Source organism: Emys orbicularis, chromosome 20, assembly GCF_028017835.1.
Source record: "Emys orbicularis isolate rEmyOrb1 chromosome 20, rEmyOrb1.hap1, whole genome shotgun sequence".
Taxonomy (NCBI): Eukaryota; Metazoa; Chordata; order Testudines; family Emydidae; genus Emys; species Emys orbicularis.
The window spans coordinates 7,698,347-7,839,206 of NC_088702.1; the positions used below are offsets into that span (position 1 = coordinate 7,698,347).

General features: G+C 53.2%; 4 protein-coding genes across 5 annotated transcripts; 2 read left to right on the plus strand and 2 right to left on the minus strand.

Annotated features, from left to right (window-relative positions):
* Nucleotides 1–763: 763 nt before the first annotated feature.
* Nucleotides 764–51,467, minus strand: CDC42SE1 (CDC42 small effector 1). Of its 2 annotated transcripts, none has more exons than XM_065420264.1 (5): nucleotides 51,320–51,467; nucleotides 23,430–23,759; nucleotides 14,874–14,984; nucleotides 4,775–4,874; nucleotides 764–2,338 (listed from the first exon to the last, which is right to left on the minus strand). In XM_065420264.1, the coding sequence occupies exons 2-4, from the start codon at nucleotides 23,481–23,483 to the stop codon at nucleotides 4,803–4,805; spliced, it is 237 nt and encodes a 78-aa protein (XP_065276336.1). In that variant the 5' UTR covers nucleotides 23,484–23,759; nucleotides 51,320–51,467; the 3' UTR covers nucleotides 764–2,338; nucleotides 4,775–4,802. The 2 variants fall into 2 exon arrangements, with proteins under 2 accessions (XP_065276336.1, XP_065276334.1); XM_065420262.1 differs by lacking the exon at nucleotides 51,320–51,467 and adding an exon at nucleotides 25,402–25,542.
* Nucleotides 51,468–68,388: 16,921 nt separating this feature from the next.
* MLLT11 (MLLT11 transcription factor 7 cofactor) lies at nucleotides 68,389–68,658 on the plus strand. The gene has a single exon (XM_065419800.1). The coding sequence runs from the start codon at nucleotides 68,389–68,391 to the stop codon at nucleotides 68,656–68,658; it is 270 nt and encodes an 89-aa protein (XP_065275872.1).
* A 15,217-nt stretch (nucleotides 68,659–83,875) lies between these two features.
* LOC135892177 (SLAM family member 9-like) lies at nucleotides 83,876–87,152 on the minus strand. The gene is made up of 4 exons (XM_065419889.1): nucleotides 87,095–87,152; nucleotides 85,261–85,626; nucleotides 84,369–84,635; nucleotides 83,876–84,012 (listed from the first exon to the last, which is right to left on the minus strand). The coding sequence occupies exons 1-4, from the start codon at nucleotides 87,150–87,152 to the stop codon at nucleotides 83,876–83,878; spliced, it is 828 nt and encodes a 275-aa protein (XP_065275961.1).
* A 16,037-nt stretch (nucleotides 87,153–103,189) lies between these two features.
* Nucleotides 103,190–120,017, plus strand: S100A10 (S100 calcium binding protein A10). Its single transcript, XM_065420318.1, has 3 exons — nucleotides 103,190–103,288; nucleotides 113,794–113,946; nucleotides 119,562–120,017. Exons 2-3 carry the CDS (start codon nucleotides 113,815–113,817, stop codon nucleotides 119,721–119,723), a joined length of 294 nt encoding a protein of 97 aa, XP_065276390.1. The 5' UTR covers nucleotides 103,190–103,288; nucleotides 113,794–113,814; the 3' UTR covers nucleotides 119,724–120,017.
* The last annotated feature ends 20,843 nt before the right edge of the window (nucleotides 120,018–140,860 follow it).

The following is a 140,860-nucleotide window of genomic DNA, read 5'->3' on the forward strand; positions in this document are numbered from 1 at the left end:
CCAAGATTTAGTCCTTCCCCTTATGGCAGATGTCCTGCTTTGTACAGCTACGGACCAAAATTCTCTGCCGGCTTACACCCTGGGCAGCTCCTGCTCTCCCGTGTATGGTCATAAATCAAGAGTTACTGCACTGAGCTCAGTGGGAGTTACTCCAGTAAAGAGATTAATTGGGCCCATTGCCTGTAAGCCGGGGGTAATGGGGAGCAATACCCCCCCCCCCATAGATAAAAGACAGATCAGCTGCTTGCTCTTCTGGGGAATGTACCAGGGGACTAGTTTCAAAGGTGGATGTAGGGAGAGATCCAGAGACGAACACTTTGAAGAGACTTTGCATTCCCAGAGCATATTTCACTTAGAGCGAGTCGCCCTCAAAGCACCCTTATTCCCCCTGGCTGTGGATGTGTTGGAATCATTGCAGCAAGCGGTGTCTGCCTTATCTCTCAGGCCCCCACTTCTCATTATTGAAAACTTTATGGTCACATATTAAAGGCCTGCTCCATAGCTCCTTGAAGCCAATGCTGTTCTTTCCATCAACAGGCTTTGGACTGGGCCTTAAAAAGAACAATTATGACTATCCACAGTGACTTTGGATGGGACCAGTTCCTGCTAATATGGGTACACTTTAGAGGAAATGCATTGCAGGTACAGTTTCATGAAGACCGATGCTCTCTCCTGGAGGACACCTCAATCAGAAACAGGTAGTAACCGTAATTCTTCAGACGTGTTTGCAAGGTGATACTGAATCATCGCTAGGCGATTCACCTTTAGGAATTTGTCTCCGGGGCCATTGTCTATTTACGCATTATTAGGACAGTATAGCTGAGATATAGCTGAGGACTCTTCTAAACTAGTTTTCTGTCTTAAAACCAAAACAAAAAAACCACGCATGTACCACACTGACATCTCTAACAGAAATATGGAGGAAGATCCCCTTTCAACCATGACAGTAGTTTATATGTACCACCTCTTACAGGACTGATCTATTCACAGAAAACTGTTCCACACACTGCACGAGACAGGTCTTAAAGCTGCAGGCCAAAGTTGTTCAAAAGTAACTTGGGACTTTAGGAGGGATGTTTTTCAGAGGTACGCCTCGCTTTCTGAAAATCAAGCCACATTAAGGTGTCTCCAAACTGAGGCCCTGAAGATCACTATTCAGTTCTGAAGATCTTGGCCATTAACATGTCTTTTTAAGTACGCTGTTGATTGCTGTGTTGTGCATTTCATCATGCACCTGAAGAAGTATCAAGACCACTGGGTAAATCCATTTCTTCTAATAGTCCTGTTATATAGCACAAACAGCTCTTTGCAGAATGCTAATCCTCACAACATCCCTGTGAGGTAGGCACGTTGTTACGAGCTGGGGAAACTGAGGCAGGGAGGCCAGCCCTTTGAAAATAGTCTACTAATTTTGGGTGCTCAACTTGCGACACCAAGAGCCTGATTTTCAGCTGGACCACGCCCCCAAACTCCAGAAGCTTGGCACCTGTGAAAATCAGCCCCCGAGGTGCCTTCAAGTTGGGCACCCAAAATGAGTGGGGACCTTTTAAAATGTAGGCCTAAGGCGTTGACTCAGGAAAGCACTTAAGAGCAAGCTGCAAGAGGAATCTGCGTTCGAGGCAGGACTAGCAGTCAGGAGTTCCGCTCTCTGACAACTAGACCCTCCATCACTCATGAATATTCCCATCTTAAAGCTCGGCTAATTAAGTTGCGTAGCGCCACTGACATGAATATCTTCTGGTGCTATTAAAGACCAGTTAAACCGAACACATTGGTGTTAAGGGAGTGTTTTGCTCTGACAGCAATCCTGATCATCAGCCCCTGAATTGGATCAAATTCCAAAGAGGAAATGGTACAGCTTGAAGACCAATGTTTTAGCAGTGACCTTTCCTCTCCCATCGAAGGTGGGACCAAACGATGCTCTGACAGTTTCATGGGCTAATCTTTCCGTTCTTCACGGCAGCGCTGAAAGACTATCGAATAGACTGGTGCTTGGCTGTTATTTTTGTGCTTATAGTCAGGAATAGAGTTAGAGGGCTCTGAAAAAAACCCAACAGCAGCAAAAACACAAGCTGCTGGGATTCACATGGCGGGGGGGGGGGGGGGGGGGAGGGGGGGAAGCTATTAGGAGAGGAACTTTCAGTATTAAAAAAAAGAAAAAACCCACATTGCACTTTCAGTGAAAACTTATTAGATGCTGAGAAAACATGTAAAAAAAAATTTGAAGTTTGGGATCAGTTTGCATAAGTTATCGAGTGAATAAAGCGCTAGATATTTGTATTTCCACCTGTCTGGCAAACAGGCAATTCAAGTGTGGGCTGTTGACGTAGCCTGGAACCTGCAAAGTGAAACAGATTAAAGCAAGAGTTAAAACTTGTCCTTTGTGGCGGAGAAGACTGAATTGCTAGAAGTGGGTGAATTTCATCTCTGTGCAGAAGGTCAGTACAAGTGCTTATGCACCACTTAAACCAGGGATCTCAAACTCCCTGCCCATGGGCCATCTGCGGCCCGAGAAGCTCCCCAATGTGGCCCGTGGGGCTCCAGCAGTTTTGGGGCCAGGTCTCTCCCTTGGCCCCACCTGCTGCCCCAAGGCGATTTACAATGGCTCGGGGCCCCACCCACCACCAGCAGTGCAGGGGAGCTGAGCAGCGTCTGCCTGCTCGCTCCACATGTCCACCAGCCCCTCCCTGCTGCTCCTGCCCGGAGCGCCCCTGTGACCAATGGGAAGCTGCAGGGGCGGTGCCTGGGGGCAGCAGTGCGCAGAGGCCCCCCGGCCTGCCCCGCCTTGGAGCCCCAGGTAAGTGCCGCACTCCCCGACCCCCTTCCAGAGTCTGCACCCCCTCCCGACACTCCCCAGCCCCCAAACTCCCTTCCAGAGCCTGCACCCCCTCCCCACAGCCCCTTCTGCCCCCAAACTCCCTCTCAGAGCCTGCACCCCCTTCCCACACACCCCCTCCTGCACCCCCACCCCCTGCCCCAGACCAGAGCCTGCACCCAGCACCCAAACTCCAGCCCAGAGCCTGCACCTCAGACCCCCTCCCCCACCCAAACTCCCTCCCAGAGCGTGCAGCCCAAACCCCTACCCCAGACCTTCTCCCCCACCCAAACTCCCTCCCAGAGCCTTAGGCAGGTGCGGGGTGGAGTTTTGGGGGTGGGTTCTGGACGGCATGAGTGACGCTATTGGCCCACTGGTAGGATTTGAGGACTGGCACTGGCCCTAAGGTATTGAGTTTGAGACCCCTGATTTAAACCAATCTTGCCCGGAGTCCGAGCTGCCCCCGGAGTGGGTGAAGACACAAAGGACTAGCCAGGGGGCATGGACAGGCTTATCAGTTATAGTGACAGCTTTCATTTTTAAAGACGTACATCTCTAGTGCTTATGCTTGAGAAGCAAACCTAAATGTGACCAGAGCATCTGTCTGCCTGAGTTTGCAGAGAGCTGGGAATGATCTCTCAGATGTATGAGCTGCCTCATTTGTCTGTGCTGGTGCTAGTTCAGATGCCAAGGAAGATATCCCAGATGGCAATATCATTAACTATTTCACTGTTCAAAGCATGTAAGAAAGGAGAGGGAGCATGGGACATGCCAGAGACTAGACTTGGGGAAACAAATGTCTATATTAAGTTATATCTGCCTTTAACGCCACCTGAGGGTGGGGTGCAGATAGGGAAGGGTGTTTGATTGATTCGGTTTCTGAAGGGGTGGGATTTCAGCTTCCAAAAGTTTGGGAATCGCTGACCGGAACTGTGCCCGGGTCTTGTGCTGATTTTCAGCAGAGGGATGAATTTCACCCCCTATGAGAAAGGAACTTAAGAGGTGGCAAATGGTTTGGTCTTTGATTTTCCCCACAGCTTTACGTTATGATGTAAGCAGTTTGTAGGGGTGCGCTCTCTGTTCATCTGGAGATCAGACTGCTGGAGTAATCATATGAAATGATTAGGAAGGGGTGGGGGGAGGATTATATTTGAAGGCCAAGCTTTTCAGAAGTACCCAGCCCAACTTGAGACGCTACAAAGGTGCCTATTTTATTTTTAGAAGGTGAGGGCCCCGCAGATTCTGAACAGCCACACCCCCTTGAGGGTATGTCTACTCTGCACACTCAGCCCGGGCTCTGACTCAGGTTTGAGCCTAACCTGCCCTCCCCCCAATCCACTCCCAAATTAGTCTGATTTGGCTCAGCCAGCTCTCAGGACCTAGGTACTAGGACTCTGCCAGGGAGGGTGGGTTAGAGCCAGAGTCCAGCTGTGACTCAGGTCAGCTCAAGCTGCGGACCTGAGTTAGGTGGTCTGCGTAGAGCAGTATGGACACATTGACACGGCTGTGAGACCTGGGCCCAGCAATTGTAAGCCCAGGTTTACAGTGCAATGTGGACGCTCAGTTACGGGCTGGAAGCACTGCGTCCACAAGCCCAGGTCCTGCAGACTTGGGCTAACTGTGCAGTGTAGACATACCCTTAGGGTGCCTCAAGTTGGAGAGCCAAAAATTAAGGCACCCAAGGTCACTGGGCGCTTTGGAAAGTCTCGACCTACGGTTTCCAAGGCTGGGATTTCAGTGAGATTCAGGCCTCAAACCCCAGCAGTAATGTGAAACCTACCGGACCTCAGTGTGTAATGCCTACCAGCAGTAAACTGAAAAGTGATCAGTCCAATGGCTGACTGATTTTACATCTGGACCTAATCAGATTAATTGATTGAGATAGTATGTTCTGTGCAGTCATCATGCAGAAGGGGAAATTTCCTCTTCCAAAATTCACAAAGATAGCAAGGTACTTACACTCTGTTGCTACACTCCATTGCGAGAGCTACAAAACTCTGGAGCTACTCCATTGTCTCTCCCGTCCGCCTTTGGATCTCATCTCTTGAACAGCGCCTGTCTGCAGAGAGAGAGAGAGAGCGCGCACGCTTAAAAAAAAATAGTCATTTAAAACTGCGCCTCTAGGATATTTTTGTGCAAAGGGGTAGAATATTTGGGTTAGTGACAGCCTAGCTAAGAGCTGCTAGCAAGCTTTACTGCGCATGGATTAGAAAAAGCGGCACAGAAATCAACCAGCATCTACTGAGAATGTGCTTTCGGTCACCTGACAAAGCTGCTGTGGAGTGGTTTGAGCAGAGTTCTGCAAGTTAGAACTCCTGAATTCCTTCCTCCAGGCTCCAGCAGGGCACGTGGGCTAGTTGAGAGGAGGGAGCTTAGAGTTACAACTCCTGGGTTTCATACCCAACTCTGTGAGGGAAGCGCGGTCCAGTGGTTAGAGCAAAGGGCATTGGGAGTCTGGACTCCGGGGTTCTAGCCTCAGCTCTGCCACCGATTTCCTGTGTGATCTTGGCTAAGTGATTTTCCCCTGGCACAAAGATGGGGGATAGATAGTGCTGCCTTACCTGACAAGGTGGCAGATGGGCAGCATTAGAGAGCTTGCTTCCAAGCCCTTCATGGTGGACAGGAGCATACAGGGAAAAATCTGCATCCCTTCTCCCACTGGGAGTTCCCCTCATCTGGGCGAGAACGCAAAGGAGCCCTAATCATGGAGATCGGAGGTGGTGGGGTGTCTGGCAGAGCCCAGTAAGGCCATAGCTGGCTTTCTGCAGAGGGGTTCTATGGGATCTCAGATATTCCCTCTCTGGTTCCTATCCTGCCCTACATGCTAGACGGCTTCTCTGCTCAGTTGCATTTGTCATTTCCCACCCCGCCACCGCATCAAGAGAACCCTGGATCCGACAGCTACTCTTACACGTGGCTCACCACAAGCGCTGAGGCGGTCTGCTCCGTCAGAGGGAGGATCTTTGCTTCTGAGCTGCGGTGGGAGAAGAGACACTGGCTGTTCTGTGCTCAGCGCCTAGTCCAGTTACTATCTGGCTTTTCCCACCTGCCAGACACCAGACATGCCTCTTTTTTAGCACACCACCTGGGTGTTGCTGGGACCGGAGAGCGTTTCTGCAGAGAGCGTCCAGTTCAATCAGGTTTAAGGGTGGAAGGCGAGATGGTAAATCAGGGGGATGCGATTTTAAAGCCAAATATCCCAACCCACCTGCACCCCTCTCTCGGGAGTCTGATGGGAGAGAGAGGGCGCTCTAGTGAAGCAGTTTCTCCTTCCACCTAGCTTAATGTGGCTAGATAGTTCATCTTGGATTCATCTTTTCTCCCCCACCACCCTTGTTTTGAGTCTCCTGCCACTTCTCTCCCCTCAAAACTCAGGCAGCTGCTCGTTAAGCTTCCCTTGATCACGCATCTCAGCTGGCTGAGATGCTGCTTGCTCTCGAAGATCCACCGGCATAAAACATAAGTGCTGAAGAAGGAGATGCCGTCCAACTTACTGCAGAGCCTGTGATACTTCTTTAATATCGTCAAGATCTACCTGCCTGGCTTTGTTTCTTCAGCAACGAGGGAGCCATATAAGCACCATTAACCCTGGGTCATGGTCATAGACCCCAAAGAGATTGTTAGCAGGCTAACCAACTTTGTTCAGGATTAACATTTCTGCACATTTCAGGAGAACCAATGGCCACAGCAGACAGCACCAGACGTTAGGACTCCTGGGCTCCATTCCCAGGTCTGGGAGGGAGCAACGTCTAGTGGTCAGAACAGTTGGGCCTGGGAATGGAACTCAGGAGTCCTGACTCCCAACTCTACAAATGTGTGAATGTGGCAAGTCACTTCCTCTTTGTGGCCCATCTATAAGGGGAGGCAGGAGGGGACAGGTCACCGCAGACCCTCTACGCAGCTAAGAGGGGTTTGGAGGCTGTCGTTCATTCCTGTTTGTAAAGCACATTGAGATCCTCAGCTAGGGCAGCACCACGTGAAGATAAATGATTAGCGTCCGTGCAAAGCCATTGACTGAAGTTCATTCCATGACCGAAAAAAAGCCCAAACCCTGGTTCCTCTAGAAGGAAACACCAGCATGAAGGTCACTTGCAAAAAGACCCTGGGATCTTTAGTGCCGGCTGCACCCCACGGCGTTCTGAGAGAGTTCACTGCCATCATTCACCACCCTTTTTCAGCGCACAGTGCGTCTGCATGCCTGGCAAGGACAGGCTGGATCCCAAGGAGAATTACTCATGGACTTGTGCTTTCTCTCTCTCTCTGCTTCCAGGCCCCACCCTCAGAGTTAAGCAGGTTTAATGAACTGGGCAGGAGCAACCTGGCAAAATACAACTCGTCCTCAGGCTGACCTGACACTCGCAAATGGAAAAAGGAGTTATGTAACCGCTGCCCCCACCCTGCTAGCTGTCGAGTGCCGTCCCTTCTCACGGGAGGGGAGGGCACTCGGAGCCATTGGGGAGGCGCTGAGCACCTGGCAGGATCAGATCCCCGCAGAGCTCCAGCTAAGAGAACGTAAGGCAGCCAGGCAGCTCGCTATAAGCCTGGGCAGAGCATGTGCCAATCCGCTGAGCTAACTTTGACCACATTTGTGTTTGCAGCACGTCTCCGTCTTGCTGCAAAACAAGATTATACCGGCTCCAGCCGAATCATGGGTTAGCTGCCTCCGCCCGGTCCCAGCATGGCCTTAATTGTGGCCTTTCTTGCAGGCGGACCTATTCTATCACTTTCCCCAAGTGAAACCCTTTGATCACCAAACAAACATGCCCGGTTAATGCCTAATCTTAGGGCTCATGAGTTACACTCAGACCGTCCAAGCCCAGTTCCCACAACTCCAAAACCCCCCCTGCAAACCTGAGAATAAATCGGGCCCTGTTATCTTCTGGCCAGTGCAGCTTCCTTTGCCCAGCCCATACCCAACCTTTGGCATCTGCCTTCCCAGTGGCTGCTTCTGCAAGCTGGTAAGTGACTTGGACTTGTACCACGGCAGCCTGGGGTCAGAAGCCACACATTCACTACCCGGAGAAGAGCAGATGGACCAGGCTAGGCTATCATCTAGAGCAGAGGTTCTCAAACTGGTCCGCGGACCATCAGTGGCCCGCGAGCTCCATCTGGGTGGTCCGTGGATAGTTCCCTCTAAGGTGCGCGCCTGGGCGGCTGCACATAAGAGAATGAAGGGCCACCCACCTAATTAGTGGAGCCACGCAGGCGTGGCTCCACTAATTAGGTGCCTGGACCCTGGAGGAGACGCACATGTAAGGTGAGGGGGGGATATAGGGGCAGCGGCGGCTCCAGGCACCAATGCTCCAAACGCGTGCCTGGGGCGGCAAGCCGCGGGGAGCGCCCTGCCGGTCCCTGCGAGGGCGGCAGTCAGGCAGCCTTCAGCGGCTTGCCTGCGGGAGGTCCGCCGGTCCCGTGGATTCGGCGGCGGGTACGCTGAATCTGTGGGACTGGCGGACCCTCCCGCAGGCATGCCACCGAATCCGCGGGACCGGGGACCTACTGCAGGCATGCCGCTGAAGGCAGCCTGCCTGCCGTGCTTGGGGCGGCAAAAAAGCTAGAGCCACCCCTGATTAGGGGGTAGGTGGGAGGGGGCAGTGAGGTGAGAAGGGGGGTGGGGGGAATTTGGGACGTAAAGTGCTGCAGCAGCCAGAGAAAGAGGCAACTTTCCCCAGCTCCAGGGCTGCGGCTGCTGGGGAGAGACCCCCCTCCTTTCCAGCCCCAGCTCAGGGGCTGCCGCGGCAGGGGAGAGGCCCCGCTCCTTCCCAGCCCCAGCTCGGGGGCTGCCGTGGCAGGGGAGAGAGGGCACATCCATCGCATTAGAAAGGTAAGACTACTGATATTAAAATATGAGTTGTGTGCTTTTATCTGTAGAACAAAAAAACATTAATTATTATTGGGGTTTTTTATATAGCGCTTTTATCCAAAGTGCTTTATAATAGTTAGCTAACGGTACAAACAACATTTGGAAAGATCATTAAATGGTCCGCCGAGACCTTCAGCAATTTTCAAGTGGTCAGCGGAAAAAAAAAAAGATTGAGAACCACTGATCTAGAGCATACCAACTGGGGTGGGGGCTGTATGAAATCAGAGGATACTGTCTTTAACATTGTCTTTCAGTGACCTGATCCGAAAGGGAAAGTCCCCCACTGTCAGGAATGGAGACAGTGGAATAAGGGAGAGCTCCTGAAGAGGCTGCAAAAAGCGGATAGCTGTTTGGCCATAAAAATCCGTGAAGTGGCAAGGGAGAAATGGAATGAATTCAGGGCAGTTCCCTGGCCTGCACCATTCAGGAGGTCAGACTAGATGATCACTGTGGTCTCTTCTGGCTTTAGAATCCAAGAACCTGTGAATGGTGCTGACGTCAGTCACTGGTGGAAAGAGCCACCTGGGAACCTCTGTAGTTGGATTCCTTATCCTTGCTCAGGTAGGGCAGCACCTTGTTAAAGTTCTCAGCAGATTGAAGGACAATTTTCCTTGCTCTGAATGATCAAGGTCCCATTGAACCATCTCTGCTAGGTCTGATTTCCTTGAGGCCCAAGCTTCTTCTGAAGAGTAAATGTTATGCCCTTGGAATACACCAGCTTGCAGCCAAAGGGCAGAGCTTTATATAAAGGAGGAGGATCCTCTAGATTTCCTACAGGGTCTTTACTTCACTGAGCCTAGCTTTTACCCCATTCCCATCTCAAACCGCGCTGCACTCTGTGCACTCAGTACGCTGATCAAGGGGAAAACCTAGGGGGGTTCCAGAGAAAAACACTTCATACTGGTTTGTTGGCCCAGCCCTGCGGCTCACTTCCTTGGCTGTGGTTCCCAGGAAGTGTTTTTGTTTAAGTGAGAAAACAAATGAGAAGAGTCAGTGGGAGTGGTGCAAAGAGAACCCAGGAGTCCAGAATCCCAGTCCATACCCTGAATGGACTCAAGAATGTGGACAACTAGACCCAGAGCCACAAAAGGAGTAGTCAGCCATGCAGAAAGAGTTGCTCAGGCCCGCTCTGTGCTCCAAGTGCATTTAGAGGAGAAAAAAAAAAAAAAAAAAAAAACCCTACAGCCGACCCATCAGATTACCTTTGTTGTGAAACTCCCTCGCCCTCGAGCCTGCCAAATTAAACACCCTGCTGCTAGGATTTGCAAGTCACAGTCAAGAACGATTTCACCAAGGCTGTGAGCAACTTCCCGTCAGCTGCAGGAAGGCCAGCCAACATGTCACAACAAATATCTCCTGTGTCGCTCTTCAGTACGTGACACTCTCCTCCTCCAGGAAGCTTGGTGGCAAAATCTTTACTGCTGAGGAGGTCGGGGGGAGGCGATGCCCCCTTCTTCTCCTTTACAGGTCATGGCTTGAAACGACACAGCCAGCACAGTAACAGCCATGACAACTGTCAGCAGGAATCCGGGCAGCATTGGCAGCTGTCTCCAGCGGACAGTGCCCGATCTAAGAGACCACCACACTGGCAGCCTGGCTGAAGCCTACGTATCCACCGAACAAGGGACACCAGCCTTGATGGCTTCCCCCTCCATCCTCTCTCAGTCCTGACCTGCGAGGCTCAGAATTTGGGGTCCATCCAGTCCTTGGCCTGTGCTGCCATCAGCACTCATGACGCTAGGTTTTGTGATAGGGATGCTTGTGCTCCAAGACCTGACTAGAGCCACCCAGGACTGGATTTGAACCGACGATCCAGCGGGGATAAGCCTAGTCACCCTATGTTTCCTTGAACCACCCAGTTCGGAAGGGAGACACCTATGAAGTCACCCGGGTGCAGCTCTAGTGGTTGGTTCTACCCACACAGAGTCCGTGCGACATGCACAGGGTGCGCTTCTCGGTGCCGTTACTATCCTGAAGCAAACATGCACTTGTGAGGACAGACCAGGAAAAGGACTAAGACGTGGCATGGGGGTACGGGCTGCCTCTTTGGGAAAGCCCCTGTCGATTTTTCTGCGGTGAGTGGATAGGTTGCTACCTGAGCGTTATCTCCATTTTGCAGATAGGGAAAAGGAGGCTCAGAAAGGTGAAGTGCTTAAGCCAGCAGCAGGGCAGACGTTCCCACTCCTGTGCTTATTCCATTCGAGGAGGCCGTATCTGTGGAGCGCAGGGCCTTCTTGCCAAAGCAGTGAATCAATGTCTAACGCGGCTCGTGGCTTTATGCCACGGAGAAGCCTGTGAAAGCCGAGAAGCCCCAAAGTCCAGAAGGATGTGAGAGAATCTGTCTTCCTGACGCAAATGATACTCCAAATGCCAGAGCCACATCTTAGTTAAGTGCCGCTGCTTAGGTACATGCAAGCTTCTGCCCTGGCTAAGGTACATGCCATGCTGCGGGGAGGCAACGTTCCCTGATGCTGTGCTGTGGTGCTTGATAAATCCAGGCTTCGGGAGGCAGCTGGATTGGAGGAAGCACTTTAGAAGAGCGCACATGGCACTTGGACATTACAGCTGGGGAACGAGGAGGCTCTTACGTAAAGATTTCCACTGCTTAAATAACGCAGACCAGAATGCTGCAAGAGGCGCAGACGCGCGGGCAGAGAGAATGCCAGGCCGGGAGGAACACACTCAAGAGAGCAGCAAGGGTAAACACTCCCAGGCATTTACTCCCATCCGTTTGGGAGTCTGGCTGCCATTAGAAGCTGCCTTTTCCCCAGTGTGATACCGCAGCAGCTGCAATCAGCTGGGGCGCCCAAGCTAGCAGTTGGCCCAATGGAAGATCCCACAGGTGGATGGAGAGGCCGCGCAGGGTGCCCTAGAGATCGGGAGCGTCTTAGGCTTCCCCTGCAGAAGGCTGGATAAATGAGGTGGCTTGAGAGGGAGAATAGAACTTGTGGCAGGTCAGGAGCCCACCTAGCTGGAACCTTGTATCACAGAACTACACAGGCGCCAGACGCACGGAAATAAACAAACTCATTCGATCGGACTAAGCGCAAAATCCAGATCCTAATGGCAGAACTCCCACTGCCCTCCGTGGGACCAGGGTTTCGCTCGAAACCAGCAACTCAGAAGCCTGAGGTAGATGCTTCCCAGTCTGAAAAACAGCCAGAGAGTCAGCGTTTTTCATTTGCAAGTCTCCCTGCGTCCCACCTCTTCCTCCTGCTGCTCGGCTCAGGCCGTTTAGCCTCATGGCCCAAATCCCCCCAGTAGCCCTCCTCTAGGAACATTTACTCAGGATCAGATCTGCCTGTGGTCCCTGAGGCCACCTCCAATGGAAGCCTCAGCCCCACAGGCTTTAAGAAATTGAGGGGGGGATAGATCCGAGTCCCTCCCTATGAAAGGGCACAGTCTGTTGGGTTAGCTTTCACCCTGGCCTCCAAACGCAGCTGCTGAGTCAAACAGTTTCTGGTGGGTGTGATTGATCTAGTGGAAGGGAGGCAGCAGCAAGCCTGGGTGTGTCGGGTCACAAGGAGGCATTACCATGCACTTAACAGTGTCTTTAATGTTACATATGTAAATAGGCTGGTAAAAATCCATTTGGTGCGGTGTCAGTTATTGTTTAGTAAGTGGGTGTGCAGGCAGTCCTTAGAAGCATAAAGTTCACAGACAGCCCACTAGAGGGGCCCCAAGAGCAGCAACAGCTACACCTTCCTTTTAGGCCTCCTAGCAGCAGAATGCCAAGGAGTTTTAGGGCAGGTCTACATGGGGATATCCAGGAATATTAATCCGAATTAATTGAAGGTGTGAATTTGAAGTGGATGATTTAAACAGTATTAAATCCCCATGAGACCACTGTTATTCAGAACTAAGTGGCCTTAATTCGGTTTAGTGTAATTCACTTTGAAAGTGAATTTAGCTAGACCAAATTAAGGCCACTTCAGTTCTCAGTGAGGGTGTTCACATAGGGGTTTAATGCAGTTTAACGAATCCACTTCAAATTCACACCTTTAGTTAATTCGGATTAATATTCCTGGATGTCCCCATGTAGACAAGCCCTCAGACTAACCCGCAAGCCCAAGTGACTTACTCAGGGTCACAAAGTGAACCCGTGGCAGAGATAGGAATTGCCTCTAGGTGTCCAGACATCCAGTCCTGTTCCTTAGTCACAAGGGTCTCCTCCATTCCTCCAACTGCCTAGACTGTTATTAATTATCCCTATTACGTAGACCCCAGTCAGTCAGGGCCCAGTTGTATTAGGTGCTCTAAAAACACAGCCATCCCCCACTCCTCTAAACATGAAAATGGTTTCCACCCTGGGATCCCCTGCCAGGACTCCCCTCTCCCTCATTCTGCAGCATTAGAAGGGCAGTCGTGACTCCCAAGTTAAGAACTCGTGCACTAGACCACGTTCTCTACCCATTTGTTCCACACGCAGACACGCACCCCATAGCATTTTGCTCGTCTGTCAAAGGCTCAGCACTTATCCAAGGGTGAAGTTCCCCCTCCACAGAGTTTTTAGTCACACAAACAGGACATTAATTTTAGACAAAAGCAGCACAACAACAGCTTCTCAGCTCTGACTGAGAGTTCGTTTACTGGTTCCCATGCTGGGCAATAAAATAATACCAAGCAGCAGCATTTAAGTCGGTCTTGCAAAAGAGTCATGAAAATTTACCAGTCCGGCAAGCAGGAGAGTGGAATTTTGCAAGGCTGATGTACCTGTAGCCAGAAGGGGCTGCTCTAGGCAGAATTAGAGAGGTCTGTTTTGATTCAGTGGCAACCTCTCTGCAGCTTGCTGGGGTAGCACAAGGGCTTATCTATATGGGGACATGCAGGAAAGTTAATTTGAATTAACTAACAGTGTGAATTTGAAGTGGATTAGTTAAAACACATTAAACCTCTGTGTGAACACCCTCATTTAGAATTAAAATGGCCTTAATTTGGTTTCTGAATAAACCGCTGTGTGAACACCTTCATTCAGAAACCAAATTAAGGCCATTTTAATTCTAAATAAGAACATAAGAACGGCCATACTGGGTCAGACCAAAGATCCATCTAGCCCAGTTTCCTGTCTACCGACAGTGGCCAATGCCAGGTGCCCCAGAGGGAGTGAACCTAACAGGTAATGATCAAGTGATCTCTCTCCTGCCATCCATCTCCACCCTCTGACAAACAGAGGCTAGGGACACCATTCCTTACCCATCCTGGCTAATAGCCATTAGCAGACTTAACCTCCATTAATTTATCCAGTTCTCTTTAAAACGCTGTTATAGTCCTAGCCTTCACAACCTCCTCAGGCAAGGAGTTCCACAAGTTGACTGTGCGCTGTGTGAAGAAGAACTTCCCTTTTATTTGTTTTAAACCTGCTGCCCATTAATTTCATTTGGTGGCCCCAAGTTCTTGTATTATGGGAACAAGTAAATAACTTCCTTATTTACTTTCTCCACACCACTCATGATTTTATATACCTCTATCATATCCCCCCTTAGTCTCCTCTTTTCCAAGCTGAAAAGTCCTAGCCTTTTTAATCTCTCCTCATATGGGACTCGTTCCAAACCCCTAATCATTTTAGTTGCCCTTCTCTGAACCTTTTCTAGTGCCAGTATATCTTTTTTGAGATGAGGAGACCACATCTGTACACAGTATTCAAGATGTGGGCGTACCATGGATTTATATAAAGGGCAATAAGATATTCTCTGTCTTATTCTCTATCCCCTTTTTAATCATTCCTAACATCCTGTTTGCTTTTTTGACTGCTGCTGCACACTGTGTGGACGTCTTCAGAGAACTATCCACGATGTGCATTACTTTACATTTATCCACATTAAATTTCATTTGCCATTTTGTTGCCCAGTCACTTAGTTTTGTGAGATCTTTTTGAAGTTCTTCACAGTCTGATTTGGTCTTAACTATCTTGAGCAGTTTAGTATCATCTGCACACTTTGCCACCTCACTTTTTACCCCTTTCTCCAGATCATTTATGAATAAGTTGAATAGGATTGGTCCTAAATGAGGGTGTTCACACAGAGGTTTAATGTAGTTTAACTAATCCACTGCAAATTTACACAGTTAGTTAGTTTGGATCAACTTTCCTTCATGTCCCTGTGTAGACAAGCCCTCGGTTTCCTCCCTGCAGTTGCAGTGGGGTATTATTCTACAGATTCTCCTCTGCCCCAAATTAAGAAGTAAATGATACGGTACCATGGGAAGGCCCTCGTTAGCTGCCATATCACCTGATCCGATGTGCGTCAGGTGTACAAAATTCATCGGCTCCCCTATCATAGTGCGGTCAATTCGCCTCCTTTTCTTTTTCTGCAGGGAGAACAAAAATGAAGACTTAACAGACAGAAATTAACATTAGTTTCCTGCTGGCAAAGAGAGATGCATCATTGACAGGCATTTGGGGCACGGAGTGTGCCCACTGGGCTTCATGGCAAGGGCACTTAATGGGTTAAATAATACTCTTTTGCCCCTTTGTGTGGTTTTTAAGGGCTCTCAAAGTGCATTATGTAGGAGGGAGTGTTTCATCGTGCCCGAGTTACACATGGGGAAACTGAAGCACAGACAGGGGCAGGGACTTGGCCAAAGTTGCAGAGGAGTTGGTGGCAGCACCAGGATTAGAACTCAGATCCTAGCTGGCTGATTCCTAGAACAATGCAGGCAGCGATTCTGTGCTGTCTCTCTCGAGAGGGAAAGGGGACAACACAGAACCACATACCCTGCCCTGTGCTGCTCCTGCTCTGGGGAAATTCTCCCCTAGCCACCTCTTCACAGGCCCTTTGCACTGCTGGAATGGCGTTCAGGGGCCAGAATCAGTCCCCTGTGGGCCAGATTCTGCTGTCAGGTCCGCTGCTAGAGTCAGCATAACACCCTGAAGTCCATGGAGTGAGAGCGGAATCTAGCCCAGAGCCCATGAAATGGAAGAAAGTTGTTGGAGTGTGTGTATGTGAAGATTCGTGTCAAGCCTCCAGAGCTTGAGTCATTAAGAGACCCAGAAAGCAGAAGCTCAGCCAGCCCAAACAAGTTTGTCCCCAGAGTGGCTGGGGAAGGAGGGCATCTCAGATGGGAAGGACGCCCGGAGACAGGGGATTCCCCGGTAATCACATGAAATCCATCGCCTGCCCGATCCTCGCTCCATAGAGGATACACACGTCCTGGCCAAGGGCCTGGCTGATGTTCCCTGACCAGAACATTCCTTCCTGGCCCCCAGACCTGGTGCTGGGGTGAATGAATGTAGTGAGGCAGCAGATCCCCGAGACCCTATGCCAGCCCCCAAGTTACAGCCTCGTGCCCACCGGCTAGGTGCATTCCAAGGGGTTTTGCTCGTGGCTACTGCCAAAGGCAGGCCAGTTAGGCCATGGGTCTGATCTGGCTTGGGTACTTCCTGCGGATTGCGGGCAAACACAAGGAGAGGGAGACACATCCCAGCTGGAGAGTCAGAACCCCATCGGAGAAGACGTCAAAGGATTTTAAGATATCCCAGGGCAGGAGCTTAGACAGTAGCAGTGAGCAAACCTTCCTGCCCTACCGCCAGCCCAAGAGTGGTCGCTGCAGCTGAACTTCCCAACCCACAACATGGGGGCGGGTTTGAGAGGACGTCTATTGTGGAACGAAGGAGGGATATGGGGGGGGGAAATACCCCCCCATTCAAATAGGGTAAGTTAAACCTAACTGCTCTGGAGAGGGAGGGGGACTTCCAAGCGCTAGACACTCCAGCGATAGGTGAGAGACAGATCTAACCACGGCTCGTGAACATGACGTGGCTACATCTAACCACGCTCAGCTGCCAATGGGGCCTGCGATCCCCGCATCAGATCTCCTGCTGGCCTGCAGCCTTCACTTCTCTGCCTCTGTCAGGTAGCAAACAGTGACTTCACCTCCCCACCCCCCACACCACACTCTGCGTAAGTTTTGAGAGGATGTCTGGCCACAACGCCCGCTAGCTGTAGAGACCGGCGCTTTGAAGCCGAGAACCCAGGCTGCAACTGTGAGGAAATATTTCAAAATACGCTGTCCTTCCAATAGGAAGCGAGAGGATGGATGCAGAGCGCAGAAAGGCTGCTGCAGCAGCATTGGGATGCCCAGGTTGGAAGCAGCCCGTTCCCTATCTAACCCTTTGGCCAGGCTCCCCTGGCAGCTTAGGGGATCCAAATTGCAGAATACAGGGCCCGGTTCTTTTCACAGTATTGGCGTTGCTTGCATTATGGACAGGATGTGAAACATTCGGCATCAGCTCCGGTCAGAGACGGGACTGGACTGGCTGGACCATTGTTCCGCTCCGGGCATGGGCTGGCTCCTCAACGGGCATAAACTGCAGCGCTAGTCAAAAATGTTTCCAACCAAACGGTTTGCCACCGAAAAATGCTGATTCAACAAAATCCAAACATTTCATGGGAACGTATCGATTTCGTTGAAAATTGACGGGAAGTCATTGAAACTTCTAATTTATAGGGGACATTACAGTTGAAATGAAAATGCAGAATAAGAGTCAGAACAGAACACGTCAATAAGGTTGTTTTGATGTTTCTGAAACGACGTCTTCAAAATTTCATTGTGCGGCAAAGGTTGAAATTTGGACACTTTGTTCTCATTTGGGACAAAAGGAGGTTTCAAAATGCCAGACGTTCCCATTTCCTGACCAGCTCTAATAAACAGACTTTCCTCCCCTGACTTCAACAGAGCTACGCTACCATGGCATGTGCAGCCCACATTAGCCACAAACGAGAGCCCATGAGGCCAATTAAGTCATCTGGCCTCACCTGAGAGAAAAATGGGCCAGGGTCAACTGAGCTAGAAACCCAGCAGGGGAAGAGTTGGACCAGTATTATAAAGCCAAGAAGCTGAGATCAGAAAGGGGCTGACTGCACAACATAGGTGCAGTGGGGATAAAGGGAAGAATGTGTGAATGGATTAGAGAATTTTTGAGTAAACGGACCACGCAGGTCAGAGTGGGGAAAGTTATGTCGAATATCATTTTAACAATGGTACACCACAGGGAAGTGCCATCAGCCCGGCATCATTTAATAGTGGGACAGATCTTCAAAACAAATAAGCGCTGGTGTCCCTCTATTTTCAGAGGATTGTGCTGGATGAGTTAGGAGCAGGAATGCTGAGGTGGCCGGAAAGAGAGACTCAACAAAGCACTACGAGAGACTTCAGCCTGGAGAAATGCATGTGGGTTTCAAGTTCTCCGTTGTAAAACAAAAGGATTGTTCTTCACAAAGAGGAAAGCTATGAAGGAATGTAAACTGGGTCTGTATAGAGAACAACTAGATTGAGTTAAAAGGTTTTGATTTCTAGGGGTATATTTGATAGATTACTTTGGAAAGATCATACAGATTGCTAAAGATAAATGCAAAGGAAGGATCAACCTGCTTAAAAAGTCTTGCTGGGACTAATTTGGGGGTGAATAAGAAAACACAGCTGATGGCATACGGAGCCTTAAATCAGACCAGTTATCTATCAGCTATGGCTGCCAAGCTCTTGGGTAAGCATCAAAAGCAGAACTTGATAAATTAGATTGAATACAAGCACAGGCACTACGAGTTGTGTGTGGTGCATTTATTACAACACCCATAGGAGCGCTACAGGCAGCTGCTAGTGAAATGCCAGTTCCACCACAAATGAAACTACCGGATCTAACTTTCTGGGCCAAAGTTAATGGGGATTACGGTGATGAAACATACCAAACAAGTGTATGAGGATTGTTGGGATTTCAGTAGGCGAACTAAAGCACTTACAACGTTAGAACTCCACATGCCGTCCAATTAAAATGTGGATGCAGGAGTTGAAAGACAAGGAAAAGCTAAACGAAGTGAAAACTTTTAGTCATGGGAAAATTAGTTATGGATGGAAAACCACACGTCCAAATGTGGATTTAGATTTATTTGATAAAACTTACGGATAAATAGGAGACAGTAGGTATAAAAAAATTAAGTGTACCAGTATCTAGATGAAAAGTGGAGTCGTTTTTGTCAAATATGTACAGATGGGTCCAAAAAAGAAAAAAAACCAGGAAGAGCAGGAAACAGCATATTGTGTACCAAAAGTCAGGAATTAGTGCATCTAAAAGAATAACCGATTTTGTAGCCATCATGCCAGCCAAACTAGTAGCAACAATGCTGGCACTAAACTGGATCGGTGATGTACAGCCAGCAGTGGCAGCCAGTCATCTTTTCTGACTCAATATCAAGCCTTATTGCAATAACAAAAAGGGGTGTCGCCGTATGTAGAAGTAATTTAAAAATCAATGAAATGATATTTTGCATAACCGAACTAGAACAGATGGGGATGCATGTAGCATTAGCTTGGATCCCAGCCCATCTCAAGCTAACAGGGAATGAAATGGCAGACAAAGCAGCTAAAAGCACTGTAAGAAACGGGAGGCTTGATACAGAAAAACCCTTCCGTGTGTTTGAGCAACGTCAGTCCAGGTTATTAGAGAGACAAAGTGGGTGAAGGAATCTCTTTTATTGGAGAGTATCAGAGGGGTAGCCGTGTTAGTCTGAATCTGTAAAAAGCAACAGAGGGTCCTGTGGCACCTTTAAGACTAACCGAAGTATTGGGAGCATAAGCTTTCGTGGGTAAGAACCTCACTTCTTCAGATGCAAGTAATGGAAATCAGAAATTTCCATTACTTGCATCTGAAGAAGTGAGGTTCTTACCCACGAAAGCTTATGCTCCCAATACTTCGGTTAGTCTTAAAGGTGCCACAGGACCCTCTGTTGCTTTTTATTGGAGAGAGAGACAGACAAGCCTTTGAGCCCACAGAGCTCTTCAACAGAAGTTGCTCCAGTAAAAGATATTACCTCACCTTGTCTCGTGAGTAGACAGGAATTCAAAAGCCTAGTACAGCAAAATTTAAGAGAAGAATGCAAAAAATTTGGATCAATTAAAACAAAAACAAACAAACAAACAAAAAACCAAAGGAAAAAGATTTTTTGGATTGTGCCCTAGAGTTGAGGATAATGACATACCTTAGGGCCCGGATGAGAAAAATGAAATGATTTTGTGTGGAGTATTAATCGGCCCCTGTGGTTTGAATGCAAATCTTTTTCGAATCAATAAACACAAAGGTGGACTATGTGTACGCAGAAGAAACAATGGCTCACCTTTCCTGGATATGGAAGGGCTTTGATAAAGAAAGGGAAGAGCTCTGAGGAATTGAAATGGCTTAAGGTTACAAATGTTACATGAGGCTATTTAGGGAAACTACTGGGGAAAGGGGGCACTATTAGAACGGTGTGGTTCCATTACTTGATAGACACAGGGCAGAACAAGAGACTATAAACTGCTAGGTAGTTGGTGGCGACGATAGACTAACCAGTCAAGCCTGGTTTGCCATGAAAGAAGAGCAAGACAAGAAACCCGGAAGGAGGAAGGAGAAGATAGGGAGGCTGGTAGGAAGCAGCCCAGGGAAACAGCAGAAGGGACCTGAGGACCTGGATTGCTGGTTGGTAGGGTCCCTGGGTTGGAATCTGCTGGAGGGGTGGGCTGGGTTCCCCGCCAACCACTGGTGTTGAGCTTCGAGCTGGGGACAGCACTGGGTCAGTGGGTCCTGTTGGAAGGTGTAACCCTGGAAGGGGTGGCCTAAAAGATGAGCTGGCCAGAGGGCCAAGCGCCATATGGGGGTTTACACCAGACCCTCTCTTGGTGCCTGGGAGGAAGGTGGATGGGGCAGAGGAACGGGGATAGTGCGACAGGGGGAGAAGGATGAACCTGATCGAATCAAACCCAAACTCTTCCTTGGAAGGGTTAATGCTGATACTCCAAGCAGCCCAGGGCCCCAGAGGGAACCAGCTCGCAAGTTTCTATTCGCATTTCAGGGCAGAAGATTATTTTTAGATTTCTATGAGAACTGCCTGTGGGGGGGGGGGGGGGGAGAGGAGGAGGCACAGATGGCTGGCAGCAGAGCAGAAAGGGGAGGCTGGCACAGCAGCAGGGAGCCACACACAATAACTCTCAGCGGTCAGACCTTGGTGCAACCTCTAACTGCAACCTAGTCCAATTGGTGCGTCCCCCACATACCTGCAGAGGAGGGACCACACCCAGCAGCAACCGTGCACTCGGCCTGCCCCGGGCCAGGCACGCCAAGGGTTAAGCACATTCCAGCCCAGAGAAAGAAAGGCCCAAACAAGCTAGTGAATTAATGAAGGCTTTGGAAGTTGGCAGCAAGCGCCGGTGGATTCCTGTCTCCGCGCTCTGCTCCCCGGGAGGGGAACATGGCTCTTATCGCCAAGGGGCCTTTGGTGCCAGGACCAATGCAGCTTTGCAGACTGGTATTCGGCTGGCACTGCTCACCCCCTCCAGTTCCCAGCTGACGGAGCTGCCCGCGCGTGCGTTCATCTGTGCTTGAGGCTAGGGGGAGGAGACAAACACCTAGAGATTGAGCAAAGCAAGCCAGACAAAAGGAGGACCCTGAGCAGATGGAAGGGGAGATGGCAAAGAGCATTGTCTAATGAGTAAAGCACAGGATTGGGCATCCGAACTCCTGGGTTTATTTGCCAGCTCTACCACGTGACTCTGGGCAAGTTACTTCCTTTCCCTTCTGACCCCCTAGAACTCGATACCCTGCTCCCCTCCTCCACTGGCCTCTGTCCCTCAGCACCACCTTACTCCCCTTGGTGCGAGAGCCTTCTCCTCTGCAGCCCTGGAACAGCCTCTCTGTATCTCTTTACCCCCCTCTGAAATCCTGGGACATGTGCCGGGAGGGCAAAACCTCTGCATTAACACCCACGGGCTTCCTTGCTCCAGATACCTGCTCCTCTGGGCTGGCCAGGATAAGAGCAGAGGGGAGCCGATTCGCTACAAACTGCTCCTCTAGACGATGATTCAGTGCAGAAAAGGGGAGCCAGGAAAGAAGATGCATTAGCCCCCTGAACAAACGCTGCCCGGGCTGGAGCAAGGGAGCAAGACAGCCCTGGACACGGATGAGGTGGTGACGTTTCAGTGGGCAGAGTTAAATCCAGCCAGAATGTTTCACAGCGTGGTTCTAGTCTGAAAAGTGACTCAGAAGAAGGCTCCTTCCTAAGCAAATCGTCCTGCCCCCTGCATGTGTATTTAGAGTCTTGGCCGCTTAGCCCTACAGACCCAGCGCCCAGCTCTGGGAGGGTGAGCTAGGTTCTGTTCCAGCTCACCACCAGGTTAGTTCATTCCTGCTGCAGAAGCTTTAAGCACTCACGATGCACGAGCTAGTGCCGAATCCAGCTCACTCTCCCAGAACCGTGACTTAAAACAGAGTATTACTTCTACACTGAGCAGATCTGAACTGGAGTCATTGAGAGCAAACAAACAAGGGGAGCTGCATGATGCCTCGTTTGGGAAGCTGCTTCTCTGAACTGAGCCCAAATGGGGCTGGGAAACGATTTTTGTAGCTTTGCTGCCTAAAATAAGAGCAACCAAGTCTCATGCTTCAGGGCTGACTGAGGCAGGGGCCAGGAAGGAATCTCTCTCCTGCAGAACTGCACAATTGGCCAAGCATAACGGGGGGGCTTCTCCCTTGCCTCTTTCTGCAGAGGCAGCAGATTTCAGCATTAGATGGCTCAATGGTCTGATCCAGAATGCAGGAGACAGGTGATATGGATTTGGAGCTGCTCTGGAATCGATGACTACTGTGCGTTGACCTGATTGTTGGGATGTTACTGTATGAATATATTGGTTTAATTCAAGACGGGGGAGGAGGGGGAGAGAAACAAGCAGGAAGGCTAAGAATGGCTCTAGATAGCCACCGCTCAGCAAACACTTAAGAGCTGTTAAGAGACAATGGCAGATCTGTTAGCTTGATGATTTCATCTCCGGCACCAACCAACCAACCTACAACTACACCAACTGCACCGCTGTCACAGTTTAGTGTAAAACACTGCCTACTCCAAGAAGAGGGTCTCCTATCGCTGCAGTTAATCCATCTTCCCAACAGGTCGTAGCTCGGAAGCACTGTCTGCGCCGGTGATTAGGTCAGGTTAACTATGTTGCTGGGGTGTGTGTGGATTTTTCACATCCCTGACTGACGTAACTTTTCACTGTAGACCAACCCTTAGACACAGGCACCTGTGGGGGGTGACTGAAGAAGCTACGCCTGCCTCATTTACCATCGGGGACGCCTGTAGCCTCTTCCACAATCCTTTCCTCCCTTATGCTTTGTTCCTACTGCTAAAAACAACCGACGCTTTGGTCCCCGACTTCTGAAGGGAAGAACCGCAGCTGTCCAAGCTCCGTCAGCCCCACTGCCTAAGCACAGGATGTTGTAGCCTAGAGCCCAGTCTAAGTCCTCGTTTCCATGGGGACACTCAGGAAAGTTAATCTGAATTAAAAAATTCACGCCTCTCCGAGAGGTGGATGTCACTACAGTTCCTGTCACTGTAGTAAGTCTCTACACTCCGTGTAGTGTTTCTAGCGTAGACAAAGCCTGAGCATCCCCATGTAGACAAGGGCTAGGGGTGGAGAACTGCAGAATTCCAGCCCAGGAGAGCCCGGACACCGGGGAGGTGGGGTTTGCACTCCAAGATGCAGCTAGCTCTGTAACCATGACAACGGGGTGGGTTGACAGAAGTTCTCCTCCAGGGCTGGCAGATTAAGTGGAACAATGAACCGATCGGGTAGGGCAGGAGTCAGGATGAAGTCAGGGTACTAGACTACAGGGAGCAATAGGCTGATCTGGTAGAGCAAACCCCATGTGGCCATGTTGCACTGTACCTCCCTCCCACCCCGTCCCAAGCTGACAGCATCAACAGGTGACAAGTTTACATGGGAGCGACTTACCGGTTGTGGTTTCTCTACTACGCAGCAGCCGAGCTTGTGCCAAAAGTCACTCATATTCGCAGAGGCTTCCAGTTTTTCTTTTTTTCACCCTCTGGTCGCTCCGCTTCCAGATGTGGTCAAGGCTCCTCCGGCCCCCGGCTTCACTCCCACTTGAACTGGGAGGGTTTACACCCAAGAGAAATGGCAGCCCAGGCCCAGCTCTGAGTCACTCCATGGAGCAGGTGTAGTTGGTCTCGGCTAGGAAATCCCAAGGGAAGCGGGGGAAGGTCACTTTCCCCTTCAGCTCTCAGGGTTGTGTGTCACCGTTCAGGTCCCCTGCGCTGGCCACACCTATCACGGAAGGAGAGATTTGGTTAGGAGACTTATCAGGATGCATCAGAGCACGGGCAGTCTGTGGGGCACAACTCCATTCCAGCTACACCCCACCCTGCGTGCATCCCACGGAGCCATGGCTATGGTACCATCATCTCCAGAGGGCTGGGTTACAGCGTCTCCTCCATCCAGGGCACTGTGGCAGAGAAGAGAATGACTCAGTCAGCCCAAGCAGACATAAGCTGGAAATACCCCTGTCCACTGAGGTCTCCAGCCGTCTCAGAGGAACACAAAGAGCCCTAAAGTTACTAGGCTGCACGTCATGTAGCTTCCCCCACGCCAGCCAAGGTAGCCTTCCAGCAGCACGCTTTCCCAAGTCCAGAGGTTGTGCTGTTGTTCAGTTAAACAATACATCTGATTAACAGATCTCATGCTTCAGGGCACAAGCGGCAGGGGTCAGGAAGGAAACCTCTTACCCCATGGGAGAGCATTGCACAATTTTTTAGCTTTTGGAATTCCAGTAGGGATTGGTCACAGCAGGAGGCAGGATATCAGACTAGACGGACCCGTGACGGTATCTGGCTATGGCAAATGCTGTGTGCTGAGCAGGGAAGTGGGGGCAGGACTCCTGGATTCTGTTCCCACATCACTGGGAGAAGTGTGGTCAAGTGGTTGGGGACCCAGGGGAAAATGCCTGAAAGTCTGGATTCCATTCCCAGTTCTGCCACTGACTCGCTGCATGACTTTGGGGTGAGTCACTTTCCCTGATCCGCGCCTCAGTTTCCACATCTGTAAAATGGCTGCAACATGCACTTTGAGTTCTGTGCACACAAAAAGAAGGCACCCTAGAAACGCAGCATTACTAGTCACAGAACTCTGCTCATTTCTTTTGCAGTTTGGGGATTGTTTCAAAGCATGTCTTTTAGGAAATACATTAAGAATGAAGTCCTATGGTCTACCCCAGGGGTGGCCCAGCTGCAGGTCACAGGCCACTCTTTTACGGTTAAATGCAGCTCACGGAGCCCCCCTATTCTCCACCTACCAGAGCTCGGGGCTTCTGCCTTGCGGCGGATGGTGGGGCTAGGGGCTTCTTCCCCGGGGGGGGAGATCTAGGGCAGTGGTTCTCAAACTTTTGTACTGGTGACCCCTTTCACATAGCAAGCCTCTGAGTGCGACCCCCCTTATAAATTAAAAACACTTCTAAATATATTTAAAATTAATAATGCTGGATGCAAAGCAGGGTTTGGGGTAGAGGCTGATAGCTCATGACCCCCCCCCCCATGTAATAACTTCACAACCCCCTTAGGGGTCCTGACCCCCAGTTTGAGAACCCCTGGTCTAGGGACTTCTGAACCCCGGCAGGTGCCTCCTGTAGGGCTGGGCTTCAGTACCGGCAGGTGCTCCCTGTGGGGCTGAAACCCCAAGCCCCCCCGCCCTGCCGCAGGGCAGAAGTGCCGAGCGGGTGTGCCTGGCTCTCTAACTTCTGAAGATGATTGTATGTGGCTCGGAGGATCGGTAAGTTTCGCCACCCCGGACTTAGATCACAGTGATCCCTTCTGGGCTTAAAACCTATTAAGATTTCTACCCTTCTCTCTCTCTCTCTCTCTGTCACACACCCACAGCGCAACCCGCATCAGAAACAACACACCCCAGCAAATACCCTAGAAACATCTGCTGTGCCCTGGGTTGGGGTTCACAACCCCCGCAGACTCCCAAACGACTGACATCCCCCAGCGCCGCTCAGCTCGGCTTCTTTCAGCTCGAGCGGCTTTCGGTTTGCCTTGAGAGGAGGTGCGAGGTCTGCTTCTCAGAGGCTCTGGGTGGGGTGGCAGCAATCTCCAGACACAGCCGCAACCACTTCCTGGGCGGCAGCGGCAACCCAAAGCTCTAAACACCATGTCAGCGAGTTCCCTTGAACTCTCTCTTTGCTCCCACTTGGTGCCATTTTAAAGCCTCCGACAATGTGCCCAAAGGATCGGAAAGATCGGCGGCTACGTCGGTGGGAAGCTGCGCCAGGATGGGGTGAGGGGGGGGGGTTGCCCAGAGGGGCACATGAATGGAGAGAGGAAGAGAGGGCTCACAAATGCATTTACTTTATTGACAACGTCTTTCAATATGATCTTTAGCTTTGCTGGCCCTGGAGGCACGTGCTGTTCTCTGACAGGTCTGCAAAGCTGCCCTCTTCCCGGTGAGCTTGACACGCCCTGCTCAGCCCCCAGCATGGCGGGTAATGCGGCCCTGGCCACTGAGCGAGTGGGACGCCCCTGCGCTGTCCCGCCCTGGGCGGCTGGGCGGGTTGGGAGCACGCCCTTTGTTGGTGGCAGTGGTTGAAGCCAACGGCCCAGCTCCTCCGTTCGGATAAGCTGACCCCTTGTTCCTGAGCCACGCTGGCTCAGTGAGGGTCGCGGCTTCCCATTCCTAGGGCTCGGGAGAGACTCCTTCCCTGTTCAGATCCAGGGATCCCACCCCCGCCTCGCCCAGCAGGATGGGTCAGCGCCGCTCCGCTGCAGCGCAGGCGAGGAGAAAAGAGTCGACAGCTGTTCCAAGCTCCCCGGCGCGGAGTTATTCAGGGCAGGGCCTCTGGGAGCAGCAAGCATCATTGCTCCAGCCTGCGCTTCCCAAGCGGGCGGCGCAGCGAGGAAGCGGACCAGGTTAGAACCGGCCGGGATCCTCAGCGATGGTGGTCTACGAAACGAAATGCCCACGCTGCACCTGGCCAGCCGAGCGGGCCCATAGGATGCTACACAGGTGGCTCCGTGCGCAAGAGCTCTACATCCATCAGTTCACAGCGGCCCTTTCTCTCCTAGCTAGATAAAGTTCCTTACAGTTTATTGCTCATGGGCAAAACCTCACACCCCCAAATCCCGTCTCACTGGATGTGAACGTTAAAGATCCCGGGGCGTTAAGAGTAGGGATCTGCCCTATTTTCCTTGGCCGGAATTCCTCCTCTCCCTACAGTTGCACCTATCAATTGCCACCCTCCGCCCCAGAGGCGGCTGCATGTCCGTGGGGCTGCATATACACATGATGAATGATGCTATAGAAAGAGACGATATTATCGTTACAGGGGTAGACGAAGATCCCGTCTGACCCCTGCAGCAATCAGCTGACCCCAGGAAACGTGACAGTGGCGAATAGCTACCGGTGTTGTGGGACATCCAGCCTTTCACCACATATCAAGAGAGCTGATGCATACATGGAAAAACAATGCACAGTTCCTCGCTCTCATTCAACACTTTCCATCCAGAGAGCTCAAAGCGCTTTGCAAGGGCCAGCAAATATCACCGTGCCCATTTTATAGATGGGGAAATGGAGGCACACAGACTGGAAGTGACTTGCTCAAGGTCACACAGCAGAGCCTAGGACAGAACCCAGGTCTCCTGAATCCCATGCTCTAACCACTGGGCCGCACTGCCTTCCCGCAGGGCACCAGCAACTCCCCTGAAAATCCACTGACTTTTTGCTTTGACTCAAATGTTTGACTCAATAAGGAAAAGAACAAAAAAAGAAAAGGAAACATGATTAGCACTAGCTTCTCCGTGCGGCTGACTCTAATCCTCAGCGGCGAGGGAAGGAACATGTCAGAACAGGAGTGGCCATCACGGAAAAGCAAATAGTGAAACTGACCTAACCAGGGACTGAATCCGATGCCCTAGATCCAGCAGCTGTTGAATCGAGACATCAAACAGAGGCCTGGCCACTCCTGGTCATTAAAGATCCAAACCACGATGCTCATCACAAGAGTTAGACTGCCTGGATTGCAATTTGGTTAACTGTGGTTTGTTTCCCATCCCTCTGATTTCAACCAGAAAAGATCCAGTCCTAAACTTGTGCTGAGAGGCTGCTAAAGAGATACCACGCTGCTTTAAGCCCCAGAGGTGGCTGCATTTCAGGGACCGGTGAAGCAATGTCTGGATGGCTCATTTATAAACCACTTTGGGGTGAAAGGCACAACATTGTTTAATAAATCCCCCGAGACCCCATTTGCCTTCGGCTTGCCCAGTGGTGGTGGCAGCATGTCCTATTCAGAACACGCCTGGGGAGTTCAAGAGAATCTGGATTAGATGTGGTCAGAAAGCAGGTATTTTTTTCCCCTCATGGAAACTTTGGATCCTCCCCCCACACCAATTTGTTTTCATCAACATTTTCCACAGAAGCGTTTGAATTTTTGGCTGAAAAACAAAATCTTTCAATTCTGAAATGCTGCCGCAGTGCCTCATGGGAGTCGTAGTGCAGTTAGCTCACGCTCCCATTCTTCTCTAAAGGCCAGGCACCCTGGTAGGACAACATCTGCCATCACCAGGGTGCATCATGGGAGATGTAGTCTGGCTGGGAACTGCCGCCCGTAGATGTGAATGGGGACACAAGGAAACCCAGCTGCAACTGTTTTAACGCTGGAGAACGCTGGAGAACCTGCAGAAGTGGATGGCTTCCTCAGCCCTAAATTGGAGGGGGCGGGAGAGATATTTTCTTAGAATCATAGGGTTAGAAGGGACCGCAAGGGTCATCTAGTCTAACCCTCTGCCAAGATGCAGGATTTGTTGGGAATAAACCATCCAGGACAGATGGCTCCAGCCTCTTGAAAATCTCCAGCAAAGGAGCTTCCACACCTCCCGAGGCATCTGTTCCATTGTCCTACCATGCTTACAGTTAGGAGGTTTTTCCTGAGATTTAATCTAAATCTGCTCTGCTGTAGTTTGAACCCACTGCCTCTTATCCTGCCCTCTGTGGCAAGAGAACAATTTTTCTCCATCTCTTTTATGGCAGCCTTTCAAGTATTTGAAGACCGCTATCATATGCCCCCCTTAATTTCCTCTTTTCCAAACTAAACATACCCAGTTCCTTCAGTCTTTGCTCAGATGGTGCTTGCATTACATCCCTTGGATCACCTTTGTCGCTCGCCTCGGGAGCCTTCCCAGTTTCTCTACATCGATGACCAAAATTGGACACACTACTCCAGCTGAGGCCTAACCAGCGCTGAATAGAGCAGTGCTATCACGTCCCAGGACTTGCCTCTGTTAATGCAACTCAAAATGGCATTTGCTTTTTTTACAACAGCATCGCATTGATGACTCATGTTGAGGATGTGATCCACCACAACTCCCAGATCCTTCTCAGCAGTGCCCCTATGCTTCCCTAACATAAGAGAAGAGAAACCAAATGCACAAATATAGACTGGGGGGATAACTGGCTTGGCAGCGCCACTGCTGAGAAGCATGACCCTTACATTGGTCATGGTTGAATTTCATTTTGTTGTCTAAAGCCCAGTTCTCCAACTTATCAAGATCCCTCTGAATTTTAGCTCTATCCTCCAAAGTGTTTGCAACTCCTCCCCTCCCCCCCCCCCCGCCCCGCCCCGCCCCTGCAGCTTTGTGTCATCTGCAAATTTGATCGGGATGCTCTCTTGTCTTACATCCAGGTCATTAATAAAGATGTTTAACATCAGACCCAGAACAGATCCCCTTGGAACCCCACCTGAGACCTTCTTCAAATCTGACATCATTCCATTAATAGCTACTCTTTGTTTGTGATTGGTTAACCAATAATGTATCCACTTAATGGGCTGCATTTCTCCAGTTTACTTACGAGAATGTGATGTGGGACTGTGTCTAAAGCCTTGCTGAAATCCAGGTACATTATGTCTACCACGTTCCCCCATCCATCAAACAAGTTACCTTGTCAGATAAGGAAATCAAGCTGGTTTGGCATGATTTGTTCTTGGTAAATCCATACCGGGCCGGCTGCTAATGCTCACCCTTCGTTTGCTAATTGAACGTTTCATACGTTGCTCAAGTGGCTTCCCTGACTGGTGACCGAGTATTTGAGTGAAGCATTTTTAAAAATTAGAGAGATTTTAAAAAGATGGATTAAAAAAAATCCCCCCGCCCCCCCTTCTCCTTTAATCAGATTTCAGCTCTCTGATGTCAGAACCCTTCCAGCTCACCAGTCATCTTTAAAGTATTCCCAGGGCGGGCAGGTGACCAGCGTAGACACAGGCCCAGAAGGGCCCAAGTCCACTGCTCCCCCCCTTTGCAGGCCACCTTTAAATTCATTAAACAAATACACAAACTGCCAGACAAAGCAGCTCCCCATCTTAATAAGATTATTCTTGTGCAACGACACATTCTCAAAAGGCCTTTTTTTTTTTTTTTTTTCTGTGCTCCTTCCTTCACCAGTGAGGCAAGCGCTAGTTCCCCCTAGAGAAAGATCGGGGAGAGAGACAAGGCCTCCCGCTCTGAAAATGGCTGTCCGTTCAGATAACAGGAAGCTGCTTTCAGTGGAGCGGAACGGGGCTGCATTTTATTTTCTCTCTCTCGAACATCAACAAAAGCGTTTCCTGTGAGGTCTGGTCTGCAGGGGGAGGTTTTTCAGGCCATCGCCTCCCGTTATTGTCCCCATGGCTCATTAACCTGGCGTGTCAGTCGACCGACTCCTGGTGTGTCCTGAAACCACCCCACGGCACTCCAGTCCCTAAGGCATCACGCTTCCTGCTACAGAACCCGAACTGGGGCTGGCAATTCCCCTGCCGTGTCTGACTGAATCATTCCAAACCGACCGTGCTACGCCTGATGCTGTAGCGTTATTTACCTCGCAGGAGCTCCAACAGACTCCAGGCGAGATCGAAGCCCCGTGGTGCAAGGTGCTGTACAAACACGTGCGGCGAAGACTGCTCTTGTCCAAGCAGCTCACAACCTACAGAACAGTGGTGGGCAACCTGCGGCCCATCAGGGTAATCCGCTGGCGAGCCACGAACAGTTTGCTTACACTGACTGTCCGCAGGCACGGCTGCCCGCAGCTCCCAGTGGCCACAGTTCGCCGTCCCCAGCCAATGGGCTAGAAGGATCACCACCAACAGGCGGATGCAGCAAACTCTGCTCCTCCCCATCTGGGAGCAGCGATACGGTTCTGCTGAGCAGCGGCTGGGCAGGTCAGCTAGCCAGCGTGGCGTTTGTTTGCAGGCCTCACAGCCGAGAAGGGATTCGCAGAACTAGGGCGTAGCTTTGCCCAGGCAGAGGGGGTGGCATGAGACACAGCGGGAAGGCGCTGGCGGGAAAATTTGGCACGTGGGCAGGAGAGGCTGGTGTTGCTGGCAGAGCGGAGGCAGGGGAGGAGAGGTCAGGTGAGGATAGGCCACAAAGGGCCTTAAAGCAGAGACCAGATTCTGAGCCTCTTTAACTCGTTCGACTTGGGGCCGCATGCACGGCCCACCTGGCGGGAGCTCGGCACAGCTCAGGATCGGGCCCTGAGTCGGCCATTCTTGCAGGGTCACTCGCTCTGTCCAGACACAGCAGGGATGACGCTGAAGGGGAGGCTACTGGACACAGACCTCGTGTTTCTCTCGCTCCCGCCTGGCTCGCTCAGCCTGCGCTAGCTACTATCCGCACACAGGGTCGGACCCAACGCCTGCACCGGGGGACCAGACGGCAGGAGGACTGGGTGTTGTTTGCACAGGGCTGTAGGGGTGCCCGGGACTTGACGGAGTTACAGGCGCAGTGTTCCAACAGGGTTACAAACCCAACAAGGCATATCATAGAGATCACACCACCAGAAGGGCCAGGCCGGGGCCTGCGGGGAGAACATGACACTCAGCAGTCAGAGATGAGCTTGTGGTTAGAAAAGTGACTCAGCAGAGACAACAGCTTGGGTGTCTATATTTATGCTTCTTGGGCGACTCAATGCCTTCCCCCCCACCTGCCGCCTCTCTCTAGCACCTCCTGGCTTAAGGATCTCAACGCACCCAGGAGACAGGCGTTATTCCCATCACCCCCTTTACAGACTGAGTAGAGGGAGGGGAAGTGACTGGTCCAAGATCAGAGGGGAAATCAGCAACAGAACAATGGTGCTTCGCTTGAAGGTTTAAAGGGTTTTTCGGGTGGGGAGGAGGGGCGGGCGGGTTATGGGGGATGTTAAGTTTGCCACACTACGATCGCCACGCGGAGCTGGAAATCGCAGCCGCGTTCCTTCCACTGCCGACGTTCCCCTCCCCCGCCCCCAACGATGCTGCTGTCGGAGGTCCTTTAGACGATGCACGAGTCGGAACAGATTCCAGCTCACTCCCTCACAGCTCTATCAGGGATGAATAGGAATTAAAATGGGTTTGCCTCATTAAGGGAAGCAGGTACCGCTCAGAGCCGGGGGTGGGAGCAGCCGAGAGCGAGGGGTGAGCAGCAGCTGGGTACGAACAGCCCTCTTCCTGATCTTGCTCCCTTTGGAGCCAGTGGGAGTTTTGCCGATGGATTTCAATAGGAGGAAAGTCTAGCCCTGCAGAATGCTTCATCCTTCCTCCTGCTTAGGGGTCCCTCCACCCCTGCACTTCGCCTCTGGTTTCAAAGAGATTACATCTCCCTGTAGCCACCATCAACAGCCTCCAGCCACGGTGAAGGGTGTGGTTCTGCTTAGAGGGCCGGTGCTTTTGCACAGCGTGCGTGTGTGCACGCACCTCCACGAGGGCTCTGCCAGACACCTCAGCGCGGTCCCGCCTGATTTCCACCAGTGTAAGTGAGAGGAGACTCCAGCCCAGGGAGAGAACAGGACGTTGCACTGGGGATCTGTCCAGGGAAGAAGATCCACCCATGCAAAGACCAAAACAAACCCTGACAAACGGGGCTATAAATAGCCTGTCCCTTCCTGGCAGGTCTTCGAGGTTAAAAAGTTTAAATTCTAAACGGAGAAGGGGGAACTAAATCTATATTTTCAGCTGGGCTCTGGGCACTGACTCAAAGCCAGAACAACAAATAAGCAGAGGGGAGGTCAGCAGGCCAGACAGGCAGGGGGAGAAAAGGGGGGTTTTCATGTGGTTACTGGCTAGAACCCAACACTCCAATCCATAATTCTGCAGGGGGGGAGGGTGCGGTCAGGGGTTTTTCATAACCTCGGAGATCTGGGAAAGACTTTCTGGATCCTCCAGCTCAGCGCGGGACCGTTCCCACAGGCATGGGCTCCACTTCTCTTCTACAAGCATGACGGCCGAATGACCCCTGGTTTCCAGTGCTCGGAGAAGAGGATCGGGCCCTGTTCCTGCAGCACTAACCCATCCTGGTTCAAGCTGTCTCCCACTCCCGTGCCCTGGGGATCGTCTCCGCCGAGGCACCAACCCGGATTGTGGAGCCACCAAAGGAGGACTGCCCCACCTCAGCAAATCCAAGGAAGCCTGGGATAAGACTTGGGAGGTCTAGTGCCACACCCCAAGTCCCACCCAAACCTGGATTAGCAGGTGCTGGTGTCTGTAGCCTGGTGGCAGACAAATGGATATGGGCCTAGCCTGGAAATCTGGGTTCTAGTCCTGGCAGGTCCGTGCCTCAGTTTCCGCCATCTGTAAAATGCCGAGAACGATGCTTGAGAGCTGAAGGTATTATGATGTGGGTGAACGTGAAGGAACTTGAGGCCTTGGGGCACACCAGCAATTCTGGGTCAGACTTTGCCACACACACACGTGTAGTGCCTTAACTATACACAACGCCCCCACCCAGCGTGGACACAGTTAGTACTTCTATCCACATAGCTTATTCCCATTTGGCCTAGTCCCATTATCCTGGGACTCAGCCGACCTTGGGTCTATTCTGGCTCTGCCGCTGGGGGACCTTGGGCAAGTCACATCCCCGCCCCGTGCCTCAGTTTCCCCACATATAAAATGAGGGCAATGATACCGACCTGCTTTGGAAAGCGCTTTGCGATCTGGGGGCTGGTCTACCCTGGGAACTCACCTCGGCGTAGCCACATCGCACAGGGGTGTGAAAAAGCCGCGCCGGAGAGACACAGCCCCTGGTGTAGACAGCGCTGGGTCGCCAGAAGAATTCTTCCATCCACCTAGCTACTGCCTCAGGGAGGTGGGTGACTTAGGCCGATGGGAGAACACATCCCGTCGGCGTAGGTAGTGTCCATGCTGAGGTGCTGCAGCCCGGCAGCCGTAGTGGTTTAAGTGCAGACAGTCTAGGATGGAAAAGTAGCTATAGAAGAGCTAGCTGGCGGTGGTATTTTTACCAGCATAACCGAGTCCGCCCTTGGGATTGCAGCAGGATATTTATATCGGTAAAACAATCACACCCCAGCATAGTTCTACTGGGAAACACTGTCTGTAACCCAGGCCTTAATCAGCCAAAAGGAAAAACGTTTCCCAGAGGCAGGGGAACGAGCGAGAGCCCTTTGCTGCGTCACGCCAGCCCTTGCCGCACGCAGGTCCAGGGGGGGGTTGTTTTGATTACACGTTGGGAAACAGGAAAGGTCACTTCCTCTGCCCCGGCAGCTCGAGTGCAGCAGACTTGAAAGGGAGCCTTTGGCGTGTTTGCCGGCGAGGCTGGGCCGTGTGCTTCCTGACTTGGGGGGGCGGGGGGAGAGAGTCACCTCGCCTTTACATTTGCCGCAGGCCCCTCCTGGGTGCCTGCTCCAGCCAAAGCAGCAGAGAGAAAAAGACAGCCGTCGATTTCAGTGCCACATTCTATGATTTACACCACGGCCCCTCTATACCACCAGAGTGGCAGAAACCACTCCCCGAGAAACGCTGGGCACAGCTAGTGTGGGGCAGGCATGAGGGCTCTGTGCCAGTTTTTAAGTTTTAAGTAATGGAGATATCCTATCTCCTAGAACTGGAAGGGACCTTGAAAGGTCAGAGTCCAGCCCCCTGCCTTTACTAGCAGGACCAAGTACTGATTTTGCCCCAGATCCCTAAGTGGCCCCCTCAAGGATTGAACTCACAACCCTGGGTTTAGCAGGCCAATGCTCAAACCACTGAGCTATCCCTCCCCCCGTAGCCAGCCCTGCTCCCAACCCAGAGGGCAGATGAGGGGCGTTCGGCTGGAATTCACTGCACAGGGGCTGAGAACCTGCTCTGGCCCTAATTCAGGGCAGCCACTGAGGGCTGGGAAGGGCCCCGCACGGCCCCAGAATAGGGGGAGTGCTAAGGTGGCTTGAAACCGTCTTAATTCCAGGCTCCCCAAGCACAGGGACAGTTTCTGGTCCCCCGCTACTGTACACACGTTTGCAAGCTGGCTGCAGTTGGGTCTGCTTCCCGCAGAGAGCTGGGCTCCTTCACCGTGCCGAAGTCTTATTGGTGTTTCTCCAGTGCCAGTCATCCAGTGAGCTAAACACCCTTTGCCACCGTTCATTAACCCCCCACCCCCAAGGTAGATCACGCTCATCGGCCCCCTGGGACAGATTGGAAACCGAGGCATGGGGAAGTGAAGGGACTTGCCGAGGGTGCAAAGTTATATAGTGGCAGAGGTAGGAATAAGCTCTGGCGTCCTGACCCACCCCCCCAGCAGTTCACAGACATGCCAGCACCCCTCTTCCCTGGAGACCTGGTCACATTTCTCGTTAGTGGGTAACCACCAACATGTACAACGCACATCAAGTGCGCACCGAGCAGCTCCACACCCTGCCTTGCTCGCAGAGACCAGTATGGACTAGGCCTCGGGATTCGGACAGGGCCCCTTTCATTCTTCCTCCCCCCGCCGGCAGGGAAGAGATGGGTGGGGGGAGGAATTTTTGCATTAGACCCAAGAGACAAAGTGACAACATCATCACGCCATGCTAGGGACCATATCAAGTCACGGACCCTAAATACACACGCACGCAAATGTGAATACGATTACAGCCAGTGCCTGCTAGTGGCTGGAGGTCCAAAGGCTTAGAACCAGTCTACTACTGCTACTGAATGGAGCTTCTCCCTTTAGATCAGTTTTGGAGCAGGTGGATCCGTGGTGTGGAGTCCAAAGTCCGTCGTGGCCATGGTTCTGGTGCGTGCACACGGGCGTGCAAACATCCACACGGCACTTGCACGGCCCAGGTACAGCAGAGCACTTCCACGGGCAGGGAGAGGAGACGCCCTCGGCTGTTCTTTTTAACCGCTGATCTTTATGTGAGAAACTAACTTCTCTCTCAGATTTTACATATGCGGGGGGAGGGGAATTTGAAGCGTGGCAGGAAACTGGGCTTTCCATAAGAGCTAGCGCCGTGTGGGCTGGAGAAACTTGTGTCACGAGATCCCAGCCACAGACAATAGCTCTGGAAAGTTTGTGGAGGTGGCTTTTACACCCCAGACTTCCCCCTGCCTCCCAGCCACACTCCCACCCCCCAATCAGATGTGCATTCAGGGGCAGGTTTTCAAGGACTCAGCACCCACCATCGGGGCTACGTATTCAAAGGCCACCAATCAAGGCCAGATTTCCAGCTTAGCCCTGGACCAGATGTGCGGAGCTCTTGTGCAAATCCAGCCCTTGGAGCCCAGTTAAATGCCAGCCACGCACATGCTCCAGTCAGGTGGGGAGCGGCCAGGATCAGCCCTCAACCCCTGGCTGGCTGATCTTCCCTGCAGCCCCTTTCTCCCCAGGCTCTGCCCGCAACAGACCGGCGGATCCAGCCAATTGGAGGAAGTGCTTTGAAAAACAGCTGTGGGGTGGAGGCAGCAGGAGGGCGGGGTGTCTCTAAGTGCCTTCCTGACAGCGAGCGAGCGGTGGTGGAACCAAAAGAGGCCCCGTTTGTGATTGCATAAGGAACGCGAGCAGTGATGCCAGCGCACGGGAGGCTGGAGGCTGAGACAGACATTGCAGTCCCAGGCAGAGTCTTTGGGGACCACTGTGTTACAAATGGTTTATGTACGACTCTGTTGTACTCCCCCCAGAGCTCCTGCAGGAACTAACCTGTGGGGGGGGGGGGGAGGGATTACCTGCGATTATAGAGAACTTGAGAGAATTTCCATCCCGTGGGGGGTTTGAATAGTCTTCCCAGAGACTCAAACAACACAAGGGCCTTTGGTTTAAAACGCGGCGCTCGAACTGCCACCAGGTTTCTTTCGGATGCAGCAAACGGACAGGAACTTCTGTCCCAGGGGGCCCCAATCCTCGCGGAAGAGTTGGAGGGACTTTGGCCAACAAGGCCCCCTAAGATTGATGGGCACCCCCGGGGCAGCCGTTCGCATGCGGATAGGAACATCTCTTGTTTTTCCACATTTCTCCGGAATGCTTTTACCTTAAGAATAAAGGTGCTTGCTTAGAAGGCGCTGGGTGGTAACTTATCACACCACTCTGTGCATAGCCCTCGGAGAGAAGGCAACGCACAGCCGCTGGCAGACTGGCTTGCTGGGGTATCTGTGACACTCAGAAAGCGAGGGGTGGGACAGGACAAAGGGATGGAACCAGCCAAGCCCAGCGAGAACGGCCACATATCTTGGACCTAGAGGGCGAGAGGTGGATGCAGCTGGGATGTACGTTCGTTGCATAGATTAACCGGAAAGTTAGGGCCTTCAGTGCCGGGTCTGCGCAGATGTGTCCCTAGACGCACCGAGGCCCCCCTGGAATGCGGAGATGTCACCAGGACACGGGGCTGCCCTAGAGGGGCTACTCCTCCACCCCCCAACCGGTTGTATGCAGCAGCAGTCCAGAGGGTAGACGTGCGAATAGAGACCTTTGCTGTTACCACCACAGAGAACATGGTGGTTGGAAACATCCCCAAGATCACGGCCCGCACCCTCGATCCCTCCTACACTCTTGGTATTCAACATGCCGAGAGCAGTCGGGGGCAGTACTTGGGCCAGCCTCAGAGAAAGCATTATCTAGCAGCTAGAACAGTGAACCGAGAGCCAGGACACCTGGGTTCTAGTCCGACTTCAGAGGACGTGGCGTCTAGTGGCTAGAGAAGTGGGGACTGCGAGCCAGGGACTTCTGCCATTGACTCGCTGCGTGATCTCTGGCAAGTCACTTCTCCTCGCCGAGCCCCCGTTTCCCCACTTGTACAACAGGGATAATGATACCGGCCCACTTCCCAGAGAGGTTGTGAGGGCTTGATTCACTGTTTGCTGAGAGCTTAGGGACCCTCCCCAGAGAGAGGGCGATAGCAGAGCTTGGCTGAGAAGAGGAGGGTTTGGGACAGAAGAGCTGCTTTTTCTCCAAACAGAGCAGGCATTTTTAAGACAGCGTGAAGGGGGGGAAAGAGGGAAGATTAAACCCATGACTTTAGCCTGCGTGACTAGCCGAGGGCAAAGCTGGCCTCTTCTTCCCAGACCTCCCGGTCGTGCGGCAGAGTCATTATTAGGACCCCCCGGGTTTGTCTGACGCAAACGCACAAATTGGTGTTTATCGGCTGGCGTGCGCAGGCAGGAAAAGTGACTCTGCAGAAAAGCGGCACTGGAAGGGGGCCGGAGGAGGACCTGGGGTTTATTTCCCGGAATCACTCTGCTGAGTTTGCAGGTTACATGAAGCTTTCCCCATCCGCCCGCCACGGTCCCCACCCAGCCGCTGAACATCCAGCCAGCTCTGCCCGCACATGCCCCCGTTGTGCCCACAGGTGGGCGTGGTTACACCTGCGCCAGCGCGGACAATAGGCTAAGTGCTAGTGTAGACAGGGCTACGCCAGGCTGAGAGCAGCCATGACTGTGGTCTAGACTGGGCCAATGAAGCTCAGGGTTGGAGGACGCTCCCGTTTCTTCACCCCTAGGTTAGTGAGGCTGCTGCAGCCGAGGGAAGAGCAGGAACAGCCTAGTACGGCCAAGGCCGGCCAACGCCACCAGGCCTTTGACACGCTCAGAGGAGAGAAGAGTCCACACATGGGGCATTCTGGGCTGTCAGAGAAGGGGCCTGTTATAGGCCACACGGGAGCAGGACCCTGTCGGATCAGGCCAAAAGCCAGAGCTGCTTGTTTGGGTCAGACCCGGACATCTGTCATATATACTTATACACTCCCCATTACCGTATTTATCCTCACAACCCTGTGAGGCAAGGCAGGGCTATTTTCCTCTTTGTACAGATGGGAAACTGAGGCACAGAGTGGCGAAGTGACACAAGGAGTCCGTGGCAGCGCGGGCACCCAGGTCTCCCAAGTTCTGGGCTAGTGCCCCAAGCAGAGCATCAAGGATCCGCAGAACACGTCCAAAGAGCTCTTCAAAGTTTATCAGCCTAGCACAGATCCTTTGATCGGCCGGGGCCCTATCAGAGGGAGACGCGTGGCTGTTTACAGGCACGCAAGTGCCAGGCGCTCAAGGAATCCGGCGGCCAGAGGCTTTATTTGGGAGTTGGTTTCCATCCAGCAGCTCCCCGACAGGCCACGCAGATCGCCCACCCTGACGGACCAACAGCCACACGCGTGGACAGGCACCATCCCCCAGGAGCCTGCTTCCCTGCGGGAGCCCACAGGGCTAAACTTCCCGCAGGGCACGCTAAAGGGGAGTGGGGGAGGCAGGAAAGGGATTGCGCATAAGTGGGGTGCTCTGAGCCACGGTACTTCTAATGCAGCCATCACCGGGGTATCGAGGCGCGAGGAGCAGTGCGTTGGAGGGAGGCGAGAGAGCCACGTGAGCGTACGGCTTTGTCTACACTGGGACATTAATTCAGATTAAGGCAGGGTGCGAATTCAAAGTGGAATAGCTACTCTGGAATAACTCCATGGGTGGACACTTTTATTCCAGAGTACGAGCCCCTTATTCTGAATTAGGCCTGGTCTATATAGTAACACTCAGGACCATTAATCTGAATTAACTAAAAGATGTGAATTTAAAGAGGGGATTCGATAAACTGCATTAACCGCCTGCATGGATCCTCCTGTTCAATTCATTCAAATTAAGGCCACTGTAATTCTGAAGATGTCAATGGAAGCGGAGGAGGTGTGGGGTCCAGATGGGACCAGGGCAGTGCAGGGGTGCAGATGGGAGGTTGATAGACATGGGGGGGGTGCAGTCAGGAGCCGGGGCACTGTGGGGGTGCAGACGGGAGCATAGACGCATTGCTGGAAAAGGGGGGGCAGGGGGCAGATGGGCAGGAGCGAGCAGGTGTCTGTTAATCTCTTTTCCAGGCAGACCCTGCACTAACCCAGCCGGCTTCACGGCTTCACTTGGCCGTGCAGAGAAAATCCCCCTCCCCCCCCCCATCAGTCGGCGCGGGCGGCCGGCCCCGACCTGCCTGAGCGCAGGCTGGGCCCCGCGGCCACGGCTGCCGCGCAGGAACGTGCCTCGGGCTGGGCCTGATTGGAATTGCCCGTCCTGCCCCGACCTGCTCGGCTCTGATGAATCTTCCACCTGGAGCCGGGAGGAATCCGCCACTTGGCAGAGCAGGGAACGTCCCTGCCAGGGCCCGTCTCTCTGGTGCTATGGAGGCGGGACGGGGACTAGGGGGAGAACAGGAAAATCGCTCCAACCCGCTGCTCACCCCACCTCAGTCACGTCAGAGGCTCCCAGCTCTCGGTGCGCACGTGAATCTCTGCACCAGGCCTCGGGGAAGAGCCGCTGAATCCACCCAAAACCAGACCCAACCCACCCATCTGCAGGGCTGGGTGCTGCCCAGACACAGCAAGAGACAGTCCCTGCCCCAAAGAGCTCACAGTCTGAAGAGACACAGGGTAGGAAGGGAAACTGAGGCACAGAGAGGGGAAGGGAGTTACCTAAGACAGTTCTAGCCCTGCCTCTCTTGCTGTCTCTGGAACCCCCTCACCATAGTATGGAGCACCTCACAATCTGTAATGTATTTATTCTCATGTAAGGCAGGCCAAGCTATTATCCCCATTGGGGAAACTGAGGCACGGAGAGACTGAGTGACTTGCCCAAGGTCACGTAGGGAGTCTGTGGCCGAGTCCCTGGGCCATCCTGCCTCTCTGACCCCTCTCCTGTGTCCCAATCCTGTGCTCTAGCCACTAGACAACACTGTCACTGCGTGTTGGGCTGGCTTCTCTCTCCCCGTGTGCCCCTCCTTGTGGTATCTGGCCCACAGCTTTGGGGTCCCACCTCACACAAGTTGGCTCCTGGTATGAGGCTGGCCTTAGAGGACATGGCTTGGCACCTGGTCTGGGGCAGATGGAGGAAAACAAATCTGTGCCTTCTCCACGGCTCCGGGAGCTAGGGAGTGAAGGGGGAGGATGGGCGGCTCCCACCTTGGGCCGCCCAGAGGGACTGGGATAGAGCGATTCATGTGCCAAGGCCTCGCTCCGTAGCCCGAGCGCCTCCAGCCAGGGGCAGGCACGGCAGCAGAGTGGCAGGCTCCCTCCGAGAGCCGGGCAGGGCACAGCCGCAGGGACTTGCCTTAATGGAAGATTTGCATTGGCTGCCCTCCCTTCTCCAACCCCGCCCGCTCCCAGCCCTCGGGGAGGGTCAGACTGGCCCGAGTCGCCCTGCACACGCCAGGGGAGCTCTGGATTTGGCCCAGACGCTCGTTGTAAACCCCATGCCGAGAACAGGAGCGTACACTCCTCTCTGGCCAACTAACCCCCTCCCCCCCCATCTGCCCCAGACTCCAGCCCCTGCCCCACGCTCAGAGCGCCCCGTCCCCACCCACATCGGCCCCCAGACGGCGGAGCAGAGAGGCGCCCTGGCAGAGCTCCATTTCCTTGAAGGAACACTGTGGGCGGCGGGGAGGAGGGAGCAGATGACTCAGGTCCCTTGAGCTGCTCATGGAAGAGAGACGGCGCAGCGAGATCCTAGCTGGTGCACGAGAGCAGGCTGGCTGGGGGGTTATATAGCGCTCAGGGCAAGGCCGGGGGACAGCAGGGGTGAGCTCATATCACTGCTGGGAATTCTACCTGCAGGGCCTATTCCTCTCCCACCTGTGCAGCTTTGGTGCCGGTATAAATCCAGCTGTTTCAGTGGAGTGGCTCCTGATTTACACCGCGGAGAGTAGGATCAGGCCTGGGGCTGCTTGACTCCATTGAATGCCAGGCACTGATGGCTCAGAAAGGGGCCAAATTCTCTCCCTGGACATCAGCGTGTTGATGCCGGCAGAGCGGCTGGCTCTGTAACATGATGTGCAAAACGTCACTAATTCCGACGCAATTCAATGTCCTGGCAGGACGCACTGGGCCCAGCTAGTCTGTTTTGCAGGAAGGGGTCAACACGAACACGTTCGCACTGGCCTCTGTTGCATCCCGGCGCGCTAGAGCGGGGGCTTGGGGGCCAGGGCTCCTGGGTTTTATCCCTGGCTCTGGCAGGGGAGTGGGTTCCAGTGGTTAGCACACACAAAGAGGAGTCCTGACTCCTGGCCCTGGGAGGGGAGTGTCACTTTGGGTCTGTCTACACTGGTCTCTGATTCAGGTCTGAGCCTAAGCCCCTGCTTCTGTCCATCCACAAACCCGCCTGACTCGGGTCAGCACTCAGGACTTGGGTCCTAGGACCCTGCTGAGGGGGTGGGGCAGCACCGAAGTCCTGCTGTGACTTGGGTCCAGCATGGGTGCAGCTCAAGGCACCCCGTCGGAAGGTCTGCGTCGTGCAGCATGGACACCACAAGCCCGGGTCCCACCGACCTGGGCTTCGGGTGCGGCGGAGCCAGACCCTGAGCAGTCAGAGCAGGGCAGCGGGAATCAGGCCTCCTGGGTTCTGTCCCTGGCTCTGCTGCTGGCTTTCGGGCAGCCCCTTTCCCTGCTCAGTGAACCCTCGTGCGAAGTGGCGAAGATACGGACCTGCATCAGAGTTGGGACTGATGCTCCGTCGAGCAAGGAGACCAGAACAGGTAGAGCGGCCTGCAGACCGGCTCTGCCTTCCTCTTAGACTCCATTACCCCTCTCCCCGCCTAACAGGGAACGTCCGATCACAGCTTGGCTGCTCCCCCCCTTTTGCCAGCACTAAATTCACTTTGAAAGCAACAGGGCGCACGTCCAGCGGGTAAAAACCGAACTCGGGGCCCGATTCGCCTCTCGTTCCCGCTGGGGTCCGTCGGGAGTAACTCCGCGGCCCACAGTGGCGTTCGAACCCTGTAGGGGAGAGGAGACAAGACAGGGGCCCTGGATCCGACTCGGAAGTGGCCCAGCGCATTGGGTGGTCCGGGCCCGTTGTAGCAGAGCGTGTCTGAGGGAACCGCCGGCCTCCCGTCCACACACATCCCCAGGCTGGGGGTCAGATCCCCAGCCAGGGCCGCTGTGACTCATGCTCCTCTATCAGCTGTTGGGGATTTCGCCCCAGTTCTCCAGTAACAAACTGAAAAGGGGAAAGACGCCGACCAGCCAGCCAGACCACCCGCATGACTGCAGCATCCTGCCTCCCCCACATCCCAGTGCCAGTCCTGTCCCATGTACAACTGGAAGGGGGGGGAGGAGATTCTGATCCGGGCTGGGCCTCTGCTGATTCCCAATTCACACCAGAGAAAGGCAGAGGAGAACCAGGCCCAGGTCTGATGACTAAATGGCTCCTTCCTACACCACGTATCCGCCCTGGGCCAAAGTCACAAGCAGACGCAGCTCACGGTGATTTCAATGAGACCAGCAGCCTCCTCCCATCAAGGCTAGATCCATCTCATCTGCTCCTGGGACGTCCCGGGGGCAAGAAGGCTGATGTAGCTGTGGGCGGGGAGTGAGAGTCTGTTCGGCCACTCAGGGTCTGTCTACGCTGCAACGCAAGCCCAAGGTGAGTAGAACCCGAGTGAGCAGCCCCCGGGTTTGGTAACCTAGGGCTTGAACGTCTACACTCGTCTGTAACCCCAGGTTAGGAATTGTTGAACCCTGGATCCCAACCTGCATCTCCACTGCATTACACGGGCCAGGGTCCAAACCCCCGGACCCCAGTCGGCATCCCTTTGAGAAAAGGAAAAGGCCCCATGTCACACACTCGTTCCAGGGCCTTTCCCTACAGCCCAGCGCTGCCGAAAGCGGAACCTGATGCCAGTCGGGGGCCAGCCCAATTCGCTGACCCAGTAACCCCGGTGCCATCCCATTGGACGGCCAGGCGAGCAGAGAACAGGCGGGGCACAGTCAGCATGCCCTCGACTTGCACAATGCACTGTTTTATTTAACCGCTGCTGTCGTCTAGCAACTGCGGGGCTGGTCCGACACGAACAGCAGGAGACGGGTGAGGGCAGTGCCAATGGGCGTGACTGCACTGGGGCCTACCGTGCCAAGACAGCTCCTATAGCCATGTGCCAGGGATACGTCTAGTGGCCTCCTGGACTAGCATCTCTGGGGGGCTTTGGTGCTCACTGGTGATAGCCTCTGGTCGTGAGATTCAAACGTGCACGAGGCATGTTAGTTTCATACTAATTTAGGGCTTGTCTACACATGGAGTTATTCCTGATTAACTATTCCTGATTCACTCCCTGTGTGGACACACTTATACTGGAATAAGGGCTTGTCCACACAGGGACATTCAGAAAGTTAATCCTAGGGTGACCAGATGTCCCGATTTTATAGGGACAGTCCCGATATTTGAGGCTTTTTCTTATATGGAAGCCTATTACCCCCCCACCCCCGTCCCAATTTTTCACACTTGCTGTCTGATCACCCTAGTTAATCCTAATTAACTGAAGGTGGGAATTTGAAGTGGATTAGTTAAAAATCACATTTGATCCCTGTGCAGATGCTGTGATTCAGATTTAAAGTGGTCTTCATGCAGTTTAGTTTAATTAATTTTGGAAATGAATTAAGACCAACCAAATTAAGACCACTTTAAATTTTTGAACGAGGGTGTTCACACAGGGGTTTAATGTGGTATAGTTAATCCTCTTTAAATGTACACCCCTACCTTAATCCAAATTAATTTCCCCATGAAGACAAACCCAGAGTCCTAATTTTCCTTCCAGGTAGGTCTAAGGCTGAGAAGTTGGATCGCTTCACTCATGGGTGCTGTCGAAATCCAGGCCTGTTGTGCGGACTGGACCTGCAGCACGACCGGATCCACACCACAAACCGGAACGCTGCTTGGCATCGGCGGAAAGCGCATCCACATGGCTACTAGATCCCCAACACGGCTGTGTGCGTGTGTAGCACAGACTGGCCTCGGCATGCAGCTGGATGGGCCTGGCAACAACACTTGATTTATAGCAGTAGCCCCTAGAAACACCAGCCCTGATCTGCGCCAGGCACTGTACATACATGCAGGGACAGTCCCTGCCCCAAAGAGCTTACAGTCTAAATAGACCAGTCAGCTAATGGATGGGAGGGGAAACTGAGGCACGGAGAGGGGAGGTGGCTAGGTCACACAGTAGGTCAGAGCCAGGAGCGGAACCCAGGACTCCTGAGACACCTCCCCCCCCCCCCCCCCCAAGCCTAACCACTAGGCCACACTGCCTCTGCAACACCATCGTGAAGGTCAACAAACTCAGGTTGTCAGGCCCAGGGGGAAGGCAGGCGAAGCAAAAGTTGCATGGCAGGGCTGAGCGGACTCTTCCCCCAGACATACCGGCCCAGGAACGCCGAGCTCTGGCCCCCCACACCTCTGCACAAAGAGCTATCCAGACACGGCCTCCTGCTTTAGCTCCAGGCCATTCCTCCTTATTCCCCCCTCATCTCATCGGAGACTGAGCAATTCCTATCCGTATTGTTCTGTGTAGATATTTATAGCCTCCGTTCACCTCCCTCCCCCATCCCCAGCCCAGCCTTCTCTTTCCTGGGCCATTATACATTTAGTTCCCTGCTTTCGCTACCGCAGCCTAGTGAAAAATCACAAGCGTCTCCTCTGTGGCGAGATCAGCTGGCGGGTAAGAGGGGAAAGCACATGTTCTGTGATCTCTTGCTGGTTTCACTGAGACATGGGGTCCCTGTTCCGGGTTGTCTACAGATCAGATAAGGAGGGGGTGGAAGAGGAGACGTGTGACAAGACAGACAAGAATACCGTGAACTTCTGTAGCGCCTTCGACCCGCACTTCAACTCCACTTTACAGAGCGGGAAACTGAGGCACCACGGGGCACGTCACTAATCAGCAGCAGACCCCAGGAGTCCTGTCCCGTGATCACTCGACTATGTCGATTTCCACCCCCGTCACAGCAGCGAGAGATGTGCCGTGGCCCATGGGATGATACACAGCGGTAAGAGCGAGCCCGGTTCGCAATGCCAGGGCCCTCAGCGATGGGGTGGCACCTCTGAAAGGACAAAGAGCCGTGAAGGAAAGGAACAGTTCTCCCATCCCCCGCGGAATCACTCACGCCTGTGCAAAGGGGTGCCCTCCCGACTGGGTAGCAACTACACCCAGTTAACCCTGGTGTGCAGCAGCTGAACTGATCGAGAAGCCGCCCGGCCGCAGCCCCTGGCCAAACCTCGTAGCCCAAAATTCCTACGTGCCAGGAGGTCACCATGGGCAGACCCCTCTGCTCAGCTCCCAGTGTGAGCGGGAATAGAGGCATCTACAGAAGCAGCTTTCATGTTAGCCGGTCATGGAAACAGAACAAAAATGAATAGACAGAAAAAAACCCTTCCCCCCCGAAACACACTCAAACCGGTTTAGAACGGAGCTGCACTCCAGCCGCTTGCCCCCGGGGTGACCTGTCTGTGCACAGAGCTGCCACATGGACCCAGCCAGCCCCGCCACAAACGGCCGCTCTGTTCCCCCCAGCAGGGCCGCGGCTACGCTCAGACCCAGGGAACTCTGCTAACAAGTTTCAGAGTAGCAGCCGTGTTAGTCTGCTCTAATAAATTTGTTAGTCTCTAAGGTGCCACAAGTACTCCTGTTCTTTCTGCTAACAAGGACGCTCACAAATGACGTCTGCCTTGGAAACGCCGGCTCCAAGCCGCCAACACAATTCACGCTTCGGCTCCGCCGGGCCAGGCCCCCAGCTGGTGCAAATCAGGACCGCTCTGCTGACGTCAATGGAGGAACACTGATTCACATCAGCTGGGGAATCGGAGGTGGAGAGAGACAGGGACTGCTCCAAAGCAGAAGGTCCTTGCTCCCACAGGGGAGAGAGGGTGCAAAGGGCTAAAGAAGAGGGCAAACAGGGAAGCGAGCAGGGGCTGGGAGAGATGCAGGATAGAGGGCAGCAGGTGCAGAGCAGAAAGCTCTGCTGACCTGGGCAGAAGGAGCAGAGACAGGGGCAACTGGGGGTTAGCTGCAGTGAGTCCACGGAGGGTTTGAGACGCATGGGAGACAATTCTGAACCACTGGTGTGAGTGGCAGAAGTTCTGAGGGGGCCGTGGTGGAAATCTGGGCGTCTGAGCTCAGGCAGCAAGGCCCGGCTCACCCTGCGTTCAGGGCGAGGGAGATCAGAGGCTACGACGGAGGAGAACGAGGTTGCCCTGGACCAGATCCTCAGCTGGTGGAAATCAGCACAGCTCTGCTCTTCGCTGTATCTCGTGACAGAGTGACGCTGATTTCCACCAGCCGAGCACCCAGCCCCACGTTTGTCACTTGCTACTGCGTGTTCCAGCTCTGTGTGTATTTTCTTTGCACCTCATCTTCCTCTTTGGGAGCCTGATTCGGATCTCACATCTCTGGAGTCACTCCTGATTGACGCAGGGGTGAGAAGAGAATCGGGCCTCTGGGGTCTGTGGTGTGTCAGGCAGTGTGGAGACAGAAGTCACGTCCAGGAAAGTACGCCCTGATAGTCCCTGCAAACTCAACGTGGATTGTCTCTTTGCTCTGTCTCTGTACAGCGCCTAGCGCATTGGGGGCTGTACCGTTGACTGGGGCTTCCTACTGCAATGCTGTCAGTCATCCCCATATCCCCCACACCGTGTTCTCACCCTCAGCCTGGTAGAAGGGGGTGCAAATGCCTCTCTGAAACCCACCCATGTGCTCCCCACCCCCTCTGGTAAATGACTGAGGTTGTTCCTCCCGCAACTGCTGAATGAGAAGAAAGTAACAGTCCACAAAGACCTTCCCTCCTCCTCCCCCTCCACGGCCCGCTCTTGCAAGCAGAAAATCTGCTCAGCCCCAAAGACAGAGCATTCCTCAGCATGCCAAAGGCTCATTGTGCCCTGGCCCAGCCGCTGGCATTTGCAGAGCTCGGCTAAATTCCATTAACCCTCTGCGGGGCGCGCCGGACTAGCCGGGCAGTACCCATTCCAGTCGGGCTCTTTTCTGCCCTCAGCGTCACAGCGAGCTCTCCCGGGCTTGATGCCTTGTGCGTTAGTCCAGTTTCGAGTGGCTACTCCGGGGCAGCAGCGTTCCGGCAGCACGGCCTGGCGGCGAGTCACACCTGGCACGTCCTCGTGCCGCTGGCAGGAAAGACGGTGAGATGGGACGCTCCATCCCTTCCCCTGATCGCCTCGGAGTCTAACCGCCCTTCACAAGAAAGCCGGCCAGCTGCACGCAGGCCTTGTGGTCATATTCAGGTCACCTCTGCTCCAGGCCAATCATTCCCCTTCATGCCCCTTAATCCTGGCCTAATGGCGTTAGGACTCAAGAGATCTGGGTTCTGTGATCGGGCTGCTCCGCTGCCCTCACATTATCCAGCATGAAGCTCTCTGGGTACGTCTCCACCACAATGAAAAACCCACGGCACCAGGCCTCGGAGCCTGAGTCGGCTCAGGCTGCGAGGCCAAAAACGGCATTTGGGCTTGGGCTGGAGCCTGGTTTCTGACACCCTCCCCCTCCCCGGGTCTCAGAGCCCAACCTGAGCATCTACACTGCAATTATTAGCCCCCGGAGCCAGCTGACCCAAGCCAGCCTCTTTGATTGCAGTGTAGACGTACCCTCTGCAACTCTGTTTCCCCTCCCGTCCTTTGGCTATTGAGACCAGGCGCTCTTCAGGATAAGGGGTGTCTGTGTGTCGCCCAGCACAAGGGGAGCCCTGTGACCATCTTTTCGGTCTGTGTTTGTACCACCCCTGGCACCCGGGGCTCCTAGGTACTATAGGAACACAAATAAAATATTATTTAGTACCATAATGGAGGCAAACTGGCCCCAAATCAGGGGCGATTGGATCATCCGTTTTGGCTCAGCTCACCGTAGTGATCACAGACGGATAGGAAATTCATATCCGGGTGCCCCTAAAAAAATCCAGTGGTGTCTGGATCCCCTGGCGAGGTCTGGGCTCACCACTAAGGCAAACACACGCAGCCTCTCTCTTCAGAAGCCAGTGGGCCAAATCCTCACCTGGTGCAAGTTAGTTTTGCCTCACTAAAGTCAACGGAGCAATGAGGATTTATTCCAGCCAGGGATCTCGCCCTGGCTTTTAAAGAGATGGGCCAACCATACGATGGTCCTTCAGTTCTTAGCTGACTAAGTTCTGCTCGGATACCTGCCTGTCCTCTTTAGTCCAGCTGAGGTAAATCGACCTGGCTCTATCGCTGGTTTACCCCAGCTGTGGATCGAGCCCTTTGACGCCTGAGCTTTGCACAACCGCAGCTGAGAACTGAGGCTGCGCCCATGTGGGTCTGAAAAACCAGGCTAGAGATGGCAAGATTTCAAACCCGCGTCCACCCCCAGCCGAGAATACTGTGAGAATGAGCCTTTTGCGCAGCGTTTCAGCGCTTCTCCTGCTGGCCCCCGGGGAACAGCAGAGGCAGCACGAGATGTCTGGTATTTAATCAAGATCCTTTCTTGCTACTGTGTGGAACAATGGGTGCCCAGCACGCCACACGGGGTAGCAAAATTAAACCCTGCTACTGAAAAATGCAACACAGTTTAATTTCCCCGTTAAGTCCTTGGGAGGCCGTGAGAGCCGTAAACATGCCCAAAGGTGGTGAGTCACCGTGTTTATTCTGCAGGGCTGTAGCAGGGCTGACCACAGGCGTTTCTTCATAGAGCCACAATTCTAAAATCAGACGGGACCCACGGTGACCACCTAATCCCACCTCCTGCACAACACAGGCCAGAGAACCTCCGCGAAATCATTCCTGTTTCAGCTACAGCATCTCTTTCAGAAGAGGCAGCTTGAAGAGGTTTAGGTTAGATATTAGGAAACTCTATTTCACTAGGAGGGTGGTGAAGCACTGGAATGGGTTCCCTAGGGAGGTGGTGGAATCTCCATTCTTAGAGGTTTTTAAGGCCCGGCTTGACAAAGCCCTGACTGGGATGATTTAGTTGGGGATTGGTCCTGCTTTGAGCAGGGGGTTGGACTAGATGACCTCCTGAGGTCTCTTCCAACCCTAATCTTCTAGGATTTCAAAATCGCCAGTGATGATGGAGAACCCACCACGACCCTTGGGGAATTGTTCCCACGGTCTAAAGCGTCTCATTCAAGCACACACCAAAAATCAATCAACCCATCCTTCATCACATGAGAGACTGCTTAAGAAAAGCAAAGGCCTTACAATTAATCCACCCTAAGGGAGTTTCCCCTGCAAAGGACAGAGGCTGGACAGGTCTGAGACTCCATGCCACAGGCTACATTCTGTCCTCGTTGCCAGCGGCGCATCTCCACCAAACGAGGCCAGAATCTGGCACCGGTTCTGCTGAGACGGGGCTGGGGCGGTAGGTAGGTTTCCCCCAGGGGGGCTTTGAGGATGTGCAGACCATGCTTTGCTGACAGGGAAAGGCTCGGGGGACCCAACCTTGCTTCCACAGACAGCACGACTGGGCCTGCTTGTTCCTACGGCCCTTTGGAAGGCAAGGGAACCATCCGGTTCTCAGCTCAGAGACACAGGCACACACAAAATGACTTCTCTTGCAGCCCTCGTCTGGCCGCTTTGCTGTTGAGAAATCCAGCAGCAGCAGGCAGCATGTCACAGGCGTGGGATCCTGCCAGGGCCGGAGTGCCCCACTGTCCTGGACTCTGTGGGGGGTTCTGCATGAAGCAATTGTGTAGCTACAATCAGAGCTCTAATGCTGTCTTAGTGGGTCTCCGGTTTCTTACTCACCACTGAATCAGCAGGGATCACGGGGGCGGCAAGGTTCCCCAGAAGGCTTGTCAGCAGCCTAAACTTTAAGGGGCCAACGCTGGTTTTATTCCTCTACATTATTTGTTTTGAACTGACCTTTGAAGACCCTTACTGACATTTCGGCCACCACCACAGAGGTCCTGGGCTTGAGCCTGACCTCACGACAAGGTCACAGCATTGGGGTGGGTCACACTATTGGGGGGAACAAACCGCTCCGGCTCCACGTTCCCATAACTGGGGCAATTGCTGCATAACCAGCAAAGACCCAAACGCACACAAAGGAGGGAGGAAAAGGTGCAGTCCCCGTCCCCTACCCATTTGGATCGAAATCACCAGTTTCACCATCAGGAACATGCCGCCCAGAGCGAGGGGGTGACCCTGCAAACCCCTCACTCGCTCCAGGGCGGCAGGAGTAAAGGCTGGCTCCATGAGAAAGGGTTCCCACTTCCATCAGCAAAGGAGACACACAACAGCACCAGCCCTCTACCCTGCCAGCCATTCCTTCACAGGTTTGCAAGTTACAACCCGCAATGCTTTGCTCCTAGTCACCCTGCCCATTAGTCACTGTGAGAGGAGACAGAGCGATTTGAACTCCCTGCTTCTCCGGCTTAAATTCAAACACATGTCTGAAAAGAGCGAGACTTCCGGCTCCATCCCACCCGCGCCCTTTTCTGTTGGGAGTTTTGAATCTTTCAAGCCCTGGAAAAGCATTTCACCTACCTGCTTAAAAACAACCCCCCCCCCCCAGCTGTTACAGGAAAGGGGGGGGGGGGGAAACTTTCCCACAAGTCCCAGTTCAAATCTGAATCAATGGGACGCATTCAAAGTCAGGCTCTGGAATGTTTTAAGAGCCCCTGAAGGTGCAATCGGGTTTCACTTCAGAGAAAGTAACAGGCTGGGGGGGGGGGGGAATTGCCGGTGAACTGAGCGAAGAGCCATGTTGCTTTCAAACACACGCTCCTTCTTCGCCTTAGCTAAGGCGAAGAAGCCCCTTGTCCGAGCCACTCACCACCACCACCCCTTGTGCCTGGGTGCTGGGTCTCCCACCCACAGAGCTCCAGCTGCCCGGACACAGGGTGAAATGAACCAGGGTGAAATGAACCAGAGTGAAGATTCTATTTTTTTTTAAATCAAGTCATCTCCTTACCTTCCCCTTCTCGCAGCCCGATCCCAGCGGTGCTTTCTCCGGGGCTTCCCCCCCGGCCGGCTCTCTGTGCCCGAAAAGGAGGAGGAAACTTTCCTTGGGAACCTCAACCCCTGCCCGAGGTGTGGTTCTGTTAGAGAGGAGCGAGGAAATGGTCGGGTTGCAACACTGTTTATTATTAAAGAGACGCTCTCTGGCGGCACAGCACCGACCCTGGCCACCGGCGGGCATTGCAGAAGCCAGGACAAGATGTCAGGGCAGCCCTGCCGCTTTTCCCTTCGTGCCGGCCGGATTAACTCTCAGCTATCCGGGCCAGCTGAGAGGAACCACTTTATTAGGGCCAGAGAATTGTTGGCTTCTGGGGTTTTTTTTTAAGGCTGATTTTAGGTGCCTGGGTCAAAATAAAAGGCTCCCCCCCCACCTCAATTAGCCTCATTTCCTTGAAGTGAACTGGGCTGATTGACGCCAGCCGAGCCACTGGCCAGTAAGTTAACCAGAATAAAAGGCCATGGTTTGAAACTGAAGCTGAGATGTATTTCCCAGGAGAAGTGGTTGGCAGTAGCTGCAGGGGTGTCATGGGGCCATCCCCAGGTAGAGGTGGGGAAAGGGGACTTGGGTTTAGGGTACAGGGTTCTATCCCTGAGTGTTCTTAGACAAGTAACTGCCTCAGTTTCCCCCACTGGGCTAGTGAGACAAGCTCTGGGAACACCTATGTAGGTGCTTAATTGATGGTCTACTCGTTTGAGAGAAGGTAAGTGTGCATGTCATTGTTGGTAAGCGCAGGCCTTAATACAGCTCGGTTCTGAAAGTGCTTGGCGATCGTCAGTGATGCCTGGCCTGGAGGAGGCGAGAGGGAATGAGACCTGGGGCATGTCTACACTACAGCTGCAAGGCTTCAAGCACGCCTCTCTGTCCAGGTCGATAGACACACGCTCACTCTGCTCGCGTTAGCACGCTATAAATCGCGGTGTAGGTGTTGTGGCTCGGGAGGTGGCGCAGGCTAGCCACTTGGGCATGCACACGGGGTCAGTCGGGCATGTGCTGTGGTGGCGAGCTGTGCTCGATGGCCACTTGGCTATTTTAGCACAGTAGCTTGAGCAGAACCAGCATGTCCGTCTACCCAGCCTGGGAGGCATGATTCCCTGCTGCAGTGTAGACCTACCCCGTGTCATGCCACTTGCATTCGGCACGTGGCTGAACCTTTCTGGGCCTTGGTTTCCCCATCTGCAAAATGGGTGTAAAAATAAATATGGTTTAATATGGACAGAAATATGGTTGTGATTTTTCTGGGCCTGATTTTGTCTTGCACCTTGTAGAGTCATTCGTACCGGTGCAAAATGGGCATAAAGCACTATTCTTCCTGTCACACTGGAGTAAATCAGCATCATCCCTAGCAGATCTCAAAGCACTTTGTACAGGTCATCAGTATCATTATCCTCATTTTACAGATGGGGAAACTGAGGCACGGAGCGGGGACGTAGTTAAGAGACAGGATAGCGCCTCTGGAGATCTGAGCTCAGTTCCTGGCTCAGATTAAACTTGCCTCTGATTCCAAACATGGGCTTGCTAGGACGGAGCTTGCGCGGTCACTGTCCATCCTGTACCTGTGCTGTGGAGATCTCTGGGGCTGTCTATAGGTGCTTGAAGTGATTTTCATCCTATCCAGGGTTTACAGTTCACGGCTCTCGGCACCCCCATTATACAAATTGTTCCAGCACCCTGGGCTGTCAGTCCCATTCTGTTCCTTCCTGAAATGGTGCTAGCTTGCCCACAAGAGAGGAATCAGGGAAGGGTGGGAGAGGAAACACGGGAATTGCGGCGTTTGACCCCCAGGATTCCAGCCCCTTTTGCTTTGTGTCCCACAATGCACGGCGAGGGATGTCCCAGAATGCACAGAGCCCAGCGGTGACGTTGCATGCTTACCCTACACAAAGTCCCTGCTGTATAGGTGCCCTGGCCGGCTAGATCCTCAATGATACTGAGGTGCCTCCCTCCCATTGAACTGAAGGTTAGGCCCCTTTGAGGCTCTGGGCCGCTGATCTGTAATGAATCAGAAAAGACTTGGCTGTGTGTACGCAATTATCGCACAGTGTCTCTCTAATGCACATCACTTAGCGCTGTTATTATCCAGCCAGGTCTCCTTAAGAACTAGCTAAGGAACTAGCCGAATGGCACTTGATTTACAAGGAGGCTAGAACACTTTGGGATTTTCCATGATGATGCCAGTGCTCCAAAAACTCAGTGTGAATTAATGACACCACCCCCCCCCCCCGGTAGACAAGGCTGCACAAACGAACCAACCCGCCCATCCTTGCTCATTGATGGGCAAAGGTGTTTTGCAAAAGAAGATGAAGGAAAACCATGCACAAACATCGCGAGATGGGAGAGTCAGGGTGACGGAGGCAGACCCTTGTGACAAGCCAGCGTGAGGCATCAAACAGCCCAGATTGGACAGGAAAGCGGTTATGGCGAGATGGGGATGTGGCGTGAGTGTCAGTCTTCCGGGGAGGGCACAGCCGATGTCTTGTAGGACAAGAACCCCCCTAAGGGGGCGTCGAGGGAGAACAGACCCAATTGTTTCAAAGGGACCCTGTCCAAGCACTCTGTGGAATTTAAAAAAATACTGGGCCAGATCCTCCGCTGGTGTTAAAGCAGCATTGCTCCATTGAAGTCAATGGGCCAGATCCCCAACTGGTGTAATGTAACATCTCTCCACTCCATTGCAAAGGAACTACAATGATTTCCCTCAGCTGAAGATCTGGCCCATTTGTTTTTCATTCACTGAGCTTTTAATAACAACCCAGTTGGGGCTTCCGCCCGGTGCATGCACCGAGATTTATTATTGTAGGGTTGCTTCAGACACATTGTTAAAATGAAAAATCAACTCCAGGACACAGCAGGTCTGAATTCCTGTTGTGGCTGCCAGCCTCCACAATCCGCAGCTCGTTAGCTTTGCCCAGTAGAGAGAGGGGGGCGTCTGGACCAGATTGTGAGACGCTGAGGCCAGAATTTTCAGACATGACCACCGATTTCTGCAATGCAATTCGTGGGGCTCCTAATCACTGCGGGCCGGCTCAACTCGCGCAGCAGCAAGGAATTGTTTTGCATCCTGTGAGTAAAACGTCATTTGTTTTGTCACTATCCCTGTGGCAATGATGGGGCAGGGGAATCGGAGTCTGGCTTTTTGCAAGGCACAGCCGGTCTCACACATCCCTCATGTCGAGAGAGAGCTTTCGGGTTAGCTCCAAACCCAGATCATCAAGTCAACGGGAATGAGGTGCCTAAACACCTTTGAGGATGTGGGCCAAAGTGCCTTATGGCCCACGCAAACGGCCTCACTTTTACAGCTGAAAATGATTCGCCTCACCAATGCCTGGTCCTGAAGCTGCGGTTAAAGAGACCGACAGGCCCAGCTCTGCAAAGCTACCTAGGTTCCTCCCTTCCATTGATTTCAGTTGACGTTCGGAGCTGTAAGTCGGAGGATCAGGGCAGAGGGCTTGTGTCATAGGTTCAGGCGAGTTGGGCCCAGCCTCATCTGTGATTGACCAGGCAGCTGGGACGGATCAAGTGAGTACACAAGCCAGCAAGCGGCTCTATTGAGGAGGAGAGCGACAGGAAGCAAGGTGGGTGAGGGGAGGGGAAAGGTCGGTGGGCGCCCGCAGCCTGCTTTGTGTTACTTTGTGAGTGTTGCGTTTGAAGATGCCAGAGATGCCCTGATGGAAGGTGACCGTTCTTGCGCTGGGAGAACAGGCTGGCAGCTCTGCCGCGTTGTGATTCTATAATTCTACTGCTCTCGTTCAGTTCCCCCTGGAGACGAGCCCGGCTTTACCCCAGGGGAAGGAATGCCAGGGCAGTTCAGGTTTCCTGCATGAATAATCTCTGTCTCCCACACGGCATCCCCCCGTTTGGGCCTTGGCAGCTTGGTCGGGATGTTGCCAAGCAGAATGTATCATCGCCTCTTTGGACAGCTGCAGACCTTGGGCACCCGCTGTCCCTGGGCGTGAGAAACCCAGCCTTGTTCCCTGAATGGAACTTTGTGGCAATGCAACCGTTACACCAGGAACAGTCCTGAGCCTTTCAGAGCCCCCCCGGGTTGCGCTCAGAATGTGTTAACAGCCCGGGGGCTGGCACGGCTCCTCCGGCCGCATGGGAACTGTGGGCTATCGCTCCGCCCGTGTGTAAGGATGGTGGTAAGTGGGCCTATAGGACATCACTGGTTAGGCCTCAAAGCAATCTCCCATCCCGGAAGCTCAGCTTCCACTCCTCGTTAATTCCATTAATTTTTCAACGGCAAAATGCTTTTTGGGAATGAATTATAGAGCAGCCCTGGGCTCAGCTTACGGAACGCGCGGCAAACGTTCTTTCTTGGCCTCTTCCCACTTCCCTCTCGCCCGCCCCCACTGGATTGATTTTCTCAAGGTGGGTTAAAGGCACAGACTTGACAGGCTGCAGTCCTCCTATGGGAGAAGCAGTGCTGGAGATTCAGGAGTGGGGGGGGGGGGGGGGAGGAGAGGACTGCCAAGTAGCGCCCCATATATCTGTGGGGGCCGAATCCCTTTGTTGTGCCAGGCTGTCGCACCAGAGAGAATGAACCATGGAGTCTCCCTCATCTTCATCCTCTGCAGCAAGTGACACCGCCCCCTGCACAGAAATCAGAGCTGGGATAGCCTAGAACAGGTGCTCCTGGGCAGTGCAGGATCGCTCCCTACGGCCTCGCCTTCGCGCTGCGCCCAGCCTCACTGTCAGTGTCTCCAGGGATGGCTCTTCATAGAATCATAGAAGAGCAGGGTTGGAAGGGACCTCAGGAGGTCATCTAGTCCAACCCCCTGCTCAAAGCAGGACCAACCCCAACTAAATCATCCCAGCCAGGGCTTTGTCAAGCCGGGCCTTAAAAACCTCTAAGGATGGAGATTCTACCACCTCCCTAGGTAACCCATTCCAGTGCTTCACCCCTCTCTAGTGAAAAAGTGTTTCCTAATATCCAGCCTAAACCTCCCCCACTGCAACTTGAGACCATTACTCCTTGTTCTGTCATCTGCTACCACTGAGAACAGCCGAGCTCCATCCTCTTTGGAACCCCCTTTCAGGTAGTTGAAGACTGCTATCAAATCCCCCCTCACTCTTCTCTTCTGCAGACTAAATAACCCCAGTTCCCTCAGCCTCTCCTCATAAGTCATGTGCCCCAGCTCCCTGATCATTTTTGTTGCCCTCCACTGGACTCTCTCCAATTTCTCCACATCCTTTCTGTAGTGGGGGGCCGAAAACTGGACGCAATATTCCAGATGTGGCCTCACCAATGGCGAATAGAGGGGAATAATCACTTCCCTCGACCTGCTGGCAATGCTCCTACTAACGCAGCCCAATATGCCTTGAGAAACTCTTCCACAGTCTAATGGGCTGGCGATGAAACAGAGGGAAGTGCCCCTAGCGGCACCGGATCCAACTATCCAGCTCTCTGCTCACCACGCCCTCCGTCAGGGCTGGCTGGGAAACGGCTTTCGGGTTTGTTCCGGGGGGGGGGGGGGGGGGGGGAAATTCAACAGAAAAGTTTTCATTTTGGGGGAGGGGGGAATCCAAAGATTTTTGGGGTTTGTTGAAAAACTGAAAACCCCCCAACTCAAAACTGTCAGATAAAAGGAGGTGGGTTTTTAATGAGATCCTGAAACATTTCATCCAAAATAGACGTGTCCGGTGGAAATTTCTGTTTCGATGGGAAAGTGATTTTTCGTTGGGGAAAAAAACTTTTCAACTGATAAATTTCTATCAATTCTCCCTCCCCCGCCCTCCTTCTCCCTCCCCTGCCCTGCCCAGGAGCGTTTGTCCTGTAACCTGTAACAAATTATCTCCTGACCACACCTTGGCCTTTTAAAATATACATATATATTTCCATCTATTCACTACGGGCCTTAGGAAAATGAAAATCTTTCAAGTGTCTCAGGTTTCCCGCAGCGCTCAGGAGACTAGGAAGTTCTCACTGCCCCCAAAAGAAAGTCCAACTCCAAAGATTTGTATGGAAAAGAGCCTCCTGATTTCCCCACTAGGTAATTCTGGTTTTACACTGATGTAATTCCACAGATTTCAATTAGGGCTGCCAACTTTCTAATTGCTGAAAGCCTTGTCCCGCCTCCTGCCCTGCCTCTTCCCCCGAGGCCCCACACCCTGCTCCCTCTCCACCTTCTGCAGCTCACTCCCCCCTCTCCCAGGACTCACCTCCTACCTGCAGAGCAAGCTGGGAGGAGCTGACACAGAACCTGGCCCAATTGGGGCACAACAGGGTGGAGGGGGGCCAGGGCACAGCGGTACACGGTGGGGATCGGTCCCCGGAGCAAGGGGGTGAGGAGGGGGTCAGTCCCCGTAGCAAGGGGCCGGGGCAATCGGAGCACAGTGGGGCAGAAGTGGGGGGGGGGGCAGACAGGATTCCCTCCCCCTGGGTGGCGGCACCTACCTCTTGCAAGCCAGCCAATGCGCTCTGTCTCTCGCTGAGCAGAGAGCAGCTCCATGATGTGGCTCCAGAAGCCGCTGCTGCTCTTTCCGCCCTCCAGTGGCAGAGGCTGGGTACTGCGGCCAACTGGACTTTTAGTGTCCGGTCCGCTGTGCTGACTGGACGCTGCCAGGTTCCCTTTTTGACCGAACGTTCCAGTCGAAAACTGGACACCTGGCAGCCCCAGTTTCTCCATTTTGACCCCAGCAGGACTCCGTTGAAATTCGGGTTATGTCTAGACTGCAATCTAAGCTGTGACTGCTGCTCAGGTAGGCATCCCAGAGCTAGCTTCACCCGCACTGCCGTGGCTAAATATAGCCGTGTAGACGCAGTACTGGTGAGCTGGTACGCAGCACCCCTGGCCTGCTTGCATTGACCATGCTGAGACCCACTCCACCCCATTTGCACTGCCATTTTTAGCCATGCTAGTGTGGGTACGTGTACCCGAGCTGCAATCACCCCTCAGGTTGCGGTGTAGACACACCTGGAATGGGGAATCCGACCCAGCATTGCTTTATCTTAGCTTCACCTTGGGCACTTTCCATCCCAATCCACACCACGGCCAGGTCAGCTGGAACTGGGACAAAAATTACGGCACAGGAATAGAAAAGTTATGATGGGAGCACTTAGCGGTTCCACTCAAGACTAGTCGGGCCAGGTGCTGCACTGACACAGAGTGAGAGACAGTCCCTGCCCCAAAGAGCTTCCAGTCTAAATAGTCAGAGTGGGAGGGGAAACTGAGGCACAGAGTGGGGAAGTGACTGACCCAGGGTCACCCAGCAGGTCTATGGTAGAGTTGGGAAGAGACCAAAGGTCTCCGGAGTCTATGTTCAGTGTCCTAGCTACCACACTGCATTGCTTCTCTCTAAGTTGAATTCAGATTCCTCATCGGGGAGTCCACGTGGCCCAGGGAAGGAGGGGAAGGGTTACAGCTCCCTGATCCTCGGAGTCAGCCCCAATGAACAGATGGGCTGCATTAGCTTATGCCCCAGGCACAGGGGCCCGGCTCCTCAGAGGTATTTAGGTGCCTGAGCCTCACCACCTGCCCTGCGTCTCCTCTGCCCTGCGCCTGGCACAGTCCTTGATACCAGTGCCAAGTGACCCCGAAGCAAGGAGGCAGTGCGGCCTAGGGGACTGCGGTTCTGTTCTTGGCTCTGCCACTGCTCAGCAGGGGGCTTTGGGTAAGTGACGTAAGTGACCCCCGTGCCTCGGTTTCCCCATCTGTAAAATGGGGGTAATGATACTGCCCTCCTGTGTGAAGCACTTTGAGACCGACAGATGAACAACGCTATAGGAGCACTCGGGGTTATTGTTACCCGGTGTGAGTGCACAAGGCACGGAACCACACCAAGTCCCCGCCCTGCGTATACGCTGTCCGGGATCAGCAACTACCTTCGTGAGTAGCTGCACGTTTACCAGGCACCTTAAGCATGCGGGCTCTCAGTGGGAATAGAAGCCTCTTCTGCTTGCCAGCCACATGGGGAAATAATTCACTGCTTGGGGCCGGGCTTTGCCGTGAGTGGGCAGAGGGCACCATGCGACGATGGGTAACATTTTCAAAAGCCCGTAATGCAAGAGCCTCTGTCCCATTTTCAGCTGCCACAGAGGCACTCGGGAGCCTCCGGCAGTACTTAGGCCCAGATTTTTAAAGGTACTTAAGCCTTGCTGCACTCAGCGTTCCAATGCCGAACTGATTTAGGAGCCTAGATACCTTTTTGATTCTGGACCTTTTGCAAATGAAATTACCCATCTTATCTACACCAGAGAGCTGTCCCCCGTCAGCGATCCCGGTGTAGTTAAAGCAGAACCACCGCCTAGTGTGGCTGTGGTTACATCAGTATACAGGTGCTTTATATTGGTACAGCCGTTCCCATGCAGGAAGGAGAATAAGGTATAGCCGTATACAGCACCTTTAAACCAGTATAACAGTGCCCACACCAGGGGTTGTACTGGTCTTACTAAATATCAGTTAAAAAAAAATCACACCCTGTAGGTGCGTCTGACCTGGAGCTGGAAGGTGGAATTCCCAGCTCCAAGAGCGAGCATCTATTGCCATGGCAGTGCAAGCAGCGGGAGGGGGCTCTCCGCCCGGAGTACGTTCCTAGTATCCCAGACAGGATCGTCCTTGGGCTAGCCCCACCCGCTGCTCGCACCCCTGTGGCTACACACTACCTGGTTATACCTAGGACGGAGTACGGCAGAAAGGGATCAAGGGGTCAGAGTGGACCACAAGCGAAATATGAGTCAACAGTGTCACACTGTTGCCAAAAAAAGCGACCATCATTCTGGGCTGTATTAGCGGGAGTCTTGTAAGCAAGACACGGGAAGTCATTCTTCCGCTCTACTCCGCACTGATTAGGCCTCAGCTGGAGGATTGTGTCCAGTTCTGGGCGCCACATTTCAGGAAGGATGTGGACAAATTGGAGAGAGTCCAGAGAAGAGCAACAAAAATGATTAAAGGGCTAGAAAATATGACCTAGGAGGGAAGATTGAAAAAACTGGGTTTGTTTGGTCTGGAGAAGAGAAGACTGAGAGGGGACATGATAACAGTTTTCAAGTACATAAAAGGTTGTCACAAGGAGGAGGGAGAACAATTGTTCTTGTTAACCTCTGAGGCTAGGACAAGAAGCAATGGGCTTAAATTGCAGCAAGGGCAGTTTAGGTTGGACATTAGGAAAAACTTCTTAACTGTCAGGGTGATTAAGCACTGGAATAAATTGCCTAGGGAGGTTGTGGAATCTCCCTCATTGGAGATTTTTAAGAGCAGGTTAGACAAACCCCTGTCAGGGATGGTCTAGAGATCAGGGGTGGTCTAGATCAGGGGTGGCCCATGGCTCCGGAGCCACATGTGGCTCTTCAGAAGTTAATATGCGGCTCCTTATATTGGCACCGACTCCAGGGCTGGAGCTACAGGTGCCAACTTTCCAATGTGCCAGGGGGTGCTCACTGCTCAACCCCCTGGCTCTGCCATAGGCCCTGCCCCCACTCCACCCTTCCCACCCCCTCCCCTGAGCCTGCCATGCCCTCGCTCCTCCCCATTCCCCCCTCCCCGAGCTTCCTACACGCCACAAAACAGCTGATCGGGAGGTGGGGAGGGAGCGGGAGGCGCTGATCGGTGGGGCTGCTGGTGGGTGGGAGGCGCTGGGAGCGAGCCGGGGGGGAACTGATGGGGGGCTGCTGACGTATTACTGTGGCTCTTTGACAATGTACCGTAGTAAATTCTGGCTCTTTCTCAGGCTCAGGTTGGCCACCCCCTGGTCTAGATAATACTTAATCCTGCCTTGAGTGCAGGGGACTGGACTAGATGACCTCTCGAGGTCCCTTCCAGTCCTACGATTCTATGATTCTACACCAGGACAGACACTGTGTGCAGACCAGGCCTTAGGCTGCTAAGTCTCTTAAGTGCTTTCAGAAATGTCACCCCATGCAGATGTCATTCTGATGGGAGTGGGGAAAGTTTTGTCGAGGAGGAAGGTTTTGCAGTGATTCCTAGAGTAGCTAAACTCTGGATTCTCCTGATCTCCAGAAAGTCATTCCACATACCCCCACTGAGCACGCTTTGTTCCCAACTCTCATTAGTTTGGCAAACCAGGCAAATGGTGCCTCTCATGGGAACTCCCTTCTGAGCTCAGGGGAGAGGCCGGCTTACAAGCCAAGTGCATAACGTGAGGCCACGTCATTTATAGACATGGGGCGCTGCAGCCCTGTTTCAGACAACAGAGGTGTAGGGATTGGAGGTCGTTCCAGGCTCGAGCTTGACTTCGGTATGTTGCGCCGTCTGTCGCGATGTGCCTCGTCTGGCGAGACCTGCGTGGGTTCAGCTGTCTGAGCAGAACCCAGGACGCCCGTGCTGCGGATGAATAAAGACGTGCTCACGGAGAGGGATGCTCCAGAGGGAAGCAGAGGCGATGGCTGGCCAGCGGGCCGCGTTAGATGGAGAGCACCCAAAGGCAGGGCCGGCGCTTCCATTTAGGTGACCTAGGCGGTCGCCAAGTGCACCAGGATTTGGGGGGGGTGACATTTTGCCGCCCTTGGCGGCAGGGGTCCTTCCGTGCTCCGGGTCTTCTGCGGCGGGTCCTTCACTCGCTCCGGGACCTGCCCCCGAAGTGCCCCGAAGACCGGGAGCGCGGAAGGACCCCCCCGCCGCAGAATTGCCGACGACGACTGGGAGCGCGGAAGGACCCCCGCCTAGGGCGCCAAAAACCCTGGTGCCGCTCCTGCCCAAAGGAGTTGTGACACTTGTCAAAAGGCATCGCCTCCCATGTCCGAATGCATCGATTCCCTCCAAGAAGCTCTCAGGCCGTGTGTGTGTACTTGTGCGGTGCACCAGCAAAGAGAGACCGAGTGGGCGGGACTATCTGCAGTGACAATAATCCCTACCTCTTATCTAGCACTCATCAGTTGAGTTCAAAGTGCTTTACAAAGGAGGTTAGAATAATCCCCATTTTACAGATGGGGAAACTGAGGCACCGGGCAGCATAGTGACTTGCCAAAGGTCACCCAGCAGTAGGGTGACCAGACAGCAAATGTGAAAAATCGGGACAGGAGGTGGGGGGTAATAAGAGCCTAAGACCCAAAAATCGGGACTGTCCCTATAAAATCGGGACATCTGGTCACCCTACCCAGCAGGCCAGTTACAGGGACAGGAATAGCACCCAGATCTCCATCCTGTGCCCTTTGTACTGGGGAACGCTGCCTCCGCAGCATGGCACCGCCACAGTGCGCACACACATAGCACTGGGCGACTGCCACAGGTAGCCAGGACTGCCACGGGTAGACAGCCCTGTTTCCTGTTATGCACCCCTTTGAGAGCAGGAAGCAGTGGGTGTCTCCTGCTCTCCCCAGGGATATGGACCCAAGTGGATTGGGTCAGCTGAACAGAAAGCAGCATGGGCCTTGCCACTGTGATGAAGGCAACAGTCATTCCATGGCAACATCCAGTGATGTGCTGGAGGAGTGGCGGAAGTAGGGGGGGCCACCAGCACCTGAACCACACCTGCACCACGCTGCCCCAAGCTCACGCCCCTTTCCCCAGAGGCCCCGCCCCATGCCGTCCTTCTCCCCGCGCCCCAGCCCTCACTCCACCCACTCCATGCAAGGCCCTGCCCCTGCGCTGCCTCTTCCCCCCAAGTGATGGGGCCGTGGTCACCTGTGCCCGCGTCCCTGGCTGGAGGGGTAACTTGGTGACATTTAATTGCCTGTGATATGCCGGAAGTCAGAGTAGATGGTTTAATGGTCCCTTCTGGCTATGAATCCACGAGGGAATCTGCCGACAACCCTAGCTGCCCACTTGGCCCCTAGCTAAGGGTCTGGTTGGAAGGACTAGATGCAGCTCTGGATTTTCCTCCTCCTTGGTTTATCCCATCGAATCTGTGTGCTCCGGATCAGTTTCCCATAGGGTCTGTCATTCGGCATCCATCAGCAGAAAAGCAAAAGAAAACAAGGCTACTCGACCTCCTCAGAAAACAGCAGAGAGAAAAATGTCACCAGTTGCGGCAGCAGAGTTCTCACACCTGCTAGGTTGTGCAGCCCCCTCCTCCACCCCAACCCCATCTGGGCGAACATGACGGAACTAAACGTGGGTCTATTTAGGGAGAGAGAGCGGATCCTCACTGCTACGCTAATGGCCCAGGCGCTGAGATAAGTGGATCTGAAAGCAAAAACAAGGAGGCAGAAATAGACAGTCTGAAAACCTAACACAAAGGGGGCTTGGCTTTGATGGGAATTATGTGCATACAGCAACAGGAAAACCACTCCAGCAGAGGACCCAGAAGAGAATTCTAATCCTATGCCAAAAATATAAGGTCTAGGATAGTAGAGGCGGATTTTATATCCTCGGGAATTTGCTAGGAAGCCGGAACAATACAGCCTTATTGGGTATGGGGTCTTTTCAAACGGTGTCTTGAGTTAATTAATTCCTCCCTTGCTGAGCAGGGATTCACAGGTCAGTTTCCCCTCTGGAGCAGAACTCAGGTGCAGTCTCAGGTATTTGTTTAGTGTCATTTGTTTATTTGCAAAATGTCCCCAGCTCCTCTACGAGACCTGCCCCGAAACCCTTCCCAGAGCAGAGCTTTTCCCAAAACACCCTGTCTTGATTTAAAACTGGTCAGTGACGGAGAATCCACCACGAGCCTCGGGAAATTGTTCCGGGGGTTAATTGCTCTCCCTGTTAAAAACATGCGCCTTATTTCCAATCTGAATGCGTCTGGCTTCAACTTCCAGCCGTTGGAGGGTGGGCTCCCTTTCTCTGCAAGACTGAAGAACCCCTATTAAATATTTGTTCCCCATGTAGGTACTTACAGACCGTGATCAAGTCCCCCCTTAACCTTCTCTTTATTAAGCTAAATAGACGGAGCTCCTGGAGTCTCATTGTAAGGCAGGTTTTCTAATGAATCATTCCCGTGGCTCTTCTTTGACCCCCCTCCAGTTTATCAACATTCTCCTTGACCTGTTGGCACCAGAACTGGATGCAGGATTTCAGCAGCGGTGGCACCAGTGCCCAGGGGTGAAAGTAACGGAGAAGACTTACCAGTACGGGGGCCGACTCCGGTCCCCGGAAGAGGCGGGGCTGGGGGTTCAGCATCCTCCAGCCAGCCCATCTGTGTGCTGCCTGGCCGGCACCAGCAGCGATTTAAAGGACCCGGGGCCGGCCGGAGCCCCGGACCCTTTTAAATCGCTGGCCCGGGGCAGCTGCTCCTTCCTCCCTCCCCCACCGTTGGTGACCGGGGGGTGGGGGGGGGAAAAGGCACAGCTGGGTATGGGCTGGTACCGGTGGCCAATTTTTACCGGTATGCCGTACCAGCCCATACCAGTTTACTTTCACCCCTGCCAGTGTCAGATACGGAGGTAAAATAACCTCTCTGCTCCCACGTGAGATCCCCCTGGTTATGCCTCCCCGGATCCATTAACCCTTTTGGCCACAGTGTCGCCCTGGGAGCTCATGGCCCCCAAATCTTTTTCCATCACTGCTTCCCAGGAAAGAGTCCCCCGTCCTGCACGTACGGCCGGCATTCTTTGTCCATAGCTGTATACATGTAGCCCTATTAAAGCAGATCGCGTCTGCTTGCGCCCAGCTGACCGAGCGATCCAGATCGCTTTGTATCAAGGAACGCCCATTCGGTTTCACCAAAGAGCCTCCGGATCCTACCATTTTAAAATGAACGTTGCTTGCAGTTGTGAGCAGGTAGAGAGGAAAAGTATGGCGCGCCTCAGCCCACACCTATTAGCATGCAGGAGATGGTCCCTCCCATTTCATGCCCGTGTATCACAAGATTGTTCTATTTTAAAATCCTCTTGTCATAGGTTTTCCCTAACATTATAGAACCTGCAACTAAGATCAAGTGTGTGGATGAAGTCAAATGGCTTCTGCTTTCAAGCCCGCTCCCCACCCCGACTATAATAAAGCCTGGGTGAGCCACTTAAATAGCAGAGCGTTCATACAGCTGAATCATCGGCCCACCAGCCCTGGGAGGAGGGGTAATTAATCTGCCTATTTAGGAGGGGCTGCATTGCGGAGACAGACAGACACGCGCGCACACTCACACCCAGACAAAAGCAAGGCAGAAAATTCTGCAAGCCTGCCTGACGCCCAGCTGCAGCAGAAGACGCTTTCGGCACAAAGAAGACCCGGTCAGCTGGGTTAGCAGCCACCAGATCGAACCCTTCCTTAAAACAGGTAAAAAAGCATCACTATTCCTTAAAAAGAAAGCGGAGTTGCGTCGGGGGGGAGGGGGGTTGCTGAAGCTTGGATTGCTGGTGTGTCAGCCCTCAGAGGCTTTCCATGCATCTGAAGAAGTGGGGGGTTTTACCCACGAAAGCTTATGCCCAAATAAATCTGTTAGTCTTTAAGGTGCCACCGGACTCCTCGTTGTTTTTGTGGATACAGACTAACACGGCTACCCCCTGGTACAGGGAAGGAGAAGAAATGGAACATATAGGATCAGTTTAGCACTAGGCTTTCACTGCAGTGGAATAAAGGCTCCAGTCCCCCATCGAACCTGGCTGATTGCCCGTTAACATGATTCCATTAATAAAGGTGACGCGCTTCTCTTTAGCCCTGAGGACGACAGGCAACGCAGAGGAATCTCCGAAGTGTAAATTGCCTTTTTTAATATCTGCCTCTTTTTTTAATATATATAATTACCCTCCCTCATCACGGCTTAGAGGCTGGCGTCGTTGAGTGCATTTCTAAATCAAGCAGATTACCCGGTGCTAACCGCATCACGGAGCTAATTTTAATAATCTGCTGTCCTCTTGCGAAAAGAAAGCCGGAAATATACCCGTGAGCAGAGTGCTATTTAAAAAAAACACAGTTGTTCGTTTTATGGAAGGGGATGACACACAGTCTTTGGATTTTTTTAAATTTAGAAGCAAACTGGTCCCTGTGTAATTTGATGGGAATGTGAGCGCCCAGTTGCAGGGGATGTCGGAAACCCATTGGAATCAAGCCTCGTAAGAAACAGTCAGTGGAAAGCGAGGGAAATCTAGGTATATAGACTGATTGACTGTAAAATCAAAGACAGCGAGGACCAAAGGACAGAGTTCTGCCAGGGAAACACACATTAAGGGTTGGATTCACTTGGACTAGGGTAGGCCAGGTCTTTGGGGAGAATTGTATATTAAGGTGGTATCAAAGTGAAGAGCAAGAGCGGGGGAGGGGCTCTGCAGCAAATCCGTCTGGGTGGGGCCATTGCAGGAACCGTCTGGCTCGGCACACAATGGATGTCGCGGTTTGGGATGTGCCGTGCAGCGGGAGGTGGGAGAGGCGTCTCAGGTGTGTGACGGGGGGCCTAGAAACCCCAAAGCAGAGCTCTGTTACAGCCGATTGGGTCCTGATTCTGCTCTCACATCTGGCGGGGAGGGGGCTGGACTGATGTCAGTGGAGTGACTCCTGTTTTGAGCAGGGGCGTGGTGGAAAGAGGATGAAGTCCTTTGTCTTTGTGGGCGTGTGTGGGGTTAGGGTGTGCATACACACCCCCTCCCCACAGATACACACGCATGCCCACACAGATATACGCACACATACCATGGCAATGCCTCTTAGATTCTTCTCATCAGAAGAGCTCAAAGTGCTTTACAATGGAGGTCAATATACCTTTGAGGAAATGGGCCATTATCCCATTGTATAGATGGGGAAACTGAGGCACAGAGCTGTGAAGTGAGCTACTCAGCAGGCCAGTGGACAAGACAGGAACAGAGCCCAGATCTTCTGAGTCCCAGGCCAGCGTGCTACCCACTAGGCAACACTGTCTCCCCCACAGGCGTAGGTGTGCATGTACACACACACTCACTCTAATATAATATATATATTATATTCTATCCAGAGAGTTATAGTCAAAGGATAGCAAGAATTTGTTGTGCGTCCTTATCATGAATCCTACTAACCCTAATTCTATTTCTGTTCCTGTTTTATTCCCATTGTCCGCACTTAGTTCTGTTCGTGTTCCCGGTCACCCGCAAATTTTCAGCACTAGAAACAAACCACAGGGGATTTTATTTCCACGCCCCACATGATTAGTTTCCTACCATGCAAACATTAGGGTGGCTCCTTCCGAGAACGTCTGTATCTACATATCCAAGGTAAATGCTATAGCGAAGCCAATCATAAGCCCAGATCCTGAAAGGGAGTTAGGCATAAATACCTTTGAGTAGCTAGGCCCTAGCTCTTACCGGGCACTTTTCATCAGCAGCTCTTAAGGCACGTTACAAAGGAGGTCAGTCGTGTCACCTCCATTTTATAGATGGGGAAACTGAGGCCCGGAGCGGTTAGGTGACATGCCTGAGGTCGCCCGGAGGCCAGTGGCAATACGAAGACTAGAACCCAGCACTGCTGAGTCCCAAGCCAGTGCACTAGGCAGCGCTGCTTCAACAAGCTGCTTTTGATCCTTTATCAAAACAGGACAAAATGGCCACTGAGGTGCAACGTGTGGCTGCTGGGATAGAAGGCCTTGGCAGCCTGGGGAGGGGAAGATCCGGAAGGGCTCGGGGGCTGGGACCTGTCCCAAGATTTGTGGAATGTTTCCATCCCATAATTTCCTCATTAGGAGGTGTAGGTGGTGGTACCACCTAGGGACCCCGTGATGCTACCCAGACACAAAGTAAGAGACAATCCCTGCCCTAGAGACCTTACGATCTCCCTAGACCAGACAGAGGAAGGCGCCAGTACTAATTTACAGATGGGGAGCCGAGGCCCAGATCTTCAAAGGTGCCTGACAGCCTGGGCCGAAGTGACCTGCCCTAGAGCACAGAGAAGGGCGCTGGGACAGAGCCAGGACTAGAACCCAGTGTTCCTGGCTAAGGCCTGCTGCCTTCTCCACCTGCCCACACAGCAATATTCTTCGCCGGCAGCATTGATGGGGGAAGGGACCATTGTACCCCCAAAGTCTAACTGTGGTGAAATGGGCTGAGGGGAGGGCCCAGCGGATGACGTATTGGGGCCCCAAATTTCTCTCCGTGGGCCTGTTCACAGGTTCAGGGCCTGGGTAATCATGAGGCAGTAACGTTTTAGATCATTCCTTAGCCCGAGTGGCTAGGACTGTGCAGTAACCTGCATCTTCAAAAGACTTTTCCGTCCTCTTCCTTCTAGGCGGAGATGCTGGACACGGCAAACAGCCAGTACAACTCCTTCCTGTATTGGAGGATGCCCATCCCGGAGCTCGACCTGGCGGAGCTGGAGGGGCTGGGGTTGACTGACGCGGCGCTCTACAAAGCCAAAGGAGGTGTGGGCAAGCGGTCCGGGGCCTGGAAGCAGCTCAGGCAGGACATCTACGAGGAAGAGGACACTCTCCTGCAGTTCAACAGCTTCAATTTCTGGCGCACGCCGATAGCCAGCGTTAGCGTGTTCGATTTTGATCTGGTCTGATGCCAGCGGCCCAGGCACACAACCGGGTCTTTTTGGTTAGGTCTCTGTGTTGTCCTTTACTTTGAAAGTGGTTGTTGACGATGCTGATTAACGAGTCGCCCAGTGATGACACCTCCAAGGCTCACCATCCGTGTTTCCCCATCCACCCACCTTCTCTCTTCTCAAGGGTATGTCTACACAGTCAATGCAGGTGTAGGCACACCTGAGCTAGCGTTACTCTAGCTGGCGTGGGTAACCATCGCAGGGTAGATGTGGCAGGTGGGCCATTTGTCCGATTTTAAGCCGGGCTGTGCTGTTTTTCTGTGGTTGGGCCTCTGTCCAGCACTGGGATAAAACCAGACATGGATTTGTCCAGTATCAGGCACAGAGGACACCATGTTGAAGAGTGCGCCCCTCTGCCCCTGCCGGTGTGACTGGGGTCAGGGGCAGTGAAGCCTCCCCCAAAGTGGGGGGGCAGGGACCCCTACCCCCTCTGTGGCACCGCCTCTGCCCCTCCTCTTATCACCGAGACCCCACCCCTGGCCAAGCCAAAAGCCGGGCTGGGGAGCCCGGGCCTCTCCACTTACCCAGGGTACAGAGGGCTTGAGAGCAGCCCCTGACCCTTGTTCCCACCCCCTCCCCAAGCCCTTCGCTCAGGGCAGGTGGAGGGTCCGCGGCTCCCCACAGCTGCCCAAGCTCCTGTTGCCGGTCTGGCCAGGGGGAGGGGCCTCGGGGGAAGAGGAGGGGCAGGGACAGGGCCCGTGGCAAAAAGTGGTCCCTGCCCTCCCCCGTTCCAGTGCCCCGACTGGGGTGCTCTTCAACATGGCATCCGTAGGATCATGCCAAAGAGGCAGTGTCACACAGCTGAGGTCGGCCCCACGCCATTCCCAGAAGTACTGAAACGTCTGGTATTTCTGGGGATGCATCAGTGGCCCCCTTAACATCTGGTGGCCCAGGCTAGCCGCCCCAGTACTAGCCTGCCAGAGTCCCGGGGTGCCTATTTGGGTTGCCAGCCCATGCCGAAGTCCATCTCACCCTTTTCTACACTGCTATTGTTACTCACGCTGGCTAGACCAAAATGACCCGGGGCGTGCCGAGCCGTACTGCAGTCACACCTTCACGTGCCCGTGCTGAGCTCAGAAGTGTTGGAAGCCACAGTCAGTTTGTCTTGGTGTGAGTAGGCATTGTGCCATAGCTCTGACCGTACCTGTGCGACAACGTGCTAGAGAACCACCAAGTAGCGGTCGGATTTGAGCTCATTCCTATTGTGTTTTATTAAGAAACGTGGGTGCAAACAGAAGACCACCTCACCTATCCAAATTCTCCTCTTAGCTGAAGTCCGATTGCATTGCCCTGGGGGAGGCGGACATCCCTGCTTCTCTAACCCCTCCCCCCCCCATTTTTCCAACCCGTGCTCAGTTCCCCCACCCTTTCCATTTGGATATTCAAGGTTTCTCTGCCGGACATCGCCAGCAGGCCCTTTGTTCTGCTCAATTCTGATCAGGAGCAAGCAGGAGTGCTGCCAGCTTTTTTGCCGCCCTAGGCGGCGGAAGGTCCCGCCCCCGAAATGCCGACGATGACCAGGGCGGCCGAAGATCCGGCCGCCGCGGTTGCCACCCTCCAAATGTTAGTGTCCTAGGCGACCGCCTAGGTCGCCTAATGGGTTGCGCCGGCCCTGGGCACAAGGCTCATTTCTGAAAAGAGTCCCAGCTTTTCCGCCTTGTGTGTCCAATACCGCAGAGCAAAGAGAAAACCAGCAGCGTGAGAATTTTGCTAGGAACGTAGATACATTTTCATTAGGATGCAGAGAAATTTCTGGGCCAGAGCCTCAGGAGGTATTGATGGAGCCGGTTTCCACCAGCCGTAGATTTGGCCCATGCTGCCTGACCCACTAAAACCAAATACAGCCACCACATCAGTTTTGCCTTAAAGACTTGGGGTTAACTATTGCTCGGGCTCCCATCCCCTGAGATTACTGCCACATTGAACATGGGTCGCGTGTGGGCTCTGAGGACCTGATTCTGATTGCCTCGTAGTGCCTCACACCATGAGCCAGGCATTGGCCTTCTAAAGCCAGGGAGCAACGCGTTACTCAGCGTGAGGACGGCCATCGGAGCCGGACCCTTACGGCCGGCTCTTGCTGCCCGTATCCCAGGAGGGCCATGCTGTGAATCCTCTCGCTGGTGATCATCCGATTCCCCCCCCCACTGAAATATTTTGGGGCTACGTCTGAGTAGCCACTCGCCAGTGGGACGAAGGCCTTGGCAGCCTGCTTACTGAGTAGTAGCTGGCTCTGCATGTTACTCTAGTCGGGGCGGCTTTGAGCAGTAAGGCCCAGAGCCACAAGAATCATAGGACTGGAAGGGACCTTGAGAGGTCATCTAGTCCAGTCCCCTGCTCTCATGGAGTTTTCGGATACTCATGGAGTAGCAAGAGGATTAGGCATTGTGCTTTACCCACACTGGCTTCACGGGCGGCTGTGGGGTCCGTCGGCCCCGCCTTGCTACACCTGGCTGGCGTCAGGCTTGGAGCGAGGGGAGAGCCCAGCTCAGATGAAGGCTGATTGGGGAGGAGAGCGGCTGAGCCTTCCAGAGCCTTCCTAGGGAAAGGCAGGAGAGTTGTGGGACCATGTTGGGATCTATGTCAGCTGTGAATGACCTGCCCCTGAGTTAGTCTGCTGCAAGTGGTGCCCTGCCTGAAGGGGGTGACTGCTTGGGAATCGACCTTTTGTTTCCTTACGCCTGACTGCGGACCTAGTGCTGACTTGTCCAGAGCCTAGAAACAACCTGACCGAAGCTGCCTAGCGCTTATTGATTTCAATGGGGGTTAAGCACCTAAATGCCTATGAGGATCTGGGCCTTAGGGGCTACTTGGAGTGAGTAGCCCTCAGGTGAAGGGGTTTAAAAAAAAAAAACAAAAAAACCCAAACTGTTTTTCTTCCCCCCAAGTGCAAAAGAAGTGTCTGCAAACAAGTGGCGGAAAATCTGGGAGGTTTTTTTTATGTCCACATAAATAAAAAAAAAGGCCTATTGGCTGGATTGTTCACACCTGTGCTGACGCCAGGTATGAGAAATGTTAGTCCAAAAGGCAACAGGACAAGAGAGATGGAAAAGACTGAAGAGGAGGGTTTGTGCTGAAGGGTAGCATTGCTCCAATGTACCTGCTGTTTATGGTACACAGTGTTGCAAGGGAGCTAGGAACGGCTATTCTATATGGAGTTTAATTGTAACAAATCTATGGCAACATAGGACTTCACAGAGGTCACCATGCTGCATCAGGTGGTTGTTTGGAATTTCAGAGTGATAGAACTCAGAGCCACTGCTCCAGGCTTCTATAGTGGGAGCTCAGAGTGAATTTCCTTTAGCAGCTACCAGTATAGGGTCTATGACCCACAGTGGAGCAGTTCTGATTCCACCCACCAGAGGGCAGGGGTGCAGCTGCATGCTAGCCGGTTCTTGATGTTATGATGCTAGTCAGGAAATTCGCAATGTGCAGCAATTCAAAGCCTTCCTGGAGCTTGCAGAGTATGTGACATGTAGAAGGGAACGAGGCAGCCCAAACTAGTAAACGGCCGGGAAAAATGTAAATTCCACATACAAAGCATGGCTATTTCACCTTCCAAAAATAGCTGGGCTGCTGACTTTAAGATGCCAGTTTTAAACGGGAGGTGAAGAATGTAAACTTTCCTTCACAGGCCTGTATGGTTTTGTGTCCCAAGCCAAGAACCCATGGAAACCAGGGGCGAGGTACTTATAATGAAACTTTAAATAAAATTCGTTTTAAAAAAGTACGCATTCCTGTGGACACTTGAAATCCATACAGCCTGGAACAAAACGCTCTTTATAGCTGCTATTTCTCAGCGGCCTTTAAACCGTTTAAAGTTTTTAACTATATATGGTAAACGGACATGCCAACCAGTGGGTGCGCCTTGTCTGAAATGCCTGCCTTCTTGCCTGGGGGAGTGAAAAATCAAGAGGCTTCTCAAATAAAGGGTCTGCTTTTCCTTTACCCTGCACCAGTGCCAACTCAGTGTAAGAGACAGCTGTGCGGGAAGTGCTTTCTGTTTCACGAGAAATCCTGCCATTTTGAATTTTTTTCCCCCATTCCAGAACAAAAACAAAACAATTCAAAAATTTCCCGTGAAACAAAATTTGGAGGGTGGCGGGCGGGGGTGGGGGTGGGGGGAACGGGACTATTTTGGGTCGATCACAATGTTTCACTCGGATTTCAGCTTTTTCAAAATGTTATAGTCTGTGGTCTAAAGTCAAACGATTGGACAATCATTTTGAAATGGAACCTCGGGACGTTTGGCTCCAGAAGGAGTGAAATGGAACATTCCAACCTTAGCGGAATGCGCCATTATGATTTCGTTTCTGAAATGGTCAAAATTGACACGTTCCCGACAAACATTTTGATTTGGATGAAACAGCATTTTCCGAAGGAAAAAACATTCCACTCGAAAGTTTCCCAGCAGCTCTAGTGACAGACACTGCCATTCTGAGCACTTGATATCCACTTGGCGTTGGGGTAAGTGCTATACAAAGGTGCAGGGTACCAGGGAATTGGGCCCAAAGTCTCCAAGACCGACATGTTTAATGTTCAGTGTGCCTTACAAAGAGTAAGAAAGCTACTAAATTAAACTGAAACGAAAACCACTGTATTCTCCATCCATCCTTCACTGCTGGTTTGGTGTCAGTGCGGATATAAAAGGCCTCGGAATGGATTACAGAAACCTGCCTTCATTTTGGTTTCTGTGTGAATTCTGAGGCTATGTCCTGAATTTAGAAGATCTATGGTTCATGCACACAATCTAATGGACCGCAGCAAATGCTGAGAACTAGAAATCTCAATATCTGGGTGGGCTAAGTATCATACGGTGTATGCAGAATGTAATGCTACTGTACTTTGTCCTAGAGCATGCACAGCTGTGTAAGTGTCCAGCAGTCCTCTTACATACAGAAATCTGCAGAGTATAGACGCCAGTCCTGTGTATGGCTCTCTCGTACATTGCAAGTGACTTCTGAGTAAGTTGTGTTAGTGAGGAGTCCTTGTTTTACCCCCCCTTTTATAAGGAAAGATGCCTGGTTTGCCTTCACAAATTGTTCAGTCTTCCACTTGCCCAGCTGTCTAGCACTTCCACTGCCGCTTTGTGTTCTCCAGGCCAGACTGAGCGAAGCCGATGCCAGAGGTGTTTTCCAAAATCTTCAAGTGTAATGGTCCCAAACTCTAACCGATGGCGTCACCTGGCAGTCTGTCACTGTGCTGCCTCCGAACAAACGTTAAGAAAGTATTTTGCCCCAGAACGACGCTAAATCTTCTCTGCGTGAATATTACGCCATGATTCGTATTCTTTGAACTAAAATGTTTATTGCGGCAACAGATTCACCAAACTGTCACTCCGCTGCTTTTACTGTCTATTGCTTTTGCCGGGCATTTAGAAGTCTGGCACCTCCGCTAAGATTTCAGCTGCCTCACCACTTTGTGCTCCATAATATCAGCTTTTACCTCTCTTGCCATTTCATAATAATAAAAGAGTATGAAACTAAGAGGCTGTATCTGTAATTTCTGGGGACCACTCTCCCCTGGCTGGGTGTAACTATGGAATTCAAGTGTGTGGAGACATCAAAACAAAGATCTACTGGTTTTCTTTATGGCTGTTTTCTAGTTGTCTACTTTCCCATCCAAGTGGGCCCAATCGCTCAAACTGTTGTAGGTTTATTTCCGTCATGTCTGATATCATTATAACTAGACTTGGCTGCAACAAAGGAATTTTCATCCTGCTGAAGATACCAAGGTTTAGGGGGAAATTTCATCCTAAATTGGAGTAAATCTCAATTTTTTTCATGGGACAAAAAGTCTAAAATAACCAAAATGGAAATTTGTTTTGGCTTGCTGGCTGCCTTCCTTGTCAATTTCATGGTCCCCCTGCAGGGAAAAAGTGAAATTGACAAGACCCTTCTCCATGAGCTTTCAGGGTTCCAGCATTTGGATTTTTTTCCAACGGAAAAATTGAATTTTTTCAGCCAAATTGAAATTTTCCAACAGACAATTTTGATTTTTGCACAAAGGGCCTATTCGGTTGGAAAACTGCAGCCCAGAACTAACCGTAACATCACATTCTCTCAGATCCTTTGACTTTGTGACATTCCCACAGAACGGGCATCATGTCAAATGCAAGCAGTCCGTCTTTAAGAACATAAGAACGGCCACACTGGGTCAGACCAATAGCCCATCTAGCCCAGTATCCTGTCTTCCGACAGTGGCCAGTGCCAAATGATTCAGAGAGAATGAAGAGAACAGGGTAATTAAATCAAGTGATCCATCCTCTGCTGTCCAGTCCCAGCTTCTGGGAGTCTGAGATTTAGGGACCCCCAGAGCATGGGGTTGCATCCCTGACCATCTTGGCTAATAGCCATTGATGGATCTATCCTTCAGAACTTATTATTTTTTGAACCCAGTTATACTTTTGGCCTTCACAACGTCTCCAGGCAATGAGTTCCACATGCTGACTGTGTTGTGTGCAGAAGTCCTACCTTTGGTTTGTTTTAAACCAGCTGCCTATTAATATCATTGGATGAGCCCTAGTTCGTGTGCTAGGTGAAGGAATAAGTAACACTTCCTTATTCACTCTCTCCACACCGTTCAGAATTTTGTAGACCTCAATCATATCCCTCCACCTTTAGTCATCTCATTTCTAAGCTGAACAGTCCCAATGTTTTTAATCTCTCCTCCTAAGGAAGCAGTTCCCTGCTCCTAATTAATTTTTGTTGCCCTTCTCTGTACTTTTCCCAATTCTAATCTATCTTTTTTGAGATGGGCCAACCAGAACTGCCCTGCGGTATTCAAGGTGTGGGCGTACCATGGTTTTAGATAGCGGCATGGTGATGTTTTCTGTCTTTGCATTTGAAGAAGGAAGGAAGGAAGGTAGGTAAAGCATTTGGAAGATGTAAATCTGCACCGTGCGCTTGATTCTGCATCTCCCTGCACCTGCTGCGGTAATTGACAAGCACAGAGTGGAGGTAAAATGCTGCCCGATCAGAATGGTAGCATCTTGCACTGCGCTCTGGAGTAAATGGCTGTATAAGCTGCAAGAGAATGGAGAGCCAGGGCCACAAAGCGTTAAGTATTATTATTATTATTAATAGTGTATCCTGTTGGTCTAGATAGAGCTCTTCGAGGTAAGGGGTCTGTCCTTTGTTTTTCACCAGGTCTGTTGTATGCTTGCAGTGGTCTATTGCCCTGTGTTCACAGCTGGTATAGACCAGCATAGCTCCACTGATATCAGCAAAGCTGCCAGCCCAGGATCTGTCCCATCATGCCATCTTCTCTTTCGATCGTGGTGACTGGATCTGTTATAGGCTTCACTCACTGCAAGAGCGCCTCTTTCCCGGCCTGGCCTTGCGTAGCGGCTTTCTTTCTGTATGGCTCCCTCTGCCGATGGTCACTCCATCAGCGCGGCGCTCTCTCTCAGCCCTCCGGCTAGGTCACTATATGATTCCCCCCTTCCAGGGGATCAGTCTCACCAGGCACTGCCAACAACCCAGCACCACTTCCCAGTGGCTGGTAGGGGAACCCAGGCCCTCCCTCTACACTGGGTTCCAACCCAGGGACCCCATAACCAGCAGCCAGGGTCTGCACTGTCCCCCTCCTTGCTGCTGTTACCTGGGTTTCTTCCTACCCTGCCTTCTCAGGCTTTCTTTCCCCACAACTCCTGTGGGGTTGACGCTCCTTCCAGGGCGTATTCTCCCCCCTGGCTTTCCTCCTCCCCACTTCCCTGCTGCTAGAGAGCAACATGCAGCCTCTCTCCCGGCTCCTACAAAACTCTTCACACAAATCTGACATCAGGAATCATAACATTCAAAAACCAGTGGGAGAACACTTCAACCTCTCTAACCACTCAGTGACAGACTTGAAGGTAGCAATTTTGCAACAAAAAAAACTTCAAACACAGACTCCAAAGAGAGACTGCTGAACTTGAATTAGTATGCAAATTAGATACAATTAACTTAGGTTTGAACAGAGACTGGGAATGGCTGGGTCATTACACTAATTGAATCTATTTCCCCATGTTAAAATAGCCTCACACCTTCTACGGGTCATCTCGATTATCACTTCAAAGGTTTTTTTCTCTCTCCTGCTGATGATAGCTCATCTCAATTGATTGGCCTCTTACAGTTGGTATGGCTACTTCCACCTTTTCATGTTCTCTGTATGTATAAATATCTTTTCTATGTGTTCCATTCTATGCATCTGATGAAGTGGGCTGTAGCCCACGAACGCTTATGCTCAAATAAATGTGTTAGTCTCTAAGGTGCCACAAGTACTCCTGTTCTTTTTGTGGATACAGACTAACACAGCTGCTACTCTGAAATCTTCCCTTTCTATTCCTTACCCAGCTTCTCCCCCTGCTGGCTTCCCTCAGCAATTATTTATAAATCCCCAGGCCTCCCTTCAGGTGCCTCTGGGAAAGCGAATTGGCCTCTTGGGGCCACCGTAACCCTTTCAGGGCTGGTGTGGGGTGATCGCCTTTGGCACTAGTGCAGGGGTGGATTAGCCACTGGGCCAACGGGGCCTGTCCCCAGAGGGCAGGGCCTGGAGAAATGGGCACCCCTGCGCCCTGACCCCACTCCCCAGCAGGAGCACTGGGACCCCTGGCTGCGGCCCCGGGACTGGAGCAGCTCTATCTCCCTGCCGTGGCCTCTGGGCTGGGGGAGCGCTCACGCCCCACTGCGGCCCCGGGGCCGTGGGGAGACAGAACTTCTCTGGTCTTGGAGCCGCAGTGGGGAAGGGAGCAGAAAGGAACAAACGGGTTATGGGGCCACAGTGGGGGGGAAGAAAGGGGTAGACCATGGAGGGAAGGGGGCAGGGGAAGGGGCAACAGGGTGGGGCCGTGGGCTGGGCCGCAAGGGGAAGGGGCAAAATGGGGGTGGAGCAGAGCAGAGATTGGGAGGGGCCCCCCCGAAACCTTAAACCATCTCTGCTAGTTAGTGTCACAAATAAAGTTGTTTTTTTAAACAAAATGCCAGCTCTGTTTTCCCAGTCCCTTGTCTTGCGAGACAGGCTCCCCACCATACAAACTTCCAAACTGCCAGGCTATGAAAAACGGAGAGAATTTTCCTTGAAACCCCGTGGGCACAGACACACCTTTGTGCATCAGTTCACAGAGCATTGGCAGGGTGACACGCTCCTCAGCCAATGGGTAAACAGTCTGGGGAAGAGACGGAATTTCATTTACGTTCATTAAAAAAAGAAAAAAATCTAGAGGCTATTACACACATGTGCTTTTGACACTTGATCCTATTGGCAGCCCAAATGTAACTTTATTCAGATCTCCTAACCTCTCAATCTAACCATGCCACATATTCATGCTTCTTCCCGAGAAGTTTCCTTTGCAAAGCCCATATATTTTGTCTCAATTCTCAGTCCGTCTAAGCCTGTGTATTCCCTCTGCATTCTGCAGAGGTTCCTGTTGGATGTTTGGCCCTGTGTCCAAAATTTCTGGTTTAAAAAGGCTCTAAAATCCACAGGCAGACTTTGATTTTTCTGACAGAGTACAGTCAAGGAAATCAGCACTGATTCAATAGAGGGAAGATGAAAGACTCCAGTAAGCAGCCAGGGGTATGTAATCCTGACTCACTCCTCAACCATTTCCTGGACAATGGGACTGAGCGTAATCAAAGAAAAGCCAGTGACTGGGTCATTTTGACAAGCAGTTCTGGACACAGCTCCCCTAACATGAGCAGACGGCACATAGAATGTTACCTTGACCCACTCCATTACTATGGGGACTCTGCTGAAAGGACAGCCCTGCTGCCGAACTCCAGCTCCGGCCCAGGCTCCCGGCAGCTCCGGCACCTGCACTCCTGATCCTGGAGCTCCTCAGAGAGCAGATGCTGCAGTCCTGCCCACCAGGTTGATGCTCCGCATCAGAGGGCCTGGGCACCTGTTACAGCATCCAGGGGAGGTGCTGAAGGGGCTGGCAAAGGGTGAGTGCAGGGGAGTTACTATGTACGCATGAATGGCGAGCGAGCTCATGAAGTTGCCAAAATGCCAGTTAGATTTTAAGCGGACATCTAACAAACTAGATTTGGCAGTTGGATAAGTGTTGTAGCCAATATTGTGATGGAATTTAACTAGGATCATACCTTTTTAATTGAGTCCAGGGGAGGGTTAGGTTACTGTGGGGGGTTTAGTACCTCATCAGTCCCCTTAAGGTAACCCCGCCTCTCTACACCTACATCCATTTTCTAACCCTCCCAGTAGTCAACAGTGTGGCCCAATAGCCAGAGTCCACCTAATTCCCCTAGTGGGATAGCCCAGCCTAGCAGCCAGAGTCAATACAGTCACATTTGGAGGCAGGGTAGGGTGGCCTAGTGGCCAGTGCTTGGGGGCCATCACAAGGGGGTGGCAGTCCCCAGTAGGGGGGCCCAGGCCCACCCAACTCCACTGGGCCCCAACCCAGGGCCCTAACAGTCCACCACAGGGTCAGCAGGGAGTCCCACCGAAACACATTGCCTTCATAAGGGTGGGAGGTACAACTCCCTCACCGGGTCACTTCCTACCGGCTGTCCTGCAGCAGTAGTCGGTATCGGGATCTCCAGGCTCCTCAGCCCCAGACACTCCCTGGGGCTCCGGTAGCGGCAGGCCTCTGGTCCAGGTTTCAGGCTCTTCAGCTCTCACAGGTGAAGGCTGTAACAGCTCCTGGGCTGGGGCCCCTGCCAAGTGTCCTTCCTCCTCCACAGTCAGCCCTGACTGAGCAGGCTTTTATACCTGATTTCTAGGTGGAGCATGCCCAGCAGAGCCTGGGGGTGGGGCTTCCTCTGCTAGGAGGGAAGGATTAACCCCCTCCTTACCAGTGCGGGGCCGATCCGCCCCCTCACAGTTACTAATTGTAATGATGGGTTCTTTTCAGGTCAGCTTTTACCTCCAATCAACAGCTTATTAATTTACCCACAGACACATATGTATGTATTCAACAGTTTATAGATCAAGTTGAGGGACACCAGACTTGTACTGCACACACCAATACACTCTTGCAAGCAGTTGTCATGGATTAGGGTCGAGGCTCAGCCGTTAGACCAGACAACAATGCAAATCACTATGGTATTTTTATTACATTTACTTATGATCCTCAGTTCGTTAGGACTTCTAACACTTCTCACGCTTCCAGTCCTTCTCCCAGGAGTAAGGAAGTATTTGTGTTAAAGACACTGTTAAGAGCGTGTTCCCTGTTATTTGAATGGCTTCGTCTGAAAGGGACAGGTTTAAACTATCAAAAGCAATTAAGTTATTGCTTAAAATCACCTTAGGCCAATTTGCTTGGGTTTACAAAGGAGAGCATGCGAACAGCACCAGTTAGCGAAGATCTAATACGAGGTGTCACTGAGAAGCGTAGAGCCAGCCAAAGACCTTATTCAGTGGTTTGAGCATTGGCCTGCTAAACCCAGGGTTGTGAGTTTAATCCTTGAGGGGGCCATTTAGGGTTCTGGAGCAAAAATCTGTCTGGGGATTGGTCCTGCTTTGAGCAGGGGGTTGGACTAGATGACCTCCTGAGGTCCCTTCTAACCCTATGATTCTAAGTGTGTAACAGGGGAAGGCTGGTCACCATCCTGGCCTGAGTGTGCAGGGCTCACCACTTCTGGAATTGTGCAGCTCGTTCGTGGGTTCTGTCAACTCTGAGGTCCACACGGTGGCGGCCCTAGGTTTATAGACCCTGTTTCTGGATGTGTTGGAAGAGGCCAAACCTCTGATTTCTATTGGGTATTGGCCAGCGCCGGTATATTCAGATTTCAACTCCCTGAGTTTCTCTGCTGCTTCCGTCGGTATCCAGTAGATGGCATCAGTGTAAGACAAACTTCTTTTTCCTCATAGGGTTTAATATTTGATTCATTTCACGGACAGTATGTCAGTATTAGCCCTGGCTGTTAATGGGAATCTCCCCGTTTTAAGCAATTTCTCTCAATATTCCAAAGTTATACTCCAACTAGGTGCTTAGGTCTTTCAATCCTCAATGGCCCAGGAAAATCTTGGTGGATTTTGTTTAGCCTTTTTAAATGTTTGTATTTTTGTTCAGAAGATTCGGGTAAATGATCCCTTCTTGGAGTTATTTGCCGGCCCTTACAACACACAGGCCCCTTGTCCCTGCTGGATTTGAATGCACTGGCAATCTAAATCAGCGCAGATTTATCACGCCCCTGGTCAGTGACCCCCCTAGAAGAATTTCTTCCTTCTTCAAGTGTCTTTGATCAGGGCAGGGCGGGGTCACTCACAGGGTTGCCTGGTTCCACTGAGAGTGCATAGAGGGCTGAGAGGAGCAATACATTACTGATTGGGCAGTGCTCGGTTACTGTGGGAATGGGAGCCAGATAAAGACGACAGACAGTCAGGCCGGGGCCCAGCCCAGCCATAAAGATGAACTGGCTTCTCTTTTATCTTCACTTTTCCCCTCTGACACCAGCCCAGAAAGCAATGGGCCCATAGAGCCGAAGGCTCCTTGCCGCCCCTGGTTATTGGTGACGTCACAGAACAGTGCATCCTGGGACAGCTGCAGTGTGAACCAGAGAGTCCCCAGGGGACTTCGGAGGAGAACAAAGGAATGATATTAAAAAAATGAGTCAAGCTTTAAAACGGTCCCCACGCTAGCCTGGCACAGAAACCTGCACTCTCCTCTTTCTTTGGTGCTTATCTGGACCCCATTAGAGTATTATCTGAGCACCTCACAGCCCTTCTGTGGGGGAGGGCAGTGCTGTTATCCCCATTGTATGGATGCAGAACAGAAGCACAGAGAGGCTAAGTGACTTGCCCAGGGTCACAGAGGAAGTCAGTAGCAGAGCAGAGGTTTGACTGAGAGCCTGAAGAGGCCCCGGCCAACACCGGCTTCTCCTTCCTTCCTGACTAATTTCATTCCTATTTTACAGATGGGGAAGCTGAGGCACAGAGCCCTGCCATAGGCCACTGAGCACCAGCGGAGTCAAGGCTAAAAGCCAGGTTTGCTGAGCACAGGCTGGCCCATGCCGCCTCCGTACTCAACGCCCACCTCTGCTTTGCACTTTGTATTTAACAAGCAGATTGTGCACCCTGCTTCCCTGGCTCTGCGGCGCCAAGTGTCTGCAGCAATTAACCACACGCCCCGAAAAAGCCGGCTCAGCAGCAAGACGGTCAGTCATTAATTCTGGTTCCCAGAAGCTCTTTAATGAGAAAACCTTGAGCAGCAAATCCAGACAAGACCGTCTGAAAGCGCGAGTTCAGCATTGCGCGGAACAAGCAGGCAGCAGGCCCCTGAGTGCAAACACTCCCTGAGGCTGGATTTAAAAGCCCAGTCCCTGCACAGCGCCTGCAGGCGGTGAAAGCTGACTGAAGAGTTTGTTAACGCTTAGAAAGGCTGGGTCCAAGCAGCACAAAAATCTGACCTGCCCTCCAGTTTCACTTTGCTTCACTGTGGGCCAGATTCACACAGGCCTTTAAAAGTCCGGTCGGCAGTGCAGCAGGGCTAAGGCAGGCTCCCTACCTGCCCGGCTCTGCGCGGCTCCCGGGAAGCTGCCAGCATCTCCCTCTTGCTCCAAGGTGTAGTGGCAGCCATGCTGCCCCTGCCCAGACCGCCAGCTCTGCAGCTCCCATTGGCCATGGTTCCTGGCCAATGGGAGCTGCAGGAGTGGCGCCTGCAGACAGGGGCAGCACGTGGAGCCATCTGGCAGGACCTCTGCCTAGGAGCCGGAGAGAGATGCTGGCAGCTTCCCGGGAGCTGCCTGAGGTAAGCACCGCCCGGAGCCTGCACCCCGAACCCCCTCCTGAGCCCCAACCCCCTTTCTCAGCTCGGAACCCCCCCACACCCAAACTCCCTCCCAGAGCCCGCACCCCCTCCTGCACCCCAACCCCCTGCCCCAGCTCTGAGCCCCCTCCCATAGCCACATCCTTCCCCGAGCTCGCACCCTACCCTCCCTCCCATGCCCCAACCCCCTGCCCCAACCCAGAGCCCCCTCCCACACTCTCAACCCCTCCGCCTCAGCCCGGAGCCTCCTCCTGCACCCAAACCCCTCATCCCCAGCCCTGCCCCAGAGCCCGAATCCCCAGCCGGAGTCCTCATCTCCTCCTGCACCCCAACCCCATACCCCAGCCAGAGCCCCCTTCCTCATCCTGAACTCCGGAGCCTGCACTCTCCACCCCAGAGCCTATACCCCCTCCCACACACCCCAACCCCCTGCCCCAGCCTGGAGCCCCCTCCCACACTCTGAACCCTTCGGCCCCAACCCCCAGCCCGGAGGCCCCTCCTCCACCCCAAACCCCTCATCTCCAGCCCCACCCCAGAGCCCACCCGCCTAACCAGAGCCCTCACCCCCTCTCACACCCCAACTCCCTGTCCCTGTCCAAGCCCGGTGAAAATGAGCGGGTGAGCGAGGGTGGGGGAGAGCAAGCGACGGAGGGAGGGGGGATGGAGTGAGTGTGGGCGGGGCCTCAGGAAAGGGGCGGGGCAAGGGTGTTTGATTTTCTGGGAATAGAAATTTGGCAGCCCTACGCATGGGCAGAGCTAGGCGCCCAAGGAAGGGCTTTTCAGAGCAGACCAGGAGTGAAATGCAGAGGAAAGGGGAGAGGTTTAGGGCCCAGATTCACAGCTCCTATTGATCTTGGCCTTCCACCCCGCAGGGACGGCTGGCACTAGGTGCCTCTCTCCAGCTGGGACCCTCAGCCATGAACCCTCGCCTGGCGATGGGGACCTGAGCCAGCTCAGCCATTTCTCAGATAAAACCAGAGTGAGAGCTCGAGTCCCTAGTCCCCATCGCCTAGAGGTCAGGGCATTCAGCTGGGATGTGGAAGACGTGGGGTCAAATCCCTGTGCTGCCTGATTCAGAGCAGGACTTGAACCCAGATCTCCCACGTCCCCGCGGAAGGCCCGGTGCACCAGGCTGTTTGGGAGGGTGTCTCTCAGTCACTCCTATCACAGCTGTTCCACTTTTTATACATAACTCCATGGTCACTGGGCCAGAGAGAGACTCCGATCCTGGAGACGCCCCCCCCACCCGCCCTGTGCCCCAGAACAGCCGGGCGGAGGATCAGGGATTGCTACACGTTTGGCCGAGTCTAGTGCAATAGAGTCGCTGCTGCTCCTGTTTCCTGAGGGGGAGGGAAATTGAGGCTTTTGCGGTTGGCGATGGAGCATTCTCGTTCATTAGCCGGCCCACGTGGGAAACTCCAGCGGGGGGGGGGGGGGGGATTGACAGCCCCAGTGGAAGCTCCTCTCCTCTCAGGGCCGTCTCCGCTCCCTCGCGGCGAGTACGTGCACCGTGAGGATCCCGGCCAGCAGGGCTCCCAGCACCCCCAGCACAAGGATCCCCTTGGCACGGCAGTAGGACAGCGCTGGGGTCTGTGGCGGGGCGGGACCTGAAGGAATAAATCAATGTTTAGGGGGTTCACACCATCTGGAAACCCAAATCTGCACCGGGTGCCGGGAGCTCCGATTCCGAAGACCCCGGTGAGCTGGGATGCAAACACCCAGCTGTTCCCTTTGGGCCAGACCCTCGGTGCCCCCCAGTCCCCCAGTGACAGACCTTCCTGCCCAGCGCCAGGGTGGGGTGTAGGAATTGGGGAGTAGCCCCTTAAAAAGCCTGCGAGCCCACTGATGGTGCTCACTGTGCCCGAGAACCCAGCCAGAGCAGCAGGGGGGATGTACAAGCCAGGCCCGCACGGGCTGTTCCCTGCTGCGTATGCTCGAGGGGGAGGGATGGAGCGAGCGTCACCTTCACAGGCCACCTTGGGGGAGGCGCTGGCTGAGCTGTGGCTGACGGGGTTTGTGGCCGTGCAGGTGATGGGCGAGTCCTCATCCCCCAGTCTGTGCTGGACCAGCAGGGATACCTCCGTGGAGAGAACGGCGCCTCCTGCTGGGCGTGTCCAGGTGTAGTTGAGGTGCCTGGGCCTCTCCCCGGCGCTGCAGGTGAAGGTCACGTTGCAGGTGCCGTTCCCAGCCATCACAGGGTGGACCCTGATCTCCGGCTCCGACAGTCGCTCTGGGGCCCGGACGGGGGCGGGAAATACAAAATAACATTGTACAGAGGCTGCCGTGGTGAGAACCCACTGCAGGCCATAGGTGCCTAGTTCCCCTCTGCCCAATAGGTGCTCGACCCCCCCCCGGCCCTGCCCCTGCCCCGCCCTCCAGGGCCGGCTCCAGATTTTCTGCCGCCCCAAGCAGCTAAAAAAAAGAAGAAGAAGAAAACGAGCGGCGGCACTTCGGCAGCAGCTCAAACAGGAAGAGAGGGAGTGAAGGACCCGCCACCGAAGTGCCGCTGCAGACCTGGACGTGCTGCCCCAATACTGGACGGAGTGCCGCCCCTTTGAATTGGCCGCCCCAAGCAGCTGCTTCCTACGCTGGTGCCTGGAGCCGGCCCTGCCGCCCTCACCCCACCCCCATTCCACTCCTTCCCCAAAGTCCCCGCCCCACCCCGCCTTTTCCCACCTCAGCCCCGCCCCCTTCCCACCCCCCCATTCCACACACACACACACACCCTGACACCGAATGGTCTGGTTGCATCATTAAAAGCTTCCTGTGAAGCCGGCATCTCATTTGAAGTCCACATTATGGCCTCCCACTCCCTGCACCTGCCCCTCCCCCCATGCACACACTCAGACACTCACTGTAGATGGACAGGGGATAGTCACAGCCGTATTGATTGTATGCAATTAGAGTTTGCACTACTTCGTATTCGCCCTCATCTGCCATCGTCAGGTTGCTGATCTCCAGCGAATAGGTCCGGCCATAGAGTCTCAGTCGCCCTCTGTATCGCTCGTCCTCCACAGCGAGACGAGGCAGGGCTCCGGGCGCCCCTGGTGTGACGACAGCAAGAGGCACCGTTCTGCCTGAGGCTTCGTCCTGGCGAGGGCTGGGTGCGGACCACCTGATGCTCTTGAACATCTTCTCGTAATCAAGCGGGAGGACAACTGATTCTCCCAGAATCCCATTCACCCGTTTGGGGGAACAGTGTGAGGTAGCAGGACTTGTGTCTGACAACACAGAATAAAAGGGTCCAGGAAACAGACCAAGCCCAGCCACCCCCGCCCCTGCACTGCGACTCCCTCCAGTCACGGAGTGCGAATTAAAAGCCCTTCGCTAGCACCTCACTGGCTTGATTCCCTGGGCCCCTTACGCCCATCCGTGAATTCTCGGGCCTGTCTTAGACGGGAGGTCAGACAAGGGTCTCTTCTGGCCTTGGAACCCCTGAATCAAGCCACATGGCATGCTGTAGGTAGGAGGGAAATACAGTCCTGTCCCTTTAAAATTTCTCCTCTCCTGTGGGTGGGTGGGGAAATTTCCTTTCACACAGGAACTCAGTGTTACCCAATGGCATTCATCATGCAGGACTGGAGGAATTTTTAAAGGGCCAGTGATAAATTATATCCAAGTGGGGAAACTGTGGCACAGAGTGGTGCAGTGACCTGCACAGGGTCACTGGCAGAGTCGGGAACAGGAGGGGAGGGTTCTGGGGCCGTGAAGCCAGGCTGCGGGTTTCATCCCCATGCCACCTGTTCCTTGCTCTCCCTGCTGCCTCTGCTGGGGCGGGGAGTGTGTGTGGGGGGGGCTGCTGAGGTTACAGCAACGCTGGGGTTGTAAAGGGAGAGAACCCAGCTCTCCTGTTGGCCAGCTCTGGGCTCTCACTGCTGCGCCCTCCTGCCTCTCCCTGAGGGTCGTTGGCTTGTTTAACAATGTGGCCGTGACCCCCCAAACCCTCAGTTCTTTTCATGGAGGCAGCAGCCCCGGTGAGTACCCCAAGGTGGCTGAGGCTCACTGCCTGGCAAACCACCTTCTTGGGAACAAACACCCCACAGGGCGAAGGAGAGAACCTCCAGCGGGGACGGCACAGGGGGTGGGGGGAGCAGAGAAGACGCCAGCCAGGAACGAAGGCTGAGAGTAGGCACCGGGTCTCTCCGGCATTCCCTCTGCCTGGGCAACATGTGGGTCAGGGATGCAGGATCAGGCCCTCGTGTTGGCTGGGCTCAGACTGCACCGGATCTCTGGAGGCAGAGAGACCCCCCAGCCTGGCCCAGCTCCTGGGCCTGGCCCCTCTTTTGTTCCCATCCCCTCCCAAGATCAGGGCCGCCCAGAGGATTCAGGGGGCCTGGGGTCTTCGGCAGCGGGGGTCCTTCCGCTCTGGGTCTTCGGGGCACTTCGGCGGTGGGTCCCGGAGCGAGTGAAGGACCTGCCGCCGAACTGCCACCGAAGACCCGGAGCGGAAGGAACCCTCGTCGCCGAATTGCCGCCAAAGACCCGGAGCGGAAGAAGCTCCGGGTGTGTTCGGCAGCACTGAAGGACCTGCCGCCGAAGACCCACCGAAAACTCTTGTGGGGGCCCCTGCAGGGCCCAGGGCCTGGTGCAAATTGCCCCACTTGCCCCCCCCCCTTGGCGGCCCTGCCCAAGATTCACCCTTTCATTTCTAGCCCCCCGCTGGGGTGGATAGAGCCCCGCATAACTTACCCCTGGGCTGGGAAACCAGCAGGAGGAAAAGAAGGAAGGAACGGGGAGCTCCTGCCATCCTGGCGGGCTGCAGAACAGGGAGCAGTCAGTGCCCGTGGAGTGATGGGTCAGAGACTGGGACGGTCGGGGCGGCCGGGTCTGGGTGCCGGGGAGATTCTGGGATCACCCCACTGAGCAGCGAGGGCTCTGCGAGGCTAAACACAACGTCAGCAGCTTTGAAGCTTCCTTTTCACCAGCCGATCAACCTTGCGACAGGCACAGGATGAGATAACACCCCCCCCCCGATCTCCCCTGCCCTTCTCCCTCCCAGTCGCTCGCACACAGGCTCAGCCCGACTCTGACACCCCCAAGCCATGGGGCGCCCTTGGAGACAGTGACAGGGAACCGGGATGCCTCTGGGGAGATGCAGCCTAAGTCGTCCTTTCTTAGCCCCTTCCCAGTTACACCTTGCTGGGATGATCGATCGTGTGCATTGCAGCAGTGCCCGGGAGCCCGAATCACTGAGCAGGGCCCCGCTGTGCTAGGGGCTGTACAGACACATGACTCTGTCCAACATTCCTCTCCCCGGTTGGTGTTTACACTCCAGATAGGCCGGCAGTTCTTGTGCCCCCTCTTGCATGACAGCCTGAGGCTGCTGGGGGCGGGGGGGGTGAGACCTGGGGACTCCTCACACCAGGAGACCAACCCCCATGTGTGAAAGCAACTCCCAACCTCACCCAGTGACATGGATGGCACAGGGCAGGGGTCATGCTGCCAGCCAGGGACCTGATCCCACCCGGGGAGGGGTTTAGCCGCCCCCCACTCTCCCCACAGGGCAGATCCAGATTCTGCAGAAGCTACATTTCCACTCATCCTGTTTAAGGCTGTGAGGCGGGTTGAGTTCTTTCTCGCCTGGAACCGACCCTTCTGTAATTGCATTGGCTACTCTGCAGGGTTTGCCTGGCTCTCTTTGCTATAGTTCTCCACCCTTCCCACTACTCTTCACGGAGCAAGCTCCAGTTAGTCAATCTCACCTGGGTGGAAGGTGGGGTCCAGGATTAAGGGACAGTCCCAGGAAGGGGCCTGCTCTACACCCCTTTTTTGTCCTGGTGTAAAGATGTCGGCTAGAGGGGTGATTTTTTCAAACAGATCTACTTACACCGGTACAACCTCTATTGTGGACACAGTTTGACTGGGATAAAAGGGCCTTATCCCCACATGGCTCATTCCCCTTCCCATATGGGAATAGCTATAGCGGGATAAACACCGTCATACCCATATGCCTCCACTCTAGGGGATTTGCACAGCTTTGCCTTCCCCGGGAGAGTGACAGTAGCCAGGTCTGGCTCACAGCCGCGCTCACGCTGGGCAGCGTACGTTCTGGCACTGATAAGGCATCTCAGCCCAGGAACTGACACAGCAAGATACAGGAAAGGAGATAAGCGACTCTAGCTAGACAGCACCTGATGCTGTATCCCCCTGCAGCCCGCGGTGTAGCAGTGGCAAAAGGAATTGATTCCCTGCAGATTCTCCAGCAATTGACACACACTGGCCAGTGTCCTCACCGGCTGGGGCCTTTCCAATTGCTCCATCCACAGACTCAGTTTGGTGGGTGGCTCCGGCTCTTAATTCCGGTCTTGGCGTTCTCCCCAGCGCTGCAGTTTCATGTGGTGTTCGGGTCACAGCGTGACTAGATAATCTCTGATAGCTGCTTAGGGTGTGGGGGATGCAACATACAGAAACAGAGACACGGATATAAAAGGAAATTATCACAGATTCTCACATCCTGACACTGCCCGGGTGTCTGAGATGGGATACTGATCTAGACACAAAACTTTGTTCAGGACGACTCGCAGCTCACCGGCTGTGAAACCCCGTAGTGAGCGAAAAACCCCAAGGAGCCATTATAGAGACAGAGACAATTTAAAGTTCTGGTGAAACTTACAAAAAACTCCAAAGCTTGAAAGTCTGGAAATTCCCAATTAAGCCCTCAATGCCCTTAACTCTGCCCTTCTCACCCTTCCATCTTCCCTTCCTTGCAGGTAGGGTATCAGAAATGTGCTCCAGAGCCCATATAGTTGTTCACACAGCTATGAGTTGCTCTGCCCCCGCACTGACCACTGCTCTTTCCATAGAATCGTGTGATGACTTGATCTGGGCCTGGTAAGTTTGTCCAAGGAGATTTTCATAGATGCAGATTGTAAGGCCAGAAGGGACCGTTAGATCATCTAATGTGACCTCCTGTATAACACAGGCCATAAAAGTGATGTGTCAGCTCTGGATGTAATGGTCCTCGGAGAACTAGCTGGCACATGGGACTATGAGGCCAGTCCTGCCAAATGCAGAGAATTGTGAATGACATCAGCCCAATTAAGGGAAACTGAGCTAAACCCAAATTCTCTTAGGGCTAGTCTACACTACAGAGGTTTTGCTGCTATAGCTGTACAGGGAAAGTCCCCAAGTGGAGACGTAGCTTCTACCAGCTAAAGGAGTTCTTTTGGCAGTACAGTTAAATGACATAAACTATATCTGCGCGGGTATAAGCTGTGTCTACACTGGCAGAGCATTTCAGTGTGATTTTTTTCATTTTTCTAGCCACTCTAGTTATGTCGGCAAAATTTTGTAGCATAGACCTGGCCTTAACCCTGCCATAAGAGATAGAGCAGGGGTCTCAAACTCAATTTACCTCAGGGCCAGTGCCAGTCCTCAAATCCTCCCAGCGGGCCAATAACGTCACTGTTCAGAAAAGAAAACGTTTATATTGTATTTTTTATTTCAAATTTCTTAGAAATAATCAAACTGTCATACAACTTTATACAATTCTTCACCTGCCAGAGAGTTTTTAGTGTTTGCCAGACACCTGTTTGTTGATGTTTGGCCTCAGTGACTGAGCAGTTGAAACCTTCAGGATTGCAGCAAGGTGTGCATCAGAAAGTTGTGTTCGGTATTTTGACTTGTTTATATTCATTGTGGAAAAAAGTGACGCTGCCTCCGTGGCTGACTCTGCCCGGCAACTAATGATGCTGCCTCCATGGCTGACTCTGCCCGGCGACTAGTGATGGTATCTCTGTCCCTCTCCCCCAGCCAATGGGAGCTGCGGGGGGCGGCGACTGCAGCAGACATTGCCAGCAGCGCGTCTGCCTGCGCCTCTCCTCCGCGGAGGCCCCACGAGCTGCAGATGTCCCACGGGCCGGGACTTTGAGACCCCTGAGATAGAGCCACACCACCCTATCAAAAGCCTGAGCTTTTTCTGAGTTTCTTCAGTATCTGAGTTTGTTGACAGGCAACCTGACAGCTCATTAGTCCAACAGGATGGCTTGCTGGAGTAAAAGCATGTACACATGTCACTATCTTCAGGATCAGGGCCATAGAATGGTTTTAGACCAATGTAACTCTATAGGCTTCCCCAGAATCACTCCTGATTTACACCAGTCTGAGGGAGAGGAGGCATAAATAGCCCCCTGTAAGGTGTGTGAGTCATTTACGTTTTTCCCGCCAATGTGCCTTACTTTGCATGTGTTGACGCTGAATTTCCTTTGCCCTCGCGTTGCCTGTTCAGACCTGCTGGACTGTGTGCCGCAGGCCCTGCGCTACTAGTGGGGATTCTATAACTGCAGTGTGGGGGCGGGGGGGCTGTGCTTTGGAGCTGGAAGATCTGGGCTCTAGCCCTGCTGTCTGCGAGTGGGGAGAGCCAGGAAGGCCTGGATGGCTCCAGGTTTGGTACTGTGCTATTATCCCTCAGCATCTGCAGTGGACTTACCAGGACAGAGCCCATGAATCCCATCACATAGAACCCGGGCACTTTCCAGAGAGCTCAGCACCTGGTCCCCCTGCCCGGGAGAGATGGGGACGTGCAGGAGAAAAGCTGTTTCCAGCATGCTGGCTAGAGAGGGTTTAAAGAGAACAGGAGGAAAGGGGCAGGGCTGTTCCCTGGAGGAACAGCTCCACTTCCTGAGACACAGCAGAGAGACGGGGTGTTTAAGACACAGGGCCTGATGCTGACTGCAGATTAGGGTACAAAAACCCGGGACATCTGGGACGATGCTGAGCCCACAAAACTGGCCAGCTGGCCATGTACACTGAGCACCTGGGCAGATACATCAGAAAAGGGATGATCCTGGGAGAGCCTGGACAGGTGGCAGCCCTATCGCAGGCACTGGTGTCAATCCAGAGCCACCCTCTGGGTTCACTGGAGTGACTCCAGATTGAAACCAGTGTTCCTGCGAGCAGCAGCTCAGCTATTGCCCTTCACAGGTGATGTTCAATCCTCCTGACCCACAGCTCTCCCAGCCCTGGGCTGGCCCCCAGTTCTGCTGACCTCTCGCAATCTGTTGGATTAAAGTAATAATTAATACATTTATGTTCTGGGAAAATGGGAGAAAGAATGGCCCAGAACAGACCCCTGATTTTGGCCTGACCATCAGAAAGAAATGCGCCCCTCAGCCTGCTGAGTTTGTGCTACCTGAAATATGCCCGTCAGTGTACAAGGTCTGTGTTAATTGTAGAACCACATCCCGAGACAAAAAGTCTGTTCTAAAGTGACAAGATTACAGTAACAGGGCGGGACTCACCCCCACAGCGCCTCCTGCTGGTTCCTAGGAATTAGCTCTGTTTCCAGCTCCGGAGCACCCTCTGCAGGCCAATGTCCCGCTTGCCGCTGGCCCCCCGTGTCCTTCCCAGACCCCAGTGCCATTTTACCTGGGGTGCTGCCCCTCCAGGCAATACGCCACAGATCTGGGTCTCCCCTCCCCAGGGAACCCCCATCCTCTATCCCCACCTCGCCTCAGCCTATGGGCTACTGCCAGTCACCATCTAGCCCCCTTTCACTGGGGCCGACTGCAGTCTGTATAAGCCAGTCATCATAGGCAAGGAAGGTTTTGACCTGCTGCCTTTCCCTGCAACCCAGTACCTCCAGGGGCCTTGTACAAAGCCCTGTAGCCTGGGGAGTTGCTGGCCCGGAGCTCCCCAGCTCCTCTGGCCTTTCCCCAGCCCTGCTCCACTCCAGTACCCTTTAGCACTCAAGCAGCTAGGTTCATCTCCCTCCTCAGCTAGAGGGGGACTGCCTGCTCTTGGCCCACTGCCCTCTTATAAGGGCCAGCTGGGCCCTTATTAAGCCAGCTACAGCTGTGGCTGCTTTCCCAATCAGCCTAGCTTCCATGCTGCAGCCCCCTCCAGGGCTGCTTGTACCCTTACAGGGCCGGAGCGGGGTGATCACCCCGCTACAATTACCATCAAAGAGCTGCTGTTACAACTGTTTCCCCTGAACTCAGGAAAAAGATCGGTTAACCCCCCCCACTCTAGCATTTTTATCTTGCTTGTTTTCTTTTCCTATGTAACGAGTGGTATGGACAGGTTTGTTGGAGCCTGTCATGCCCCAGTAATTTGAGAATGGTTATGTTAAAGAATGAATAGATAATAAAATATGGATGTGATGAGGAAAATGCTAAGTGAAATAGAGTGTGATTGCAGCTGTATGTTTGGATGGCGCCAGCCTTAGAATCATAATAAACGACACCACATCCGGAGGAAGAAAAACAACTACCCTCCGACAGGACCGCTTGGCCGAAGAAAACGCTGGGCGATAACCCGGAGGGCACACCGGAATCCACCCCCAACCGCCCCATGGACAGGGAGAGCGGAGAACCAAAGAGCAAGATACCGACAAACCCAGGAGCGGCTCTATGTTTTTTGCCGCCCCAAGCACAGCAGGTCACGCGGATTCGGCGGCATGCCTGCGGGAGGTCCGCCAGTGCCGCATCATCGGCGTTCCCGCCGCCGAATTGCTGCCATAGCCGCGGGACTGGCGGACCTCCCGCAGGCATGCCGCCGAAAGCCGCCTGCCTGCCACCCTCACAGTGACCAGCAGGCCGCCCCCCCGTGGCTTGCTGCCCCAGGCACGCCCTTGCTGCGCTGGTGCCTGGAGCCGCCCCTGAACAAACCGTCATTGCTGTGCTATCTGCGTGATTGACTGTCACTTCAAACGTGAGACCAGCATGACGAGGCCAACCCCATAGACTTGTATGAGGATGGATCCCTATAAAGACAGACCCTGAAGACTGAGGACTTTGGGTCTGGTTCTGCAACCAACTTCCAGGAGCATCGGATGCGCATCTGATAAGGCCCAGCTCCACCCTCGTGTCCAGGCCGCCTGGCCAGTGACTTGGCACGAGCAACTCCTAGGCTGGTAATTATAATAACAACCTTGCAGAACTTGAATGTGTGTGTGGATGAATGTGTGCGTGAGTGGAATGTTACAGCTATAACTGATTGCTTACTCTGATTCTTTCTGTATTCACAACAAAGACGGCGTATTGCCTTAGCCCCTGAATAAGATCCCGCTGGTTTTTATTTTCTAAGTATAACAAACCCTGCCTGCAGCAGCTGCTGCTATCCCAGTCCAGGGCCTTCATTCAGATCTCCTATTGGAACCTGTTAGCACCCCACACCCACAATGCCCCAGGTGTAAGGGACGACCCAAGGTGTGGGGGAAGGGAGCCACCCAGCCCTGTACAGCTCTGGGTGGATGAGTTGACCGTCTTTCCAGAACTACACAGCAGATGGTGCAAAGAGGCAAAAAGCAACTAGCCTGTGTCAGTACAACACCCCAGGAGAGGTGAATGGATGGCTGATGATCAGAATACCCAGCACTGTTCTTTTTACTTTTTTTTTGTTAGTTAAGTTTTTATCAGAGTTTGCTTTTCGATACAAACATCACGGAAACAAATCCCACGAACGTTATAAACGTATAACGCCCGCCTGTAATACCGCACAGCGTTAACATACATATGCAAAAGCCATTCTAACCTCGTTAATATCAAACGATACCATGAAATAGATCCACACTTTACAGCTAACCCGGGAGGGGACAACCCAGACAAGGCCACACCTAGCTCTTCTACAGCGCTTTTCATGTGTGGATCTCAAAGCGCTTTCCTTAGAAAGGAGGCCATTCTCATTATCCCCATTTTACAGATGGGGAAACTGAGCCCTGGGGCAGGGAGGTGGCTTGTCCAACGTCATGCCGCAGGCCAGTGGCAAACCCAGGTTTTCTGAGTCCACTTGCTCAATCCATTAGGCAACACTGCTTTCTCTGGGTTTCCAGCTAGAGTGGGCCTGCCCCACACTCACCCCTAGTTAAGCAGTGGGTGTGCTGTGTAGCTGCTTGTCACCCTTATCTTGCTGTTACCCATTTCTTGGGGGCCCCCATTTGTCTCTTGTCTTAGCCCTAGATCAATGAGTCTCCAGCTTCTCCATTCGGGGGTCCCACCTGGCAGCCCCCTCGGCATTACAGGAAGGGCAAGTAGGTCGTGACCCCCTGGCACCGGTGTGTGAGCCCCCAGGGGGGTTCAAACCCCTGACTTCAATTGTAAGCGCTTTGGGGCAGGGACTGTGTGTGTGTCCAGCACCCGGCACAAGGGGCCATGGTCAGGATCTCCAGGTGTTACCGCAATTCCAGACCTGCCTTGTGCCATGGAGCCCACGCGGCACTCCTGTGTTGTGCTGCTCTGGGGTGTGTCCCACCAGGGGGGCCATTTCAGATTTTGGGGGGCAACTTTAACCGGGGGTACTTAGGCACTTGAAAACTTCAGTTTTTTGACAGGAGCCCTGTATTTAATTCCTTTATAAAAGAAGGAAAATGAAATCAATATTAGACCCACTCAGCTCTAATAACAACATGTTCTGATGTCTTGTGGCAAGTCACTTAAGGGACACTGGTTAGGTTTAAAATTTTAATGTATATTCTTACTTTATTACTAACTCTGTGGAGAGAGAGACCCCGTCAGGACTCCTGGGTTCTATCTTAGCTTTGGGAGGAGAGCAGGGTCTAGTGGGTTATAGCGAGGAGCAAATACATCTGGGTTCTATATAATAACATTAGAACGGCCATACTGGGTCAGACCAAAGGTCCATCTAGCCCAGTATCCTGTCTTCCAACAGTGGCCAGTGCCAGGTGCACCACAGGGAATTAACAGAACAGGTAATCATCAAGTGATCCATCCCCTGTCACCCATTCCCAGCTTCTGGCAAACAGAGGCAAGGGACATGCAGAATTCTATAACATGTTTGTGGGTGATTTTCAAGATCCACCCACTCCTTGTAACACTGAGACCAACACACAAAACTAAGGACCCCTCCACCCCCTAATGCGGTACGTAATTTCTGGACTGCCCTTTACCCAGGCTAACAGCCCGGCTCTTTGTCGATGGATAGCGAGTTGACCACGTGCAATGGTTTCTGAGCCTGCCGCAACCTCAGGGCTAATGTGCCTGGCCATTTCGCTCAAATGGGAGAGGCTTTTAGCCAGCACTTAATTTGTACTGAAAGAAGTGCCGGGACTCAAGCAATGACATAACTGATGTGCCAGGCCCAGAGGTGCCGGGGCTATGAATTGCCAAGCCCAGAGGTGCCGGGGCTATGAATTGCCAAGCCCAGAGGTGCCGGGGCTATGAATTGCCAAGCCCAGAGGTGCCGGGGCTATGAATTGCCAAGCCCAGAGGTGCCGGGGCTGTGAACTGCCAAGCCTAGATGTGCCCGGGCTCAGCCCAGGCACAGATTTAAGCCCTGCCTTTAACTACAGAGAGCCAGGCTGGGTCCCTGCAGATGGCCCAAGCAGCGGTGTCATTACACTTGGCTTCACTGGCTCTAACCACTGGTTGGTGCGCTGGTCTCAGACCCTGGTCACCTCCCATTGCAGTCCTAGGCACAAACAGCTGTATCCCCCGGGGCTGCTCTGGGAACTGATGTAAGAGCAGCCTGGGCTGAAGGCTGTGGAGTCTGAGCTGGGCTGTAGTAGTGTCTGGGCTGAAGGCTGATGAGCCATTCAGGGGAGGAGGGACTAATGCGAGACCCCTGGAATAATGATTGGAGGGGGCTTTACGCTGCCAAACGTTGGAGGGGAATTTGGATGCTGAGTTGACAGGGGTTTAGCACTGTGTATGGAGGGTTTGTAGATGGGAGCTGTCCCTTTAAGAGCAGCGGTGGGCGGGCTGAGAGTGGGTTTGAGACTGTGTGCAGTGCAGGACAGTGGGTGTTTCCCTGGGGACAGAGTGGCGGGGCCTGGCTTGGGTGACAACCGTTCCAGAAAGCAAACCTCCCACTGGCCTGGCCGTGCTCATGCGGACTGGCTGCCTTGGAGCATTGCTCAGGCACGGCAGGGCTGGCACTGCAGGTCCCCCCCAGCACAGCGGGGACCGATCGCTGCCCCTGAGTGAGATGACTTTGGTGGTTCTCTGCTCCGGCCCCCATGTCACAAACTGCATGGGCCGACAGCACAGAGGCTGAGAACAGCCTGGGCCACGGGGACTGAGCCCTCCCAGCACCCCTAGAAAAAGGACCCCCCAGATCAGGGCAGGGGAAGCTGACCAGATAGATACACTGAGAGCTCCATCCCCAGAGCTGTCTTCCCCCACCACAAAACCTGCCCACACAGTTTAAGCCAGAGTGATATGCAAATTAGCCTGTGGAATAATTTGCATTCAAACGTCACCCCTTGAGCAGCACAAAGCTCAGCGGGAGGCGATGCCCTTCAGCGAACATAGAGACCCACCTGCCCGCTTGGACGTCATAGGGTTAATAACTGTAATTAGCATCGTTAGCTAATTAGGTGCCCTAACCACCTGCTGGAAGCCTCCCAAAGGTGCAGCTGATGTCCTGCCATGATCAGAAAGGAGGACGTGCCACCAAGCCAGGCCCATCCCCCGCACCCAGGGGGAGATGATGGTGCAAAGGGAGCCAGCAGCTCTGAATAGGGTGACCAGACAGCAAGTGTGAAAAATCGGGACGGGGGTGGGGGGTAATAGGAGCCTGTATAAGAAAAAGACTCAAAAATCGGGACGGTCCCTATAAAATCGGGACATCTGGTCACCCTAGCTCTGAGCCAGGAACCAGCTCTGTGAACCGGGCTTTGCATATTAAATACTTTGGCCCAGACCCTCAAAGGTATTTAGGTGCCTACCTCATGGGAGTCAGGTCCTAAATACCTCTGAGGATCTGGTCTGTGGGGTAGGCTGGCAAGTTGCAGCTGTTTACTCCAGGCTGCCGGCTGGCCCACAGTCTGCAGGTCATGCAGCCTGCTCTGGGAACTGATGTAATAGCCAGCGAGCAGGGCTCAGCAGCGGAGTGGCTGGATCCCTCACATGCATCCGCCATCCATGACCCTGCCCCGGGGGGAGAGGATCCTTTTCAGCACCGCCCAGGGCACCAGTGCAGTCTCACCAGAGAGGCCAGCATGCGAGAGGCAAAGACAGAGTCCGGAGCTGTCCATGCGCTGGGGACAGTTCTGAACCTCCCTCCATGGCCCTCAGCTTCTAAGAGCTGCCGGGTGGGGTGGCAGGACCCTCTGCCCATCAACCCTTGGGGAAGCCCGGAGGGAACGCCCCAATTTGCTTCTGCCCCTCAATGCCACTGGGATACACCTGGGCAAAGCAGCAGGTCAGGGATTCAAAGCACAGATCCGGTCTCCGGGGGGGAAGGAACCATCCTGTGAGAAGCAAAACAAGCCGCCCGAACAAGGGGAAACAGGAAACACCTGCAGCAAGCGATCGGAGCAAAGTATTGACAGGGGGGAAGCGACGCAGTGTGGAAAAGGAAAGTCCTTCCCTGGGGGGCACGTGAGCGGGGCTGGGAGCCGGGCTGAGCTTCCGGCATCTTGCGCTGTTCAAGAATTATTGTTAGTTATTATTACAGCCCCTAAAAGTGAGCAGGGCTCTGAAAAGGACAGACAGACAGAGTGACGCTGGCAGACTGGGCACCGGCTCGTGCCCAAGTCGCCACGGCCCAGCTGAACGCTGACAAACACACAGCTAGAATCAGTCTGGCTGACCTGGGTAAAATAGCTATCAGGAATATAAGAACTTGTTCAGTGGTTAGACATTATTGCATGCTTGTGAGTTGCTGCCTGCATTAATCTCACTGATAACATCTGTATCCCCTATTGTAAGGTAATATTTGAGCGGTTGTATTCTGAGCCTCTGTGACTATGTAAATCCCTGGACAGGAGAAAGAATGTGAGGCGCTGATCGGCAACAGAAGGTGTTACCCCCTCCCCAACAAGAAAAGGTCAATCGACACCTGCTGGATTATTGTGGGACGTCCGCGCTGATTAGGCCTCAATTGGAGTACTGTGTCCAGGTCTGGGCTCCACATTTCAGGAAAGATGTGGACAAATTGGAGAGAGTCCAGAGAAGAGCAACAAACACGGTGAAAGGTCTAGAAAACATGACCTATGAGGTTTGTTTAGTTTGGAGAAGAGAAGACTGAGAGGGGACATGAGAACAGTTTTCAAGTACATAAAAGTTTGTTACAAGGACAGGGAGAAAAATTATTCTCCTTAACCTCTGAGGATAGGACAAGGAACAATGGGCTTAAATTGCAGCAAGAGTGCTTTAGGTTGGACATTAGGAAAAACTTCCTAACTGTCAAGGTGGTTAAGCACTGGAACAAATTGCCTAGGGAGGTTGTGGAATCTCTGTCATTGGAGATTTTAAAGAACAGGTTAGACAAACACCTGTCAGGGATGGTCTAGATAATTAGTCCTGCCGTGAGTGCAGGGGACTGAACTAGATGACCTCTTGCGGTCTCTTCCAGTCCTACCATTCTTTGATTCAAGAGGACAAAAGACTTTGTTTTCTTCTCTCCCCCATCCCCACCCCCATGAAGATGAGTCATGCAAGTGGATTCCTCCCATCAGCTGAGTTTTCAGCTCAGAGCACATGGCAGGAGGAAGATAAAAACCCCAAAGAAAAGGAACGAGGGATCTGTATGCTGCTTGGACTCTGAGAGGGGCAAAGTGTTTCTAGGCATAAGTGAGAGATCCCCCAACTACTTGGTCTGGGTTAGCTCTTAAAGACATACAGAGCTTGCTTATTATAGAAGCTTCTATTACCTTTTGAAGCTTAACATTGTAACTCATTGTGTATGTTTACCTGCTTTAATCTTGTAATAAACACACTGGTTTCCTTTTCCTTTTTAATAAATCTTCATATAGAGGGATAGCTCAGTGGTTTGAGCATTAGCCTCCTAAATCCAAGGTTGTGAGCTCAATCCTTGAGGGGGCCACTTAGGAATCTGGGGCAAAATCAGTACTTGGTCCTGCTAGTGAAGGCATGGGGCTGGACTTGATGACCTTTCAAGGTCCCTTCCAGCTCTAGGAGATAGGATATCTCCATTAATTCATAGTTTATTCTAGGATTGGCTACGAACGTTGTCTTTGGTGTGAGATCTCAGGTGAGAGAGACAAGGTGACCTGAAGAAGAGCTCTGTGTCAGTTTGAAAGCTTGTCCCTTCCAGCTCAAAAGTCTGTCTCTCTCTCCACCAGAAGTTGATCTAGGAAAAGCTATTACCTTGTCTCTTTAGTATGGCATTATGGTAGTCTTTAATTATATGATCACAGATTATTTCCCTGACTTTGTTCTTGGAAATGACTGAACCATTTTAGTTAAAACTTTCCAGCAGAATTCAGCCAGAGGCAGACCCTCATCACAGGAAGATTCAGCCCAAACAGTTAAAGTTTGGCAAAGTTACAAGCAACTGAAAACATGGTCTTCCAATGGGCAACTTTGTGCAGCCCTGCCTGCCCCCCCAGCATAAATCAGAGCAGCTTTGGGTTGGCTCTAACTTATGCTGTGGTCCCGATGTGCCCTGGGGAGCAGAGAGCAGCCACAGTGCAGGGTGCTCTGGCCACGCCCCTGATCCACCCCCACGGCCATAGTGCAGTGTGCTCTGGCCACGCCCCCGATCCGCCCCCACAGCCATAGTGCAGTGTGCAGCCACAGTGCAGTGCCCTCTGGCCACGCCCCCGATCCACCCCCACAGTCATAGTGCAGTGTGCTCTGGCCACGCCCCGATCCGCCCTCATGAGCCTGGGGAGCAGAGAACAGCCACAGGGCAGTGTGCTCTGGCCACGCCCCCGATCCACCCCCACAGCCATAGTGCAGTGTGCAGCCACAGTGCAGTCTGCTCTGGCCACGCCCCCGATCCGCCCCCACAGACCCTGGAGGGCAGAGAGCAGCCCCAGTGCAGTGTGGGTTCAGGGCCCTTACTCCGGATCTGGCCCGAGAGGCCCCTGTGCAGAGGGGACTCTCGGGGGCCATTTCCAGCCACTCTAATGCCCCTTTACGCTGCCACAGTGGCATAAACGAGGCCTCGGTGCCAGTGAGCATCGCCTCAGGCCCGTAAGATTCTAATCCGGGGCTGATTCTGAGGGTCCCAAAGCTTGGGGGTTGGGCCTCAGGGTTTGGCCCAGACGCACTTGGGCACTGAAGGTTCCCGTGGAACAAGCCTGAACCGTTTCTCCCAGGCCCGGGCAGCGGGCGCTGAAACCATCCATTGCTACTGGCAATCAGGGGAAGGCTTAGCATGGAGACACGAAACTCTGCCAAGCGAGGACTCTACCCACAGGGAAATCATTTCCCAGCCTCAGTGGGGCTGATCCCTCCCTGCCCAGCCTGGCAGGGAAGTCCCAGCTCAGCTCCTAGGGGAGGATGCGCTCTCTGGCTGGTTCTTAGCCCAGGCATAGCTCGGCTGTCCCAGGGGTCCTCTATGCACAGCAGGGAAGTGGCTGGGCTGGCAGTAGCCTGGTGCTGCTTCCACTGGTGCGAAGAGATGCCCTTGTTTCTCTGCTGCGGCAGGTAAGCCTCGTGACGTCTCCTGAGCCTTACGGGAAGCTACCACATTGGTGCCCTGGCTGAAAGAGCCATGGGCCTCACCCTCTGTGAGAGCTCTGTCAACCCACCGCCACTCCCTGGGCCCTGTGTGAGCTCCCCGAGATGTCCCCGGGGTGTGCGGGACAACTCAGGCTCATCACTGCAGTGATGGGCAGAGGGGTTTCCCCATGAGAACGGGCTACCCAGAGACGAGAGAGGATGGCCCACACTGGCCCTGGGCTGCAGAAAGTGGCGGCAATATGGGCCGAAACGGCCCCTGAGAACCTCCCCTGTGCTGAGGCCTCCCCAGCCAGGGTGGGGCAGGTGTAAGTGCTCCACTGGGGGCCCTGCTCCCAGCCCCTGGCGTGGGGGGCGAATTGGAGGAGTGCCCAGAGCACCCTGCACTCTGCCTGTCCTCTGCTCCCATGGGTAGAACAGTCCGCAAGTAGCCCCAACTCAGACCTAGTGGGGGGCCGGCAGGGCCCTGTCTGGACCCAGAACATGGAAAGCCCAAAGGTGACTACCTAGATTGCAACATCTTTGGGGCAGGGAGCATCTCTTTGTTCTGTGTTTGTACAGCACCTAACACCATGGGGGCCTGGTCCACCACTGGGGCTCCCAGGTGCTACTGCAAGACACGTGATCATAAGAATTAAAGCCACTTTAATCCCCCACATGCCCTGGCCTTCCCCAAGCACAGGGATGGGGCACGTGGGGATCAGGGCCCCATCAATCATTTCATTGGCATTGCTACGTGCTCAGCGACCACTGGAGACCATTGCTCAGAAGGCCCAGACTCCAGAGCAGCTCTCTGGCTACGCCCATGGCCGGCTTCCTCTCTCGCCTGCGCTGCCATTAAAAGCAATTGCTGCATTTTTCCCACAGCTGCCCTGCGGAGTGAGGAGCTTCAAGAACTAGACAGCCTGGGACTTCAAGCAGAGAAGCCTCCAATTAAAACTCTGGGGACTCGGGGTGAGATAGCGGGGGCCGTATGTCTTCGGGTCCCCAGTGCAAACCCAGCCTCGCTTGGCAGGGGCTCAGAGCTGCTTGGTGCGCCCCCAGGGAGATGAGTTCGGGGAGACTCAGCCCAACTCGCCCAGGGCTTAGTGACAGTGTCGCAGTCAAGTGCCAATCACAGCTGAGGTGCATCGGTGGCCGCAGCTAAGGACTGAACGGGGCATGAAGATCCAACCGCCCGGCTGCACGAGATGGAGCCTGTCTTAGGCCCGGTGCCAGGGGCGCAGGAGGGAAGTTTACCCGGGCACTGCCCTCGCTGTATGTGTTCGGGCAATAAATAGATCTGGAGCGGCAGCGCCGTCATTCCCACAGGGGCTTGGAAGTGCCAGGCCCTGAAAGGGCCGCGCCCAGGGCAGGGCTGGGAGCAGCAGGGGCGGGAGTGATTATCACAGGCCAAGAATAACACCTCGGAGCAGCCGTCCTGCCCGGCCCAAGGAATGACTGAGAGCGAAGGGGAGGGGGAAGGATGGGGACGGGAAGTTCTGAAACCCCAGAGAATGGGGCCAGCTGGGTACCTGGGTTAAAGGGAGAGGGTGTGTATGGGCTAGATAGAGAGATAGGCCAGGCAGGACTGCTGCTCTGAGGTGTTATTCTTGGCCCTGCCCCATGCTGCTCCCAGCCCTGCCCTGGGTGTGGTCTGTTCAGGTCCTGGTGCTTCTTTCTTTCTTTCTTTCTTTCCCTCCCCAAACACCTTATCCACCTACCTAACTAGCCCCAGACACCCCCCTTTTCTCTTTAACCTAGGTACCCAGCTGGCCCCATTCCCGTCCCCATCCTTCCCCCTCCCCTTCGCTCTCAATAATTCCTTGGGCAGGGCAGGGCAGGGCAGGGCAGGGCAGGATAGATAGATAGATAGATAGATAGATAGATAGATAGAGAGGGTGTATGGGGATAGATAGATAGATAGATAGATAGATAGAGAGGGTGTATGGGGATAGATAGATAGATAGATAGATAGATAGATAGATAGATAGATAGAGGGGGTGTATGAGGATAGATAGATAGATAGATAGATAGATAGATAGATAGATAGATAGATAGAGGGGGTGTATGAGGATAGATAGATAGATAGATAGATAGATAGATAGATAGTATGGGGATGGCTGGACAGACAGACAGGAGCGGGTCGGGGACAGACAGACACACACAGCTGGACTGGAAGGCTGGTCGGTCTCTCTCACCAGCAGGCGCTGGGCCAGGACCAGCTGTTCCCTCTCCCACCTGGTCTCTCCAAGCCCCGGCCGGCCCGGCTCCGCCGCACTGCCCCAGCCGGCCGGTGCGGGGCAGGCAGACGGGCTCTCGCCCCTCGCCGCCCGGCGGCTGGGCGCAGGCGGGCCCGGAGCGCGGTGCCAAAGGCAGAGGGCACCAGCGAGCCGGGCTCGGGGCTGCAGGGAGCCGCGTGTGACTCCGCCCGGGCCGGACTCAGGTTTCCCCACGCCTCCCCCCGGATCTCCTCCCTCTCCGGCATAGTTTAGGGCCGGCGGCTCCAGTCCCACCCACACTCGCTGCGCCTCGGTCCCCGCACGGCTGCTCCGCTCCTGCGCTCCCAGCCAAGGTGAGTCGGGATCCCCGAGCCCCTCCTACAGCGCACTGACCGGGGGGGGGGGCAAAGCTCCCTCCTGCGGCCACCCCTCAGCCTGGGGAGCTCTGGGCTGCCTTCTTGCCCCCCAGCCCGGACGCCTCAGCTGGATGGGGGAGGAGGAGGTGCCCCAGCTCTGCCCCCCCCCCCCCCGGAGCCAGGAGTCAGAACGGCTGGGGGTACCCCAGAGCCTGCTGCTACAGGAATTGGGGGAGGCTGCAGAAGATGGATTTAGGAGGGGGGAGTCCTAGTCCTGCTGCCCCCGGGGATGGGGGGGGAGGGTAATCCCAGCCCTGTTGCCCAGCCTGGGCGCCCCAATCCAGCCCCACTGGCTGTGGAGGTGACACCAGGCTGTGGTCACACCCAGAGCTCTAGCTGCCGCCAGGAGCCCAGAGCACCCTGGGCATCACTCATTCGGCAGGGAGGGCAGCCGCCGCTAGGGGGCGAGAGGGTCTGTCTGTCTGAGGTGGGGGCAGAACTATGGAGGACAGGCTGGTTACTAGTATCTGCTGGTGCCACTTGCCCCCCGACACGGAAAGGGCTCTGGGGCGCGGCCCCTCCCTGGGGTCCCGCTCAGGTGTGAATGTTGCCGTGGGACGGAGTGAAATCTGCACTGGGATGGGATTCTGGGAGCTGCCGCGGGACCCCAACTTTCTTTGGGAGGCTCAGATGGTTTAGACTTTTTTAAAATGATGCATCTATTGGGACCCTGGTCAGCCCTGTTTAGCCAGTCCGCCCTTGCTGGGGGGGCCCGAAATTTTTTTTTCACCAGGGCCCAAACCTGCTCTCGGCGGCCCTGCCTGCTGCAGCAGTGACTAACTGGTAACTCGCTGCCTGGGTTGTGCCGTGTCCATAGCAGAACTGGCATGAGCGTCCCACGATCTGGGAAGCCTGGGTGTGGCCCCTGCTCTCAGACACTGGGCAGCCGGGAAGCGAGGGGACAGGCCCTTTCTGAGCTTTACAAGGGGATGCGAACAGCTTGAATGCTTTCAATGGCTGCTGTGGGGCCAAGGGAGGGCACATGAGAGCCAGATCGGTGCTCCCGCAAGGTACCCAGATGCAATACTTGCTATACAGATGCCATTGAGCAAGCGAGCTAGATAGATGGAGAAGAGAGAGAGGTGGTTACGTGCAGGGATGTATAATCACAGCATTGAACGCCAGCCAGTTTTTACCACAGATTTTGAGGACGCGCTGTTCTTTTCCAAGTGCCGCTGCGCTGCTCAGACACTCCGAGGATCCAGGCCTCCAACTGGAGTTGCTTTTCTTGCTGGGAGCATGGGATGATTAAAGATACCAAAGTCACTTCTCCTTTTGAACTAGAACAGATCTTTTAAAAAATAAAACACACCCAATCTTGAGATAAAAGTGGCCGGTGATGGAGAATCCACTTTGACTCCTGGTCAATTGTTCCAATGGTTAATTGTACTCACGTGTTAAAAATTTATACCTTATTTCAAATATTTGTTTGCCGCCTCCCTGCTTGCTGCCCTCTCTCTGCACAGCACCGGTTTCCTTCTCGGGGCTGGGCCTGGGCTCTCCCAGAGCAAACCCCAGGCTCCGCTGGGGTTGCCCTGCACCGGGAGATGCCGTTTACACCCAAATGCTCCAGATGCTCCCCTGACTCATCCCAGTGGAATTGGGTCACACCTGTTTTGCACCGGTGTGTGTGACACAGGGCAGGCTCCCATCTCTAAGAACCCAGACTTTGTCACTGGGCAGGGAGGGACAGAGAGCTGGGTCCGTGACTTGACTGAATAACCCTTTGGGAAGAAGGCTCCCTCTTCCTACACTTGCAGTCTGGCTTCCAGTCTAGTGCCTGCTCCAGGAAGGCGCTTTTCAATAGGATCTCTCTGATCAGCTCCTCAGAACCTGCCCTTGGGCTGGAGGCTGCATCGGGGCAGGACCTTCGAGGTGCTGTTGTTCTCAGATTGAGAATGGTGCACGCCCTGCCAGACTCTAGCAGACAGAACAATGCGGCGGAGCTGGCATGAGCCCCAGTTAACGATCCAGGAACAGAGGTCCTTTGAGGAGACTTGCATTCCAGCCCCCCTTCTTTCCTGGATCTGGAGGGATGGGCCTGCCACTCCGTTCCCGGGGTTTTTTTCCAACTGAAGTTCCAACGTGGAGCTGATGTGGGGAAGCACGTCTCAGCTCTGGCCAATTTTCCAGGCAAGCAGCCCCGAGCGCAACGGGCACAACCGCCAAGCCTGTCTGGGCTTCCTGTTTTTTCCATTGAGGTTTTCAGACACCAGCTGCAGATCTGAGGGCAAAGCAGCCTGAAGCAAACACAGAGCTAAGGAGGGTCAGGGGCCAGATCCTCAGCTCGTGTCAGTTGGCATCGCTGCATTGACTTCAGTGGCACTATACTGATTCACACCAGCTGGGGATCTGGCCCACTGGCTTCAGTGGTGCTACAGGACAGCCCCCAGGCCTGGCAAGGAGCGGGCTGCTGAGACAGACGCTGCTCTGGAAGGGAATACAAAAGCCGCTTCCACTCGAAGGCAGCCCTGCTGTGTTTGGATAATTCAATCTGAATGCTGTGTCCTTATTTATCATGTTGCATCCGAAGACCGCACAGGAGAGGCAGCGTTTCACAGATGGGGAAACTGAGGCACAGCGCCTCACTCCATGGTCGCACAGGCGGAGTCAGAAATAGAACCCAGAGTCCTGCCCCCCAGCCATGTGCGGTAACCAGTAACTCCCATCCCAGAGCCAGGAATAGAACCCAGAAGCCCTGTCTCTGCACTTCTCTAACCACTCCCACCTGGAAAGAGAACCCAGGAGTTCTGGCTCTCAGTCCCCCGCTCTAATTACTAGGCCCCACAGCTCTTATCAGGCAGCCTTGTGTCCACCCATGACATTTTATGGCCAGTTTCACAATATTTGGTGTTTTACTCAAAGCCCCAGTTTCTGGAGCCATGGCCCAGATCCTCAAAGGTATTTAGGCATTGATTGGTTGATTTCAGGATCTGGGCCCATGAGAACCTGAGCTTTCCTTTTTTTTAAAAAAGAAAGATAGCTTCTGGCCCTTTGAGTTGTGGAGTAAAGCTTGCAAATGTGACCCCTGGATGCTCAGAAACCAGGAGGCAAAGAAAGAGGGCCACAATCTGGAAGCCAAGCTCGTGATTTTTCAGAGGCCCGACTCATGATCTTTCGGTGGCTGGGGTTGACGATCCTGCTTTGTGGTTCATCTTCAGTGCAGCGCGTTTGTCTGCCTTCCGGTTAAATAGCCACATGGTCTTGAAAGGACTCCTGGTTAACCACAGACTCCCCAAATCTGCCTGCAGAACATCTGATAAACACGAGGGCGAATCCGGAGTGACCCGGCTAACAAACGATAACGTTCTCCCACTGACGATCGGTGACGTGCACCTCTGAGCTGCCCCACGGCTGCCACCCACAAAAAACACGCTCCTTCACGAGGCAGCGAAGGGGGAACGCCACCCCTGTGCAGAGGGCCAGAACATGAACTGCCCCGGGGGCGGCAGCAGCATTTAAGTGGCACATAGTCCTTGTGCTCTAGCTTCCCTGCGACTGAAAACATCAGTCCCCATAGAAGGAAATTCACTCCGCAAGTCCCAACCACACTCCTTGATTAGTAAAGACAAAACGAGTGTGATGGTAGCACCTTGGAGCCAGTGAGAGATTGTCTCAGCAAAATCATTACAAGGGGAACCATGTTTCAAAATACAGTCCCAGCATTTGTTTGGCTTAAAAAAAAAAAAAAAAGATAAGTGAGTTTTTCCATCATCAGATTGGGAGTCAGGACTCCTGGGTTCTCGTCCCAGCTCTGGGAGAGGAGTGGGGTCTAGTGATCAGGGCAGGGGGAGGACGGGAAGTCAGGACTCCTGGGTTCTCATCCCAGCTCTGGGAGGGGAGTGGGGTCTAGTGATCAGAGCAGGGGGAGTATGGGAAGTCAGGATTCCTGGGTTCTCGTCCCAGCTCTGGGAGGGGAGTGGGGTCTGGTGATCAGGGCAGGGGGAGTATGGGAAGTCAGGACTCCTGGGCTCTTAATCCCAGCTCTGGGAGGGGAGTGGGGTCTAGTGATCAGAGCAGGGGGAGTATGGGAAGTCAGGATTCCTGGGCTCTAGTCCCAGCTCTGGGAGGGGAGTGGGCTCTAGTGATCAGGGCAGGGGGAGGACGGGAAGTCAGGACTCCTGGGTTCTCGTCCCAGCTCTGGGAGGGGAGTGGGGTCTGGTGATCAGGGCAGGGGGAGGACGGGAAGTCAGGACTCCTGGGTTCTCGTCCCAGCTCTGCAATTCACTCCCCATGTGACCTTGGGCAAGTTGCGAAGACTGACATTTTTGGAATCTTCAGGATGCCTCATTTTTGGGATTCCCAACCCTAGATGCCGACAGAGACCTAATTTCCAGGGGGGCTCAGCACGGGCAGTGCCCTTTGAGCCAGAAACTATTGTGGGTGCTCAGCATCTCTGCAACTGAGGCCTTAGGGGCTAAAACCGAGTGCCCAACAACTAAAGCGACTCCGAGTTAGAGCCTCTGCTTTGGAAACTATGGGCCTCCCCCCTCTGGGCCTAGGTCATGTGGGCTAAGGTCACTAACCTTCCTCTGCAAAGTGCTTTGAGATCTGCAGATGCAAGCCCTATAGAAGAGCTCAGTGTTGTTATCATCCGTGTTTCCCAAATGTTATTCAACCAAAATGGTGGTGGTGGAAGATTCTTCTTTTTCTTCCAGTGATTTGCAACAGACTATCTAGGGACTGTCTCTTTGCTCTGTGTTTGTACAGCATCTAGCCCTGCTGGGCTCTTGCCAACAACTGGGCTCCTAGGTGCTACTGGAATACGAACGGATCATCATGGTGCAACTCATAAGAAGGGGACATTTTGCTATCGTGCTTATCTGGTCCCCATGATGTAGTATCTGAGCATCTCCCAATTTTTGGTGTATTTATCCTCACAGCACCCATTTTACAGATGGGAAACTGAGGCAATGAGCGGTTAAGTGACCTACACAGGAAGCCTGTGGTGAGGCAGGGACTCGAACCCAGGGCTTTCAAGTGCCAGGCTAGCGTCCGACCGAGAATGAGTGGGAAGGGGTCTCTGTGAAGCGTTTTGTCCCTTGCGTTCCCCTCCCTGTCCCCAGGCTGGTTGGGTGTCACCCTGCGCAGTTCCTCTGCTATCTGTCCCCACCTCGCTCCAAGCTGTGGTGGCTGTGATGACTGTTTGAGGCAGCAGAGAACCCACCAGCCCAGGACAGGTTGATCCTGCTCTTGGATGGAGATGGAATAATCGGAGTCATTTCCTCAGAGGCTCCTCTGGCCGCGTTTCAGCAGGGCTGGAAAATACTAGCTCAGGCCAGGCAGGGGCAGGGAGGACACCCTGGGATGGGGATGGGTGGGGCACGGTGACCAGCACTGCTCCAGCGAGGACTGCAGCTTCAGGGGGGAGGAGAACCTGGCCAGAAACAGCGGAGTCCTGTTTATCACACATCAGGATTATTTTTCCATCCTGCCCTGGGTTTATTTTTCCATCCCGCCCCGTCAGCAAACAAACCCTGTCTGCGTGGGGCTCCAGCAAACTCCCATTCTGGGACGGGGCTGGAGCTTTAGATGCTGTTTCATTGTATTTGCTCAGACGCTCTCATTATAGGCTTTGCCCTGCCCTGGGTTGGACAAGCAGGGGACAAACTGGAATACTGACTTGGCTGCTTCCCTCCTGTCTTGCTGTTTGTCGCCCACCTGTTGCACAGCTGGAGTTGGGGAGCTTTTCCCTTGCTACGGGCACTTCACTTCCCACCCCAGCCTCTATTCTGAAGGCCGGCGTGAGCACCACATCCATGGGAAATGGACCAGAGAGAACAATATGGCCTGAGGCAGTAGATGAGTTGGGGCCCTCATTGGAGATGGGTCTGCATCAGGACCTCGATCCACCCTTCTCCCCCAATTTCAGATCACTTCCAAGTGCCCTGTTCGATTGGCCACCGTACCAGGCTCTCCACAGTTGGAAGCATGAGGTGCTACAGCCCGACCTAAAGCTCTCTAGCTGGGCGTGTAACACACTCACCCCTTGCACAGATCAGGCACTGAGGGGCCCCTCTCCCACCCACTCCGCGGTGGGTCACGTCGAGACGGCAGGGATAACATGGGAACAGCGGAGAACGGCAGGTTGGTCCCCATGCCAGATGGTGGCCATGTGGTCAGATGAGCCGAGCTCAGCGGCTGGGATCTTGTCAGAACAGCCTGTGCAATTCTGTAGCTGCCACGCTTGACCCCAAACGGGAAACCCAGCCTGAACTCAAACCCAACCTCCTCAGCCCATTCCTGGCCTGACACCGCAGTTCACCTACGAAGGGGGTCAAGGACCCAATCGCTTTGATTTCAGATTCTGCCTGATCCCCTCTGCCCGCACTCCAGGGTTTGACTCTTTCTCCCAAGGCTGAATGGCGAGACGACTTCACAGAAAGGCCGCGGTAGCTCAGAACGGTGGAGATGGAGGAGAAGCGGCTGTTGCTCACTCCCATCTCCTCCCTAAAGCTCCTCATGAGGAGTCTGCATGAGGCGAAGTGGCCCGGGGGGTGCTGAGACGGCAGCCCCCAAAAGACAATGTCAAGCTCTTAGGCGTGGCCTGTTGGTCAGGTTTTGTACCCTGAGCTTCGAGTGATGGCAGGGCCCTGCTAATCCACAGCAAGGGGAGAGGAGACGGGGGGAGAACTGCCGAATGCTGTGGACAGTGGCATGACCAGAGTAGCAGGCGGGCACCGGGTAAGAGTCACTCCTAGGAAGGAGCAAGTGTTCGCCATGAGGCAGGCTGTTAACTCGTGCATCTGCCTTTGCAATGGACCAGCAAAGGACTGGGACCATGGGGACCGTGTCTTCCGAAGGGGGCCAAAATGGCGGTCCCTGGAGAGGAGGAAAAACGGCAGCCGTGAGCGTGGTGACCAGGCTGAGGGCCTCTTTGGTGCAGCTCCAAAGCCATCGCAAACGCCCAGGTGGGCAAATGACTGCCTGGCAAAGGAACACGGCCTGGGCAGAGCAGGTGGCATGTTCCACGCCCTGGCTGCTGGCTCCCTCCTGCTGTACCCCGGGGGAGGCCGGGAATGTATCCCCCAACACTGAGCATTGGGGCCTCATTTGGAACCAAGATCCCTCAGACTTCACGGTCTTCCAAAGAAATCACCGATCACTGGACGGGAGCAGGCTGGGGGCCAGGCCAGTACCCCACACAGACCCTTTGCGTGTCTCAATGCTGCGGGATGCCTGCGGTTCACTCCTTCTCCCTTCCAAGAGGCTCAGCTCAGTGCGTGGCACAGGGAGGGGATGTGCATGCGGAGGAGTTGCTGTGCACTAGTGGAATTGCTCGTACCTCACGTTTGCTGGCACTCCCATGTACTAAGCGTCTGCGGGGCTCCTTTCCCTAGGGTCCCTGATGGAGGGCAACAGCTGTTAACACCCCTGGGTGGATGTAGCCCAGAATACAGAGTCTGTCCCCTCCCTTCGCATTCCTGCCATGTTCTCCTCTGGTGCTTTGGGCGGGGTGAGGAACGCACACGCCCGGTGATCAGCACTCTGAGCTCTGCCGAACATCTGCAGACGGGGCAGCCCATCTGGTTGACATGGGGGGATGATTTTGCTCTATAGGAGGAGTTCTTGGCCAAAGTCCCTTGGCTCCCCAGAGGAGGAAGCTGCCGCTCAGCTTGCAGCAATCCGCTGACTGCTCTGGAACGGATTCCCTTGAGCAAACTTTTTAACCCTTACGCTGCCAGTGGCGCCTTTATGCTAGCGAATTCTCCGTGGTGCCGTCCATCCCAAGGCGTTAAGGGTTGGCCTCATCCGTTATCCCAGCACGGCAAGTCCCCCCATCACTGTCCCACCAACATGCCCCGCCCACACGCTCAGGGGACCCCCTCTGGAGGTTGGAGGGGGGGTTCTCTGCTGGGACAGGAGGACACATCATAAGGATGCTCTCCGTGCCGGGAACGTTTGCCGCTAAGAAAGGGACAGAGACCCAGCAAACACGTTGCACGTGAGACACTCCCAGTGGCAGTGATGTTATCACTGGTGTATTTGCACCAGATGACCAGGGAAAGAGAGACTCCATGTCCCATTAACACTTCCTCAAGCCAGCTGGTTCCCTCTGTCTGTCGTCTTTCATCTATCTATATTTTTTAAAGGAAGGCGCACCCCAAGGCATGTTACCATGTACACCATCAAGATAATCACTCCAAAGGGGCTATATTCTTGTCAACACCAAAAAGGGATCCCAGCAGAAAAGCTGCTTTCACCCACAGCAAAGATGGCTTGAGGAGGACATTTTTAAAGAGCTTTGTAAGCGATTACTCTTCCCCCACCCCCGGAGGCCCTACTCATGGGACTGCAGCATTCGCTACACGCCCCTGATCTCACTTCTCTTCACTACCCGGCAGTGTATGAGGCGGTTGGATTTGGCAATGGATCAAAGTCTCCCGTTCCCGGTGGGGGGCAGAGAAAGGAATCTTCCCTTGAAAGACTTTGCTTTGACAATTCATAAAAAAAACCCACAGCGTTTAACAACCAGCCTTGCTTTTCCTACTGACTCTGGTCAAGTCTTTCCGTTGAGTTCGCCGCCAAAAGCTGTATTCCCTCTCCAGTCATCCGCTGCTCCGTATGGCTGTGCAGTGCATGGGCAACCAGTTTGGGGACCCAGCAGGGCATGCTCTTGGCTGGGCTGAGTAGTCACAGAACACTAGGCATGGCTCATGGGTATTTTAAGACCTGTCAGGTTTCTCCTTAGCCTGGACATGCATCTCGGCTATACACCCACTCCACTAATTGCATCCTGCTCACCCCAAATTACCCCGGGAAATAGGAAGTGCCTTCACTTCCTGTCCCAAACTGCTGTGAACACATAATCATAGACGCTAGAGATGTGGGGGGGAGGAGCCCTCTTATATCACCCACTCCCTCCCCTCTCAGGGGGATTGATCGCTGGGGGGACATTCTCTAATTCTTGCTGCATAGCGTTACCATGAGTTGATAAACAGCTGCCATGTTCTACCCCAGAGGTGACTGCATTTTAGTGGTGGGAGAAGTGTTCCTGGAATATACAGGCTGGAAATCTGCCCTAGGATACGTGCGCTGGGCAGCTTTTGGCTCATCATTTGTTTAGTGGTTTGCAGAGATTGTTGAGCTCCTAAGGATCTTGCTATGAAAGGCATAAGATAAGAAAATCAGCTGCTAGCCGTGCCTTTTGCTTTTATATTAAGCTTGTCTCAGGCGGGTTTCACAGGGATTTATATTTTGAACAATTAACTGTGGCTCAAAGCCAAGTTATTGACCTTGACGCAGGAATAAGGGGGTAAAATTCCATGGCCTGGTCCTGTGCTAGGTCAGATTAGATTATCATAATGGACCCTTCTGGCTCCGAAATCTACGAATTTCTCTGCAGTACATTAAGAGTCAGTCTCTAACCCATTTCTCACCAGTGTTTTAATCCAGGGTTTCCCTTGAAAATACCTAAGCCACCTCAAAAATGTCAATGCATCAGGCAACCTGGACAGAAATAACTGAGAGCTGTATTCGTTTCCCTAGTGCTGGAACATGAAAGAGAAATCACAGAGATTGTCCAGTCGCTCCCCCTTTTTCTAATTTAAACCAAACTCTCCACGCTGCCCCCATCCAAAGCAATCTGTGTCCCATAAACCGTATTGTGAGTTAGGAAAGTGTAGTTACCCTGGTACATTTTGTTCTCCTTTTGATGTGCTAGAATGTCCTGACTTTGGGGTGAGACGCTGCATTGTATCAGTTTGATCGGGGGTTAACTGCGGAGGCGGGAAGGGATTTATTGTGCAATGAAATCCTTCGCTCTAGTGGCACAAGCCAGCGATTGTGATCATTGGGCCGAGCAGAGCTAAAATGGGAAAGGAGTCCAGAGGTTTAGATGCTGATCCGACCTTTATCCCATCTCTACTGGCCTCTCCAGCGTCTGCCTGGCAGTTTTCCACCCTCTCTAAAAACTAGGCAGATGTCGGAATACAACCACATCGGCAACAGGTTTTTAAACCCGTGGAAAGTTTCCATTCGGGTCGGAGCGCTCAGAACCCACAGTGGTGGCTGCCTGCGGGAGTAAGAACCTAACTAGCTAGTAGGTTTGGCAGATGTATTAGAATTCAAGTTAGAAATGAGGCACCATTTTTTAATCGTAAGGGAGCAAACTACTGAGGGGAATGGTGGATTCTCCATGTCTTGATGTCTTCCGATCCAGCCTGGAGGTCGTTCTGGAAGATGCGTTAGTCAAACATGTTATTGGGCTCGATACAGGGGTAAAAGGGTAAAGCTCTGTGGCCTGCAATACACAGGAAGTGAGAACAGAGGATCTAATGGGGACCCTTCTGGCCTTGAAATCTATGAATCCAAACGGCAAAGCCCAAGTCCCTCATAGTAATTAGCATGGGGGGTCTTGCTCCTGGGGATAAAACTGAGTGCAGCTACTGAGACAAAACAAAGCTAACCGCTGTCTGTGCTATTTCTCCCCGCTTGGGCAGGCTCAAGAGACCCACTCAAAGATGCCGTCTCAGATGGAACATGCCATGGAGACGCTGATGTTCACCTTTCACAAATACGCCGGCGACAAGAACTACCTGACGAAAGATGATCTCCGGGTGCTGATGGACAAGGAGTTCCCTGGGTTTTTGGATGTGAGTCAGAAATGCCAATAAGCCCATTTGCTGATTAATTCCTTCTGTCATGGTCCATTGACTTGGCTAGTCCCAGTGGCTGGTGATTTGGGGCGGGGCGGGGGAGCACTCATCCCTCCAGGCCAGGACTCAGCAGTGATGCTCCAGTGTGGTGCTAGGGGATGCTGTGCGGCTGGAAGCGCCTTCAGACGCAAAATCAAGGTCACAACCGTTTTATACTTTAGCAGGTTTTTACAAGTCAGGGTCAGATGTTCAGGTACCATGTCAAAGAAGTCAGACAGAGCAGGGAGGACAGGGCAAATGGACTAGATGGGACAGGACAGACAAGGGTCAAAAAAGAAAGAACCTAGGATCTAGACCGACAGAGTCCTCCCAGTCAAATTCCAGGTTGAGTGATTATAGTTTTTCTAGCTAAACTCCTCCTCTAACTTCAAATGAAGAAACTATTCTGCACTGAAAATGAGGGCCCAACCCAGCTGGCCTTTCAGTGCTACCGTAATGTACGCGTAAAATAATGCTAGGATGATTTCCCCTCCGAAAAATTCTTCTTTGACTTGTTCAGTCAAAGCCAGCTATGGGATTTAGCCCTTCAACTTGCTGTTCGTTCACATCAAAGGAAGCCACGTGGTAAAGGCGGCTGATTGGCTTTGAAGACCTCAGCCCAGGTGCATGGCTGTTGGCGTAAGCTGGCTGCCAGGCTTCTCCCCAGAGGTGGCTGCATTTCCACAGTATGGATAGACTGTGTGTAAAAGGCATTAGGGTGGGAGGTGCTGTGGGCTCCTTCCTGCTTCACTGCTGCCTTTAGAGCAAGGGGAGGGGAGGGGCCAGGATGAATGAGGAGGAGCTGTCTCTGGGCTGAGATCTGCTGTTTCCCCAGGGCAACTCCACCTCCAGGCCCTGTGGGTTGCACTGGAGAATTTGGCCCTCCGGCTTCTAGCCCCAATTTGCTCTCACTCTTGTCTCTCGAAAAGGCCTGATCATATTGAAGCCAGTGGCCAGGTTCCCATGGCTTTGGATTGGCCCCGCCGTTGGGTTTGAAAACTCCCAGCTGTGGCACGGAGAGGCAATCGGCCCCTTCTCCCCCTCCCAGCCCCTGTGGCATTCATGCCCCAGGACTCACAACTGCCTCCAGCCTCTGCAGGGGCGGGGTCGCTGCTGCACTCGATTCCCTGCTATTTATCAGCTCGCGGCTGACACAGACGATGGGGAGAGGCACCGGGCAGCGTGTTCCCTTCCTGATAAATGATGCATCGTCCAAGACAATAGCATTTTGGTAACAGCCTGCTACGTGCCGTGCTATTAATAACCCTGCTGCCTGGTGCATTGCGTTCTCCCTGCTCCTTGGCTGTTATGGTTTGGTGCAAAGCAAGAAGAAGGCTGGAGGGCAGACACGTGAGAATGGCAGATGGGCAAAGCTCCCCCCTTCTGCCCCCTGATAAATCTCCCGAGCACCCAGCTGCGATCCTGTAACTGAGGAATGACACCATGTCTGAGCAGTGACGGGAGTCGCCTCTCAGGAGGTGTAATACAGCATGAATCACATGGAGCAGTTAAGTGGCGTGCCCAGGGTCAGACAGTTAGTCAGTGGCAGAATTGGGAATACGACCCAGGAGTCCAGGCTCCCAAGCCCCTGCTTTAACCACTAGGCAACACTCCCTCCCGGGGCTAGGCACAGCACCCAGGAGTTCTGGCTGCACGGCAAATATGTTAAGCACCAACTTTGTGTTCACAAAGAGGATCCCAGACGGAAAGGGCATAGCCTGGGAGGGCATGGAGATGCATTTCTGGGTAACTCGTGCCACGTTGAAAAGGGGACTGGGAGCTATCACTGTCCCTGCAGACATGTCTTTTCTCAAGGAAAGCCAAGCCAGAAAGGACTGGATTAGCATGGTGTGATACAGGGCAGGATTGCAGTGCATCAGCAGGTGGGCCTCTGGGTCAGGGAAAAGGGGCAGTGGCAGAGCTGTGTGTGTATGGAGCCCAGGGCTAGAATAGCAGGGGGCTGCGGATTGGGGGGCATCGGCAGAGCTGTGGGGGTTCAGAGCTCAAGGCTGGAGTAGCGGCGCGCACAGCACCTTGCTGTCGAGGTGGCTGGGCAGAACCAGCAGGCACAGTTCCTGCCTGGTGCCAATTACCGCAGGTAGATCACTGCTTCCATAAGAACCGGATCAGCTCATGCTTTGGAGCAGGAAAGCATCATGAAGTCCTTGTAGATAACTCTCTTTCCCCGCCAGCGTCTCCTGTGCTTCCAGCGTTCACAGAGGCCAGGTTATTATGCAAGCTGGCACGGATGGCACAGGCTGATATAATCAGAGACCGGTATTTAATGCTCCAGCCCCAGGACATCCATTCCACTGCATGGGTGCACATTGAGATTGTCAGCAATTAACCAGTGCGCTGTAGTCCTCCCATTACCCCCTGCCCCAGGGATACAGTCACCTCCATGGCAGGGCCTCACCTGCAGCTGGCATTGCTCCTGCTAACTCCAAGGCTGGATTTGGCCCATCACCTGTAACTCATCTAGGCTGGGTTTTCAGAGGCACCTAAATCCCATGGACTTTCAAGGATAGCTGGGTGCCTAACTCCCTTCAAAGCCCCAGCCTTGCTTTTACCACCGCGACATGGGGCCAGTTTCTGATCCCAGTGACACCGGCATAGATCCAGAGTGACTGCAGGGACAGGACTGAGGTTGCTGTAGGGGATGTATTCTGATCTCAGGTACCCGGTGTAATTCTGGAGTGACGCCCTTGAGGTCCCAGTTGACACCAATATTTGGGAGAGCTGAACCCGTTCTCGGTCCTCTCACCTAATTCAGTGCTCGGCTCCTTGCTGATGCACATCAGTCCTGGCCCGCATCACACCCTGTCAGTCCAGGTGTATGGGGTGGAGAGCAGAGCTAAGAGGTCTTTGTCTGGAGTGGCAACAGCTTGGAGAAGCTGGTACCTATAAACTGCTGCTTATCACACACTTCCGGGCCCACGGCTTGTTTCCTCAGTCTGTAAAGCAAACCCTGGTTGCTTGCAGATGGTGTGCCGTGCGCAGAGCTCAGCCATTGCTTTGTTAGGTTTGGAGTGTGGCCTGGATGCACAGAAGTCTTTGTTTATTGCTTGCTGTGCAAGCCATGGGGCAAAAGGTTCCTCCCCAGCTGCGTCCTCCAGACCCCTTGTGCTTGGACTCAGGGGGCCCAGGCCTCTGTACAGGGTGGAGTTTCACTGCCAGAGCACAGAAATCGATCACATCCAGAATGTCTCATTAGAAGAGATCCTAGAAACCAGAGCAAAAAGCCCTTGTCCCCAGCCCTGGGCGCACACGCTCCTTGCAATGCATGCGCCAGCTTTAAATGTCTCCTTCCTCTACCTGGGAGACCGTCACATTGCAAAATCCAACAGATCCTGCAGCAAACAGTGCCTGCCATTCATTTTAAGTGCTGCACACCTACATCACAGTTAGCATTCACACTACATTGGAGCAGTGCCACTGTGGATTTACCACCCCCACCCTCCAATCGAAAGACAAAATATACAGGAACGGATCTATGAAGATGCTGGAAATCTGAGGAGTGGGGACTAGGGCGCAGGACTCCTGGCTTCTTTTCCCTTCTCTAGGAAAGGAATGTTTGGACAGTGGTTAGAGCAGGGGGTTTGGCATGAGGACTCCTGGGGTCTAGTTCCAGCTCTGCCACTGGCTCACTGTATGACCCTGCCCAAGTCACTTAACTGCCCTGTCATTCAGTTCCCCACTCATAAAGTTCACCTGCCTCCCAGAGACGTGCAGTGAGACATGGTGAAAGGTTGCGATGTGCTCTGAGATCCTTTAGCAGCCCAGAAGTGTAAAGTGGTGCTATTGATTTCCCTGGAAACTTTCTTCAAGACTCATTTTAAAGACTCAAACGCTGAGCACTGCCCCTGTCCCTGCCTGAGATCTGAACCCTCAAGAGCACGCTGTGGAGCTATTCGTATTCGTGACCTATCAAGGACCAGGACCCCATTGTGCTGGGCACGACAGGGGATGATTTCGGGTGGTAGAACTGAGAATAATGAGAGGACATTAAGAAAAAGGAAACTTAGGTGAAACGGCAGGAGAAATTTCCAGACACTGAACCAGATCCTCAGTTGGTGTAAATCTGCCTAGATCCACTGACTTTAACAGAGCGATACTGATTGACGTCAACTGAGAGTCTGGCCCAGTGAGAGCTGCCTAGGAGGTGATCCGTCTAAACCCTTGTGGTTCAGGCCATGAGCTAACCTCTAAGTGATGGGTTTAGGAGGGGATTTTCCCTGGGAGCAGGTTATCCCATCATCAGTTCAGGCTCTCTTGCATCTGTCTCTGAAGCAGCTGGTGCTGGAGACAGAATACTGGGCTAGATGGGCCCTGATCTGCTCTACTCCGGCAAGCCTCATGTTCCCACGGGAAGTAGTGAAAGCTACATGACTTTGGTCATTTCAAAGCAGTAGGAAATGTACCACTGGGACCAGTCGTGGGTGGGGAAGGGACTCAATGATCTAATAGGTGCTTGATCACATGCCGAATGGAAACAGGCAGCTGTGGGTTCCAAGCCTCCCCAGGGCAAGGAGCCCGCAGAAACCACAGCTTCATCAGTACGTCGTGCACGCAGCCCGCAGCGCTCAGGGGGCTGGGCCCATCGGTGTCCTTAGCTCCGGCTGGGTGGTGAAAGGAGAAGCATTTTCGAAAGCTAGTTTACATTCGCTGCTCAGCGTTTGTATCTTGCTCAGGACAGGAGTGTTGCCGGATGTGTGCTACGCAAGGAGGAGACTCACCCCAGCACAGGGCCTGAAATCCATACGTGCATCTCTTGAGCTCTCTGTACGGGGGCGGCGGGGAGGGGGAGGAGAGGAGTTTTACTTCTAGTCACGCTGGTTCAGCATGGGATATAGTCAGTTTCAGGGCAATGCACTGGCCTGTCTGAATTAGGAACACTGCAGGGGGTGGAGGGAAAAGGAGTTTGAAACTACATTAAAAGATCGTTGTTAGTTATTACTGGGGCTTGGGGCTGTTCAATGCACCAATAAGGACACTGCCCACGACCCAAGGAACTTGCACGGTCGTAGGGCCCCAGTCCTCCAAGCTGATTCATGAAGGCAGGCCCTACCACCCACTCGGATTGGAGCCTGAAAGACAGGCACAGGGGAACTAGGATGTATGGGGAACGTCGGAGCAGGAAGAAAGTGGAAAGACCGGGCAGCATGTGTCTTTTAAAGAGAGGTCCAGATGCCACAATGATGGGCACTATACAAAGCCCCACACAGATAAGCTATGGAAACAGTGAGATGGACGGAGGGATGAACAGATAGATGAAGGGATAAGGAGCCCCTGGAATGGACAGAGGGAAGGATGGATATGGAGCCAGTGGGATGGAGGGATGAACAGATAGCTGAAGGAATATGGAGCCCCTGGGATGGACAGAAGGATGGATATGGAGCCAGTGGGATGGAGGGATGAACAGATAAATGAAGATCTATGGAGCCACCAGCATGGATAGACACACAGACAGGCTCCCACACTCTTGCTATGAAGCAGCTTCAGCCAGGAGCAAATTCAGCTCCATTAGCTCACAGCCCCCTCTGCTTTTTCTTTCATGTATTTTCCCTTCCCAGAACCAGAAAGACCCCATGGCCGTGGATAAAATCATGAAGGACCTAGACCAGTGCCGGGACGGCAGAGTCGGCTTCCAGAGCTTCTTCTCGCTAGTGGCTGGGCTGACCATCGCATGCAACGACTACTTTGTGGTACACATGAAGCAGAAGGGGAGAAAATGAAGAGGTGACCGGAGACACGCCCTGCCTAACTCCTAAACCCCGAGCCATATAAAGGGGGCCACGTCGCAGCCTGGATCTGAGCTCCCAGCTGGCCATTGACACCAATGGAAAGTTGGGCGCGTGGATCAAGAACACAATGTGATCCTCCGAACGTGCAAACAGACTCCCGAGTCGCCATGTAACAGGCAGGAGAGAGTCTGCTATCTCCGCCCCAGAGCAGCTTATGGTTTTTATAGTGTATCCATGCCTTGCCCTACAATAAAGAATCCCTCCCTTTGTTTTTTTAAATCCTAACGGCGTATAGTTTTTTTCCCTCTGCACTGGCCTTGTCTGATCAGCGTCACTTTAGAGGGAGTTCTGAAGGGTGCAGGAGGCACGATAAATCCGAGATGATGGAGCTTGCAAACTTCCAGAGCTGGTGCATACAGCGTTCTGGAGATACACATAAAGCTGGCACTGGGGCACCTGAGCTTTGAGACACTGAGGGTCACGGGGGCAACTTGCCAGGAGTGGGAGGGGCTTGCCTAATTTACATATATTTGCATGACTTTAAATAAAAAATAAGGGCACTTTTTAAGAGCATGCAAAAAAGTGTATGCAGCATACTCTGCTCGCTGCCCTAATACAGTCTCCAAGAAGTCCATGCAATGCCCTCTCCCTCGCGCAGTCCCAAACACGCCGTGGGTGCTCCCAGAAAAACCCACTGACATCCATGCAAAGTCCCCGATTTGCACCAGCGAGGTGGGATTTGCACTGGCCGAGTTCAGGCGCGTTCGAAGTGCACCAGCCCCATCGTTTCAAGCTGATACAAACACAGCTTCAGATTTGGAAATCTGGCTGTGCAAAAGAGCCCGCTCCCTGGGGCTCATGCATTGTCTCTTTTTGTTTTGGCATGATCCAGATGAACCACCAGCCAACTCTAGAGCCTCCCAACCCTCGGCCCCAATTCAAGAGAGAAATCTCTGCCATGAGCCTGAGCAGAACAGATGTGGAAACAGCGCTGGGATTTCAGACCAAGCAAATGGCCAAGTGCCGTCTCAGAAACCCAGTGCAAAGGGCATGACTGTGGAAAGAGGCAACTGCTTCCTACCATGCACCATTGTCTGAGTGCGGCACACGGAGCCTGGTGCCCCTCTTGTATCTTTACCGGCAAGAGACGCTCTGGCCCTTGCCTGCCAATCGATTTTAACAGAGACTAAGCCACTGAGGCTAGGACAGGATTTTCCAGCAGGTTCGTTCGTGTGACTGCTACTCAGCAGGACAATCTTTAATTCCCGGAGACTCCAGGGCAATCCTGGAGGGCTGGCAACCCTAGACAGCCCTGAGCGTCCAAGCTAAATAAGCAAGACTCAGTGCAAATTACCATGCAGCAGGAAAGGCAGCTGGGCGTATATCAGCCCCTAACATTCACGTAGCCCTTATCCCAGGCGCTAAATGACATCTCCTTTGCTTCCCCTACTGACATGGAATTTCTGTGCATCCCTCCATATGTGGCCAGTGCTGCTTGGGGAGCAGATTCCAAGCCAGCCAGAATATTGCTGGAAGCATTCTTCACATTTGCCTGCCAGATCGCTGGCTCTGGTCACCCAGGAAAACACAGCTGTAGGGCCTTTTTGGAGGAATCCGTTACAGGGCTGACTCATCACAAATCAGCAGCTGAACTGGAACCTGGCACCAGAGTGGGGATTGGGTCTGAGGGGAGCTGGGAGTCAGGATTCCTGGGTTCAATTCCCGGATCAGGGAGGGGAATAGAGTCTAGTGGTCAGAGTAGGGTGTCAGGACTCCCGGGAGGGAAATGGGGTGTTAAATCAAGGAGGGTTGGAGTCAGGACACCTGGGTTCAATTCCTGGATCAGGGAGGGGAATAGAGTCTAGTGGTTAGGGGTGGGGGCTGGTATTATGCCGGAAGACTCCTTTGAATAGCCTCTTGAGCTGCAGGAAGGCACCCCCACCCCCAGCCCTCCCCAGCTCTCCCTTTCCACACCTTTGTCCTTCACTCGCTCTCAGCCTTGCAGGTGATTCCTGTGGGGGGGCAAGGACGCAGCAGCAACAGGCTGTTCCTGCTCCAGGACTGGATCCCACCTTTCCCTGCCCTGCTGGTTGTTTGTTTTTTCTCCCCATGCGGCTATTTTCAGGCAGAGGGAGGTGTCCCGTAACCCATGAATTTTCCTAAGGATTTTCAGCCGGGCCCGCCTGCTCTGACTGGGGCCGCTCGCTGCAGCAGCCTCAGAGGGAAGGGGCCGCTCGCTTGTCTTCACTGGCAGCGGGGATCCAGGCAGTCAGCACAGCCTCCAGAGAACCGGTGTCCAGGGCAGTGCCCTCCAGCCCTCCTTGCTCTAACCAGTTGCCCACACTCACATTTAGAGCCTGGAATAGAACCCAGGAGTCCTGGCTCAAAGCTCTCTACCCGGGCCACTAGACCTCACTCCCTTCCCAGAGCCTGGCTCCCAGCCTCCCTGCTCTAACCCCTAGACAAGTCTTCCCCCATCACAGGCATGGGAGTGCCAGAGGACTGCTGAAGACAAATACCAGGAGCTGAAGAGGATATGAGTATTCGGGTGGGGTTTCCCTAGAGTCTCCCACAGGAGTGGGTGTGGGATGTTAACCGTTTACTTACACAACCGCACTCTAATGAGCCTTCCTCCGCCCCTATTTCAGCTCAGGGCGTGTGGGTTTCACTTCCCCACCCCTGGATGTGCTGTAAAGAAGCCCAGCGCCCTGCAAGTGCTGAAGATCTAGCCCTGGTGCCACTTCCTCTTGCTCTCCCTGTTTCTGGGGGTGTCACAACCATCTTCCAGCGTGGGAGGCTGCTGCGTTCTTGCTCGGCCTGCAGCCCTGAGGGCTTCATTCCTCGCCCACTCCTTGGCTCTGGCAAAGCAGGCTGGGGAGGGGAACAGGACCGTGCATTTCATGGGCTCTGTGCCAGTGGGATTCCTCAGTGTCCCGCATGGCAGTGCTGTCTTGGAAAGATACAGAATACAAGACTGGCCCTTCCCACCCTCCAGCAGACAGCCCAGCAGGCTGAAGGTCTCTGGCTCCAAACCCATCCCTGCAGCTGCTACCTCCCCAGCTCAGAGCTGGCACGGAGAAGGCTCGAGCAGCTGGTTTGTGCCCCCCGCTTCAACAGCTCCCCCCACAATAGCCTGGCCAGAGTGCAGCCCCGCCCCGCCAGCCTGTCTCCATTCCGCCCACATGGGGGCTGCAGGGCCTTTATAATGATGACTAAGACCATCTCCAGAACACATACAACAGAGGGAGCGGGCAGGTGAGCTTCCGAAACACACGGCCCCCCTAAGCCGGAGGGGGTGCGAGGGGAGCTTATTCTCCATATGCCTTAGCCTCGAGGACGCCAGCAAAGAGAGGCCGATTAGTTCTGGTGATTTTTGCCTCTTGCTCACTGGGCATTGGACAGAGACCTGCCCAACTCATTGCACGCAGAGGCCAGCTGCCTGTGGGTTCGTCTATACGGCAGCAACAGGCAGCTCATGCAGATATAGCCGAGCTGGCGAGCTCGGGTTACCGGAGCAGGAACCCCAGGTAATAACTCGCGGGCCTAGCCTGCACTGCTTCACTGCTCCAGCGCCCGAGCTAGCTAGATTAAAGCCAGCTCGGGGAAGTCTACAAGCATTAGCCACTGTGACTTTCAGACGCTCCAGGCTGGGTCCGATCTGAACCAGCAAGCGGGCCACTCAGCACCTCGCTCCCTAGAACTAGCCAGCCTGCTTACATGGCCAGCTGTTCGAATGGGCTCTTTATACAATAGGGAGGCGCTGCTGAGGGGGAAGGCAGCCCCTGCCAAATATGTGTCCGAAGCACATTCCTTTGCCAGCTCAGGGCTGGAGCTTGCTGCCTCTTTGTCCTGCCCTAGGAGGATTCGGTGCCAGGGAACAGCAAACCTCACACAATGGAGGCATTAATCATGCAGGGTTATAAATCCCTTGGGGCCTGGCTTTCCAAAGGGCTCGGCTCATCGGGTGCACGGTGCTTGGGAATCTGGAACAACCTGGAGAACCGATTCCCTGCTGCTCCACTGAAGCCATGTGGGGCTGGAAGCACTCAGTACCTCGGAGATCAGGCCTTTGGACCATGTGACTCACACGTGACCCGCAGCTGAATAAATCGCCCCCACCCCAGGGCCGGCTCCAGCTTTTTTGCCGCCCCAAGCGGCGAAGAAAAGAAAAAAAGAAAAACCCGATTGAGCTGCCGCCGAAGAGGAAGAGAGGGAGTGAAGGACCCGCCGTCGAATTGCCGCCGAAGACCCGGTCGTGTCGCCCCAATAACGGACGGAGTGCCGCCCCTTTCTATTGGCTGCCCCCGGCACCTGCTTCCTTCGCTGGTGCCTGGAGCCAGCCCTGCCCCACCCAGACCCTCAGCTCATGCCCGGGAATCCCATTCACACTTATGGTGCAAGGAAGGGGTGAAAGCCAGCCAGACCTGCAGTTCACTCCTTAGATTGTATTTCACTGCAGTGTCCCCCAGCAATCAGCAGTCCCTTCCAAGACGGTTACATTCAAGCCAAGATTAAGGCGAGCCTGTTGGATGACATTAAGCACCAGGTCGCAGGGCCGTGGGGCAGCCGTGCTCCGGCCGGGGTCGCGGGGCCACGGGGCTGCCGTGCTCCAGCCGGCGCTCCAGCCGCGAGAGCGAGGGGTCGCGGGGCTTGCCGCGCTCCGGCCAGGGCTGCAGGGCCGCGGGGCTGTCGTGCTCTGGCCAGGGGAGCGGGGCCACCGAAAATTTAAATTAAAAAAAAAATTAAAACGGCGCCTAAGGCGCAGGGCCCGATTCCAGGGAATCGGGTGAATCGGCCTAAAGCCGGCCCTGCTTCTGCCATTCTGCTCCCTAGTGCAGTCTGAGTTGCGAGAGCCCTGTCCTGTTTCTGATTAGGAGGCCCTTCCACACACAGATTTACAGACATAAGCTGAAAGGAATGCACCGTGCCTGTCCTAGAGCCACACCACCTTGGGCTGTGCCGCACTGTCTGGAGTGGTTCACGACCGGGACTGCCAGCCAATGTTCCCTCCCTCTCGCTTTTCCCATGCGTGTGCGGAATGAATTGTGTTATGGGCACCAATATGGAGGTGACGGGGGGTGGGGCCGAGGGGTTCGGCGTGTGGGAGCGGGCTCAGGACTGTGTGTGCGCATGGGGGGAGGGGCAGGCACAGGGAGGGGGAGGTGATAAGGTGGACTTCAAATGAGTTGCTGGCTTCACAGGAAGCTTTTAATGATGCAACCAGACCATTTGGTGTCGGGAGGGGGGCTCGGGGTGGGTCGCAGGCTTTTTAAGGGGCTACTCCCCAATTCCTACACCCCACCCTGGCGCTGGGCAGGAAGGTCTGTCACTGGGGGACTGGGGGGCACCGAGGGTCTGGCCCAAAGGGAACAGCTGGGTGTTTGCATCCCAGCTCACCGGGGTCTTCGGAGTCGGCGCTCCCGGCACCCAGTGCAGATTTGGGTTTCCAGATGGTGTGACCCCCCCTAAACATTGATTTATTCCTTCAGGTCCCGCCCCACCACAGACCCCAGCGCTGTCCTACTGCCGCGCCAAGGGGATCCTTGTGCTGGGGGTGCTGGGAACCCTGCTGGCTGGGATCCTCACGGTGCACGTCCTCGCCGCGAGGGAGCAGAGACAGCCCTGAGAGGAGAGGAGCTTCCAATGGGGCGGTCAATCCCCTCCCCCCCCCCCGCTGGAGTTTCCCACGTGGGCTGGCTAATGAACGAGAATGCTCCATCGCCAACTGCAAAAGCCTCAATTTCCCTCCCCCTCAGGAAACAGGAGCAGCAGCGACTCTATTGCACTAGACTCAGCCAAACGTGTAGCAATCCCTGATCCTCTGCCCGGCTGTTCTGGGGCACAGGGCGGGTGGGGGGCGTCTCCAGGATCCGAGTCTCTCTCTGGCCCAGTGACCATGGAGTTATGTATAGAAAGTGGAACAGCTGTGATAGGAGTGACTGAGAGACACCCTCCCAAACAGCCTGGTGCACCGGGCCTTCCGCGGGGACGTGGGAGATCTGGGTTCAAGTCCTGCTCTGAATCAGGCAGCACAGGGATTTGACCCCACGTCTTCCACATCCCAGCTGAATGCCCTGACCTCTAGGCGATGGGGACTAGGGACTCGAGCTCTCACTCTGGTTTTATCTGAGAAATGGCTGAGCTGGCTCATGTCCCCATCTCCAGGCGAGGGTTCATGGCTGAGGGTCCCAGCTGGAGAGAGGCACCTAGTGCCAGCCGTCCCTGCGGGTGGAAGGCCAAGATCAATAGGAGCTGTGAATCTGGGCCCTAAACCCCTCCCCTTTCCTCTGCATTTCACTCCTGGTCTGCTCTGAAAAGCCCTTCCTTGGGCGCCTAGCTCTGCCCATGCGTTGTATGCAGAGCTCTGGGCGCCCGGCTCAGGATGGATAATTCCACTAGGTGACAGGGCACCCAGGATTACATGTAGCAGTGCTGAACATTGCAGCCTCTTAGTCCTTGTATGAATCTGGCCCACACTGACCTGCAAAGCAAAGTGAAACTGGAGGGCAGGGCAGATTTTTGTGCTGCTTGGACCCAGCCTTTCTAAGCGTTAACAAACTCTTCAGTCAGCTTTCACCGCCTGCAGGCGCTGTGCAGGGACTGGGCTTTTAAATCCAAGGGAGCTCAGTGAGAGTTTGCACTCAGGTGTCACTCTCCTTCCTGGAGGGAGTTAGGAATGAAATCAACAAAATCTCTGTCCTCTGATGCTGCACAATATGTCATTAATAGTGCCAAGTCAGGCACTTAGGGACTAAGAACAGAATGTTTGCTATCAGCTGGGGACTCACCAGTTGGAAGTGACATAGGAGAAGGACCTGGGTGTATTGGTCAATCACAGGATGACTATGAGCCGCCAATGTGATGCGGCTGTGAAAAAAGGCTAATGCAGACCTAGGATGCATCGGGCGAGGTATTTCCAGTACAGACAGGGAAGTGTTAATACCATTATACCAGGCGCTGGTGAGATCTCATCTGGAATACTGTGTGCAATTCTGGTCTCCCATGTTTAAGAAAGATAAATTCAAACTGGAACAGGGGCAGAGAAGGGCTACTAGGATGATCCGAGGAATGGAAAACATTACCTTATTTACCCTAACCACAAGAAGGCTGAGGGGAGATACAATTGCTCTCTATAAAGGCATCAGAGGGATAAATAACAGGGAGGGAGAGGAGTTATTTAAGTTAAGGACCAATATGGACACAAGAACAAATGGACATAAATGGCCATCAACGAGTTTAGGCTTGAGATTAGACAAAGGTTTCTAACCATCAGAGAAGTGACATTCTGGAACAGCCTTCCAAGGGGAGCAGTATGAGTTTATTACAGGAGTGGGTGGATGAGGCTCTGTGGCCTGCGACGTGTAGGCGGTCAGACTAGATGATCATGATGTCCCTTCTGGCCTTATAGTCTATGAGTCTATTTGCCTTCAGTGAGCCCTTTACCTTAATCAATGCTTCTTTTCCCGTTTGCCGAGTTACACATTTACAGAGGTTTACAATACAAACTTATAACTCATACAAAGTCATTATAACTTTATACCACTGACTATAGAGATTACAAGTGAGATCAATACATGCAGCATCCTACAAGCATTTTATAAAGTCTAAACGCGAAACACATTCTTATCAACTTAACGTCTAATATCTAGTTGGATAATGCTAAAACACAGGTAAGCAAGTATGGTTTCCAGCTATGCATTTGTAAGTGTTCAGTGAGGCCTGGGGCCTTGGCATGAACTGGCACCCGGTTTGCCAGCCTCATAGGCTGTATGCTCAGGGTGAATTTTGCAAGCTTTGCAGGGTGGGGACTCTTCAAGTACTTGGATAGGAGACTTCCAAGAAACACATAGGAAGTGGCGCGCCTCCGTCTGAGTAACTACTGAACTGATGACCGTGGTGGTGCAAGGTACTGTGCTGTCGGCGGGGATGTAAAACAAGGGGACAGCCACTTGTGTGGCCTAGCGGCTAGAGCACTGGACTGGGACTCATGAGATGAAGCCAACTGAGGTACCCTGAGTTAGTCATGTCACTGCTCTGGGCCTCAGTTTCTCCATCTGTAAAATGGAGATAATGATACTGCCATTTTTAGTGAAATGCTTTGAGATCTATGGATGAAAAAGGTCATGCGAGAGCTAAATATCATTGTTTTGGTCATTAAAACGAACTAAAGATTCCCCTGAAGATGGGGTGGTCACTCAGCGCCCTGGACAAATTCTAGTATGGGATATAATTCCATTCTGCCTTCCTTAAACTTTCACTTCAATTTCAAGTATGTTAATGATGCCAGATTCTTCTTTACTATTGTATAGGGTAGCTGTGCATTGTTAAAACAGCTGCTGTCTTTCACTGCAGAGGTGGCCGCATTTCAATGGTGGGTCGAGTGAGCCTTTTACAATAGTTTAATATGAGTGTGTAAGAGTCTGATCCTGCAGCATCCTTATTCATGTGGCTTCAGTTGGTCCAGGGGTGGCAGCATAAGGCCCTACCTCTACATGGAATGGAACAGTATAGTCACGTTTGAGCCATGGCACAAAACTGATACTGAGCTCAATCCTGTAGGATCATCACAGGAACTTTGAAACCGGTTCCCACACTGTCGCTCTACTACCTCATGGGGACCGCATCAGCATCAGTGAGGCCGGATGCCTCGAGTAACCAGGAGAGACAACAACAGGCACATGATCCAAGGCCCCCACTGCAAGGACGCATCCCACCACCCAAGGGGCTGACGTCCAGAAAGAGCTTTGCCTCTGAAAATCCTTTACCCCAGCGTACCACAAAGCAACAAACTGGCGGGAAATGTTGATGATCCCGGAGACCCTGGCTGCTTCAGAACAACTCCCTCCAGGCACTGACCTCGAACAAAAACAGGGGCACTCCAAATCGAGCAAGAGCTGGGCAAAGACTGGTGACAATAGGACCAAATGGAAGCTGAGAAATGAGCCCAAATGTGAATGTGGAGAGCGTGGACACACAGTTGAACACTATCTGACGAACACTGCCCCCTGTCAACATCCTGTACCCTGGAGGAACTATTTGAGATACGTGAAAACACCACGCTTTGGCTGCCGTTTTGGAGCAACAAGCTATTAAGATGATCTACATGGCATGTAAGATATTACGATGATTCCAGCAGAGATGTTGGGCAGGGACTGTCTTTTTGTTCTGTGTTTGTATGGCGCTTAGCACTATGGGGCCCTGGTCTGACTGGGGCACCTATGCACGATGAGGATACAAATAATCATCATTCTCTGAATGGCTAATGCATCTGGGGCTTGATTTGCAGAGGTGCGGGTCATGTACGCATTGGCTTCTACTGTGGGTGCTTAGCACATTTCGAATCTGGCTCATACACACAGACACTGCATCATGTTTCCCCGCTCTCTGCAAATCCATCTACCTGGTTTATTGTGTTCTGTTACCCACTTTCAGTTTATAACACAGCAACAGAGACCCTGGCACAGGGCATTGCCTGGGCATTAATAAACAGCTGGGATTCCTCAGGGGCACCTTCCGATGATCCCCACAGCTAACTACCCTGATCATCTCTTGTTATTGCACTCACGTGGGTCCAAACAGCGCGGCTGGAACATTCCCTCTTACCTCAGCCCTGAGGAATTTTATCAGCTAACATTCCTGAAACTGATGGGGGGGGGGGAGGGGAATGTGGAAAAAAACTCCAAAAAATACCCAAAGTACTGAACAACCTGAGGCACAGTCTGCCTGGAAAGACAACGCCTTAGAAAGGGGCAGGTGAGGGCACCTATTTTTCTTCGTCACCACCAATATTCATAAGCTCTAACTGCCCGTTTCTTTTCTGCACCAGTTCACGCTGGACCTGAACTCTGAGGCGAAATCCACTGGAAACATGAAGGTGCCACCAGCAGGTCAATATCTCTGCTGGAAATGACACCAGCGCCAGGGGGAAGGCCTGGGCAGCAGTAGCTGTTGCTATTGTTTGAAGGGAAGGTTTAACCATCAGTCTTCTGTCCTCATGGGCTTGAACTGATACCGAGGGCACGTCTATACGGAGTGTTCACTTGCGGCAAGCTGGGTGCAAATCTACAGCGCTCCGGCGTGCTAAGTAGCCTTGTGGACCCTGCACTAAAAGTTCCGCTAGCGCATTCGCAGACATGCCCCAAGCTACAGGAGATGCAATATGCCTGCAAAGTGAACTTGCTTGGCTTGAGGGTTTAGTTAGCCAGAATTAAGCCTCACAGCTTCCTCTCCCCTCATTAAGTTGGTAAGTGTAATTAAGTCACATCTTACAGATGGGGAAACTGAGGCACGGAGCAGGGACAGGACATGCTCAAAGCTGCATAGGGGCATGACTCTCAGTCACACTCAGGCCACTCGGGCAGCATAAAAGGGCATTACAACAGGTGGGACTGGCCCTCTGAGAATCCCTCCTGTACAGCCGGGATGGAGCTGGGGTAAAAAGTCTGCACCAGTCCTGCTCCCAACCCCTGGAGTAGGGGGCGGATTGGGGGTGTGACCAGAATGCAATGCATTGTGGCTCTTCTTTGCTTCTCGGGGCCCATGAGAAGCAGAGACAAGATAGAGCAGCCCTGAGGCTGCTCTAACTGACACTGAGGACGGGGCAGGCACTTCAGTGGCCCCAGAATATGGGGAACATAAGGGTGGTCCAAAGGCAGGAATGAAGGACCTGTTACCCACACCCTATGAGTCTGTGGGGGTGTCTTCTCTGCACAACTCCCCGAGTGATCAGCACTCAGCTATGACCACTCGAGTTGGCCTAGCTTGGGTGAGAGCAGCCATCTGCCAAACCATCATCGCGTGACTGCATCCACACTGGCCCTGCATCCAGTGCTCAGAGGCGCTAGCCTTTTGGGGGTATACCCATGCCTCTTCGCGCCACGCTAAGCTGCGCCGCTCTACGAGTTCTTTTGCAGTTCTTTGTGGGAGAATTTCTCTCTCCTTTCTGGCCACATGTGCAGAAGTGGTCTTAGCCCAGCAGTGTAAACCACTTCCGGCATGGCATCGCTCCAGATTTCTGTCCGTGACCTTTGTTCCAACTGACGGCAGCATGGATCCGATGCTGGGCCAAACGTTGGCATTAATGTAACTCTCGTTTTGGGAGAGGGAGGCAGATGGAGGGCACAAGGCATGGTGGAGGGCATTATGGCAGCAGCTTGCCCTGAGAAAACAGCTAAGAAGATTGCGCCGGCTGCATGCAGACATGGAGCAGTGGATGTAGCTCGTGCAGGTTTCTCTAGCTGTAGAATTACCCCTGCATTGACCAGGACCATGAGCACAGAGTGATGGGATTACATCATCAGGCAGACCTGGCCAGGCCAGCAGTGGGCCCAGAACAATTGCACAAGGAAGGACGCCTTCCCGGAGCTGCGTGATGACCCTGACCCAACCTTTCAAAACAGGACACGCAGATGACAGGGGCCATACCCCAGTCCAGGAATGGGTTGTTATCACCATCTGGAAGCTGCAATCGGGGTTTAGACGGCACCCCCTGATGGACTAGCCAGCTTGGGTGTAAACCACCACCACGCTCGAGTGAGAGGTTCTTATGTGTGGATGAGATCTGGGACAGGGCTAAGAGTAAGCACCTGAGTTAGCTGGGCAGTGAAGACAAGGGCCCTATGACAGAATCCATGTCACTGAGGGAGGGCTTGGGCCCTTAGGCCTTGTCTGCACTGCGATAAAACAGAGCCTGGGTCAACTGACTTGGGCTGGGGCTGCAGTGCTAAAAATAGCAGTGGAGACGTTTGGGCGAGGGTTGGAGCCTAGGCTCGGAGATCCTCCCCCGTCACGGGGTCTCAGAGCCCAGGCCTGAACACCTACACTGCAATTTTATAGCCCCCCAGTTTCCGCGAGGGTTCTGCCAAGCAAAGGATTGCCCTCCCCACAGCCACTCCTTGACAGCAGCCCTGTCACCTGGCCGGTGTGTCATACAAGACGATAGCTGTTCTCCACCTTCCCAGCTCACGCAGCTGCAGACTGACTCCGCAGTCAGACCTTAGCTGGAGGGGAAAGAGCAGGCAAATGGGAGGTTACCAAGTCTCCGGTGAGCTCGATCCGCTGGCTCCAAGCCTTTAAAATGATAAGAGTCTGGTGCCTTTGAGCTATTCACCGGGACTAGGGGAATAGGTAAAGAAGATGCTTTTCCAGAAAAATAAAAAACAGAATTACTGGGCTGGATTTAACACCATGAGCTCCAGCGCTCCCCGCGGGGCTAAAGCCCCGAGCCCTGGCGCCACACGTAGGGCTGAAGCCTGGAGTCTGAAGCCACGGTGCCCCTGCAGGGCTGAAGCCCGGAGCCCCAGCACCAGTGTGGGGCAGAAGCCCTGAGTCCCCCCCCCCCGAGCCCCCAGCCCTGCAGGTCTAAAGCCCCGAGCTGCCCCCGCTCCCCAGGGGCTGAAGTCCAGAGCCCCGAGCATCCACACTGCCCCCAACCGGGCCCTGGAGCTTTTATAGCATGTTGCAGGGGCCTCAGAAAGGAAAAGGTTAAGAACCGCTGCCATAAATGCATGTGTGTATGGCAGTGGTCCCGGTGTGGGGCATGTCCCCCTAGGGGGGCACAGGGGAATGTTGGGGGGGGTGCGTCAGGGCCCGGGCCAGCCCCCACAGGGGGAATGGGGTGGGAGCGCCACCCACCCCCGCTCCAATCCTAGCTCTGCTCTGGCTCCGCCACCAGCCTGGGGCCCCTGGCCGCAGCTGCCGGCCCCCACCGCAGCTCCGCTCCCAGCACCAGCCTCTGCCCCAGCATTGGCCCCTGGCTGTGGCCCCAGCCCTGCCCCCAGCCTCGGCTCTGCTCCCGGCCCCAACCTCAGCCCCCTTGCCCCTGTCCCCCCACCTCCCCAGAGCTGCGGCCCCGCTCCCAGCCCCGGCTCCTGGGGTGCACAGACAGCTGTAAGGGGGGGCTGGATGACCCTGAAAAGTTTGGTGACCACTGGTGTAAGGGATGGGGAGAATGAGTGTGTTTTCACATGAGACAGGATAAGAGAGAGGCAATGGCTGTGGTGCATCCTAGAGCACGGATATGCTGGGTGTGTGTGGCCGAGTGAACGGAGTGCATGTGTGTAGGTGTGTCTCTGCACAGATCTTTGTGGCAAGAGGCAGCTGGCGCATGCTGGGACACAGGAAACGCATCACTTCCTCATGCCGCGCGCTGCCTGCTGCCTGACAAACCCACTCAGCCCTTTCCAGAGCCACATTGATCCCTCTCGCTGGGGCACCAGGCCCACTCGGCCTGAGGGCTTCACTCTAACACCCCCCACTTCCCAGCCATCCATAAAGGTGCAGGCCAGATGTGGGCGGGGGGGTGGAGCGGGGGACTGGGACAATGGCAGAGGCAGCAGCTCCTGCAAACCGCCTTGGTCCACATAGCAAAGATCATCACGACCCGAGAGCAAATCAGGATATGTCGACACTGCTTCCGCTGGCATGTGAAGTACATACACTGCATGCCCCTCACCTGGTACAAATAGTACAAATAGCAATGTAGACAGGGAGGCACTGCTTAAGTGCGTAAAGACACGCCTGAACCCATAGGGTATGTACCCTACACAGCTCTCTATATACCCAAGCAGCACCTCCCCATCAGTGTCCCTGCCGCTGGAGCGTCTCCCTGCTGCCTCCTCACTGCCAGAGCTTTTCACTGCTGTGCATAGCTACATCACGGTGCCGACACAGCCGGCTTTTCACTGCGGCGTGTAGCTGCAAGCTGCTGCCAGTGGTGTGCAGTGTGGACGTGTCATCTCACAGCTGATCCTTGACCAGTCTCTGCCCTGCACCCACTGGGTGAACGGAGGATCCCTGGGGTTGTCTGCTGGTGCCTCAGCAATGCTAGGCTGCCCAGACTATCCTAGTGCTTTTCAATGGCTCCGTGCCCTGTCCTGTGCTCTCGAGGCTGGGAAATTCAGCTCCTGACCTGCCATAAACAGTCCAGAAGCTGGGAATAATATATGGAGCTATACCTATCTCATAGAACTGGAAGGGACCCTGAAAGGTCATCGAGTCCAGCCCCCTGCCTTCACTAGCAGGACCAAGTACTGATTTTGCCCCAGATCCCTGAGTGGCCCCCTCAAGGATTGAACTCACCACCCTGGGTTTAGCAGGCCAATGCTCAAACCACTGAGCTATGGGCAACAGGGGATGGATCGCTTGATGATCACCTGTTCTGTTCATTCCCGCTGGAGCACCTGGCTTTGGCCACTGTCGGAAGACAGGATACTGGGCTAGATGGACCTTTGGTCTAACCCAGTGTGGCCATTCTTATGTCCAACCAATACGGCATCTCATACACCTGCAGGGATCACGTCCCCTGGGTTTTACATACATGCACACTCCACTACACACGTTCACGCTGGGTACCACTGTGATTCTTCTTGATAGAAAGTTTGCTTACTGAAGATGAAACACGACCCATCCCTTCTGAGAACAGAACCCAGGAGTCCTGACGCCCAGTCATTTGCTCTAACCACAGAACCCCAAACACAGCTCCAGAGCAAGGCACAGAACCCAGGAGCTCTAACGCCCAATGCCCTGCTCCAACCTCTAGACCACATTCCCTTCCCAGAGATGGGAACAGAACCCTGCAGTCACAACTCTCTTTGTTCGAACACAGTGGGCTTCAACCCCCGGCCCAATCAGCACACAGCTGCGGCCCACGTGACATCCTCAGAGCCATACAGGCGGTATATATATTGGGTGGATGTGGCCCACATAACACAGAGAGCTGCATATGCAGCCCACAATGGTAAATAGGTTGAGAACCACTGCTCTAACAGCATTGCCTCTGCTTCTTTTAATAGTAACACTTTGCATTCATATGGCACTTCAGGTCAAAGGAGCTCAAAGCACCCACATAAGGGTGTGCCGACTTCCAGCTAGTTCGCAAATACCACGGGAATAATCTTTCTTCCCTTATTTCTGTATCCAGTCCCAAATGAAACCAGGATCCCCGTGAGAAAATTAAAACAAGATACTAAAAAGATTTCCCAATTTTTTAATTGAATCTTGAAAAAAAATTAGGGAGGGGGGTCTGGTTGAAGATTGGGGGGGGGGGGAAAGCTGGGTTGGTTCTTTTATGATCCAAACCTTTGCCCATCCCTGCTCTTGACTGGGGTAAGTGGGTGATTAGGTGTACCCCATCCTTCTGGGCCCCGATGTCTGGTGGGGGTTGTCGTGGGAACCCTATACTACACAACAATTTATGCAATAAACATCCTGTGTTTATTTCTCCTGACTCATTGATTTGTGCTTGCTTGAATCAAGCCGGGAGCCTTTCATATCTCAAATATTCCCTAGTGCCTGGTTGAGTTGGTACAGAATAAGCTCTTCTCTGTGTAATTGAAAACAGTGGCTAACAAACCACGCCCCACACACACTCCACAAACTCCCCTCACTATTGTGATTCACCCACCATCTCCATTCCAAGTGTTTTGCCAAAATACTTGATGTTACTGCGGCAACAGGGCTGAAAATCCCGAGGCCAGGGCTTGGTGTGGTGGAAGCTTTCTGGCGTTGTTTCACTGGTTGGATCTCATTTCGAACTGTGAATCACTTCACATGGAGGAAGTGACTCCCCCGTATGTGGCATTTACCGAGCCAGGCACCAGGGTGATAGCAAATAAAGCGCACTTGCCTCCTGCCAGCATCTCGTAAAGAGCGGAAGCTGCTTGGAAGGTAATGCAGAAAATAGTTCTCTCTCTTTGAACCAGGGTGACATTTCTTACTGGGTTCAGAGGCAAACACATTTTTGCAGATATTAACAAGGATTAATTGCAGCGCTCTCTGATGATGCACAGGACAAAGGTCTCTTTCAGAAAGGCAGATGTTCGTTCACCATGCATTTATCTCAATTTAAAATATACTTGAGATTACACAGGAAGTCAGTAACAAAGCTAGAAATAGAACCCAGGAGTCCTGGTTCGCTGTTCCCCTATTTTAACCGCAACTTTTTGGGTGTGTTTCTAGCCTCTGCACATTATTATTTTATTACCTGAGTCATGGTAGTGTTTAGCATTGTGCAAGATGCTGTACAAACACATAACCAAAAGGTGGTCCTGGCCCAAAAAAGATTGCAATCTAAGACAAGATGAGACACAACATGTGGATACAACAAACCGTTGTGAGGGGAGCACAAGGTAAGCATGAGCTGATTGATCTACATGATAAGACCAGCTGACTACCAGTTGGGACAAGAGGGTCTGCAGGATTCTGGCACTTTTGCAAATCTTGCCACTTCATTGCCGTGCCTAAATGAGAGCAGAGCTCACTGGAAAATCTGGTCCCAATTGCGAAGGCTTTTGAAAGTCAAGCTTTAAGTGACTTATTCACTAACCAGGGGTGAAGGGGTTTTGCTTGTGTGGTCTAGGGTGCCACAAAATAAAACACTGTGTACCTTCCTGGCAAGTTTCAGAGTAGCAGCCGTGTTAGTCTGTATCCGCAAAAAGAACAGGAGTACTTGTGGCACCTTAGAGACTAACAAATTTATTAGAGCATAAGCTTTCGTGGGCTACAGCCCACTTCTTTGGATGCATATAGAGTGGAACATATATTGAGGAGATATATATACACACATACAGAGAGCATGAACAGGTGGGAGTTGTCTTACCAACTCTGAGAGGCCAATTAAGTAAGAGAAAAAAACTTTTGAAGTGATAATCAAGATAGCTCAGTACAGACAGTTTGATAAGAAGTGTGAGAATACTTACAAGGGGAGATAGATTCTATGTTTGTAATGGCTCAGCCATTCCCAGTCCTTATTCAATCCTGAGTTGATTGTATCTAGTTTGCACGTCTTCCTGGCAAGATCAGCTTTCTCCAACCAGCTGCATGCACCACTCAGGCTGGTCTTGTGGCTAAACTACAGGATGAGGAAACAAGGGATTCAGGCTCAATTCCCAACTGTACCACCAAGATGCAAAGCAGCTGAGAATCCAGCCCTGCAAATTAACTGGATGTATTTTGCCTGAGCATGAGCTAAGGAATCCCACGGAGCCAGCAGGACAGAACTTAAACCGATTTGAATAAAATACAGGTCTTTGAAATAATTTATTTTACATTGGATTTGAATTATTGGTCTTGTTTTGCAACATTTGTCAAAAAAGGAAAGTTGTGAGAGAGGCCAGGAAATTTGCCAGCTCCACAGGTGAGCTACTCTGGCTGAGATGGGTGTACTGTGTGTGCATCTGTAATGTGGACTACTAGCTGAGGCATGTGTGTTTGGGTGTAAAATATGGTCTACTCGCTGAGGTATGTACCGTACCTGTGTGATCTGGGCTACAAAATGAAGTTTGTGTGTCTGTATATAATAGGAGCTACAAGATTAAGATTTGTGTGTGTGTGGAATACAAACTGAGGTTTGCATGTGTATGTTGGGTGGGCTACTGGGTGTGGCTACTGGATGAGTTTTGTGTGTGTGCATGTGTTGCTAGCATAGTCACCAGAGGCAGCTGTTACTGTGTAATAAACCACTCTCTGAAGTTTGCTGAACAACTGTAACCTGGTTACTGATTGCATTTGGTTGAAAAGCAAAGAAAAAAAAAATCTTTCCAGTGAACAAGCCCCTGATTCACTCCTGCCAAACAATAAACCACAAAGGGCTGCAGAGATGAAATCATGGCTCCATGCAGACAGCCAAGCACTGAAGGAGGAGGGGAACTGGGTTTGCTCCAGAAGAGTGGGTGGGGTTTTGTCAGCCCTGCAGAACAGGGTTCTCTCTCTGATCCCCACCAGCGTTGTTAGCATGCAGGAAATGTGGCCAGATGGACTTTGACATGGTGGGCCAAATCCATCCCTAGGGTAAACCAGTGCAGTGGAGTTGCGTCAGTGATTAATCTGATCCAGAGAAAAGCCTTTGGCTGTGGTTGAAATAATTCTACAGCCTCTGCCTTCTCTTCCTCTTAAAGGGTGGAGTTAGGTTGGGGCCAAGCAGGGGAGTCCAAAGGTGGATCCTGAGAAGATACCTCTCATGGACCAAGGCCAAGATGGGCCTCCCTAGCTCTGGGAGTTGAATTCCAGCCCTGAGTAGGGTGTGTACACTGAAAACAAATGATCCAGCAGGCATATTCCACTCAAGTAGCTTCATGTTCAACCTTTGGAGCAAACGCCCTTTCCACTACCTCTCCAAGAGAATCCAGTCTGTCCATACTCCCATTCTACCCCACCCATTTTACTGTAGCCCAGTGCCGTGCTGGCAGATTAAACAAGGTGTACACTGAAAATTCCAAGCACATTCCTAGATGAAACAGGCAACACCCTCTTCCAACACGCCAGAGGATTTGCTAGGGAATCATACCCTCTATTTTGGTAGCCCATCTCTGCAAATGGCCAATCCCTGATGCTACTGAAGAAGGCTACCCCCCCCCCCCCCGCATGCCCTTCAGGGTCTTTGTGATTAATTGTACAGTATTATCTCTGACAGGGGAAATTTCTTTCCTACCCCCTCCTGACAGAGATCAGTTTGTAGTTCTCTGCAGCATAGGATTATATTCAATAATTTAGGGCCCGACCTTGCTGCCGTGGAAGCCAATGGGAGTTTTACAATTGATGTTCAAGGGAGATTTATCAGGCCCTTGTCTTGGGAGCTGCAAATGCAGTTAGCATAACAAATTTTATTAGCAGTCCATGTATCCAAGGTGGTATTAAAGCAACAAATGCAATGACCATCCATGTTCACTAAATGCATTGCTTCCAATTTCACTTCCCTGTCCTGAGGGAGCATGGCCTAGCCCTAGTGATTAAGGCACAGAACAGGCAGTCAGAAGAACCGGCATCTATTTCTGGCTCTGCAGCTCCTTGCGATAGGGGAATTATCTTTTTATGTGGCAATCAGTAAAACTTTCCTTCACTTTGCTTTGGCTTCACTTAAAGGTCTTTCAGGGAGAGCAGCATATGGGGGAAAGGAGGTTTAGAGACAATGACTGCACAGTGGGGAGGCCACAACATTTACAGGCTGCAGAGGAAACTGATAATATACAGAGTAATGGCCAGCTAGGAAGGCACTGAAATAAATTCACTGCAAGGTTCGCTGGAATTGACGACTTTTTTCTTGTTCACAGATCTGTAAACAGAACTGCAAGTAAATGCCAATAGCAGGGTTTTTAATTATTCATCATTGCTGCAATACTGTATATGTCTGCAGTGTTCAGTCATATTTTTAAACAATGGACAGAGTATATTCTTGCCATCAGCAGAGGTAATGTTAACAGACCTCCTGCCAGAATCTGGGCATGCAGAATGTCCAGTCAAACTGTCTCCGTTTACTGGAATGCTGCAGTCTTTTCAGAAACCAAGACGTGTTTTGTCCTGGGACTCCCTCTTGTGTTAAAAAGGCTTAATAACCAGAGATACTCCCAGCTCCTCTGTATTTCTATAGCAATTCTCCTCCTGAAGCACTTTATAAACTTAGATTGCTGTGAGATAAGACACAGGGAACATTTTGCCTATTACTGAGGTGCTTCTAGAGCAGAACATGCCAGCTGTCCAACAGCACAAAGCAATATCACAATAATGTACCAAAAAAGAGCTGTATGTTGTGGAGCATCATTTTGAGCTGTTAAATAGCTGCCGAGTTCCACCCTAGAGGTGGCTGCACTTCAGGCCCATCAATTTGCCTGATGTGGAAATCTTAAATTGGACTCAATGTCAGTCAAATTCAGAGACCCAGATGTTATATTTAGTCCAAGTTTCTCCCCCCCCCCTTTTTTTTTGCACTGATTTTAAGGCAGTTTTAAAAATCCCTGACTCTTGTGAAAGAGGATATTGATAGTGTATATTTCAAGGGGGTTTCTTACCTTTCAGAATCCATCTTGCACGAAGTCATGGGGAGGCCATTTCACAGTAGTTACAGGATGGTAAAATCGTCCTGCCAAGCAGTCTTCTGTGATGTGACACTGGGTAAGAAGCCAGGGCAGTCGTGTACAATTTTAAAACCTCATCCTTCTATTTTCTTTTTATCTTGTCCATTTAAATTAGTCAGAGTAATTACCAGTGCCCACTCTCCCCCAGATGTTTATAAAGCTGAATCTTCTGCTGGGAAATATTGGCTGTATGACCAAAACGTGGCTTTCAAATAAATCCTCGCCCCTCAAGGGAATTCAATGAAAATGCAAGTCCTACACATAAAGCAAGCTTTGGCAATGGGCACTTAATAGGGTCTCATATACTTCATTGCCCACCCTATGGCCACTTTTACATGATATTAGGTGGACAAAGGTTTCCTGTATACAGAATATAGGACCTCATAGGCTATGTCAATGAGTAGCGTGACCATATTTCCCGAAGAGAAAACAGGACACCCCCAGCTGTTTGCCCAAAGCCCCCCCCCCCATGCTGTTGCTGGCTGGAACCCCCCCTCACAGCGAGGTTGTTGCCCGATCACTGGAACCCTGCTCCTCTCCCCAGCCCTGCCTCCCCCCTATGGGGGGTTGGCATCTCCACTCACCCCCTTTACACTGCACTTTTTTACAAAAGTGGGCATTTGTCCCGTTCGCTCTTGGCCACTGATCAAGTCAGCAAGAACAAAGGGGACAAATGCCTCCTTTTGGGAAAAAAAAGTCAGGATGGCCGGGACAGGGCTTAAAAAAGGGACCGTGTCTGGGCCAAAACGGGACGTATGGTCACCTTATCAATGAGAGCTATATGGCATAGAGGTGTATGGGGCTATGTGGCTGCTGGGGACTATATGGGACAATAGACAGGCCAAGGGACTATATAAGGACTATATGGACCCTGAAAGGGTTGTGTAGGGTTCTATAGGGTCTATATGGGACCTAGAGAACTATACAGGCTTAATGGGCCTGAGGGGGCTATATGGGAGTTGAGGATAATTATATGGGGCTGTATAGACTCTGGGAGGGGCTATAAGGGATTTGGGGGGGCTCCATGCTCCTTGAGCAGAGACATAGATATAGATGGGACTTGAAGACTCCATGGGAGTGGGAAGGGTTCTATAGGCGCTAGGAAGCTATACGGGACCTGGGGAGGGAGGGCTCTATGGAACTATGTGGGACCTGGGGAGGGAGGGCTCTATGGGCGCTAGGGAGCTATATGGGACCTGGGGAGGGCTCTATGGGCGCTAGGGAGCTATATGGACCTGGGGAGGGAAGGCTCTATGGGCGCTAGGGAGCTATATAGGACCT

What these genes read in the sequence shown, in the direction of transcription:
- CDC42SE1 (XM_065420264.1), bottom strand. Translation starts at nt 23,483, where the DNA reads ATGAGTGACTTTTGGCACAAGCTCGGCTGCTGCGTAGTAGAGAAACCA. An exon ending in TAGTAGAGAAACCACAACCG is followed by an intron (nt 14,985 to 23,429) that starts GTAAGTCGCTCC and finishes TTCTCCCTGCAG; the next exon opens with AAAAAGAAAAGGAGGCGAAT. An exon ending in CTAACGAGGGCCTTCCCATG is followed by an intron (nt 4,875 to 14,873) that starts GTACCGTATCAT and finishes CTCTCTCTGCAG; the next exon opens with ACAGGCGCTGTTCAAGAGAT.
- MLLT11 (XM_065419800.1), top strand. Translation starts at nt 68,389, where the DNA reads ATGCTGGACACGGCAAACAGCCAGTACAACTCCTTCCTGTATTGGAGG.
- LOC135892177 (XM_065419889.1), bottom strand. Translation starts at nt 87,152, where the DNA reads ATGGCAGGAGCTCCCCGTTCCTTCCTTCTTTTCCTCCTGCTGGTTTCC. An exon ending in GCTGGTTTCCCAGCCCAGGG is followed by an intron (nt 85,627 to 87,094) that starts GTAAGTTATGCG and finishes CTGTGTTGTCAG; the next exon opens with ACACAAGTCCTGCTACCTCA. An exon ending in CTATCCCCTGTCCATCTACA is followed by an intron (nt 84,636 to 85,260) that starts GTGAGTGTCTGA and finishes TCCGGGCCCCAG; the next exon opens with AGCGACTGTCGGAGCCGGAG.
- S100A10 (XM_065420318.1), top strand. Translation starts at nt 113,815, where the DNA reads ATGCCGTCTCAGATGGAACATGCCATGGAGACGCTGATGTTCACCTTT. An exon ending in AGTTCCCTGGGTTTTTGGAT is followed by an intron (nt 113,947 to 119,561) that starts GTGAGTCAGAAA and finishes TTCCCTTCCCAG; the next exon opens with AACCAGAAAGACCCCATGGC.